The sequence below is a fragment of the Dendropsophus ebraccatus genome, chromosome 6, assembly GCF_027789765.1.
Source record: "Dendropsophus ebraccatus isolate aDenEbr1 chromosome 6, aDenEbr1.pat, whole genome shotgun sequence".
Taxonomy (NCBI): domain Eukaryota; kingdom Metazoa; phylum Chordata; class Amphibia; order Anura; family Hylidae; genus Dendropsophus; species Dendropsophus ebraccatus.
Window position 1 is genome coordinate 108,967,464 of NC_091459.1, and position 128,350 is coordinate 109,095,813.

The 128,350-nt window shown below is 42.6% G+C and overlaps 3 protein-coding genes across 4 annotated transcripts; all 3 read left to right on the plus strand.

Moving 5' to 3' along the window:
• Positions 1 to 3,738: 3,738 nt before the first annotated feature.
• On the plus strand, positions 3,739 to 73,924 carry RASA2 (RAS p21 protein activator 2). 2 transcript variants are annotated; one of them, XM_069973934.1, is made up of 24 exons: positions 3,739 to 4,245; positions 22,135 to 22,252; positions 27,484 to 27,587; positions 30,292 to 30,386; positions 38,555 to 38,628; positions 40,618 to 40,701; positions 41,055 to 41,127; positions 41,352 to 41,428; positions 50,704 to 50,805; positions 54,070 to 54,226; positions 57,794 to 57,942; positions 58,026 to 58,140; positions 58,593 to 58,667; positions 59,762 to 59,885; positions 61,978 to 62,084; positions 63,399 to 63,485; positions 63,573 to 63,650; positions 64,511 to 64,584; positions 64,840 to 64,946; positions 68,647 to 68,729; positions 68,852 to 69,060; positions 69,567 to 69,670; positions 71,975 to 72,155; positions 73,148 to 73,924. In XM_069973934.1, exons 1-24 carry the CDS (start codon positions 4,152 to 4,154, stop codon positions 73,176 to 73,178), a joined length of 2,502 nt encoding a protein of 833 aa, XP_069830035.1. In that variant the 5' UTR covers positions 3,739 to 4,151; the 3' UTR covers positions 73,179 to 73,924. The 2 variants fall into 2 exon arrangements, with proteins under 2 accessions (XP_069830035.1, XP_069830036.1); XM_069973935.1 differs by lacking the exons at positions 3,739 to 4,245; positions 22,135 to 22,252; positions 27,484 to 27,587 and having other exon boundaries at positions 30,300 to 30,386; positions 38,555 to 38,623.
• Positions 73,925 to 87,865: 13,941 nt separating this feature from the next.
• On the plus strand, positions 87,866 to 98,421 carry SHBG (sex hormone binding globulin). The gene is made up of 8 exons (XM_069973936.1): positions 87,866 to 88,093; positions 90,737 to 90,846; positions 92,517 to 92,706; positions 94,056 to 94,223; positions 94,417 to 94,582; positions 96,770 to 96,912; positions 97,027 to 97,252; positions 97,727 to 98,421. The coding sequence occupies exons 1-8, from the start codon at positions 87,983 to 87,985 to the stop codon at positions 97,858 to 97,860; spliced, it is 1,248 nt and encodes a 415-aa protein (XP_069830037.1). The 5' UTR covers positions 87,866 to 87,982; the 3' UTR covers positions 97,861 to 98,421.
• A 1,080-nt stretch (positions 98,422 to 99,501) lies between these two features.
• On the plus strand, positions 99,502 to 107,310 carry LOC138795254 (uncharacterized). Its single transcript, XM_069974248.1, has 6 exons — positions 99,502 to 99,541; positions 104,288 to 104,484; positions 105,492 to 105,644; positions 106,437 to 106,585; positions 106,663 to 106,803; positions 107,034 to 107,310. Exons 2-6 carry the CDS (start codon positions 104,305 to 104,307, stop codon positions 107,308 to 107,310), a joined length of 900 nt encoding a protein of 299 aa, XP_069830349.1. The 5' UTR covers positions 99,502 to 99,541; positions 104,288 to 104,304.
• The last annotated feature ends 21,040 nt before the right edge of the window (positions 107,311 to 128,350 follow it).

Here is a 128,350-nt window from a genome sequence, read left to right on the forward strand (position 1 = left end):
CCATTGCCAGCTAAAATGCCCTCCATAACTGAGCCACAGTGTCTCTTACAGTGAATGGGGCTGCCGTCAACTGATGGCAGAAAGATGCAGATGCTATACAAACATGTATTTGTTTGATGTTATGTAAAAAAAAAAAAAAAAAAAAAAAAAAGTTACGTTAGTTTTTGCCCTGGGAAAAATGTGTACTTCTGGTTTTGGAGAAGAACACAGCCTTGCTTTGTAATTCATAGGATTCATAGGAGTCCCAATGCTGAGATCACATGACAGTAACTGTATGGAGGTGCTGTGCTTATTCACACATCCGAGTCCACGTAGCACAGCCCCAGTCGATTTACTCAATAATTGTGCAGGACTACATTTGGTACTACTGATACCTTTTAGAATAAAACTTAGCAAGTTTTGCATTTTCTGTTATACATGTACAAGATACGCAGCAGATTTGATGCTGCGGATATCAATATAACTAAATGATTGAACACAGCATCAAATCTGAGATCCTGTATGTGTGAACGCACCCTAAGGAGAACTCCGGACTGGGGTAATTTTTGGCTGTGGAGTGCTGAGGAGGATGAAAAAAGTGACATGCTTTCACCTCCCCAGCGCTGGTGCCACTATCGTACAGCTCCAATCCCCCAGTCTCTGATGCTTCTGGGTCTGAGAGGGGACCTGGGATGTGACGTGTTAGGCCTGCTCAGCCAGTCAGCCTCAGACTGAGACCGGAATTGTGGGATACCAGCACCAGCGATGGAGTGGGGGAGGTGAGAACATGTTACTTCTTTCAACCTTTCCAGCACTCTGCCAAAAATCACCCAAGCCCAGAGTTTACCTTTGATACCACCTATCTAAATCCAAAACAGATGTAGATATGGGAAGGTGGAATCTATGAAGGCTTGCCCATCAGTTTTCTGGTATACAACTTTTTAAAAGGTGCACATCTCCACTCAGTAGGTGGCATACAACCCACATGGGAAAAAGGGCTTTGAAAAAAATTCAACATTGCACAGCAAATGGGCATAAGGCTGCTATCACAAATTACACTTTTTTTCAAAACTACCCTGCAGTTTTGGAGCCAAAGCTAGAAGGGGATCCAACAGAAAGGAGAAGTATAAGGACTTCCTTTATAGTTCCAGTTCCTTATCAAAGACAAGAATCAGCTGAGAAGCGAGTAATGATTGTCATTCAACAAGTTTACAAATCATTGGTATATAAAAAAATAATAAAGACGTTTTATACTTACCTCTCCATGCTTCCCCTCACAGAGCTATTTGAAGTGGAATTATTCACTTTGAGAAATCTAGAGGAAATATATGTCGTCTTCCTGCTGAATCCACTTCTGGCTTTGGTTCAAACTTCTAAATAAAGTGCACCCCTCTCCCCCCTTTGCCAAGTGATTTTGCCCAGAAGATAACACCATAAAAATCAGATTTTTGTTTACATTTATTATTTTTTTTGTAATGAATTTACACTTTTTAAGCTTTTTTCCCATGCTAATATGTTGTATAAGAGGGGAAAATGACCTAAACTGGGTGAAAAAAAAAAACATAACCAGAACTAGCTATATTATGGAAAAAGTGACTAACCCAAAAAATACCATAAGTTTTCCCTCACATAACAACAATAGGTGGGCACACCACTGGTAGACAGAGTGCCAAAAATCCTATGAAATATAAAACAAAGAGGACCAAGAAGTAAACAGCATATACACAGGCTGCACCTCAGACAATAACTATTAAAAATCACCTATACAAAGTAGCTAAAAGGAGCAGAATATGGGGGACAAGCCTCCTCAAATGACCTTTAACTACAATTGAAACATTTAAAACAAATGTATCCCGCTTGTGTCCAAGTCAGGATACCCCACAAAACACTGACCCTGTTACATAACATGGACCACTCATTTAAAGGGGTAGTCCGGCGGATATAAAATCTGGCGGCCAGCAGGGGCAGGGTGGAAATTGATTACAAGTGCTTAGGGTCCATTTACACAGAAAGATTATCTGCCAAAGATTTGAAGCCAAAGCCAGGAATGGATTTTAAAAGAGGAAAAATTTCAGGCTTTCCGTTATGACCAGTCTGTTTCTGGCTTTGGCTTCAAATCTTTGGCAGATAATCTGTCAGATAATCTTTCTGTGTAAATAGACCCTAATTTACCTCTCCCTATGTTTGCTGGGACCCCCGCCGGGCTATGGGATCTCCAGAGATGACAATTCACAACCCGGCTGATGGACTGGCCGCTCAGCCAGTCAGTGACTGGGGTGTGATGTCAACACAACTCGGGGGAAAATGCTATCTGGTGGGGGTCTGCGGCCAGTTCCGCCACTCACTACGGGCACGGGGGGAGGTAATTTAGTATTTGTAATTAGCTTCCCCCTGCCGGCTGCAGGATTTTATAATCCGCCGGACTGCTCTATAATAAAGAATAAATCAGGAAGTAGTAAATAATGCGGAAAAAGTAAAGAAGGTATTTCACCATGTGTGAAGTCGGAGTATAAGGACAATGTAAGAAAAGCATCCCACGCGTTCCGCCATCACCACAGCTTCAGTGGTGCGGAAAGCTTTTCCCACCTTCTTTACTTTTTGGTGTGCACACTGCATTATTTACTACTTGTTCTTGACTTAATACTTATTACGTGATTGATCCATGTAGTGTATTAGGGTCAGTGTTTTGTGGGGTATCCTTACTTGGACGCAAACGGGATACAGGTTGTCATGTTTTTAATGTTTTTATTGTAGTTGAAAGTCATTTGAGGAGGTTTGTCTCCCATATTCTGCTTCTTTTAGCTACTTTGTATAGGTGATTTTCAATAAAGTTATTGTCTGAGGTGCAGCTTGTTGTGCATATGCTATTCTTTTCATGGTCCATAGGGCTTCCCTCAGACCCTTGGGGGGGGGGGGGGGTTACCCAAAATATTACAAGTAGTTTTTTATTTCTCCATTAGCTTCCACCTAGCAACTGGTTAGTATATTTATTTTTACAACAAACAATTCCATATACCTTATGCCAGCGGTGTCAAACTCCCCGCCCTCCAGCTGTTGTAAAACTACAATTCCCATCATACCTGGACAGCCAAAGCTTTAGCTTGGGTTGCTCAGGCATGATGGGAATTGTAGTTTTGCAACAGCCGGAGGGCTGCAGTTTTAATGCCTGTGTACAACACTATATAGAAGTAGCGTGCCACCATGCAAAACTCATACTGCAGCAACATTTTGACAGGTGACACAATTTACACTTCAGCAAAATGTGTGCAGCTTTACCACAAGGTATAGTACCTGTGAACTGTCATTAACCAATCACAGCCCATCTTATATGCTTTATAGGGCTCTTGACAAGTAAAAGCTGCACTGATTGGTTTATGATAGTACTTGTCATCAACCAATCACAGCCCAGCTTACATGCTTTATAGGGCTCTTGACAAGTAAAAGCTGCACTGATTGGTTTATGATAGTACCTTTCATCAACCAATCACACCCCAGCTTACATGCCTTATAGGGCTCTTGACAAGTAAAAGCTGCACTGATTGGTTTATGATAGTACTTGTCATCAACCAATCACACCCCAGCTTACATGCCTTATAGGGCTCTTGACAAGTAAAAGCTGCACTGATTGGTTTATGATAGTACCTGTCATCAACCAACCACAGCCCAGCTTATATGCCTTATAGGGCTCTTAACAAGTGAAAGCTGCCGTGTGATTGATTAATGAAAATACCTGTGAGCAACCAATCACACCCCTGCTTATATGCCTTATAGGGCTACTGACAAGTGAAAGCTGCGCTGTGATTGGTTGCTACAGTCCGTTTTCTGGGACTATACTATACAGTGCTGTGCACCTATCGTTCCCTGTGGTAACATTTTATCAAACACACAGCATATAACATATCAAACCAGGCTCCCTTTTTCTGCCAGGGGCCACACTCTGGGGCCCCTGCACACGCAAAGCGCCTTTATCAGCTAAAGAGCAGCCCCAGCAGCACGGGCACTGACTGACTGACTGCTGCCCCGCCCCTCACAGACGTATCCGCTGTAGTGTGCCGTGTCGGGCAGCCCCAGATATCACTCCGCGGCGGGCTGCCTCTCTTGTCATAAGCGGCTAAAATAGTTCGCCTTGCGGAAGAGCACGGGCAGCAGAGAGTCTGCCGCTGCCGCCTGAGATGGCAGGGGAGCAGCGGGCAGGAGGCAGAGGAGAGGCCGGGGATCCGCCTGCGGCCCCCGTGCGGGTCCTGCAGAGCCTGAGAGTGAAGATCTGTGAGTATAGCCGGGCTGTGGACGTCCATTCACTGCTGCCTGTCACCAGAACACAGACTTGTAGTGTGCGGTGTGTGTGCGGTACCTGCGGATGGGAGCACTAGTGCAACTTTCTGTGCAGTGTGTGTGCTCGGGCCACAGCACTAGTGATCGCTGCACTGCTGTATGGTCACTTCTAGACAACAGGTCACACACATGCGGCTCCGGGGGATACATGCCGGGGTGTGCTGTATATACACTGGCTGTGTGTCTGTATACAAAGTGTAGTATATGTGTCAGATGGCTGGGGGGATACAAAGTAACACAAAGTCCTAAACAATCAACACATAGATACAAATAGAGTAAGTGCTCAGTATAGTATAGGAGGCTAGTAGTGGGGGCATGATACCTATTCAGTGCTCAACCATGGCAGTGTACTGAGCCAGTACATCACACATTCAGCTCTGCTATATCCGCCTGTGTGTGTGTGTATGTGTGTGTATATATATATATATATATATATATATATATATATATATACACAACAATGTGTGTGTATATATGTGTATATATATATATATATATATATATATATATATAATATGTGTGTGTGTTGTATAGTCACTGTGGATAAGAAGGAAAAAAAAAAAAAGTGGTCCAGTTAAAAGTCCAAGACACTGGTGATGGTGAGACCCCTGCTGCTGACAGCCTACGCGTTTCACACCCTTTACTCAAAACCAACTAGAGTCTACGTGTTTCAGACCCCTCAGCATATCAGTAGCAGGGGTCTTGCTGTTGCTGCGTTTTTTTTTTTGTTTGTTTGTTTTTAAGGATCTGGTCCATCTAGTCTGCCCTTTAAGTATTTACAGTGTGTGTGTGTATGTATGCCTGTGTGTGTGTGTGTGTGTATATATATATATATATATATATATATATATATATATATAGTGTGATGGTGAGACCCCTACTGCTGACAGCCTATGTGTTTCACACCCTTTACTCAAGACCGACCCATAGTCTACGTGTTTTGGACCCCCTAGGATATCAGTAGCAGGGGTCTCGCTGTTGCTGGTGGTCTTTTTAAGGATCTGTCAAACTCTGGCCCTCTAGCTATTGCAAAACTACAATTCCCTGTCCAGGCATGATGGGAATTGTAGTTTTGCAACAGCTGGAGGGCATCAGTTTGACACCCTAAGTCTAGAATAAAAGAATGGACATTATTCTTGTGTAATATAGCATGGCCCTTGTGGATGGAGTGTGTGATACAGTATTCTCTACGCTGGTCCTAATGGCTTCTGCCTGCTGACAGTGCGTCAATGTTATAGACCTTTATGGAGCTACCTGTAAAGTTATTTACGAGCCTACCTGTTATGAGGCTGGGGGTATAAAGTACCTGCACATAAATACTCTACACATGAGCCGGTTTTTTATGTGGATTTTATTTCTGTGTAAACTTATATTTATTGCCATTTACTATGGCTGTTCTTATTGTCTACACTTCAGCTTATAATGGATTCATATTTAGGCAATGTAGTTTTATAGCTGTTATAAAGTGCTCATACCCTATGGATGTCTTATCATATACCATGTCTATCTTCCTAGGTTATATCCTCTCTCATGTCTTTCACCCTCATATATATTTATCATATTAAGAGTATTTTTTACTTTAGTATTAATCATAACCTTCTCATTTTGGCCTCATAGACCTTTTCAGGAGGTGATGACCTCAGATTTAGGAACATTTCATTCATTGCCATCATGTACACTATGAATCTGCCACAAAATACGCAATGGATTTCATTGCAGATTTTTAGGCCTGTTCCTTAGTGTAGCTATTAGAAGTCTTGAAATAGCTAGTTACATAACTTTATTATACAGTGATTAAGCTTTATTTACTCAACACTGGACAACTCCTTTAAATGCTAACCAGCAGCTGAATGGTAGGAGTGTGTAACTGTATACACGTCCTGAATAGGTAAGTAAGGGCAGTGTGTGGCTGTATACAGGTCTTGTATAGGTTGGAGTAATGTTTGGCTGTTTAAAGCTACTGGATGGGTCATAGGAGCAATGTGCAGTTGTACACATGTTCTGGATGGATCACAGGAGCAAATATGTAGCTGTGTACATGTCCTGGATGGGTCAGTATAATCAACATGTGTCTGTATACAGGTCCTGAATAGGTAACAAGAGCAATGTGCAGTTGTATACATGTCCTGGATAGGTCAGTATAATCAACATGTGTCTGTATACAGGTCCTGAATAGGTAACAAGACCAATGTGTAGTTGTATACATGTCCTGGATGGGTCATAACACCAATGTGCGGCTGTATACATGTCCTGGATGGGCCATAGGAGCAATGTGTGGTTGTATACATCTTCTGGATGGGTCAGTAGGAGCAGTATGTAGCTGTATACATGTCTTGGGTGGGGCAGTACGAGCAATGTGTGGCTGTATACGTGTCCTGGATGGGTCATAACACCAATGTGCGGCTGTATACATGTCCTGGATGGGCCATAGGAGCAATGTGCGGCTGTATACATGTCCTGGATGGGGCAGTGGATGCATTATGTAGCTGTATACATGGTCCTGGATGGGTCAAATCGAGCAATGTCTGGCTGTATACATGTCCTGAATGGGTAATAAGAGCATTGTGCAGTTGTATACATGTCTTAGATCGGTCATAGGAGCAATGTACGGCTGTATATATTTCCTGGATAGGTCCTAGCGGCAATATGCGGTTGTGTACATGTCCTGGATGGGTCAGAAGGAGCATTGTGTAGCTGTATACATTTCCTGGATGGGTCAGTACGAACAATGTGCCACTGTATACAGATCATGAATAGGTAATAGGAGCAATGTGTCCCTGTATACATGACTTGGATGGGTCATAGGAGCAATATGCGGTTCTATACATGATCTAGATGGGTCAGTAAGAACAATGTGCAGCTGTATACAGGTCCTGGATAGGTCAGTAGCAGCATTATGCATCTGTATACAGGTCTGTTATTTCTGTCTTCGCCTGATACAGGACCTGGTTGGGTCAGTAATGTAGATATGGAGGTACAGATTTATATGACATACTAATATATGACGTCGTTTATCGCTGCTTTATTCGTGCTGGTACATATAAGTGAATGTGCACTTGCATAGCAGACAATTCATCGCATACGGTTTCATGTGTGGGCACCAGATTTTGAATCTCAGTTTTTATTTCCTTCCTCGGACCAGTTATGTAGCGTTCCCCCTATGTGGATGCAGTACAGATCATAAATGTGGGTATGTGGTTTTTTTTCCTTCAGTGATTTGTTTGCGTGTATTTAGTGCTATAATCTTTTCAAATCTTGATACCATGTATTGATAACATGAAGCCGGATATGTAGAATTGGTATGTATATCTGATTCATACTGAGTGATATTATCATGTAAGTAACATAGCTAATAAGGTTGAAAGAAGACAAGAGTCTATCAGGTTCAATCTAGAGAAACTGTGTTGTACTGTGTTGATCCAGAAGAAGGTAAAAACCCTTATGATGCAGATGTCACTTGCCCCATAACAGGGAGAGGATTTCTTCCTCACTCCAATGGCAATCAGAATAATGCCTGGATCAACATATCACCAAAAATCTAATGCCCATAACTTGTAATATTATATTTTTGTTTTTCAAGAAAAGCAAATATAAAGTATAAAAATGAATATATGAAGTATTTGCCCCCCAAGCTCCATGTTTGTCTGACCCCATCATGTCACAGAGGGTTTCACTCTGTGTGCATGGAGCCTTACTGGCACACGGAGTCTGTACAGATCTTTAATACAGACATGAAGGAGTTGTCTGTCATATGGTTTATCGGTATTAGTGTTGGTTGGCAAATACTACACCCCTCCCTCTCCTTATGAAGACTGGGTCATATGTCCTGTGATCCAGAGCCACCCTATATGGGATTCCATATGCAACAAGCCGGATGCATTGCACCTGGCCTCCCTTCTGGGGCCTCATAGAAAGAGATAGTGATAGCACTGACCTATGGCCGATCTGGCATAATTGGCATCTAACGTAGTTTGGCTGCAACTATGCCAGATCGCCATAGAGCCTAAAACTGCAGATACTGTGTGTGTCCATAGCAGACCATAGTGCGTATATTATGGCTCTGTACACCATGGATATTAATATGGTGAGGAGCATGAGCCTTGGGTTGTCTTCTCCCCTGACAGAGGATGATTAGGGGGAAAAAGGGATCAGTCATGTTCACTTTCATCTGCCTGATCTATTTGTTTTTGGGTAGATAAGCTGTCTGGCAATGGTTTACCGCCACCTCTCAGCTATTGTGACACATCATGGGGTCGGTGAGACAGACGTTGCCTAAAAGTGTATCTGCACTTTCAGTTCACACATACAAAAATATGTAGGAATGGTGTAAAAGCAATGATAATGTGGACGATCAGCGTAGTTGATGAATTGAGGCACGGTTACCTGTGTCATCTATTTTTTTTTTTTTTCTTTCTTAGAATGATATCTTTGTATTCAATAATTGCAATAAAACTGAGTGTGTAAACACACCCTTAGGCTGGGTTCACACTACGTATATTTCAGTCAGTATTGTGGTCCTCATATGCAACCAAAACCAGGAGTGGATTGAAAACACAGAAAGGATCTGTTCACGCAATGTTGAAATTGAGTGGATGGCCGCCATTTAATGGCAAATATTTGCTGTTATATTAAAACAACGGCTGTTATATTAAAATAATGGCAGTTATTTACTGTTATATGGCGGCCATCCACTCAATTTCACCATTGTGTGAACAGATCCTTTCTGTGTTTTTAATCCACTCCTGGTTTTGGTTGCATATGAGGACCACAATACTGACTGAAATATATGTAGTGTGAACCCAGCCGTACTGAGAAATGTGACCGCAGTGAGAATACAGATAAAAATCATTTATCCAGTTCACCTGACCAGAAACATCCCGTATAGTAACAAAAAGGAAGATGTTCTTATAGGGGTATTCCAGTATTAGAAATTTGTATTTAAATAAAACTACCCGGGTATATAACTTACTAATATGATATCATTAATTGTGTATATCATATTTTTGCTTGAAAAATTCCATACAGGAAGTTGTGTAGTTCTTTAATTTCTAATGTGGTGTTGTCTCGCAGCTCGACCTCAACCCACTCCCTCCTGACGATACGTCATCCTCTGCTGTCTCAGTAGCTGTTGCTGCATCTCTTAGCTGACCTCAGGCCCAGCCTCCCTCAGTAATGTCACCATGTCATATACACATCTTTATTTTTATTTGTTATGTAATGTAAGGAAATGGTAATATGTTATATGCCATACAGCAGCATTCCGTAAATGTATACTTTTTTTTTTCTCTTCGCCTGTGTGAAACATATACGTTTCTAACTAATGGAAGCCAGGCTGGGGGTAGATGTTGTTGCATTTACAAAGCGAATTGGGTTAAAGCTCACCACCTATTAAAGTCTTACATATCAGTACATTGATTGACTGGAAGCACCGCTGCACCTTAAAGGAGAAGTCCAGCCTCGTATAACTTTTACCAGGGGACAGGGGAGACAGTAACAATGAAGCATCGCTCTCCCCATGCCGCGTTGCACCACCTCACTGCCTGCGGGTCCTCCGGCCTTTTTCCCTGGGTTTTTATGATGAGGGGCGTGGGGGTTGACAGCCTGCTCAGCCAATCAGTGACTGGAGCATTGTCCCACCCCAGTCACTGACTGGTTGAGCGGCGGGTCCATCAGAAAGGTTGTGACTTCTGCAGCACTGCAGATTCCGGAGCGGTGACCCAGCCCTGAAGAGGGAGAGAGAGAGGTAAGTCAATACCCTTTTTTATTTTCTCCCCGTGCCCCTACATTACTTTAAACCCCCCCCCCCGGAAGGCCGGACCTCTCTTTAAGCCTCCAAATAAATCCAAATGCGGATGTATTTTGCCTTTATTTTTATGTTATGTGAACTAGGCCTTAATCCAATTTCTAGAACCAGTGAATTTAGATGAAGAGGAAAGAAAAGTCAATTTATGGAAAAAAAATTAATAGAAGCAGTGACCAAGCAGCTGACGCGTTTCAGGTTACAAACGTTCAGATATAACATCATGCTATGACTAAGTTTGTAACCCAAAACGAAGATGATGTTTTCTCTGCACTTTTTTTTTTAAGTAGTTTTTTAACCTCAATTTTTTGGTACCGGCATTAGACTATTTCAGTTTTTCAGTATTTTATTTGGCGCTTTGGATCCACACATTTTCAATGACAGCACAAGTTGAAGGAGACATGTTGTCAGCAGAATGTTTAGGGCTTTGATAACTGCATAGAAGTCATTCTCTCTTTCATCTTATGTATACTGTTTTGGCCATACATCAAATGCTTCTTTGCAGTTGTGGTTCATGCTTTCTTCATTTTCACCCTAGGAGCATAGCAGTAGCTGTGTAGGTCCCTCCCCCCCCCCCCCCCCCCCCTGTTTTTCCAATTCTATAGCCAGACATAAATCAGACCCCATACCTTGCTTATCCGCAGCATTGATTACCAGCAGATGGTCCGGTTGATGTTACTCACATTGGTCACTACGATCTGCCAGGTTGTTCATGTTTCTCATGTAAATATAGCTGGGTATATCTCATAACAGGAAGTCCCAATCAACAGGATAGTCCAAGCCTTTATTCCAATGGGAGCCTTACCTTGTAACACCAACCTTTTAGTGGATGGCTGACACCGTGACTGAGGAGATGTGCACACTACAGAAATCATGCGGACAACTTGCCACGGATTCCATGCGTGCTCCCGCTTAACTCGCACCTGTCCCATAGATGCCATTCTATGCTCAGAGGATTCCACTGTCCACCCAAGAAATTGACATGTCAATTCTTTGGGTGGATGACAGAATCCACCCAAGCATAGAATGGAGCCTGTGGGATGGGTGGGATGGGCAGAATGTCAACCGGGGGCGGGTCGAGCAGTGGAATCCACGGCAAGTTATCCGCGTGCTTTCTGTTGTGTGCATATACCCTAAGACTTGCAAAAGCACAAATATTTTTCCATGCATGATGTTAGACCGCCTACTGACGTATCTGTATTATGGACTTCAAGCGTGGACTTTCATCCATAGTACCAATGCTTATATGTGAGAAAATTCCATCAGTGTGAAGAATTTCACCATTTAATCAAAGAATATCAGGGAATCTGTAGGATTCTCTTCTTTGGGTTACCCACCTTTCTACATATTCTGACTATAACAGATCATCGATGAGCTTGTTGCATCGGACTTTGTCCTCAACCCATTGATCGTTCGCTTCTTAATATTCCATAAAAGAGAGCCCAGTGACAATGAAACTAGTCTTTAAAGGAAATGTAGCATGTGTTTGATTTCATTACTTTTAACTATGTAAGAAATAGTTTGTATTTTTTGTCATTTTTTTTTTTTTTTTTTAGCTATTTCTTTCCCTCTCCTTGTTGGTTGGACTATTGCAGGCACATTTATTCTTCCTATGTAGTCTGTATAGACTTTACGGGAGGGGAGATTTTCTTGAGACCATATTAGTCTGTAGACAAAATGGAGTATTGACCAGTCCCTAGAGACCAGGGAGTGCGTACAAAGCCTCACTAAGTTATACAGTAGTGTTGCTATAGTCACTCTTCTGACTCTTCCTGCCTATTCATTCTTCCCTAAGAAAAAAAAAAAATCATATGTAATATGGATTTTTTTGTGCTCTAACTTTGGTTCTGTACCTTGTTGCAAATTTTTTTTTGCACTGTTTGTAATATTGTATGAACCATACAGAAAATTGAACATGCATTTTTAGATTTAACCAGTTAAAAGGGGTGTCAAGGGAAAAACTTTGCCGATCAGCAGTTCGGTGCACGCACTACAGTGAGATTAGAGCTAGAAGCAGCTGCCACTGATCTGTGTGGTGGCGACACCAGTGTACTGTACTGTGTATTACCCCCCCCCCCCCCCCTCACCGAGGTAGCCACTGGCACATATACTCACCACAGCTGATCTGTGTCCTGCGGCACGGCCTGTTCCGGTCCTGCGGCGCCATTCAAATCTGGCGTGCGCTCCCTTCAGCTTCTGCAGTGACTCCTCTTCTCTGCCTTGTAATTGGACGCCAGAAGTCACGCGCTTACATAGAGAATGCATGGAAGCATGTGAGATCCAGCAATAAAAATTTTTTGGTGAACTGCTTCTTTAAGTGTGGGCACTGAACTGCTCATTGGCAGGGGAGCTGGTTGTTGGCACCCTCCTATTAACCATTGATAGCCTATCCTGTGAAACCCTTACCAGCCTAAGGCTACACTCACATGTCAATACATTTTCAAGGTCAAAATTTGTGATCAGCATTTTTTTTTCTTTCTCAAAGATCCACAAAAATCATCTGTAGTGCATCAGTATTTTGCAGGTCCCCAAAAGAGGAAAAAAAGGAGTTGCCATAAAATGATGTCACTAGCTGTCCCAACCAGCCAGGAGGAGCTTAAATGGTGATGTCACAGAATAATGGAACACAAATGTAAATGGTTTTGTGGAGTGCTTAGGTGTTCTCCGCAAGATGCGGAGGCTCCGATACACTTCTATCGCAGTGCCTGTACCGTAATTGCAGACCACTTTACAAATAGAGGATGTGTAAATTGCACCATAGGAATTAATGGGTTAGAAAGTACTCCATATTTGTGGGTCCGCAAATAGTAAGAACTTATGCGGATGTGTGAATAAGGCCATTGTTGGACCCAGTTGTGGAGTGGAGGATTCAGTTGCTGTAACTATCCCGTTGTGGTTGCCTGGGAGTGGCTGCGGTTCATATACCTGCTGTGGTCAAGTGTTGTGCCTTGTATTTGCACAACACCATCAGGTGAGAATCTCAATTTTCTCTTTTTCCTGATGCCCTTCTGCCTGAATTCTACACTATAAAGCGCTGTTCATTTTTATATTGCTATGGTTGGGAGAAGACCTCATGAAGATATGGGTGCAGATGGTCAGGTAACAATGACTATAGTGTTCACCATTCAAGGTTTGCGGTGTGATGACCAAAATGCTCCCTAGACCATGGCTTTGCCATAATTGTGCGGCCATGGGATAAGTTATATTTATACCAGATGTGGACCTGACCATCAGTATGTTTCTGATGTGAGTCCATGACCCATCTGAGGTATTGTTTAAGATGATGCAGGGTCATCAGTGACATCCTTGGAGGTCTCTGTTTTCCAGTTGATGCAAGGTATATCATATGGTTATTGTGAAAAATCGACATATTTGTCGACTACAGTACGTTGTTGCCAAACACGACACTCTATGCCCTCCTTAAGTAAAAATTCCCTCCCACTGTGTGATGTCTGTCCATGGTTCATCAGTCTTGTACTCTTAAAGGAGAACTCTGGAGAGAAACAAATTATTTATATTTAATATGTTTTAATATGTATTAATATATTTAATTTAATATTATTTATAATTATTTATATGCTGTTGTATTGTCCTTTAGGAAGTGGAGGTTTCTTACTTCTAAAAATGAAGTTAATAAAGCTTACCCTAGAATGATGATAGTAAAATGACTCTGCTGGCCCTTTCCTAGTCTATTCTGCAAAGCTGAAAGTTTAGCTGCAGAATAATAAAACGCCTGGCTTTTGAATTACTAATATATCTTTTACAGGGAGAAATACACAGCAAATCTAGTGCCATTTTTGGGGAAATTATGAATTACAGACGTACTTCTTGAATGGAGTGAGCTTGGCTGAAGTTGTTAGATACTGTCACCTTGAGACTGTGTAATTCATTACTATCGGGTTACTTTACTGTAACTCCGCTCTGTATACATTTCGAAGGGTAGAACAAAAGGGACATACAATACGTGTTTTTAACAATGCACTGGATGTTCTTCATTGAAAAAAAAAAAAAGTCCTAGTTTAAAGAAGACAACCACAGTGCTGAGTGTGAAAGGCATTTCCCTTGTGAGGAAGCGGATATGAAAGGTTTAGTACATCGCCTGTTTATCGTGCAATATCGGTTTTGTTTCTTAAAGAAAAAAAAAAAAAGCTGTTACCCTTGTCATTGAGGTGGGGTTTCTAGCACAACAGAGATTGTGTGTAAAAGACAATGGTGGAGGAAAGGAGATTGCGGTTTCCGTTCTACACTGAAACTGCACAGATGTACAAAACACATCACACTCACTTCCTAATGTGTCTGCATCTCGCTGCACAAACCTTTAGGTTACTTGTTAACTCTGTTTGCCCATGGCTATTTCTTATCATATGCTTCTTCTAGATTTAGATTGCCATTAAACCCCCTGCGTTATAGTAAATACTATATCCTAAGAGTTTGTCTTGTTTTAACTCTTTAATGACCAGCTTTTTTCTTTTTGTCCTTCCCACTTTCTAAAAACCAAAGCTCTATTACTTTATCAATGGAGTCATACAGGGCTTGTTTTCTGCATAGCAGAAATGGTACGTCGTAATGGCATCCTTCATAAAAATCTAATGTAAAATAAAAAAAACGATTTGTTGGGCTGAAACTGGGGGGGGGGGGGGAATGAGGAATTTCAGTTTTACTTTTTTTTATCTAAACCGGGCATTCTACCTGTATTCATCAGATCATAACGATTACAGCAATATATGATTTACCCTGTTTGATTCCCCCCCCCCCCCCCTTTTTAAATTTTGTTGTTTTTAACTTTTCTTTTGTTAGTAGTTCTATAAGTGCCATTTTGGGCTAGGTAAGACTTTTTTTTGTTTGTTTTTAATGCTTTTTTTGTTCCTTCCTGATTTGACAAGCACTTGATATCCTTATTCGTTTACGCCACTCACCTTGCGTGATCAATAACATTTATATTAAACATGTGGCAGTACCAAATATGTTAGTTATTGCCTGAGGTCCGGAACTTAAACTTTCACTTTGACCACATCCTTATACCTGCGATGAGATCCAGAACTCAAATTATCACTTAGTGCTACGTAACTAACTATTCTCATACCTCAGCCAATTAAGTATTGACTCGAGCCTTGGTCGAATACTACCCCCCCCCCCCCCCCCCCCCCAGGATATATAAACTGTCTGCCATCTTTGAATATAGGAGATCTACTTAACCATCAGTGTGTCAGGGTGTTTGATTCTCAGTGCGCACTATAAGGCTATGTTCACACTACGTAAAAAACACAGCCGTGTTTCATAACAACGGCCGTATTTGCGCAAACGACTGTTTGCGCAAATACGGCCGTTATTATGAACTACGGCCGCATTTTTTTTGTAGTGTACCCGGCCTAAACAATCAGTATGCGTTTTTAAGCAATTTTTTTTTTTAATTAAAATTTTTTTGTGCTAGACTAAAACACTACTCTTTAGGGTGCCTTCACACCTATCGTATCGCAGCAGAAAATCCGCTGCAGATCCGCAGCAGATTTAACTAAATGAATGAACATAGCATCAAATCCACACTTAGAAATCTGCTGCGGATCCAGGAGCAGGGAGCGTGTCGGAGTGGACTGAGGTCTGATAATTCTATGCAATCCGTGGGGGTGAATGCAGCTGGATTACAGCAAAACTGTGCAGAATCCGTAATAACTTTATATTGGAAAGATGAAAAGCTATGGGTGGGCAGCGTATTAATGCAAAAATAATTTTGGGGGGAATACCCCTTTAAATATCTGATCCGGTTGGTTTCCACACATGGCCTATCAAACCTTTTGTCAGACACACAACATCTACATATACATACAACACAGCGGACAACTCCATGCATGTGGAGTTGCCATGGGACAACATGGCGGTTCCCAGTCGCACAACCCTCTTCACCCATCATAGGGAATCCAAGATAGATTTTCTGCGACTGTAAAGTAACAAACTCCTTTGAGTCACTTGCATCAGTAAAAGGGGACTGGTAAAGTGACTAGGAATTGCTGTGTAACTCCAACCTTACTGCAGCACAGCTGTCATTCACTACAGTACTTTTTGTAGTTATTGTTACCATTTTGGGGTTTGATATTTATTTTATGAAAGTTGTATTGAGGACACTAGCTAGGTAGACTTTTCTATTCAGTCCCCTGTCCTCCACCAAACGTGTGTATGCCCACATAAAGTAGGTGAAACACAGTCAGTTTACTATTTTGAAAGCTAAATGGTAATATATACTGGAGAAAATCTTAAACTTGATGTGAACAAAGCCTTAAACTGACAGTGTTGTGATATATGGATTGCCACCTGCCTAATACTGCATAAGTACTAAGGTTTGATCACAAAAACCAATGCTTAGTGCAACATTTTTTTTTTGGGGGGGGGGGGGGAGGGGGACAAGTGATTATAGGAAATACTGCCACATTAGTTAGCACCCCTTTTTTTTTTTTTTTAAGCGCACTGAGAAAATGCTCTTTATGTTCTCAGGATTAGAAAGGACAGCCGATATGACTGCATTTCCTGTTGTCACTTTAGCAGAAAATGGCTGCAATATAACGGAAGAAGGCAATATCTCTGCAAGAAAACAGGACACCGTTCACAAGTTTTTGTTATTGCCCCAGCCTCCTATTTCCCTGTATATCGCCAATCTTATTATATGGGGGAAAAATTAATCATGTTGCTGCCCCTTTAAGCAGCACACTCATCCTCATCTTTTTCTGTTAACTAATATGTTCTTGCTCTGCCTCTTCCACCCACGCACTTTAGATCATCTCTGGTTCTAATGTTTTTCTAAGAATACTTCCCTACTGAATGTTATGAAATCCCTTTTTGTTGTGCTGTCGCTTGGCTTTCAGGCCTACGTAAACAGACAAGTTTGTAGTATTTTTTTTTTTTTTTTTTGTGTTTTGTCAGCAGTACATATTAGATGTTCTTGGTTGGTGTAACTATATATAGTGAACTTCACGGATACCAGGACATTATGTGCAGACATACTGGAATGGGATGTGAAGCTTCAAAATGTATTTTTGGTCATCTAGACACCATTCTGGATTTGTTTCACAGTCGCAGTCCTAATACACTAAGCTGCATATATATGTACCCAACACCAACATATATACTGCCGTGCGCCTGCCGGATCGCCAAATCTGAGGAGCCTGAAGGGCTATTTGGCTCCCAAATGACCCCACACAAATAATTCAGTGCCTTATTCCACAGCACTGTCCATAGCTTGTCATCACTTGAATTGGTCCCTGCCCCCATTAGACTTTACAGTCTATATTCACCTATCTGTATGTCTTGGAGTGTGGGAAGAGGGGAGAAGATATCAGTGCATTGGGGGTGCAGGGCCCGCTTCCAGTGTGCCAGAAATTCACATTTACGTATTAACAAAATGGCTGTTTCTCAGAAACCAGACAGCGGATTGAAATTTCAAGGGCACCAATAGAATTAGCACGGCAGTGCGGAACATGTCATACTGAATCTTTTATTTCATATGCTGGTACAACTCTGTTAATATTGAAATAGATTAAATTATTAAAAACCAGTACCCCTCTCCCAGCATGTTTCACCATAAATGGCTTCATCAGGGGTCTGGAAGATAGCCTGAATAGCACCATGAACATTGCTTCATCACCCACTTTAGCCTATGGTTTACAGATGAGATGTTGGAGACACAAGATCTAGCTTGGTGCATCCAGCAATCCCATGAAGGGCCAGCTTAGCCATTTAGAGAGGGGCTCTTAAAGGGTTGGTCTGGGATTACTCCTTTTCTTTCACCTTAGTCATTTTACAAGAATTTAAAAAAAGTCGTCTTACTAAAAAAAAAAACCTAAAGTCTCCTTCCACATTTCTTCACCACCACCGTTTCACGGCTCCGATCCTGCTGTTTGCTGCAATTTCGGAGTTGACATGAGGGATTGGATGCTCAGCTTATCGGTGGCTGCACTGATTGGCTGATCAAGCAATTCCACGTGTCTACCCCAACTGGAAGTGCTGACTGGTGGCACCAGTGCTCTGTTACTGGCAGTAGTAGGGAATGAGGAAGGAGAGTCAGAATTTTTGCAGTGTGGCCAGGATATCAGCCTAGTGAAATAAACCACTGCCATTATAATGGAAAATTCAGTGTTATTCACTTTAGTTGCCAGTGGTAGTAATGTTACAGCTGATCGGCATGCATGCTAGTATACAACTTGTATGGCTTGTTTGGTTATTGTTTGCTTAAAAAAATTATCAATTTTTATAGAGCTGTCTCACAACCTCTATTACAGCTTCAGAAGTCAGAAAGTACTTCTATCTGATATGGAAATTGATAGAAGATACCCGCGCCATCAGACGTTGAGTTGTAGTTTCTGTTAAATAGCTCTGACGCTCAATCTTGTCAGTTTGCATCACAGGAAAGAGCTGCTTCCTTCTGTGGAGTAGATTCCACAAGTATCACAAGTTGTGTAATCGTCTACACAGTATTAGACTATGTAATCTAATATATAAAATGGATGTATTCAGCTGTTTCTAAATGTATTCAGCTGTGTGTGTGTGTATACACACACACACACACACACATATGCCTTGAATTACGAGCATTATTTGTTTTGGGACTGTGCTTGTAATCCAAAGCAAATTTTCCCATAAGAAATCATTGAAATGCAGACAATTGGTTCCACACCCTAAAAATAAAGATATTTTATTCTGAATAACAAGTAAAACAAATGAAACAAACATTTAGAAACAGCTGAATATGTGATATTATAAGTTAATGTACAGTATAGCAATCAGCATGTGTTGTATAATGTATAGGAAGTGCATAAACCTGAAAAACAGCAGCAGTTTGTAGATACAGGATGGAGCTGCAGATCCCCGTAGTGTAGTACAACAAGCTAGAATAGAGAAGCAGACCTGTGTGGTCACATGACAGCAATGGGGAAGGGGTGTGTATTCAGCCTGGACCAATCAGGAAGTGGGAACTCGTTAAATCGTTCGAATCTAAATGATAATCGTTCGGTTGAAATGCAGTTAACGATTAACAACCGAACGAGAAATCGTTGATCGCTTTATAAAACCTGGACCTATTTTTATCGTTGCTCGTTTGCAAAACGTTCACAAATCGTTCGCATTGAATAAGACCTCGTTTGGTCGTTTGCAATAGATACGATCGCAATAGCAAATAAATAGCGAAGAAAAAACGATTGCAATTACGATCATAAGTAACGATTATCAGTCCATGGAAATGAGTGAACGTTTTCAGGTCTTTCGCTGTCGTTTGAGATCGTTAATGGTTAACGATTATGCAAACGATAATCGTCCGGTGGAATAGGGCCCTAAGTGCAGGCATAGTACAGGAATGGGGAGGATGGGAAACAAAAGGGCTAATAAAGACTGCAGGAAGCATAAAGGAATGAGCAGGACATATAAGGGAACAGTATTGTAGTACTCTCTGGCTGAGAGCTATGAAGAGATTACCTCCACATTCCTGTCCCCTGATGCAAGCCCCAGCCTGAAGTGGATCTGCTATGATTTGGAAGGTGAGGGAGACTTCCTGGGTCAGAGTACAGGGCTGTAGACCCTGCTAGGCAGACTATGGTCCATATTGACATGATGGCATCACACAGTTGCCGCAGATTTGTCGGCTGCACATCCATGATGTGAATCTCCCGTTCCACCACATCCCAAAGATGCTCTATTGGATTGAGATCTGGTGACTGTGGAGGCCATTTGAGTACAGTGAACTCATTGTCATGTTCAAGCAGAAATCGAGACTCATCAGACCAGGCAATGTTTTTCCAATCTTCTACTGTCCAATTTCGATGAGCTTGTGCAAATTGTAGCCTCAGTTTCCTGTTCTTAGCTGAAAGGAGTGGCACCCGGTGTGGTCTTCTGCTGCTGTAGCCCATCTGCCTCAAAGTTGGACGTACTGTGCGTTCAGAGATGCTCTTCTGCCTACCTTGGTTGTAACGGTTGGCTATTTGAGCCACTGTTGCCTTTCTATCAGCTCGAACCAGTCTGCCCATTCTCATCTGGCATCAACAAGGCATTTCTGCCCACAGAACTGCCGCTCACTGGATGTTTTTTCTTTTTCGGACCATTCTCTGTAAACCCTAGAGATGGTTGTGTATGAAAATCCCAGTAGATCAGCAGTTTCTGAAATACTCAGACCAGCCCTTCTGGCACCAACAACCGTGCCACGTTCAAAGGCACTCAAATCACCTTTCTTCCCCATACTGATGCTCGGTTTGAACTGCAGGAGATTGTCTTGACCATGTCTACATGCCTAAATGCACTGAGTTTCCGCCATGTGATTGGCTGATTAGAAATTAAGTGGTAACGTGCAGTTGGACAGGTGTACCTAATAAAGTGGCAGGTGAGTGTATGTGTGTGTGTATGTATGTATATATATATATCATATAATCATTGCTTATAGACTGCCAACATATTCCACAGCTGTGCACAGAGATGTTAACCTTATAATCCTCGTCCCCACAAACTGCTCACAATCTAGTTTCCCTAGCTCGTGAATACCCTACAGTAAAATCTATAGCCTGCACATGCCAAATTAGCAATCTTTGTGCACACCTAGTGCAGTGTAGAGGGGGGGGGGTTACTATGTTTTCGTAATGGCAGACGGGTATGACAACCTCTACAGTGGCATACCCAAGCTGTGCCCATTCAGTTCATTGGCCTGAACGTTGTCTTCTAGTAGCTACATTCTGTAGATGTTTGGAGACTGTGCTTTTACAAAACAGAATACAGTGTGAAATAGACAGAACGTGGTCACTAGTAGGCTTCATTTTATCTATTGCATTGAATGATCACGGCTTAGGTACGCTGCAATATATGAATATATGTTTACATATGCCAGTGTATACCTCCCAATACTTTTCAGAGTATTCCTGTGACTTTTAAAAACACTTCCCATGTCATAGAGACACACAGAATTGAAGAAGGTCAACAGCTTCCAAAATAGTGAAAAAATAGCTTGATTGCATTTTCTTATGGTGCGTTTACACGTAACGATAATTGGCCCGATTGGTACGATTAACGATTTTTTTTTTCATAACAAGCAGCGTTTAGACGGTAGGATATAGTACGGAAAATTCGTTTTGCGAACGCTTAAGCCTATCTCACACATTGGCTAAATCGGCGAACGACTATTCACACGGAACGATTTGCGAATTTTTTACGAACGACGATTTGATAACATGTTAAAAGATCAAAATGAGCGATGTATCGTTCGTCGTTTTGATCGTTCGCTGCGTTTACACGTACGATTATCGTACAAATTTGCACGATAACGATCGAATTCGAACGATAATCGTTACATGTAAACGCACCATAAGTACAAGTGAGCATCCTGACAGACCTTTGTCAAGAGTCGAAATGAGTGAAGGGCTTAGCCATTTAAGTAACGGTGCCCATTTAGAAGTGTGAACATAACAGCTAGAGTTCTTGCATTCAATTGTAGTATGTGACTCCCCATTGTGCAACAGGTGTGAGGTTCAGGTCGCCAACCTCATTCATTTGAAGTGTTCTGGCAGGTTGTGGAAGATTCTGTATACCAACTTTCTCAAATAGCTCCTAAATTCAGTGTTGCTATTCTATTGTAATGGCTTTTCTACACTGACTATGGTTTAATAATATACTCCTAATTTCTTAACACCTAATGACCACTCCTTCTGGATGCTATTACTTGGTGTTGCTGTTTGCATTATTTTCCTTTGGACTCGTTTTTCCAGTGTTTTTATGTATGTGATACACTGTTTTCTTTATGTAATGGTGGTGTGTATGTTTTAGACAAAACACTTTTTTGATTGTGTTTTTTTTTTTTTTTTTAACAAAAATAAAAAAATACAAATTAAAAAATATACTTGCTAAGTCTGAACATAATTTAACTTTGGAAAAAAAACATTGTGTGTATGTATATATGTGTGTTTGTGTGTGTGTGTGTGTGTGTGTGTATACAGTGTATATATAATGTATATAGTGTGTAAACTTGGTGTTAATGCTAAAAGTGTAATATTCTTATTTTACAGGCGAGGCAAAACAGCTGCTACCTTATCCTGGACCAAACAAGATGAGAGATTGCTTCTGCACTGTTAATCTGGACCAGGAAGAAATCTTTAGGACCAATGTTGTTGAAAAGTCTCTGAAGTAAGAACAAAATGATGTCAGCCCCCCCAAAAAAACGATTTTAGCTATGTGAATCACAATGAGAAAGTGGTGGATAACTTTATTTTGTTACATACATTCCCTCTTGCTACTTTCCAGTGTAAACATTTAATATTAATAGTTAAAGAAAGTATGCATATACAGTACGTGTAAGTACATTTCTTGTCTTGCAGCAGCTGAAAAGAAATAAAGGGGTTAAAATCGACCAATACTTTTAATGATGGATTTATTTTGCCTTTCCTATTGCAGTCAGTAGGAAAATTCTGCAATACATTACTGGCCACACTAACGATACAGTAATCGGGCCTTCTAAAGGTGATGTCAACAAGCTTCAATGTCGCTGATCGGCTCTCATTTGTGCTCTTGTATCGTCCCATATTGGGCTGTATAAATGCATTCTTATTTACTACAAAGCTTCTATCTGTAAATCAACTACCGTTCCACAGCACTCCCCTCCTCCCCTCTCTATTGTGAACATACTCTATTTGTCAATTTTGCCACCAGCCATTCAATTTCATTTGCAAGAATAAGTACCTAAACCCTTTTTGAATCGCCTGGGTTTTTACATTGATAATAAAATGTGCTTTGATTGTCACCAAAGTCACAATTCCAACTAAACGAATGCACTACTGCAGTGCTTCTCAAACTTTTTCTACTGGAGCCTCACCCAACAGACCAAGGCAATGCCTGGGCCTCACCAGACTGACCAAGAGGGTGCCTGAGCCTCACTATCTCTAGTGAAAGTCCATATAAAAGCTCAAAATAATGCTAGGGCTACTATTCACCCATCTCCCAAGCTCTATACACTAATAAAGTACAAAATAAATTAATAATGTTGCTTAAATGGGAATTTTTGCGAACAGTAAAGACTGTGCACATCATAGTTAGTTTGTAAAAACTGGCTCCTCAGCTGGGCCTCACCAGCAACCAGGGGGCGCCTCACAGTTTGAGAAGCACTGCACTACTGTACTGTTTATGTCCTTTACTGTGTACAGAGTAAACATCCACAGTGTAGGGGGAAACAGTAAATGAACCCTTAAACCTAATAATCTGTAGTACCAATGTCTAGGTTGTCTCCCTATAAAGCATGAATAACCTTGCAGTCATAGTTTGCCATCCACATTCAAGGCTCCTGTATATGGGTCACAGTTGGAACACTATGTGTTTGATCAAGAAGCAATATCAGCAGGCGGTGTGAAGAGATGGATTTTTGCAGGGTCAGACGTTTCATACACAAACCTGTTTCTACATACACTCCCCTCACCTTAAAAACAGTCTGTGTGCAGGAAACTGTGGGCTCCGAATTAAAAAAAAAAAAAAAACTGACACAAACCACACTGGTGTTTCTTTTTTAACAATGAGTTCAGCATGTCTTACTAGTTTCCGCTTTATCCTTGTGAACTCTGGTAGCCTGGCATTGGTGACTGTGGGCACTGTCTGGGTGATAGTCATCAGGATGCCACTTGGTACATATTGTAAGGACATAAAATAATAGGTGTCACTTTACAATAACTTATCAGATGTTAATATGACATGAAGCAAAGCCACAGTTACATAGGAAGTTGTAATGTATTTACCTCAGCAGTTAGTTTCATGTTTTTGCATCATTTCCTTTCATGGCTTCTTTAGTAAATGAATGTTGCACAAACCCTGAATCCGGTTGGTATTCTGCTGACGTGGTTTCCCCAGGGCATTTTTTTTTCTTCTAACTAACGTAGTGTTTATAACATCACGTAGCATTTGTAGATCAAATATATGTGGTACTAATTCTTTATAGTCCTATTTGATTTATTAAATTATTAAAGGGAGTTCATCAACTAGATATTTTATACTGATCAGACCCAATTGGAACTTATTATTATTGCATCCATTATGGCTTCATTTTTTATCTGAGGCATGCTCACCAATAGTTCAGTTTTATAATGCAGTGTTGCTTGAATGTTTTGTTGAGTCCCTGACTGATCTCTGACTGAACTAGTTAGGGAGTGCTCGGCTGTTGAGCGCTGCTTCTCCCTGGTCTCTGTGCATGCACCTTGATCCTTTGATTATGGGCTTTGATTATAAGGCCGTCACATTCAGGTAGGTATTGCGCTTAGTGCAGTTTTCTCCTGGCTTGTTCAGTAGTGATCAGTTGGGGTATGACCATTGAGACCCTAACTAATCAAAACTTTTGAATTGTTCCTAGGACATGTCAAGTTTTTTTTTTTTTTTTTTTTTTTTAATCGATAGCTCAATGATCCTTTAAAGGGATACTCGCGAAAAGCTTTTTCCCAGTAATTGAAACATTACAAAGTTATATAACTTTGTAATATGCTTCAATTGCCTATCTGCCCCCCTTCCCTATTTTTCCCCCCCACTAGGAAGTGAAGTAAACTCATTCTTACCTAGTGGTTGTTGACCCAAGGCTGCTCTGTGGCAGCCATTTTGTGACAATGGCATCATCAAGAGCAGGGCCGCTTTAACCTAGGTGCATATGGTGCACGTGCACCGGGCCCCCTAGTTCAGATCATGTGACAGAGGAGAGCAGTGAAGGGGAAGGAGCTGACACAAGTGTCGGCGCTCTGTGACACCTGTAGCAGTGCGGGGCTGGTGGTGGTCGGGAAGGAGGAGGACTGTAGCTGCTTCCTGTGAGACAGTGCACAGTGACCGGGTCTTACAGGAAGCAGCTACAGGCTGCACTCCATGCTCTGCTGGCCCTGTCTGTGGGGGAGCCCAGGAGGCAGTGCCGACTTCACAAGCATCCAGCCTTTCCCCAGGCACAGTGTGTGGAAGCTGGGGAGCAGCACCTGCACCATGGATGTAAGTAGTAGCGAGGTGGGGGTGTGTGGAGGGGGGGGAATTGAAGCTGGGGGCCCACTGACAGAGGGTTTGCCCACCGGACCTGTCTGGAGTATGTCCTGATAAGCCCCGCCCCCTGGTCTCAAGCCCCGCCCCGGCACAGACCACAGGTGGTATTTTAACACTTACTGCCATTCAGAAGTCACCCAGCTTTCCTCCACCTTATATTGTTGTATGACTGAGGCCACCCAGCTTTCCCAGGATCTTAGTCTTAGTATGATGGGGGGGGGGTCACAAGATCTTACAGACTAGAAGGTCTGAGTCATTCTTCCTAGTCTGTAAGCTCCTATGTCCCCCCCCAGTCCTCCTAGTCTGTAAGCTCCTGTGTCCCCCCAGTCCTCCTCCTAGTCTGTAAGCTCCTATGTCCCCCCAGTCCTCCTCCTAGTCTGTAAGCTCCTATGTCCCCCCCAGTCCTCCTCCTAGTCTGTAAGCTCCTATGTCCCCCCAGTCCTCCTCCTAGTCTGTAAGCTCCTGTGTCCCCCCAGTCCTCCTCCTAGTCTGTAAGCTCCTGTGTCCCCCCAGTCCTCCTCCTAGTCTGTAAGCTCCTGTGTCCCCCCAGTCCTCCTCCTAGTCTGTAAGCTCCTGTGTCCCCCCCCCCCCAGTCCTCCTCCTAGTCTGTAAGCTCCTGTGTCCCCCCAGTCCTCCTCCTAGTCTGTAAGCTCCTGTGTCCCCCCAGTCGTCCTCCTAGTGTGTAAGCTCCTATGCCCCCCCAGTCCTCCTCCTAGTCTGTAAGCTCCTGTGCCCCCCCCAGTCCTCCTCCTAGTCTGTAAGCTCCTATGTCCCCCCAGTCCTCCTCCTAGTCTGTAAGCTCCTATGTCCCCCCCAGTCCTCCTCCTAGTTTGTAAGCTCCTATGTCCCCCCCCAGTCCTCCTCCTAGTCTGTAAGCTCCTATGTCCCCCCAGTCCTCCTCCTAGTCTGTAAGCTCCTGTGTCCCCCAGTCCTCCTCCTAGTCTGTAAGCTCCTGTGTCCCCCAGTCCTCCTCCTGTGTCCCCCAGTCCTCCTCCTAGTCTGTAAGCTCCTGTGTCCCCCCCCCCCCCCCCCCAGTCCTCCTCCTAGTCTGTAAGCTCCTGTGTCCCCCCTCCCCGTCCTCCTCCTAGTCTGTAAGCTCCTGTGTCCACCCAGTCCTCCTCCTACAGACTTGGAGGAGGACTGGGGGGACAAAAGAGCTTACACACCCATACTCCCTACAGTGGGAACCTGTTATAGCTAGAAACTGTTCCAGTAGTGATATTAGGTATGTATGTGCCCCCACTAGCTTCACTCTCCATTATTCATAAAGATTTAGGGGTATTGTGCCTGACATAGGAATGCTCCCCGACCATACTCCCTTTTTATAACTTGTCATAAAACCTGATGCACTGAGTATAATGCACCAGTGATAATACCTGATAAATATAATTCAGTTAAGCTTTATAAGGAGAGGGGGCCCACTCTTGAGGTCTGTGCACTGGGCCCACCAGTGTATTAAAACGGCCCTGATCAAGAGGAAGGCGGGTCTAAGCCCTGTTAGGCCACCCTTGCTTTGTCAGCTGACTCAGGTTGCTCAGCTCTGATTAGTTGAGCAAGCTGTAAGCCATCTAACCGTTTTACAGAGTCAGTTAGGCATCACAGGAGACGGAGTGCATCATAAGAAACCCCAAACCAGGAAGTGAAGAAAAAATGAAGACACTAACTAGAGCCTCAGTTGAGTTTTTTTTTTTTCTTTTTTTATATCAGCGCCAGAGTTGTCCTTTAAGGCTGGAGTTGAACATGGCAGTTTGTTTTTTTTTACTATGAAGATATACTGTATTATGAAATTTTGCACTGAATGTTGGATATAAGTAAACACGATCTTTAAAAGGTGGGCATTTGCGTTAAAGTAGTTATTAGGGAAAAAAAAGCATAAATGACAACTTTTTAATTATAAGGGGACATTTTCCCAAGTTATTAGAGCAGTATATTTTACTTCTAGTTTTGGAGTTCTCCGCACAAGTGTTTTTTTTTTTTTGTTTTTGTTTTTTTTAACAGAATATCTCTAATGGGAAGTTTATGTTGGTGTCCCTGTCGTAATGTCATTAAAAAAAAAAGCAAAAAAACAAATGTTAGACACATCTAAAATAAGTAGTGTTTTCATTGGTTGGGGTCTGGGTGGCGAGACCCCCACAGATCCGTAGACCAAGCCAGGGAAAGTGCTCTCGCTCCTCACCTTAAGGTATACCTCTTTTGTTTCTCTATTTTCCATATTGCCTCTTTCTCAGTTTTATGATACAATATTATGCACTGATTGTTGACAGCATTGACTTTTTTTTTTTTTTCATGTTTTATTACGTCTTTCTTCCTTTCTGCTTTTTTTTTTTCTAAACTGGTTTCTTTGTCATTTCTTTTTTTTTCGGCAGCCCATTTTATGGTGAAGATTTTTATTTTGAAATCCCAAGAACATTCCACAATTTATCCTTTTACATCTACGATAAAAGTCTTTTACAGCGAGATCTTCGAATAGGTAAGATTTTCATAAGGTAACTGGCCGGTGTGCATTATTCCAGACTGAGGTACTTGTGGATTACAGTAAACAAAGTTGAACAGCAATACTATTTTAGAGTTTGCTTATCTGTATGCTGCTTTTTTTATTTTTTTTGTATAGATACCCTAGTGGAGCTTGTGCCAATGCATTCTCTAGTGCATCTATAATGTGCAGTAATGTACCCATTATGGTAGTTACATTTTGGCATCTGTAGACTGGTAAATATTCTTTTGACTTAAGCTCCACCCATCATGCTTGCCCCTTCAGGCACTAATTTGGGGCTAAACTTTATATGCAGAGCATTGTTGACTGGGCGGCATCCCCTACTACTACTACATCTTTATAATAAAGGTAATATTGGCCTGTCCAGACAGGTCATGTGACCCTGTTGGTTAAAATATCGTTGATGGTAGCGTAAAGATCAGCTTCCTAAGGCTCTGATATTACGGTTATCTCGCCAACAACCATTAGTGGTGAGTTGTCTGGATACTGATGGTGTCCATGGACGGAGGATGTCTGCATCCAGCTTGGCATTATTAGGTTTGTAGCATTTGATTGTTTTACACTAGGAATAACTTTTTATATGGTAAACTATTCTTTCTGCTTTAAGGTATTTTTTTTTAGAAAAGCATAAGTTACACATTGATCTTAATTTCCTAAATTAAACTTATTCTAAAGCATTAGTCCTACACCTGACTGTCAGCCATCTCTGCATTCCAGGCCGCGTCTTAGCTAATCAGGAAGAGGAAAGGATTTGCGGGTTTTGCTTTATCTGCTTTCAGACCTGTGCAGTGGTTTGTGGTGCAGACTTTCAAGTGTTTTCCCGTCAGCAGGCTTGTTTGCAGCTGCCAGGAAGTTAAGGACTTCATCCCCATCAATAAATACATTTATAGTGGTTTCCGTGGCATGGGCAATTGCTTACAGGGACTTTTTGCTGTTTAAAAAAAATGCAGGGCTTAGACAAAAAGTCCTGTGGACTACTGTTGTGGAAAATTTTCATAATTATAGCTACTCTCCTACTACTATAGCCAATTTTTACAAAGTATCTTGGAGGATATGTTATCTAGATGCCCCAAGGACTATATCCCCGGTAGTAAACCATGATAGTTGCCATTGAAGAAAATCTTTAAAAATGTCATTCGATTTTAATTATACTATTAAACACATTAAAGATATTACCAGGTACTCAAACCTCCGATTTCTTTGATAGGACATATCTCTATTATCAAATGCTGTTCCTAGATATGAACCTATACATATCTACTCAACATGGCTAAAATGTATACAAAAAGTAATAATTCTGTATGTATGGTTAGGTCAGAGGGCGAGAGTGGCTGAGAAAATTACCTGTACACAAATACAAGGTGGTTTGGGTTGCCTTGATGTTACTTTATATTATTATGCTTCAATATTAGATCAACTAAACCAGTGGTTGACGAAAGTCAATGTAAAGTTGTGGGTGAAACTGGAGTAGACATTGGAACAGTACCCTGACCTAATAACATGCGCGTGGTACACAAGGTTGTCACATGGATGTCTTAATGGACCTCCACCGACTCTAGAAGCAGGGGCTAGGGTATTCAATAAAGATACTGTAAAAACGATACTAGTATCCACTCGACTACAAAGGATACTTTTTAAATCTATAGAGCTGCGCATCCCAGATTCAGATTATAGTAATTGGATTAAAAAATATAAGTAATTTTTCCGATGTCTATGAAGAGTATTGGTCTTAAACCCTTCTCAGAGTAGAGAATAGGTATGGTGTGTCCAATAAAGACTTCTAGAAGTACCTCCATCTTAGACACTGTCTCTATGAAATAAAATTAGATACTTCGGCCACAAACACAAAATTTAAACAGTTTTTGCAGAACCCAAAACAGGTTTCTAAAGATCTTACTCTAGCATATCAAATTCTCTCATCCCAGAGGATGTCCTTCTCATTTATGAATAAATGGGAAAATCATTTAAATCGTGTATTCACACAACACCAATGGGATATAGTATATAGGCTCCCATCAAGGGTTTTGCATTGTAGTGGAAACATGGAAGCATCACGTAAACTTTTATACCTTTGGTACATGACGCCTTACAGACTAGCAAAGATTTTTTTTAAATGTGTCTTCCACTTGCTGGAACTTAGATGGTATGGAATTAGATGGATGGAATTAAAAAACAGTTACGTATGTTACTTAATTTATTACAAGGCACTCCAAAACTTGTGCATAATTCCCCAGGGCATGCGAGGTGTACTGTTCTTTACTTTATTACTATACTGCATGTGCCGAAATCATCTCATCATCCTCTGAAAGTCCTTACACATATTCAGTGAATACACCAGTAATATGTTTGTGAGGATTGCCATATGAAACACTGTTCATGAGTATATAAACTCTCAATTAGACGTCAGACTAGACTAGAGTGTCCATTCATACTGGAGGCTAAGTTGGCGATGCTTCCCCTGCCTGGTGATGGTCCAAAATTACCCGACAGGCTCCCTTTTAAATGCATTTAGTATGGGTATGACCCTAATGCAAAGTTCTAATAATGCAGCAACTTTTTTGTAAAAGTGACTCTGCCATCAGCCAATCACAATTGTTGTAGTCTTTTTGACTTTTCTGCATGCAGTTTACTTCACTATGTGTGTTTTATTAAAATTTGTTTTCATTTTCTTATCCCATAGGAAAAGTTGCCATTAAAAAAGAGGATTTGTCCAAGTACTATGGTAAAGAACCCTGGTTTCCTCTTCAGCCCATAGATTCTAATTCAGAAGTACAGGTATGGTTAATTCAAATGGCATTCGGGGGCTTTTATGGAAATATCATTATGTTGTGTTCTTCAGACTGAGATCTGCCACACCGCTTCCGTTATTTGCAAGTGAAAGAAGCAGAAGGGACGTGGGATGTGCTCAGCAAGAAATAACATTCTTCTTTAATTTTTTTTTTTTTTAAACACTAGAATTAATTTCTTTTTTTTTTACCCTCTTCTTCCCGTTTTCAAGATTTAAGACTGTCTTTAAAAAGACAGCAAACCAAGTTATTATTCAGACTTTATTCTCCCATCCTCACTCCTCAAATATGTCACCTTCAACCAGGAAGAAAGTTTTATCAGATTTATTAATCCCAACAAAATCCTAAAGATGTTTTTTCTTTTTTTTTCAGTTGATAACTGGTTGTATATAACTAAAACAATTATATGTATATTTTACACCTTTGAATTATTATTATTATTTTTTTTTTTTTTTTTTTTATTGTTGCCAAATAAACCAACTATCTATATAGTCTTCATGATAAATTTCCTATCATTGAGTTGGCAGACAGGCTTTCTGCTCTATTGTTAGAAATGGCAGCATGGAGAGGGAGTGAGGTACACCGTAGCTAAAAGTGTGGAGAGGGGGGAGAAAGTCCTTGGAGGGTAGCTCATGTGGAAGAGAGAAAGGAGAGATACAAGACAGTTTGCAGGGAAGAATCGTATAGACAGTGTACACGTAGAAAGAGAAAATAGAGCTCATCCAGCAAGAACTTTAAGCAAAAATAAGCAAAATTTTCAATTAAAGTGGAGAAATTTTATTTTTGCAAGATAAGTTCTATGAGAGAAAATGGTGTTTTTATGGTGCCCATAGCCTTTAGGGTTTAAGACAAAGATTCTTTTTTTTTTCTTTTCTTTTTTTTTTAAATGCTTGTTCTCATTATATGGGTCTTATTTATGTAACACCAGCAGAGCAGCTGAGTAAAATAAGACAATGAGATTTATTGTTACTGGGCAGTATCCATGCTTTAGGAACTGCCATGAGAGAGACTGTCATCAGCTGATCAGAAGCACCATCGGCATGTATTTCACTAAAAAGATGGGTCGGAGGTTATTAAAGCTTGAGTCAGCATGTGGGAGGCATAAGATGGTTATACAAGGACCTAAAGTACAGAAACCTCCGATGGCATTCACTGTTATCTCACAGACATGTTCAAGCTTGTTTCTAGTCCGTTCTGTGTAATAAATGTGCCTTGGCATGTCGCTCAGTGATGACTCCTCTCTGTGGGTTACTAGAGTTATCACTGACCTTGGACCTGGTTCAATAGTCAACCTCCTGCAGACTGAACTTGGGCACATTAGATTATAATGCTTCTTATTGATATTTAGTAAACCACACGGTGTGCCAATGCACATTTAACCTCGTCTTGACCCGATTTTTTTTGGCACTTTAAAGCCAGGGCAAAATTTCACATTTTGGAACACTGTGGTTTTTTTTTAAAGGTATTTTTGATCTACCCAACTTGTTTCTCCATAGGATAGGTATAAATAGTTGATTGGTGGGTGCCGACTAATCAGCCGTTCAGCACCCTTAGAGCTGGAAGCAGTAGGTTTCCCTGTTTAGTGGCATTGCTGGAGTACTGAAGCCACAGCTCCTATTCACTTTAATAGGACCTGTGGCTGTAGCGATGTTTTTTTTTTTTTTTTTCTTTTTTCTTCACTGTGGGGGGAACACGTTGAGTTTCATAGCCAGTGTTAATTAAACGTCTGCCTGTATACTGTCATGCCGGATGTATCAAGAGGTGCATACCTCTTGGAGTACATCCTGAAGATCAGCAAAAAGTTATGCAGATTAATTTCCCCCATATGTTCCATGGTGCCCCCATATACAGATCACTGAAAACAGTGATCTGATGGTAGCAGTCCATTAGATCAATGTTACCTGTGATCTGCATGGACAGAAGACAGATCATGTCTTTGCATTCCTCCAGACAACTGCTAAGGGAAGCCCTGTAATGTCACATGCTTCCCCTGCAACCACCCCAGATGTGGAGGCATTCAGCAGTGCTTGATATGTGGTAGTGGGTTTTTAGTGACGGGCCTTCATTGCAGATTCAATTCGCAGTGACAAACTGGTGCCCACTGCATGCCACAAAACAGTGGAGTCTGATGGACCCTATTGACTTTAATAGGGTCTGTCAGCTTTCTGGTATGTTGTCTATTTATATGGATTAACTGGACCCAAAAATTTTTGAAGCATTCTGCAACATAGGCCCCAAATGGAGCCTTGGTCACAAATGTTTTCTGGGCAAAATGTCGATAGCTCCTCATTCACTGATCACAGCTGAGCCTCCTATTCACTTGAAGGGGACCTGAGCTGCAGTTGCACATCCCCAAATTGTGAACTGATTTTGTGGATGGCTTATATGCCTATTTTTGCCTGGAAATTCCTTTTAATCAAGGACACATGGACCACATCTGCTGCCTGATCATAAGAGTTGTTATCCGCCCTCTAATCTGCTATCCACTACAAAAGCATTGCCACTTTCTTCCAGAGACATCACCACTCTTATCTCCAGTACAGGTGTGGTTTGCAATTGATCTCCATTCACCTCAATGAAAATGAGTTACAAAATGGAGACAAGAGCGGTGCTGTCTCTGGAAGAAAGTTGCCATGTTTTTGTAGTGCTGGATAACCCTTTTAACCAAGGGTTAATGCTAATGCTACCTTGTCACGATTTCCAGCAGGGCTGTAGTCAATGTTGCCTAATCTGACCATAGATGATGATGATGATCATCCACTAACACATTTAATTTTTGAACTGTTACCAATAATTATTGGAGCAAATTTAAGGCTGCATCTGCTGCACACCTGGCAAAAAAGAATCAACAATTTTTGCTAAAACAACACAAATAATAAATTTTAATTATCCAATGTCCAAATCTATGTTGCTGGCCATGTTTGTCGGTGGATTGCTTTAGTCTGATGTGTTCAAAAAAGGGGTCAGGATTTTTCTGAGATCTGAGGCTCCAACTTAGTATTTTTAGTCAAAATCGGGAGTGGGTCGAAAAGACATAAAAAGGCACAAATCTTCCTATTGTAGTTTTCTCTCTTTGTTTGTTCCACTTTTGAATTCAGCTAGAAATTCCGACCAAAGGCCATACAGAAAACTGCTGTGATTTTTGTGTGGAATATGTGCCAATTTCCACATTAGATTGGCACGGTTTTGCCTCTTTAAAACATTGTTGAAGAGTTTGAGTAACTCATTTCAGTCTTGGATTGGCTCATTCAGGTTCTGCTTTTTCATTGCACACAGCAATGGTCCCTACACTAGGGAATTAAACAAAACAAAAAAAAAACAATGTTTTGTACATAGATGGCTAAATTGCAAATATATCCTATATGCATGCATGCATGCATGCATGCATACATACTAGAGATGAGCACAACTCTGTTACAGGTGGCTGAAGAAGTTTGATGCAGACCTAGGGAGTCTGGGAAAAGTATGGCTGTATCCATATTTTTTATGACTTCCTAGAGCTGCATTCAGCTTTTTCAACCACCAGCATTCAGATGCCAGATAATTGGACTTTAACATGCTAGAGTTATAGTCTGACTGGCATGTTTCCAGTCACAATAGCCCTGGAGTTTATACAGTCCAGTATTTCCAGCACAGTGTAGTGTTTTCGGAATTGCGAGGACTGGCTTTTTTGGACAACACCCTTCTTATAGTTGTGTCCCCTGATCCAGTGATCAGCAGTTGTTCCCAGGAAAACATGGAGACTTTGGTACCAGTCAGTAGGGCTAGAAATGCATGGCTGCAGTGCAATGAATTGTGTCTTTTACACTGCAGCTGTCATTCAACCAACCAGTAGTGCCACAATATTAGAAAATATTGGGGGTACATGGAGTAACTATAACAGGGAGGGACTTTTACTTTGTATACAGAGAGCTAGGATCATGACCTTCAAATATTTACATAGGGGTTTATTTTCTCAGTGGAACATATAGGGAATATATCACATTGAATTTGTGGTCTAATCTGGAGTCTTCGGGGGAGATTTATCAAACATGGTGTAAAGTGAAACTGGCTCAGTTGCCCCTAGCAACCAATCAGATTCCACCTTTCATTTTCCAAACAGTCCGTGAGGAATGAAAGGTGGAATCTGATTGGTTGCTAGGAGCAACTGGGCCAGTTTCACTTTACACCATGTTTGATAAATCTCCCCCTTTGTGTTATTGAGCAGATTGAAATAAGTTGGTGTGAAAGTTTCCAGTAGAACTTGTCATTTAATTATGTACTACTACTACTTGGCTCAGAACTCGCAGAGATTTACACTGGATTGGAATCCTTCCCACAAAACTATATGTCTCCCTCTGCTCCGCTCCTGCTACTCCCAAGACATGCTGGCTGCGGGTTGTGATTGAGCTCAAATGGTAGAGTGATATTGGATTTTTATAGTGTTTATAGCGGCTGTGTTTGCCATTTGAATAGTGTGTGGTTTTTCTCCTTTTTTTTTTTTTTTTTTTTTCTTCTCCTTTTGCTTTAATTCACTTCAAAATTTTCTGATGCATCCCGCGCACTTGGAATCCTGTCAGAATGGGTTTCCAACTTATACGAGCATGGACCGGTACAGGCCCTGTTGACTTTAATGGCCTGAATGTAGTCAGCTAGTGACTATGCTCAGGCGCTCTATTGTGCTCATATATACAGGGGCGGTCTTAGCATTTCTGGGGCCCCAAGCGAAGTTATGTCTGCCCCCCCCCCTCAACACGGGCTCCACAACAATAGACCGCTATGTGCTGCCCCCAGTAGTATATACCCCTTGTGCACTACCGCCAGTAATATATACTCATGTGCTGCCCCCAATAGTATATACCCCTTGTGTGCTTCCCCCAGTAGTATATAGACCCCTGTGTGTTCCCCCAGTTATATATAGCCCCCCGTGTGCTCCCCTAGAAGTATATAGACCTCCTGTGTGCTGCCCCAGTTATATATAGACCCACTGTGTGCCGCCCCCAGTCGTATATATACCCACTGTGTGCTCCCCCACTAGTATATAGCCCCCCTGTGTGCTCCCTCAGGGGTATTTAGCCCCCCTTGTGTGCTCCCCCACTTGGATATAGACCTCCTGTGTTCTCCCCCACTTGGATATAGACCCCTGTGTGCTCCTCCAGTTGTATATAAACCCTCTGTGGTTCCCTCAGTAGTATATAGACCCCCTGTGTGCCCCACCAGTATTTTATAGACCCCTTGTGTGCTGCCCCAGTAGTATACAGACCCCTGTATGCTCCCCCGGTTATATATAGACCCCCTGTGTGCTGCCCCATCAGTATATAGACCACCTGTGTGCCTCATCAGTAGTATATAGACCCCCTGTATGTTCCCCCAGTAGTATATAGACCCCCTGTATGTTCCCCCAGTAGTATATAGACCCCCGTGTGCTGCCCCCCCTTGGATATAGACCCCCTGTGTGCTGCCCCCAGTAGTCTATAGCCCCCCTGTGTGCTCCACCTGTTATATAGCCCCCTGTGTGCTCCCCCCATTTATATAGAACCAGATGTGCGCTCCCCTAGTTAAACAGACCCCTGTGTGCTCCCCCTCCCATATATTATATAACACAATAAAACAAACACTTATACTCACCTGGGTCCGGGCGTCTCCTCTTCTCTTCGCTCTTGTGGCCGCAGAAAGGGTTTTCCCTGCGATCACAAGAGGCCGCACTCCCCTTGTTCTGGCGCCGATGCTCCAGTGATGTCACTGGAGCGCCGACACCACAAGGACAAAGCGGCCACTTGTGACCGCAGGGAAAACACTTTCTGCAGCCACAAGAGTGACTGACAGGAAGGGAGCCAATGGCTCCCGCCCTGTCAGTGCTGCTGCATGTAACTATGAGCGCTCATAGTTACAGTTCAAATGACAGCAGCGAGCGGGGCAGTGGCCCTGTCCAGCCGTCTTGAGCACAAGAGCAGGGCATGGGGGCCCCAAGCGATCGCTTGGGGTGCTTGGTGCCAAAGACCGCCACTGCATATATAGGCATAAAGCCTCCTTTATTTGTGACTTGAAATAATAGCAGTGCCTTTTGGTTATCTATATGCAGTACCTACCAGTGCTATAACCTTTTGTAAGAATGTTTTGTGCATTGTTATACTGTATGTACACGTTATCAAAACTTTGTTTTACTTCAAGGTTATTATAGCATAATGTACTGGGAATAGCTCTTACAGTTGACTTAAAAATAAAGTGTATACATGTGGCCATACCGTCTTTCCTCTGCACCTTATCGCCAACATCCTGGGAGGGTCAAAATCGAAAAAAACATTTTGTATGTTGATAAACTTGTCTGTGAAAACTTGAAAACCATTTTTTTTCCCCCAAAGTACATCTTTAAGCATTTGGAGAGTGCTTTGTGTTTATTACTGTTACATGCACCCTATCATCTCGGTCATCCATAGTCCTGCTTTTTTGAAGCCACTTTCCCTCTTACTTTGCAACTGTTTGGGCTAGCCATAAAACATGCAAATCTACCTTCTGGTTTGCTCGTATACTGGGATGCAAATATCCTGTGGTTGTTCCCACAGTGAAATGATCAGAAACAAGGGGCTGGTTGGTTAGTGCTGGACATGTGAAGCGTTAGGAGATCTTCAGTGCATTGCTTATTGCTGTAAAATTGAGTTTTTCTGGGATGGTGTCATTTGTAAGGCTAAATAAACGTATGTCTTCGTGTGATTTCACCATCGTAACTCCCCACAGGACCACCAGCTCTGTTTATTATGTTTTACAATTCAAGTTCTTTACATTCTGCCTTGATACAGTAGTATCTGCTTTTAATAGCATTGTCTTGGGGCTGTCCAATGGCTGACATTGCGTTGTTGTGTATATACTAGAAAACCTTGTTTTTATGAAATTGGGTGTCTTTGTAAGAACTTTATTGGACACACCAAATAAACCAGTACAGTATCTTCCTCTAGGTACATTTATTACCTAGAAAAGCGTTACCATATTGCCACAGGATTTGATACAAGGATACTATTAATACCTTCACTTTTGGTATCCACATCTGTAATCTTACCGTACACACTCTTGTATTCTGCATAGAAGTGTCAGAGTTGTGGGCCAGTGGCTGCAGTACATTGAAGTGACAAATAGGCCACTTTTTTTTTTTGTGTGTGTGTGTCTATATATATATATATATATATATATATATATATATATATATATATATATATATATATATATATATATATATATAATATATGTGTGTGTAATATTTATTTAGTGTCTGTGTGGATGGGTAAATATTATACTATGAAACTAGAACTGTATAAAAAAATAACAAATAGAACTGTATAAAAAAATAACAAATATGTATACTTATCAGGCCTGCTTCCCACCACTGCTGCTTTGCCAACCCCCTCTTCTGTCCTCTTCTTCCATACTTTCGCTAACGCACTGTTCAAACAGAAAATGGCCACTCATCATTGACTGCCATAGATCTGTCCTGAGTGGGCATTTCCTGTCTGCACAGCTAGTCAGCGACGGGGTGGTTGGGAAACCAGTAGGGGAGCAGGCCGGGTAAGTGTGTGTGTGTATATGTATGTGTAAATAATAAATATATATATCTATATCTATATATATATATATATATATATATATATATATATATATATATATATATATATAATTTCATTTTATACATTCCTTGCCCAAACAACCCTCATCATTTTTAATGCATTTTACTTGACCATTACTAACTGAACGTGACCTAATGCTGCCATCCTAGTTAGCATGAACAGCAGAGTCATCCACGCAGCTTAAAATTAGTGTTTTTACTTTGGGTCGGGTTCATATGTTGCTCTTTAAATGTGGTTGTGTTTTATAGGAAAACTGGGGAAGGGTAATAAGGGTTATATTATTTTTATATATTTTTATTTTTTTACTTCACCCCATCCATGTGCTGCAGAAACCATTTGCAATGCAAAGGGTGGAAATCTGCAGCAAGATCAGCATGCAGTTTATTTCCGCCAGTGGAAAATGAGTGTGGTCGTAACCCAAATCTGTTCACATGAATGCCTCCTTCTCCCCCTCTCTGTAATGTTTTTACCATCATGTGTCCTTTCAGCGTGACTCATGAGCTGTGCAATTTCGGTGTTCTCTGCCTTACAGCAGCTAACATATAATTGTTCTGTCTCGCAGGGAAAAGTCCACCTGGAGCTGAAGCTAAATGAGCTGATTACAGACAATGGATCTGTGCAGCAGCTTATGGTACAGTAAGTATATCTGGGAGGAATTAGTCCATGTGCAATGAGCAATGCACGGTGGTCAGTATGACAAGCTCTGAAAAGCCACCAGGACACTTCCTTTTTTCCGTAACTCGCACAGAGAGGAAGCGTAGGCGGCTGTACAGAGGCTTTGAATAAATACAAATTACTGTTAACCTCTTCTGCCAGTCTGCCAGGGCTAAAGAATGCCATGTATTCACTGGCTTTATAAACCTTATGCAAACTCCAAAACCATCTCCTACATGACAGCCTCTCTACTGTCTATACATTCTCACACAGTACCGTGTACAATCTCACTAGCTTGCCTGGCTTCCTGCTTTTGACTAACCCCTTGACAGATAAAGTGTGAGTGGTAAAAGGCCTCCTAAGGTGCAGAGAGGGGTTTTATACATACACCCTACACCCGTATGCCCTCTCAGCCACACAGCTGAGACAAAGAGGGTCACGTAATATAGAAACAGTAATGACCCTCCTGCCACCCAGATTGGCACCTCTTTGGGGCAGTTAAGTGGGTGCAGTTATGTTCTGAATATATTAGATTTGAGAGAATATAAGACAGATGCCCCATTATTTCTGCTGTCTGTTCACACTGGCATTCAGAGCCTCCATCTGTTGCTTCATTGGCTGTTACATTTATTTTTGATTGCAATAGTAGAACAAATTGTCAGAACCTGTCGTTCTCAAAGCCTTAAAGGAAAAGGTAATCCACAATGAGTCTTTAAATGTTAAGGTCATTAAAAAAAAAAAAAAAAAAACATGGCAAAAGTTGATTGGTTAGGTCTGGATACAGAAACCTGCAGCGAGCACTAGGAAAAACAAGAAAAAGCACTTGATGCTCTCTGACATGTCAAGCTTTATCAGTATGACAGTAACACTTTAATGGCCCATAGACATTCTTCTCTGGATGATGACACTGAAGAGAGAGACTGAGCATGCTGGATTCTAACATGCTTTTCTGTTGTCAAAGTTGATAAGCTGCCACCAGGGGTGTCCTATTTCCCTTTCCCACATGAGGGTGGGGTTGGGACCCAAAAGTTATGTAGTGATATGGATAGATAAAATGTCACCTTTAGAGATGAGCGAACCTCGAGCAATGCTCGAGTTCATCAGAGCCAGAACTTTCGGCATTTTATTAGCGGGGGCTGCTGAAGTTGGATAAAGCCCTAAGGCTATGTGGAAAACATGGATATAGTCATTGGCTGTATCCATGTTTTCCAGACCACTTTAGAGCTTTATCCAAGTTCAGCAGCCGCCACGAATAAAATGCTGATCGTTCGGGTTTGGATGGACTCGAACCCGAATCCAGTTCGCTCATCTCTAGTCACCTTTATTGGCTGCACAATGTTCTGAGGAATATAATATTTAAATACACTTTTATTCATGTTTGTGTTTTTAATATTTTTATATTTTTATCTTTTGACTGTATTCATTCCCCCAACTTACCTCAGTTTGTGCGCCCCTTGTTCTTGTGTTTAAAAGGGTTGTCTGGGAAAAATTCATACTTAACCATGCTGTCGTGGCTGAGGAAGACTTGTAAGTCATGTATACTTGCCTGTCTTACCCCACCACAGCTACCAATTCCGGGGCTGCCCGCTCTGCACCGCTGCAAGCGTTTTGAAAACATCCAAAGACATGCTGCTTCCACCGGAAATGGCTGCTCAGCATAGAGTTGCAGTGACGCACAGCAGAGTAGATGACCTGGGAATCGGCAGCTGTGGCATAGTGAGACAGATAAGTATACATTACTATCATATCCACTGAAGCCCCGGCAGCATGGCTAGGTATACGTTCAGACAGCCCTGTTAAGCTTTTTGACTCCTGAAGTGTGTACTCTTTATTATTAATATAGGTTTATAACAAATGACTACTGGTTTATGGTACTAAATGTATGTGAAGACTGGACAGAAGGAACCTTTAGGGACTAGAGACAGATTGTTAATACCTAAACAATGTGAACTACTACTTCTTTATTTTCAGTATTGTAGAATGTGAGAGGCTACCTCTAGTAAATGGGCAAAGCTGCGACCCATACGCTTCTGTATCTCTTGTTGGCCCTTCTAGGTAAGTAACTTTCTGTGTATGACTTATCCTTTGTTATGTATCTATGCTGTAATAGGGGTCATGAATTTTACTACATTACAAGGATTTTGTAATAGGCAAGTGAGGAAAAAACATTATCCACTAACATATGAAAAGGCTCACTGTTTAGCCTATTTTCCTTCCTATTACAGTGATGTTTGTTTGTGATAGAGCTAGATTGAGCGTGAGAAAATGCCTAGTAAAATATAAATAGGTCATAAATTATAACATACCAAGAAAATGCTAAATTGTACCATCTTAGATCTTTTTAATTTTTTAGGGTAATTGAGTTTGTATCTTGATGTGCTATGTGATGCCTTGTATTTGTGTTTCAGAAATGACCAAAAGAAAACTAAAGTGAAGAAAAAAACAAGTAATCCTCAGTTTAATGAGAAATTCTACTTTGAGGTAAATAAAGGTGGAAGTTTTTTTTATCTTTGGTTCACGGTTTACAAGACCTTTTTCTTTTATAACATTTGACTTGTTGCTGCCAATTTGTATCGCACATAAATGAAAGAAACCCTTCCAAAATACATAACTTTTAAGTTAAAGGGTTATGTGCACATTCAGTTTTTTGGTCTGTGTATCTTCTGTGTCCTGTGTATACTAATATAACAGAATGGTATTTGTAGGTAACAAGGTCAAGCAGCTACACAAAGAAGTCTCAGTTTCAAGTAGAGGAAGAAGATATTGAAAAACTTGAAGTAAGGTTTGTAGTCCTCCTTTTCTTTTTTCTTACAGCAAGTCATGCTAAGGAATCTCATGGCAGTCTAGCCATGTAAATTCCTGTAGGCTTCTTATGTGTTTAGTTACTGAATATAGAAATAGTAATGTCCCTCCTGCCATGGATGATGAGTAGAGATGAGCTCAACTCCAGCATGTTGAAGCCGGATTGGTCAACTTTTGATTACCGGTGACTGAAGAAGTTGGACCGGCTCAGAACACTGGAGGCAGGCCTGCGGTCACCCAGTGTGGCGAAACACCTTCCTCTCTCTGACATGGTTCCATTAGAATCAATGGAGCTGCGTCACAGAGGGGAGGAGATGTGGTCACACTGGGGGGCTGCAGGCCTTCCCCCACTGCTCTGAGCTGGGCCAGTGCTCTGGAGAAGACCAGCGCTGAGTGCAGGAACTAGGCAGCATTTAAAAAAAAAAAAAACTGCCACCAAGATCCCTGTGCCAAGTGGCTAACGTAAAAAAGAAGGATGTTCCTGATGGTACATTCACTTTAAGCAAGCTGGAGTCGTGCTCATCGCTAATGATCATTAGTTGTCAGTAACTTAAAGAATTTTTTTTTTCTCTTTGAAATGTCAATTTTTTTTTTTTTTAAATAAAAAAATAAATTATAACATGACAATTATAATAATGTGAGAAGTGGTGGCATTTGTATATGGAATGTGGATACCAAATGAGAAGAGCTGTGGGTCTTTATTATAATTATAATTATGGAGATTCTTGTAAGTAGCTGAATGTTCCAAGCACAACTTGTTTGTAGTTTCCCCATAAGATGTGTTGAAAGTAAAATTCCATGTAAAAAGACTGAAAATATATTTTTTGGGCCAAAACTATGAAAACAAATGGTGTATAGTTCCTATTTACCATAATGACAATGTTCCAAAGATCTCCTGCTGTCCTCTTCTGGTGTCACAGCTGATGTCAGTGCTGGCCTTGACCACTGAGCTGGACTGTCATTAAACCATGTGAGAATTTGTATAGAAAATATCATCTGTCTACAATTACTGTTGTCAGATTGAGTGTATTCTATGGTGATTGCCAGGTGCACGATACATGCACAGACGGCGATCGAGGAGCAGCGGATGGGGCTGCCCGAACAATCCTTAGGTTGTTTAGGTTGCCCTTTGAAGTCAGCACCGTTGATATCATGATCATGCTCTTTCAATATGTTGAAAGACCATGATCAGCTGACATCGTGCATGTCGACCGATCGTGGCCTTTTAACGTCCTCTGTTACACAAAAAAAATTTGACCTAGTAAGGCCGATAATCATTTTTGTGTAATAAGACTTGGTCATCTTGTTTCTAGCCAGCACAAGCTTCAGTTGTAATCTAGAAACTACAGGTTGATTTGGTAATTTTTTTTATTTTTTTTATTGTTTTTATTTACTAAAGGGAGAGTTCACATGCAGCTGGGATGACATGAATACTTATAGAATAAATCGAATTTATGTGAAAGTAGCCTAACTGCATATACATTGGATATACAATTAAAGTGGGATTGGTGAAGAAGATACAGCTTGGTACTCCACTGATATTTCCCCACTGGCAAACTTGAGTGCATGTTTCCATCACAGTAGTGCCTGCCAATGTTTAAAGAGGAACTTTAATCATTGGTCTGGAACTTTAATCACAGTCCGGTAAGACTGGAGCATCGGGGCACCATTAAAAACACTGACCCACCCCTATAGCACTGGTTCGCCCCCTGACCGTCCCGTCCCTTCTAGTGATAATCAATAAAGGGGGTGGCCGGATTGTCCCTATGGGGGGTCTTAACAGTCTTTCCGGACCAAGGAGTAAATGACTAAGTGCATGGCAACAGCACAGAGGATTAAGGTAAGAGCCATAGCTTCATCCTCATTGTCTCCTGCGCAATAGGGGGCTATCATTAAGTTGGATTTGTCTAACATGCTGATAGTTCCCCTTTAAATGTCTTCCATAGACTGAGCAACGTTATATAAGCAGCCACCCTAAGGCTGGGGATCAAACACACCTAGCTGTCAGATCCCCACCACTTTTGAGTTTAGTCATAAAACCCCTTTAATTCACAAGACTATCCTACAATTACTTTTAGGTATCTACATACATCATATAACATGTTTGTGCTAACATATCTTCAGATTTCTATGTTTAGATGTCCTATTATGTTTTTTGTTTTGTGAATTGCTGGCTTCTTACCTTCAATCTTTTTGTCCCTATTACAGTCAAGTCATGTGATGGTAAGCAGCATGTGTCTGCAGTTTTCTTGTGTGTCTCTACCTTAACAGTAGTTTTAGATCTCTGCAGTATATTTAAAGTGTTACTTAGTATCCCTGTCATTTGCAAAAACCTTTGACAGCGCTCGAGGTCTGGGTATTTAGACCTCCACCGATCTCTAAAATGAACCCTGCAGGAGATGAGTTAATAGACTAATGGAGCCAGTCTCCTGCAGTGATGGGGACAAGTGCTGACCTCGACTGATCAAAACTTTTGCACTGTGACATGTCAGACATTTTTGCAAATGACAGGGACAGTAGAAAAAAGGCAGCTGCGTGACTCTATAGGTCCCATTAAAGTTACTTAAAACGGTATAGTTGAAGCCAAACCTATGTGGATGTATGCTTGGAGTGTAGATGTAACTTTTTAATACAGTTATGAAAAGTGCAGTCGGGTATCCCAGATATCCTGATATATATCTCTTCCATAGCATATGCTAAAAGGACATCTTGTTGGCATATGCATGCTGTTTAAACTTTGGGCACAGCATATAGGGTGAGCATTCACATGTAAAATAAACTTAAAGGGGATATCTGGGGGAAAAAAAATGTACAAGTTATCAGAGTGACATGCACTCACTTGCCACCAATCTCAGTGTCCTGAGTTTCCTGTTCTCTATCCACACACACATGGAAATCCACTCAGCCAGTCACTGGCCGCAGTAAGCAGCTCCAGCCAATGTTTGGGTCCATGAACATTTGAGATGGATAACAGGAAGCCCTGAACAGAATGGACACCAATGAGGAGATTGGCAGCTGGTGACTACATGGCTTTATATGAATCCTGAACACTTCTAAATCTAACTATGTTTGTCTAGTCAACCCCTTTAAATTAAACACATCACATTCAAAATTCAGTCCAGTCTACAGGCAGCAGTATTAGAGCAGGAAGAGCTGAGCAGATAAATATGTAGTTTTATGGGTAAAGTTCCAGAATATATTGTTATATTATTCATGTAAATCTTTGCTCATTCTGGGCTAAAGCTTCTATTCCACGGGCTGACTGAGAAGAGCAAACCAAAATATTAGCGCTCGTTTGCTCATCATTCCCCGCTCTGTGCCGCCACTATTCCACGCAGCAGCAGCGAGCGGGTGAGTCCGGGGCGGGCTGCCCGATTGATCGCTAGATCGTCCGTGCAGCCCATAGCCTACAGCAGCGGTCTGCTGCTGCCGCTTCTGTTCCACAGAGCGACTGCAGCAGATTGTTGCTGTATGAGTCATTTGTCTTTGAACATGTTTGAAAGACAAACGATGCAACGATCAGCCGACGGTCTTTGCCTTCTATTCCACGGGACGATTATCAGCCGTAATGGCCGATATCAGCTGAATATGGCCGATAATCGTTCTGTGGAATAGGGCCTTAAAGGGGTAGTGCACCAAAAAATATTTTCCTTCACATCAACTGCTGCCATGAAGTGCCAGAGATTTGTAATTTACTTCTATTAAAAAATCTCAAGCCTTCCAGTACTTATCAGCTGCTGTATGCCCAGCAGGAAGTGGTATTATTTCCAGTCTGGAGAGCAGGAGAGGTTTTCTATGGGGATTTGCTCCTTCTCTGGACAGTTCCTGACATGGACAGAGGAGGCAACAGAGAGCACTGTATCAGACAGGAAAGAAAACACCACTTCCTGCTGGACACACAGCAGCTGATAAGTACTGGAAGGCTTGAGATTTTTTAATAGAAGTAAATTACAAATCTCTGGCACTTCATGGCAGCAGTTGATTTGAAAGAAAATTTTTTTTTGTGCACCACCCCTTTAAGTAGTCGAATGGGTGGTCCTACTCTGTGATTTACAGCTATCTGTCTTTAAAGGGTATGTGACATCAGAAAATGACCTATTCTTTAAATCAAGTTATGTGTCTAGATAACAGAGGTACACATGATAGCTGTTGCCCACACCTCGGCCTCCCTTCCTGTGGAATGAGCCCACAGAGCATGCTCATTGTGTCCCATACAAAGAATAGGATCTGAAGATGTTCATTGTGTTTATATCTATGAGGCTTGCCATAAAGAATGTCACTAAATGGTGTTATAAAAGGCCCAGGCAAGATGGCAGCCCCATAATATTCTATTACAAATGACATTTTTCAAGACTTTAAAGGGGTTATCCAGCGCTACAAAAACATGGCCACTTTCCCCCTACTGTTGTCTCCAGTTTGGGTGGGGTTTTGAAACTCTGTTCCATTGAAGTAAATGGAGCTTAATTGCAAACTGCACCTGAACTGGAGACAACAGTAGGGGGACAAGTGGCCATGTTTTTGTAGCGCTGGATAACCCCTTTAATAATAAAATTTAACTTTTTTTCCCATAATCTGTTTCTTTTGTCTGATTCATGTGAATGCAAAGCTAAAGGTCCTATTCCACGGAACGATTATCGTTCATAAACTCGCTCCAACGACCGCTCGTTAACAATCACTAAACAATTTTTTTACATGGTCGTTTAAAACCATACGACACACCTATTTTTTAAAAAACCTTTTTACGAACGACTGAAAGATTTCTAATTTTACGAACTGATTAGTGAATTATCTTTCAAAGACCAACCGTTTTTTCTTCGACATGCTGAAAACTATTTTGAACGTCAATATAACGATTTCGCCTTTGTCGTTCGCTCGTTTACACCAATTCCACGAAGTGATTATCGTTAACGACCGGTCGTTGGAGGGAGTTTATGAACGATAATCGTTCCGTGGAATAGAGCCTTAATACTTTTTTTAACCTCTTCACATAGAGATATGTCAGTCACAAAGTAGGACCGCCCACTTGACTAGTTAGCCTAGAAAGAACAAAAATTTCCAAGAATAAATGACAGACAGGAATGAGTGATTCAGAATAATAATCTGTCTGTCTATCTCTGCTCAACATCTCCTTCTGTCTCCATGAATGGACTGCGTTTTCAAAATGACAGCTTTCCTTTTAAAATCTATAGACAGCAAAGGCTGAAGCTTGTTCGTTCTTGCAGTTCCAATTTAACCCTGCACAGTTAATGCATGTGTATTAAGCCTGTATATTTTTGCCATTTTTTTTTTTTTGTACTTCTGCCAAGCAGAGCTTCATACACATATCCTCCAAAGCCTGCGTTCCTGTTTGTTGGGGTATTTGAATACCCGGCAGATAACTGATAAGACTGTTTTGACTGAATATTATTGCCAGTCAGTTGTCTGTGTGGAAACTGCTTTGTAATCTGATCATCTGCGCTTGACAGGCCCCACTTCTTCTATTGAGCAACTTCTTTTCTGAGGGATGCGTGGGTGCTTGTCACATGCAGCCTTTGTTTTACATGCTAATTTACACCGAAGCCGATCCTGGCAGTAGATTGCTTTGCTTCATTAGCAGTACCTTGCAGTGCACAATTTCCTGTGTGCATTACTCATCAGTTTATTATGTATACTGGGATGTATTATTTTTACATGTAATTTCCTATTTATAGAGTGCTATGATTTGTATGTAAATATATATGTGTGTGTGTGTGTGTGTGTGTATGTATACACCTCCATTCATGGTAAGTGGGAAAACTTGCAAAATTGGCAAAGTCTTTTACTTTTATTGTAGGTACACTTCAACCTTGAGAGAGAAAATCTGTGTAAAAAAAACCCCAGAAAATCACTTTTTTATTTAAATTTTTCCGTTTTGCATTTTATTGCATAAAATATGTTCAGTGGTGCCTTGGATTATGAGCATAATTTATTCCGGGACCGTGCTTGTAATCTAAATCACTCTTAAACCTAAGTAAATTTTCCCATAAGAAATAATTGAAATGCCGACAATTGTTTTTTTTTTGTTGTTGTCCTGAATAACATGTAAAACAAATATAGAATATGTTACTGTACAGTATATCAATCAGCAGGTGAAGTATAATGTATAGTAAGGGCATAAACCTGAAAAAAAGCAGCATTTTGTAGATACAGGATGGAGCTGCAGATCCCTATGCAGTAGCGTAGTACAACAGGCTAGAATAGAGGGGCTGCTGTCACAGGTCTGTGTGGTCACATGACAGCAATGGGAAAGAGGGGGAGGTGTTCAGCATGGACCAATCAGGAAGTGAGAATCACAGATCTGTGCAGGACGACAGTGACAGAAACTCTTCTATACAACATTGTGAATGGCTGAGTGTAAGTGCAGGCACATTATAGTAGCAATGCGTGTAGCTGAGTTTGATTGCAGGCACATTATAGCAGGAATAGAGAGGCTAGGAAGCACAAAGGCTTAAAGAGACTGCAAAGAAGAATTAAGGAATGAGCAGGGCTGATGTGGGCATAGTATAGCAACACTCTGTCTGGAGAGGGGTGGGGGGTGAGAGATTTCCTCCACAGTCCTGTCCCTTGATGCAAGCCCCAGCCTGAAGTGGATCTGCTATGATTTGAAAAGTGAGGGACCACGCTATGCAGACCATGCTCCTCCCCCAAGCCCCCTTCCACCCAGTAGAGGAGGCTCTTAAACCAGGGGTGGGGGAGACGGGTGGGACCCCACTTCCTGGTCCGATACAGATGGCATAACAGGTATACTCCTATGTGTGCAATTTTCTTACTTTTATGTATGTTATTCCCTCTCCATTTTCCTGGGAAGGCTAACTGTGATTGTGTTTAACACCTGTTACACTTTGTTGTTACTCTGCATAATCTGGGTGTGTGTCCCTGCATACATCTTCTGTTTGCTGAAAATGTGGTTTTGTTAAATAAAGAATTTATAAAAAAACAAAAAACTGGTACGGAACCTTTTACCTGTAGAGGGTCATTCTGCCATAAAATTATTTGAGGGCCGCACACTGTGCGCGGCAGTTAGTAGCGTGGGTTGGCAGCACCTGGGGCAAGGCAAAGTATGGGTCCCCTTATGCCCCTGCCATTGTAGTTAACCCTCTGTGATGCAGTACCTAATGTGAATCTTTAGTGATGCCCAGTAGCCAGAGTTAACCCTTATTTATGCCCCTGATAGTCCTACTTAACCCCCAGTGATGCCCCTGGCAGCTGATGTTAACCCCCAGTGATGCCCCTGGCAGCTGATGTTAACCCCCAGTGATGCCCTTGGCAGCTGATGTTAACCCCCAGTGATGCCCCTGGTAGCTGATGTTAACCCCCAGTGATGCCCCTGGTAGTCCAGTTAACCCCCCAGTAATGTCCTTGGTAGTCAAGTTCCCCATCCCTGTCTTAAACCAAGTTACAATATTGAAAAACTGTAAACTCTTCTTGCAAAGCGCTCTCAATCCAAGTTACTGATTCAATAAAAAACTGAATTTTATATTTCGTCCAGAACCTTTGTTTGCAATTACAGAGGTCAAAAATGTCCTGTAGTTCTTGAACAAATGCAGACACAATGCAGCAGGCATTGTGTCCCACACTTCCATACAGATCTTCTCAAGATCTTTCAGGTTTTAGGGATAACATTAAGTTTCAGCTCCTTCCAAGGATTTTCAATTGGGTTCAAGTCTTGAGACTGGCTAGGCTACTCCAGGACCTTGCAAAACACAATTACTGAGCTCAGCATAAGTGTGCGTTCACACGTACAGGATCCGGTACGTGTGAACGTACCCTAAACAATAATCAATGAAGTGCTTGTTCAAGAGTTTCCATTGATACATTGTCCCCTAACAAATTTTGAATATGCAAAAAGAGGGTCTGTGGAGCCTCAGTCACGAGTCTCAAAACAAAGGTATAGCCAGATATGACTTCAGGGGAGGAAACCCAGTGCTAAGGGGTGCCTCCTAGTGTGGAGATCACCAAACCACCCTGATATGTAGCCCCTTAAAGGGGTATTCCAGGAAAATTTAATATTTTTCAATATCCACAGGATAGGGGGAAAGTAGTAGATAGCGGAGGGGCCGGCCTCTGTAACCCCCTACCTCTCGGTATTGGGCCTGCAGCTCTGGTCATTTCTATGGAGCTGATGGAAAGAGACAAGTATGCTGGAAAAGCCATTGTGGAAAAACATGTATGATGTTACCATCCCCATGCTTCACAGTTGGGACTGTGTTCCTAGGGTTGTACTTATCCTTCTTTCTACACCGCGAGTGAAGTTGATACCAAAAAGTTCTATTTTTGGTCTGATCTGACCACATGACCTCCTCCCATGCCTCCTGTGGATCATCAGAATGGTCATTGGCAAACTTCAAATGAGCCTGGACACACAGTGGAACCTTGCATGCCCTGCAGGATTTTAATAGTAGTATGTTACCAATGGTAATCTATGAGACTGTGGGCCCAGCTCTCATCAGGTCATTAACCAGGTCCTCCAGTGTAGTTCTAGGCAGGTTTCGGAACTCTTTAGAATCTTCCTTACCTTATAATTGCGTCAGTTGTTGCCTTCTCGGCAAGCTGCTTGCCTATTGTCCGGTTATAGGGCCTGGCAATACAAAGAATTTCCAGCAGCGGCCAGCACCTGCGCAGTGCACTTTTAAATCCAAGGCCAGTACATAGTGCTTCACTGCACATTCACTGCTGGGTCCTGCGTTACTGCCGGATTACAAACCAGCTCCAGCGGCATCTGCTACATGTGCAGTGAACCAAGGTGTGCCGGCCTTGGTTTCATCTGTGTAGTGTGCTGGATGCTGCTGGACCTGGCTTGTTATGCAATGGGATCTCTTAACAGATGGGGCAAGCTACATTATAACTTTATTTTGTTTATGCTACAGACACTATGGTGAGGGGTTAGGGATGGTAGACTTGATGACCAGTTTCCTATTCGTAATGTAATGGATAATTGATTAAAGAGAAAACTGGAAACAGTGGCAATGAAAAGCCATATTGCTGTTTATTTATTAACCTTTTTCTTTTCTTGTAACTAAAATGTTATTTATTGTATTGTAAACTTTGAAAAAGTGAAAGAAATAAAGAATTATAAAAAAAAATCCCTATTACCACGGAAAATGAAATGAAGCAAGGGAGTACTTTATAAACTCAGTGTTACGTGTGAGTGTCTAACAATGCATTGCAACCTAATGCCTCCCTAACGTTACTTTAGAACTTTTGTCTTTTATTGTAATGTACCCATTACTTTTCCAGGGTTGACCTGTGGAACAATGGTAATCTTGCTCAGGACGTGTTTCTTGGAGAGATAAGAATCCCAGTGAGAGTACTGAGGAATGACTCGTTCCATCAGGCATGGTAATTATCAATTATCATCCAGTTTATGCCACTGCTTGGTACCAACTTTTAAAGCAACCCCCCCTTTCATGTAATGACCTAAAGCTTCACCGTTTGCTGCTCAATACAACTTGTTGCAGAAGAGGGGTTATTTGACTTTGGGTCCTATTACACAGGACGATAATCTGCCGAATCGGCCCTATCCATTCAATTATCATTCCGTGTAATAAACACTGCAATCAGCCAATGACAACGATCATTGGCTGATTGTTATTATAGTTTTGGATCCATAATTGTCGGCGGGCCGAATGCGCATCATTTCGTGTAATAGTGGTGCACGGCTGACGATTTCCAAACTCTATACATTACCTATCCATGCTGCAGGGCTCCTCTTGTGCTCTGCTTCTCCCCGGTCCCGCACGCTGCAGCTTCAGAGCGGCCTGTCAGCTCAGACAGGCCGCTCTGAAGTTCCAGCGTGCAGGACCCGGGGAGAAGAAGATCGCAAGAGGAGCCCTGCAGCATGGATAGGTAATGTATAGAGTTTAAGCAAGGGCTGTAAGGACATCGGTAACGATGTCCATGCAGCTCTTGTCAAACGATTATTGGTCTGTCTAATAGGCCCAGTAAGCGAGCGCAGATCGGCGCTCTTTTACAGTTATTATCGGGCCCCCTTCGGCCCGTGTAATAGTACTCTTACAGTATAGCCCATCTCCTTCAATTAGTGGAATCAAGGAACAAGCAATGGATTGAAAAAACAGTGAATAAGTGAAGCATTTGTTCATTTTAGCCCCTCACAATAATTGGGAACACCAATTGGCTTGCTCAGCGCTTGTATCGGGGAGAAATGTTTGGACAGAAATTGATAAGATAGACTGTGAATTTTATTTTTTTCTCTGGGCCTTAAAGTGACACTGTCACCTGCTTTTTTGCATTCTGCATTCTCTGACTGTAAAGGGTAAATTTAACAGTTTTCATACCTTATTTTATATCGTACGTCATGGTGTTTGTTCCAATAAAAAGTGATCTTTTATCAACTGCAGATGGTGCCACCTGGGCGGGGCTTCTTGGCCAAAGTGCCACTTAGCCCCACCCATAACTGTGCCATACCAATCCCCCCAAGGAAGTAATCTCTGTCTAGGCCCCACACCCTCTACGACCATTGGAACAGGCCAGCCTAAAGGTCTAGGCCCCACCCCCTCTAGGTCAGCCCATACCAATGGCTGCGGAGGGGGCCTATGTGGCAAAGACCTACTCTGGTGATGTGCGCAAGGGTAAGTGGTGCTGGACCTGTGGAGCCTCACCCAGGTAGAACAATCTGCAGATGATAAAAGGTCACTTTGTACTGAAATAAGCACCATGACATATGATATAAAATAAGGTATGAAAAGTGCAAAATTTACCCTTTACACCTGTGTAGAAAAGTCATAATGCAAAAAGGGGGTCACAGTGTGACTTTAACCTCTTAAGGACGCATGACGTACCGGTACGTCATGCGCGCGTAAGAGGTGTTCAGAGCAGGGCTGCGCGGCGACCCCGCTCTGAACCGCCGCGGTCCCGGGCGCCGCTTGTTGCCCGGGGGTATTAGCGGGCACGGTCCGATCGCCGTGCCCGCTAATATCAAACATGACAGCTGCATCGGATTACCGGATGCAGCACTTCCCTGGTGTCTAGTGGAGGAGATCAGTTACTGCTGCCGGCCGGGGAGTGCTCCAAGATGGCGCCGTCCTCTGCTCGGCACTCGTATTGTTTTCGGCTGCAGCAGCCGAAAGCAAACGAGTGCCTATCTCATTGATCTTTGCTGTATAAGTATACAGCAAAGATCTCAATGAGAGATCAAAGTTTATATACTAGAAGTCCCCCAGGGGGGCTTCTAGTGTATGTGTAAAAAAAAAAAAAAAAAAAAAAAAAAAAAAGGATTGTTATTAGTAAAAAGCCCCCTCCCTTTTCCCAGGTTTAAAATAAAAGTAAATAAATAAACATGTTTGCTATCGCCACGTGCATAATCGCCCGAACTAGTAATTAATCACATTCCTGATCTCGCACGGTAAACGGCGTCAGCGCAAAAAAATCCCAAAGTGCAAAATTGTGCATTTTTGGTTGCATCAAATCCTGAAAAAATTTTATAAAAAGCGATCAAAAAGTCGTATATGCGCAATCAAGGTACCGATAGAAAGAACACATCATGGCGCAAAAAATGACACCTGACACAGCCCCATAGACCAAAGGATAAAAGCGCTATAAGCCTGGGAATGGAGCGATTTTAAGGGACATATATTTGTTAACAATGGCTTGAATTTTTTACAGGCCATCAGATACAATAAAAGTTATACATGTTACATATCGTTTTAATCGCAACGACTTGAGGAACATGCACAACAAGTCAGTTTTACCCCAGGGCGAAAGGCGTAAATACACCATCCCCCCAAACAAAAGAAATGCGTTTTATTTATTTTTTTTCAATTTCACCACACTTTGATTATTTTTTTCTGGTTTCGCAGTGTACTTTATGCAAAAATTCAGCCTGTCATTGCAAAGTACAATTAGTGACGCGAAAAATAAGGGCTCATGTGGGTTTCTAGGTGGAAAAATGCAAGTGCTATGGCCTTTTAAACACAAGGAGGAAAAACCGAAAATGCAAAAACGAAAATTGACCCCTTCCTTAAAGGGTTAAAGAATTTATTTCTCACGACTAATCGATTATTCTCAGCTTTAACAACCATATAGCACAGAGACAATTATGTATTTTTTTTTCTAAACTGAAACAGATTAAATGTTGCAAAGGTGAGAGGTGAGAGGTGAGACTGTTAGGGCCCTATTACACAGGACGATTATCGTGCGAAAAATCATTATATCGTTTGAATTTAAACGATAATCGTTCTGTGCAGTTGCAGGCAACGATCGAAAAAATTGTGTGTTGATCGTTGATTTAGATCTGAACCTAAAATTGTTAATCATTTGCTGTATTTCCACATTTGCTCGCTTAAGTTCCGCATTTGTTCACTAATCGTTCAGTGTAATTGCACATTGTTCATTGTTTTGCTGGGATCAGATGGAGTAAACGTTCATAGTAACGTTCGCAATAATGATCGGAACGAACGACTGTTCTGTGTAATATGGTGAGTGATTTCAGGTTAACGACAAACAATCTCGTTTGCAATCGTTTATTGTTAGTCGTTAATCTTTAAAAATCGCTCAGTGTAATAGGATCCTTAGATGACAAGTGCTCCCTTCCACAGTCATGTTAAGCTCACAGACTTCATCACTGCTTTTGTTTTCATTTTGCAGGTACCTGCTGCAGCCTAAAGACAATGGAAGCAAATCCTCTAAGTATGATGACCTGGGGTCGCTGAGGCTGAGCATCTGTTATACAGAAGACTATGTGCTGCCTTCAGAATTCTACAACCAACTTAAAACCCTGATAGTAAAATCTCCTGACATTCAGGTAGATCCATGGACCTGTTACCTATTTACACTGCTGACATTTTCCAAAACAAAACAAAACTGTGTTAGTACTAACTATGTAAAAGCTCTGTGAATGTGGTTATGTTCATACCAGCATCATTAATGAAACCATGACGGCAATTGTAATATAGATCCATATGGGCTCTGATACATAATGGAAGGGCTGTCAAACTTGCAGCTTTCCAGTTGTTGCAAAAGTACAATGCCTATCATGCATGGATAGCCAAAACATTAGCTGTCCAACTATGATGGGTATTGTAGTTTAGCAAAAACTAGAGGGCCGCATTTTGACACCTGTACGTTGTAGGGTCTATGAAGTTTCCATGGGTTAGCAATTCAAAACTTGAAAAGCAGGGGAAAAGAAAAACCCAGAGCCTTAGGGCCCTATTCCACCGGACGATTATAGTTTGCATAATCGTTAACTATTAACGATCTCAAACGACCGCTATTGCAAAAGACCTGAAAACGTTCACTCATTTCCATGGGACGATAATCGTTACTTATGATCGTAATTGTGATTGTTTTTTTCTTCACTATTTATTCGCTATTGCGTTCGTATCTTTCGCGAACGACCGAACAACGTCTTATTCAATGCGAACGATTTGCGAACGTTATGTGAACGAGCAACGATAAAAATAGGTCCAGGTCTTATAAAGCGATCAACGATTTCACAAACCTTGGCAGAAGAAACATTGCTGATGTGTAAAAGTTAAAGGGGTATTCCCCCCAAAATTATTTTTGCATTAAAACGTTGCCCACCCGTAGCTTTCCATCTTTCCAATATAAAGTTATAACGGATTCTGCACAGTTTTGCTGTTATGTAGCTGCATTCACCCCCACGGATTGCATAGAATCATCAGCTTTCAGTCCAACCCGACACGCTCCCTGCTCCTGGCTCGCACCCTCCGAGACGGCATCACGCGTCCTGCATCTCTTCAATGGGCTGGGTTAGTGCTTCTATCCTAGCCAAACCGAAGTGATGGAGGACACTGACAGGGGATGGCTTCTGTAAGAGAGGGAGACAGTGATCAGTGCAGCTGTCACTGTCTCCCTTTCTAACAGCAGCCACCCCTGTCACCCGCACAGTGTGGCCCCAGCCCCAGAGCTCACCCCCTGACTATACCCCCTCACTCCTGTCGGCGCTTACCGGCGGCAACCTTCCCACCCCCGTCACCAGCTGGGCTCATTTGCAGAACCTCCTGTCACCCGCGGCGGCGCTTACCGGCAACTGCCCTCCGGCCCCCCACCCGCTGGTATCATTTGCGGCGCACGACCCCCCCCCCCCCTATGGTTGTGCACAGAACTGGTCACTCACGGCACCCGTCACCAGCGGCTCACTCGCGCGGGTCATTCGCGGAGGGGTATACAGGCGGCACCCCATACCTCTGTCCCCCCGTGAGGGACGCGGGTGACAGAGGTGCGTGGGACTCAGGGGTGCCGCGAGTGACTGGTCTGTGCACAATCATAAGGGGTGGGAGTGTGCTGGTGTCGTGTGTGATACAGCAGAGTTGATTGTGTGATGCAGCAGAGTTGATTGTGTGATGCAGCACACAATCAACTCTACTATATCACACACAATCAACTCTATATCACTCGCTCAACTGCTATATCTTGTGAATATCAGCTCTGCTACATCATGTACCAATCAGACATAAGCTTTGCATGATGGTAGATGTAGTGTTCTGGCCGGCGCCATGTTGGATATAGATTGGCTTTTTTAAAAACTTGTAACTATGGAACGGAAGCAGCTAGAAAGACGGGAGACTGCTCAAAATACTCAGGGGGACTTGATGAGTAAGACTGGCTAGGTTTGGAAGCATTTTATGTTTTTAGCTCTTGGGGGGGGGGGAATACCCCTTTAAGGATCTTTTAGGGGGCAAACATTGACATTAGTAAATGGCACTAGAGAGCAAGCGCTTTCTTTTTTTATACAAGCAAAGGATATAAAAGCTACCTTGGCATGTTCTCTATGTCTAATGTCTTATTACATGTTGTTTAATTGTAATGAACTGAAACATGATTTTTAAGAATACAGACATATTGAAGATCATTGTCTCCTATGACAACTGTTACTGATAAGTGCAGTTTTCAAATAAGCTTAGCAGCATTAGTATCAGCCATAGGTGTGATGTGCAGCCGCTCCTCTCTCTCAATGTCGTACTGATAAGTGCATCACTGGAAGTGTCATCAGGACAAGAAGAGAACTTGCGTTTCAGTATTCTTGTAACTTGAATGGTCTTTTCAAATGAAGAACACTCATCATGGGAAGGATATGCAGCAGGCTCACTCAACAGACACCCCTGGGGTGCTTTCTAGCTCTTAGGAGGGGACTGTGCAGAGTAGGGAATCACCATTAATTTTGTCACATTGCTAGCAATTTGTAAAATGGTTAAAAAAAACTATTACATCAGACAACATTTAAAATGTTGCTTTATCTATTGGAATGAGGTCTATGGTCAGTTTTTTTTTTAATGTATAATTTAAAGGGAACCAGTCAATCAAAAATACCTATAACTCTAAGCAAACACGCTGCTACATCACCTAGCACCCTGCCGAAACATATTCACGTAGCCCACCCTGTATAACCAGCAAACTTACATTTATAAAGTGCTGCACTCTATGTATATTGGGCCAAGCTAGTCATCTGGGCTCCTTCCTTTCAGCAAGTAGTCACGGTCACTGGGTGGGATTGCAGCACTGACACGCTGTCTACTTGCTGAAAGGAAGCTATCCAGGTGATTATTTTGGCCTCACTTGTACGAGACTTTATAAATGTCAGTGTGCTGGTTATACCGGGCAGGGACATGGGCTACGTCAATATGTTTAGAAAGGGTGCTGGGTGATGGTGCAGCATGTTTCCTTAGTGTTAAAGGCATTCTTCGAGTGATTAGTTCCTTTTATGCCACGTTTATACTGAGTGATAATTCGTCCAACTGATTGTTTAACAATTTTAAAGCAAAATTTGGTTTTTATAACGATCAGCGTTTAGACTAATAAATGGTTAGAATAATCGTTAGAAAAATCGTTATTGTGATCATTTTTAAGATCGCTTCAGCCCATCTCTCACACAGGGTGAATCTTTGAAAGACTGTTTACACAACGATTTGCAAATTTTTAGCCAACGACTATTTGAAAACATTTTTAAAGATCACAAGGAACGATTTCTCGCTCATCGCTTGATCGTTCGCTATGTTTACACAAGCCGATTATCGCTCAAATGAGATTGTTATAGCAAAAATTCGAATGATATTTGTTCCATGTAAACGCACCATTAGAGGAACCAATCAGTAAGATTGTGTTATAGCTCCCAGACGCACCAAATAACGCAACTCCCCCTACCATATCTCGTTGTCTTCAGCTGTATGGTAGGGGAGCTGTATAGGATCTCTATTTGGTCCAGTTGGGAGCTATATCGGCACAATCGTGCGACGTGGTTCCCTTTTTAATCGTAAAGCAGCAGTTAAAAAAAAAAAAAAGCAAAAATAGATTGAAGAATGTTCGAGCCCTAATCTGAAATGTCTGCTAATCTGAAATGTCTGTCTTCCAGCCCATCACTGCCTCAGCTGCCTTCATCCTAGGAGACATTTGTAGAGACAAGAATGACGCCATCCTCCCTCTAGTCCGGCTGCTTCTTCACCATCAGAAATTAGTACCATTTGTGATGACTATCGCACAGCTCGACCTGAACGACACCCAGTGCGTGCTCATGTAGATGGACGTTAAGGTACCTCTGGTAACACCTCCCGCGATAATCACCCAGCTAATGCTTTGCTTTACAGAGAAGCCAATACCATCTTCCGCGGGAACTCTTTAGCCACTCGTTGTATGGATGAGACCATGAAGATTGTTGGGAACCATTATCTGAAAGTAACTTTGAAGAATGTTATAGATGAGGTAATATAATACATAGCCATTATGATAATTCTCTTTTATCCTTATTTCTCTTCTAACTTTGTGGTTATAAAATATAAAAAAGGGTTTTCTGTGCTAAAATTCTGAATGGCCTATCCCAGCATAGGCCATCAATCACTCATCAGAGGAGTGGAGCTGCAGTAGACCTCGGTCACTACTCGGTGAAGGGCGCTAACTGTTTCTGGCCTCTATCATTGCGTAGTGCAGATGCCATGGCTCTCCCAAACAATCAGCAGGAGTGCAGGGTGTTGGCTATAACCAAAGTATGGATAAACCATATGCATGGTTAGCGTTGATTTATACCGCATTGTAGAAAGTTTTTTTCAGTTGCTAAGTTGACCAAGTAGTAATAATGAACAAGACCTTGTGAAGGAGTTTCTGTGCTTTTTTTTTTTCTCTTTATAATCCCTGTTTCATCCATTACTCTATTGTAGATATGTGAATCTCCCAAACCCTGTGAGATAGACCCCAACCGATTAAGAGAAGGAGACAACGTCGACAATCACAAGGTACGTGTTCAATTTGTTGTGCAATGGCATAGCAAACAAAAACAAAGCAGAAAAGCAATGTGAGATAGATTCTATTTTTTTTTATTCTACTCGGTACAAAAATGAAACCATTTTTTTGTTAGAACAGTAATCTGATTCACCATTTTAGTCATCTGATTCATTACTGAGCTGAAGCCTAGTGCAGGTAGCTTGTCAGACAGCAGAGGGCGATGTGTGAGTTGGTTATAAACTGAAGTACAAGGAATGGCTGCAAGCCTTTTTTTTTTTGTGTGTGTATATAGAAGTTTGATAGACATTTATTTATATTATTTATTCCCCATTTTCAATAGTGCGTGTGTATAGACATAACTCTTTCAAAAACAATAATTAAAGCGCTCTTACTGATCAGCGGAGTGGAAGTACTGTGACTCGCCGTAACATTCCCTATTTACACAGCACTTAGTTTGTATGAGCGGCAGTGTTTAGTACAACAGCTTTGTCTTAGTTAAGTGAAGTGATTAAAGCTAAACTGCAGTGTCAGGCACAGCCACCCATAGGGATGAATCTTTTCCTTTAAAAAAAAAAAAAAAATTATTTCAGGGGGTCTCGGTAGCCAGGCCAGCAGCATACAGCAACTTTCTGGGGAAAGTTGCCTTCATCTATTTCCCTGGAAGCTACCAATACAGGGGAACGATACATTACATGTGGCTGTTGAAATGAATAGCCATCTATGTAATACAATATTTAACACTTACTAGTAGCCCTCTATTGGTCCTGAGTGGTAGACTCCCTACTGTGACATCACTGTGTTCTAGTAGGGGATATAGACGGGGGGCAGGGGGCTGATGGGACAACCCCTTTAAGGGTATGTTCTCACAAACTGTACACTCTATGAACTTTATCCTGCAGATTTTATGCACTGCAAATTAAGATAAATAAATGATTGAAACCGCATAAAATATGCAGTGTCTACAGTATATTTGAACATATTGTTCCAGATTTACACGGCATCAAATCTGCGTTGTATACACTGTTTGTGAGCATGCCCTTTTTTCCTTTTTTTTTCAATTACTTTTTTTTTGTGATTAAGTTATAATGCATTTTCTTTTCTATAGGACAATCTAAGACATTATGTGGACAAGGTGTTTTCATGTATAGTGAAATCCAGCATGAGCTGCCCCACCGTGATGTGTGACCTGTTCTCTTCGCTACGCCACATGGCTGTTAGACATTTCCCTAGTAAGAATCCTACTAAACACCATTCAAGTATGGGAGTGGTTTCTGCACAGTTAAGAATTTTGTGTATATATATTATGTGTGTGTACACACATAGTGATAACCATGTTTATATAGATGTCTGTAGCGTCTTCCTGATCATTGTAAAGGATCATTGTAGTTCTGGGACGTTGACGTCGGCTGCATGTGCCGCTGCTTTGGGGCCTCAGTAATAAATCACTGCTTAGGTTGGGGGTATGGGGGGGTTCTGAAGCACATCTCATCCTGTTCAGTTGCTCAGATTCTCTGCTTTATCTTGTTTAGCTGCTTCTTGCTGCTGAGCTATTAGAACAGAGGAGGCAGCTGAATGAAGAGGTTTTGCACAGTACCATTCAGTTTGTATATTGGCACTTCTCTCTCCCTGTTTTGCGTGCTCTTGCTCTCGATCACTTCGCCCATCACCCAAATGCTCTCCCTAGTTTTGCTCTCTTTCTCCCGGTGGCTTGTTTTGAAGTGTACCATCTCCCATAGAGACTGTAGACTGTCACACACATTAGGCCCTGTTCACACAATTTCTTTTTTTTTTTTCCTTTATAAAGTACATTGGGAAAACTGCTGACATACCTGTTAAGGCCATGTTTACACATGGTATGACACCAGCCGTTCTGTGGCCCGACCCATCCCCGCTGCTAGGGTGAATTGCATCCCAATCGCCGCTGCACACAATTAAGCGTGCAGCTGGAGCCCCATGCTCCATTGTGTAAACTGACACGTCTCTGCGGCCGCTATTCAATGAATAGCGGCTGCAGAAAACTGACATGTTAGTTTTTCATGCAGCTGGATGGATCCCAGCCGGAGCATATACTATGGGGGAGATTTATGAAAGAGGGAAAATATACACCTGGTGTAAACTGCCCACAGCAACCAATCACAGCTCAGATTTCAGCTCTGGTAAAATATAAGAGGAGCTGTGATTGGTTGCTGTGGGCAGTTTACACCAGGTGTAGATTTACACCCTTTCATAAATCTCCCCCTATGTGTTTACGCTCCAAATGTGTTCATAATAGCCTTTGGGTGATACATGTCCCCGAATGAAATCATTCATAGCCAAAGGGGTTGTCCAACCAACAACACTTATGCCTTATACTGTATATGGCAGATAAATGTGTGTTCATAGGACATACAACCACTGGAAGCCCTCCACTGTCCTGACAATGCGGGTCCTAAGTTTTCCATTAAAATGAAGTAGCAGTAACACATGTTCATTGCCTATGGGACTGCTGGGGATAGCCAATGCTGTACCCTACCATCTTCAATATCCCATTAACTGGAATAAAGCAGCAATTCCCATGTGTGACTGTTGCTCTATTGTGATGATAGACTTGGGACCCCATCTGTACCTCACGGAGGGGCTAATTCCTGGGACAATGGATGTTTTGTTGGTGGGACAACCCCTTTAACCTCACTTATTAAATACTTCAATAGCTGTTCCCAGTTGGAGACCAAAAATGAGGTGTAAATGAGGCCTTATTTACTCTGGAATATTTGGTGGCCGTACTAAGACATGAAATGAGAGTACAGAAGGCCGCTGTCTGCTAGAGAGCCTTCATGCCGCATGCATAGGGATATTGTTTCACCATCTAAAAAGGCCGGTCTCTAATAGGTAGGGGACTGGTACACACTGAGAACAAGAAAACTGTCTTTGTTCCATTCCAGCCTTGTAGTGCAGTCATTTCATGCTCTATGTTAAAATACAGGTGTCTAGTGCGACATCCAGCTGCGTGTGAGACTGAGCTCTGCTCACATATATATTTTTGTGGCATATATGGAGTGTTATTTTTGAGCTGCACTTCCTATTGTATATACACCAGTCTATATTACCAGGTGTATCTGATATAACTCTCAGCCGATGATGTAGGGATACCTGTATTTCTTAGACATTCCACTAGCTCTTGCTTAAGTTGTTTCCTTGTTGTGTTCAATCCTCTTAGTAAATGGAACATTGCATTGGCCTGTATGTAAGTAGCTTATAGGCCAGCACTATGTTCCTGTGGTCTAAAGAGATCTAATATTCTTCAGTACGTATTGTGACATTTGTTTTCCCTTATCTCCGCAGATGACCGCCATGTGCAGTACTCTGCTGTCAGCAGTTTCGTTTTCTTGCGATTCTTTGCCGTAGCTGTTGTGTCTCCTCATATCTTCCATTTGAGGTCCCATCATCCAGTAAGCTACTACAGAGACAATGTTACTATCTCAGTCCAGTAATAATTATCTAGTTTGTTCACCATAGTCAATGTCAAAAGTCATGCAATATTCTATTTTTTTTCTTGTTTATACAAGTTTGTTCAACCCAGAATAAAACACTCATTCTTCCTGCCAAAGTGCTATGGACTTGCAGCCATCACCTCCACAGTACTATAGGCAAATTATAGGCGCTTCCCATCTTCTGCGCTCTGTATGCACCCCGGCACCGCGCGCTGCAGCTTCAGAGCTGACAGGCCACTTAGCCAATCACTGGCCGCAGCAGTCCTGGCCAGTGATTCGCTGAGTAGCCTGTCAGGGCGCATAGAGAGCGCATAGAAGTCTGGGAGCATGAACAGGCAAAGTATTAACTGTCTGGGCAATCGTCAGTTGTTGGCTGCACTTCAATACTACACGTAGCTATGCACAGTTAGCGGCCGATTATTTTAGGTCTGGGCCTAAAGAAACAATTATGGTTCTATGTAATAGGGCCCTATGTTGACAGAAGAATGAAGCAGGTGAAGCATGAAACTGGATTGTGGCTGGTTTGTGTATGTTACCAGTGACTGCAGAAATTCTAGATAAGGCAGACATCATGGAGGAGAAGTAACCTGGTGTTCTATGGTTCTGAAAGAAAGCTAATTTTTGGATGCAGATTTTTTTTTAGATCATGTATTAACTTAGCCTTATTTTCCTTAAAGGGGAACTCTCAAAGTCTTCCAAAAATCTCAAATCTTCCAGTACTTTTCAGCTGCTGTATGTCCTACAGGAAGTGGCATTTTCTTTCCAGGCTGACAGTGCTCTCTGCTGCCATCTGGGTCTGTGTCAGGAACTGTCCAAAGCAGGAGAGGTGTTCTGTGAACATTTGCCACTGCTCTGGACAGTTCCTGTTATGGACAGAGGTGGCAGAGAGCACTGTCAGATTGGAAAGGATACACCACTTCCTACAGGACATACAGCAGCTGATAAGTAGTGGAAGACTAGAGATTTTTACATAGAAGTAAATTACAAATCTATATAACGTTTTGATAAACCCTCATTTTAAGCAGACTTTCCAATGTATATTAAGAAAAACTTACATTGTGACTCTGTGAAAAATGGACAAATTATATTCCCCTTATCTTACGGAACTTGGCATTGCTGTGTTGCAGTTCCACAGACCTATAGTAATGGATATCATTATCATTAGAGGACACAAGGTCATTATATGAGACCACCCCTCCCAAAATGTGCTCTTGTATGGCAATGACTGTTATACTGTAAATGGATAATTCTTTATCTGCTTCCTCTGCACAGGATACTCAGACCACTCGTGTGTTGACGCTCATATCGAAAACCATTCAGACCCTTGGAAGTGTTGGCAGTTTGTCAAAAAGTAAAACTGTAAGTTTCATCAGGATTAAAATTTATCGCTTTTATTTTTATACCCTGCATCCTGCAATTTAAAACAGTGTCTGGTCCTCTCCACAGTCCAGCTTCAAAGAACCATTCATGTGCGAATTCTACAAGATGTTTGAAGAAGAAACCTACACAGCAGATGTTAAAAAGGTTAGCGGAGAGCGATGTGGTTTAACTCAGACTACATAAATAAACATAACCTACAATAGGATCAAAGCTAAGGAATTCTAGTTCATGTAAACCACATCCTAGTCATACAAACCCTTATTTACAATTCCTTTGGGTTTTCAAGGCCCACAGTCTCGAGGTTGACAGCACGATTAAGAGGGGGAAGCAAGCGCTGACCTGTCAGCGCTCGCTTTCTTCTTGTTCCCCACTTGCTGCCTGACTCTATCATGATTTGGGATTTTTCAACCTGTTGAAAGACCACAGTCAGCCGAGATCATGTATGTTGGCTAATCATAGTCTTTTAACAGGCGCTATTACACCAAACAATTATCGGCCAAGTGGGTTGGTAATTGGTTTAGTACGGCCTGTAATCGTTTGGTGTAATAAGGCCCTTAGGGCCCTATTCTGCGGGAAGATTATAGTTCAAAAAATCGTTAGATCGTTCGGATTTGAACGATAATCGTTTCGCGTAATAGCAGGCAACGATTAAACGACCAACGAGAAATCGTTGATCGTTTAATAGGATCTGGACCTATTTTTATAGTTTGATCATTCGCAAATTGTTCGAACATCTTTCGGTGGAATAAGAAGTCATAACTGAAACGACCGCAAGAATGATCATAAATAATGATCATCGTTCCATGTAATTGGATGAAAGATTTCAGGTCGTTTGCCATATCTGTCATTTAAGATCATTTACCGTTAATTGTAAGTCGGCAAAAAAATCACTTGATGTAATAGTACCGTTACTCTATTGTAAGAAAGCAGAATTGTAAGAAAGCAGAATTGCAGAGGTGGAGTAAATCATTTCTTCTTACTGCTAATGTCTATCCCTGTTGCAGTTTTTAGAGGAAATTTCATCCACTGAAAGTAAAGAGCCAAGCGGAATGAGTGAATCAGTCATTCTGAAAGAAGGGTAAGTCCATGGCTTTTTTAACCGTTGGATGGTTCATTAGAGAAATGTTTGGCTGAGCGTTGACAATGTAATGTAGTTATACTGTGTGAAGTGTTTTAAGTTAGTGGTAAGAGGCAGATTAATGAGATACATAGATATAGTGACTGTATAACAAGCAGGAAAACTTACACTATTCTCTTCCTTCTAAAGCTAAGGTTCACATACAGATGAATTTCTTAAGGTTGTTTCTAAACTAGTCATCTTTTTCTACTTCAGAGAGATGTATAAGCGAGCCCAGGGCCGCGCTCGCATTGGGAAGAAGAATTTTAATAAGAGATGGTTTTCACTAACAAGTCGAGAGTTCGCCTACCACAAGCAGAAAGGTAACTTTGAGTGCTGAAGTAGTATCAGATACTCACTTGATGCATAGTGACTTTTTTCGTTTTCTTTTTCTGTCTGTCCATTATTATAGTCAGAACTCACATACCATGGTGGAAATTTAGGTGGCAGACCTTTTTGGCTGCCTAAAGTCTGTATTACATGGCCCAACCTGTGCTTTAAGCGAGCTCTGAACTGCTGAACTGGCGCTCACTTACTGAGACTATTGCACAGCTCGATAATCGTGCGGCCAGGGTTGCACAAACATCACTAGCGATGTTCATGCAGCCTTTAGCTTTCAGCCATTGCCCCACATCTCTTACTATGCGATGAAATGTACTGCCCTCTGAAGATTATTTTTTGATGTGCTGAAAAACGGCGATCAGCTGATTAGCAAGCATTTGTTTGCTGATCAGCTAATCACTGACTCTATTACACAGGCTGGTTTTGGCAGATATTCTTTCTGTGTACGAGGACCTTTCGAGTGGTGAAGCCACCAACTTTGTTGGATTTCTCTTAGATAAAAATACCTTTGCAGTGTTTGCTCGGCTTTTAAAACTAAAAGTTCAGGTCAGTTTGTACATTTTTTTTATAAACACTTTCATCCTGCAAATGTTTAATCTAGTCGCCCCTGGCTGCATTATATATTTCTTCACAATGTTTCAGGATGTCTGACCAGTAGAGGTAGGCACATTTATAATACTGTAGGATGTTACCAGGGATAATTAGCATAAACCACAATGGAACTACAAAGACGGGGGGAAAAAAAGTCATGGACCAGGCATAAACATGTTATACATTGCTCTATCTCTACTGAGCAGAGTTTTAAAAAAATTTAAAACAATGTTTTAACAGTACAGATCCACTTGCAGTTTCATGTTGAACTCTTTTCAGTGGGTCCCTGCTCTACGATCTTTAATCCGCACTAGCTGAGTCAGTGAGGCGTGGCCTAAGGTGTCCTTGCCCTAGGCATACTAAGCTCCTCCTTCCTTCCTTCTCTGCAGTCCTCATCATCTGTAACGCCCCTGACAAGTAGTTCTCCCCATCATCATCTGCTCTTACATGCGCTGTAGTGTCTGTAGGTGTTACAAGGAGAGGCGTAGCAGGCCTAGAGCATGAGCACCCTAGGCCACTCCTCATTCTTTCAACTGCTGCAGATTAAAGATTTTATTTTTATTTTTTTCACTGAACCAAGGCACTGGGCCCACTTTGGAACACATGACCTGGAAGGTCTTCAGCTCATTAGAGAAGACTGTACCTGTGGTTTGGGGGGTGTAGGTAGCTGAATGCATTATCATTTTAAGTAAGATTCTAAACCAAAAAAGAATCTACACAGTTGGTAACTCTGCATGTGGAAATGTCCCACATGAAACGTGAATTGATTCACACTGAATGCTGTGAACAGCATTTTGGGGTCACCTCAAATAAAATAAAGAAAAAAAAATAAAAAAAAGTTTGGGGTCACATTGAAATGTCCTTATTTTTTAAGGAAAAGCGCTGTACTTTTCAATGAAGATAACTTTAAACTAGACCTAACTTTAAACAAATACACTCTATACATTGCTAATGTGGTAAATGACTATTTTAGCTGCAAATGTCTGGTTTTTGGTGCAATATCTGCATAGGTGTAGAGAGGCTCATTTCCAGCAACTATCACTCCAGTGTTCTAATGGTACAATGTGTTTGCTCATTGGCTCAGAAGGCTAAATAATGATTAGAGAACCCTTGTGCAATCATGTTTACACATCTGAAAACAGTCTAGCTCGTTACAGAAGCTACAAAACTGACCTTCCTTTGAGCAGATTGTGTTTCTGGAGCATCACATTTGTGGGGTCAATTAAACGCTCAAAATGGCCAGAATAAAAGAACTTTCATCTGAAACTCCACAGTCTATTTTTGTTCTTAGAAATGAAGACTATTCCATGCGAGAAATTGCTAAGAAATAGAAGATTTCCTACAACGGTGTGTACTCCCTTGAGAGGACAGCACAAACAGGCTCTAACCAGAGTAGAAAAAGAAGTGGGAGGCCGCGTTGCACAACTAAGCAAGAATATAAGCACATTAGAGTCTCTAGTTTGAGAAACAGACGCCTCACAGGTCCCCAACTGGCATCTTCATTAAATAGTACCCGCAAAACACCAGTGTCAACATCTACAGTGAAGAGGCGGCTGCGGGATTTTGGGCTTCAGGGCAGAGTGGCAAAATAAAAGCCATATCTGAAACTGGCCAATAAAAGATTAAGATGGGCAAAAGAACACAGACATTGGACAGAGGAAGACTGGAAAAAAGTGTTGTGGACGGATGAATCCAAGTTTGAGGTGTTTGGATCACAAAGAAGAACGTTTGTGAGACGCAGAACAAATGAAAAGATGCTGGAAGAATGCCTGACGCCATCTGTTAAGCATGGTGGAGGTAATGTGATGGTCTGGGGTTGCTTTGGTGCTGGTAAGGTGGGAGATTTGTACAGGGTAAGGCTGGGTTCACACTATGTATATTTCAGTCAGTATTGTTGTCCTCATATTGCAACCAAAACCAGGAGTGGATTAAAAACACAGAAAGGCTCTGTTCACACAATGTTGAAATTGAGTGGATGGCCGCCATATAACAGTAAATAACGGCCATTATTTCAATATAACAGCCGTTGTTTTAAAATAACAGCAAATATTTGCCATTAAGTGGTGGCCATCCACTCAATTTCAACATTGTGTGAACAGAGCCTTTCTGTGTTTTCAATCCACTCCTGATTTTGGTTGCAATGTGAGGACCACAATACTGACTGAAATATACGTAGTGTGAACCCAGCCTAAAAGGGATTCTGAATAAGGAAGGCTATCACTCAATTTTGCAACGCCATGCCATACCCAGTGGACAGCGCTTGATTGGAGCCAATTTCATCCTACAACAGGACAATGACCCTAAACACACCTCCAAATTGTGCAAGAACTATTTACAGCAGAAGCAGGGAGCTGGTATTCTATCGGTAATGGAGTGGCCAGCGCAGTCACCAGATCTGAACCCCATTGAGCTGTTGTGGGAGCAGCTTGACCGTATGGTACGCCAAAAGTGCCCATCCAACCAATCCAACTTGTGGGAGCTGCTTCTAGAAGCGTGGGGTGCAATTTCTCCAGCTTACCTCAACAAAAATAACAGCTAGAATGCCAAAGGTGTGCAATGCTGTAATTGCTGCAAAAGGAGGATTCTTTGACGAAAGCAAAGTTTGATGTAAAAACAATGTTATTTCAAATACAAATAATTATTTCTAACCTTGTCAATGTCTTGACTCTATTTTCTATTCATTTTACAACGTATTCCAGTACTCTTTCTATATCTATCTATCTATGTGATAATGTGTAGAGATGAGCAAACCTCAAGCAGGAGTCCTGGAAAACATGAATACAATGAATGTGCCTGTATCCATGATTTCCAGGAAGCCTTACTTAGGGCTGTATCCAACTTGAGCTATCAAATGCATGTATGCTGTTCAGTCCTCTCCTGATGTGTGGGGGGCGGGGGATCACTGTACTTGTAGAAGCCAGTTTTTTTTTTTCATGTCAAGACAGAAATAAAATTAAAAAATAAGACTCATAGATCCCAAGAAGGGGAAAATAATAAAGTTTAATTGCCCTGGTCCTCAAAGTGGTTAATGCAGTATGTAGCAAGTGTCTCTGATCTCTTTCCAATGTCATTATCATGTTTCTTTGTCAGATAAGGAGCCAGTCTTCCGCATCCCTATAAAAAATATTCTGGCTGTTGAGAAGCTGGATGAAAGTGCCTTCAATAAGAATAATGTAAGTGGCTTGGTCTTCTTGACACCTACCAGTTATAACCAATCCAATACTTTGAATATTTGGATCTTCAGGTCTGTTACCTTATGGTTGGTTAGTAACATATGTAACACATTGCATTACAGATGTTCCAGGTAATATATGGTGAAAAGCCGCTGTACATCCATGCCAGTAATTGTGTAGAAGCCAGCGAATGGATAGAGGTGCTGAGCCGAGTAAGCAGACGAAATCATAGAAGACTCAGCAGATACCACCCATCTGCTTTTATAAATGGGACCTGGCTATGCTGCAAGGCGTCTTCTGAGAATACTGAAGGCTGCAGCCCTTGTACTGTGTATGTATTGAAGGTCATTGAACTGAATATTAACCAGTATGGCTCTATTTTAAATTCTAACATACAGTATACACAAGGCACATGATCTACTAATGGCTTTTAGTCTGAACAAAATTATAGGTTTTATATAGACCTATAAAGCCTATAATTTTTGTTCAGAGTAAGTCCTGAAAGTAGAGACCCGCAGTGTCTACAGATAATAGCAGTACTCTGTAGCGCCCATTGTTTACATGCTATTGACTTGCTTTTAACCACTCGGCAAGCGCTTATAATCCGGGATCACATCATTTCCCCATTCTCTATTTAAGATTTCAGTTGCCCATTGTAATACTTTCCACAACTTTATCTGGAGAGTAATCAACTTGGAGGGGACAATGTGAGAGCTTCTGGCTTCTATCACATTCATTACACTTGAATCATTGTCCCGGCAGCTGTGAATCAGACTGTTCTGTGCTGGTACATTGTGTCATGAGTTTAATAATGCCTCTTGTGTCTTCACTTTACAGAGGTGTTCCAGCTGACGTGGTGCTAGATATAGATGGAGACAGAGAGTGTGAAAAGATCTATTCTCTGTTTAGCACAAACATGACAAAGCTACAGAAAATGGAAGGTAACGCGTTACTAAATGCAGCTTTTGCTTCTGACATGAATAAATCCTGTTGTCTTGTCCTTTAAGTAATGTATTGCTGACGTGATGATGGCTGACTGTACACGGCATTAACTTTCTAAACAGTATTTTTCTCCTGTGTTGACACACATTAGCAGTTGGGAAATGAGGGACAGAGCCTAGATGGCGCCTCTTTTGCAGTTTTTGGCATGGGGATGTACTTTCTGACTAAATGCTCTATTACACAAAGCACTTATCGGCTGTATTTGACAGATTATGGGCCATTAGGACCAATAATCGCTTTGTGTAATGAAAGGCAACGATCAGCCGACATGCGCAGTGCCTGCTGATCGTTGTCTCTCAATGTCTTTCAACATGTTGAAAGACCAACGATCCAAATAGCAACGTACTGCTGCCATCGATCTGTGTAATAGCTATCTTCTTCGCTATCTTCTGTTGGCTGCCCAGACGGTTTAACGTTAGAATCAATGGAGCCGCGTCATAGAGGGGAGGGAACTGTGGATAGAACGGCGCCATACACTGGAACCGGGCCGCGGTTCGAAAAACTGACCACGACACCGGCTTCCCCGTGACGGCGCCATTCTATCCGTGTCAGGATAAAGAGGATGTACCTGGTCGGTACATCCTCCAGTGTTGTAGTTATTGTACCTGTGACATATAGATGTGAAGCATAAGGTTTTATTCTGCTTCACCTGTACTAGCCATGTTGTGTTGAACGAAGAGGCTGAACTGTTTGGGTTCCACAACGTTCTCCAAGCCCGAATGCTCAGCATTTGACTCCCTGTGGCTGCAGAATTTGGATGCTGTCTCAGGGGGTCCCTCTCTGTTCAAAACTCACCACTCACCACATGTGGTGGCTGTAGAGTCCCTTTTTTTCTTTCTTGCAATTCCTACATGCTGGGATTTCTGACAGAATTTTATAAAGTTGGAATAGTTTGAAAAGTGCTTAGAATTTTTGTACACACATTTTTTCTGAATATGTAAATGAGGCGGTTCAGTGTACTTGGGGTGATCTGTAACGCTTTGCTTGCTGACTCCTGCAGCTTACCTCTTTATTTATATTTATAATGACCCCTGCAGGCAGAGCAGTGCAGTGATGGTTACAGGACTGCTCCCAGTGCACCAGACTGTCTCATTAACATATTCAGTAAATGTAACTTTCACCATTAATGGGGCAGCGTAGCTTCTAAATAAAGCACACTTCCTGTTCCCTGTCCAATTAGAATCTATCCATATAGATCCATCTAACCTATTGATTGGTGTCAGAAAGTTTCATAAAGATTTGTACCTTACTTCTATTTTAAAAATGTCCAGTCTTCCAGTTCTTACCAGCTGCTGATGTCCTGCAGGAAGTGGTGTATTCTTTCCCATAAGACATGGTGCTCCCTGCTGCCACCTGTGTCCGTGACAGGAACTATACAGGGCAAGAGAAGTTTTCTATAAGGATTTGCTATTGCGCTGGACAGTTCCTGGTATGGACAGAGGTGGCAGGAGAGAGCACTTTGTCAGACTGGAAACAATACACCACTTCCTGTATGACATACAGCAGCTGATATTTACTGGAAGACTTTTACAAATCTGTATAACTTTCTAAAATCAGTTGATTTGAAAGAAAAAGAAAATTGTCTGGAGTACTTTAACAGGGCATGAGAACAAGCCTTAGGGTACTATTACACGGGCCAATGGGGGCCCGATCAACAATGTAAACGAGCGCCGATCTGCTAGATTGGCGCTCGTTTACTGGGCCTATTCCACGGCCCGATAACTATTTAGCGAGGGCTGCAGGGACATTGTTACCGATGTCCTTGCAGCCCTTGTTTAAACATCATACTTTACGTATCGAGGCTGCAGGTCTTGTCCTGCGCGCAGCAGCAGCTTCGGTGCGCCCTGTCTGAGCTGACAGACCACTCAGCCAATCACTGGCCACTGCAGTCCTGGCCAGGGGTTGGCTGAGCGGTCTGTCAGGTAAGACAGGCGAATTGGGCCGATTTATCGCTCCGTGGAATAGGCCCCTTATCCATATGGCCTCATAGGGCATATAGACATCATGGGAGAGGTGTCCCTGATCTGGACTCTACAGTGTAAGCCAGAACCGACCGCTGGACTGTACAGTCAGCTCCCATACTGGTAGGCTCAAGTCCTGCTGATCAACGGGATTGGGGAATATATTGAAAGGGGTTGTTGCTGGTGACCCCTTTAGATAACATAAAATAAAGAGAGGAGGGAGACCTCTTTTGTTAAGCATTAATAGCCATTTGTACTGATGAGCTTTACCTTTCTTTCCAGAGGCCTGTGCGACCATGGCTGTGTATCAGGGCCCACAGGAGCACAGTGATTACCACTTCACTATAGATGATTCTGTGGAAACCTTCAAGACCCTCCAGCAGATTAAAGCCATTGTTGAGAAGTTGAATGAACCTCACGAGAAACACAAGAAAGGTTCTACCAATGCAAAATACGGCAGCCAGTGAGTATTCTATTTATGTTGGTATTGGCTGTAACAGTGAGGAGAAATTTAAAAGGGGTAGTTCATAAAAAAAAATTTTTAGATCCACTTGTGCCAAAGATTTGTAATTTACCTCTATTAAAAAAAAAAATAGGAAGTGGCAGGAAGTGACGTATTCTTTCCAGTCTGGAGAGCAGAAGACGTTTTCTATGGGGATTTGCTGCTGCTCTGGACAGTTCCTGACATGAACAGAGGTGGCAGCAGATTGGGAGATACAGCCAGGGAGAGACCACGGCAGCCGTGCCATTACCCCCCCCCCCCCCCCCCAAGCCGTATTTCCATTACGAGACTACCCAGATGGCCGGCAAGTAATTTACTGCGTCCTTTTCCTGGCCATAACTCCTGATCCCAGCGGGTCTTTGCTGGGACCTGGTGGGATCAATAACCTTTGACATGTCTGACATTTCAAAAGTTATTTTCAGTGATCGGTACTCTTTATTGAATATTTTATAGAGAAGATTAGTAGCAATAAAAGAGCACTGTGCATGTAAATTTATGTTCACGGTTTCGGGAGAAGCTCTGTGCTGCTGACCTGAATTACTCTGTTTGGTGTGATCTCTGAGCTACTAGTATAATATCAAACAACTAGCGATGTGAGCCACCAACTTATATTCTGCCTAAGACAAAGCAGTATGTTAGCACACAATGTGATAACCCAAACACAACCTAAAATATCCCAAAAATGCCTGTGCACCCAGCAGGCCCTATTGCAGCCAACTTCCATAGTGAGTATTGTGGGAAAGGAGACTGTTATCAGTAGTGTTATCCTCATAGTATACATGGCTCCTAGTCTAGGTCAGTGCGACATTCTCAGGCATTACCTGGCTACTGATATCCAGAAATTTGAATCATTAAGAACATTATTACTTTAACTTGTTTTCTAGCAGGGAGCTCATATCGCCTTTCCATCTGGGCATGGTGTCCTGTAAATCCTTTTCTGTTTTGCCTTACAGAGAGAATCCAATTGTGGGAAAAGGCTCATAGCACCCACAAGAACGTGGGCATCTAGAACTGAAAGAAAATATTGCCAGAAGACAATTCACAGTCATAATTGGGGCTGGAGATTTGTAACCACTTGGCTGGAACCTCTCAAATTTTCATTATAGGAAAACTTTCAATGACGTTTGGATGTCTTGGTTGAGAGTAGGAAAGAGCAATGAGGTGCCAGTATCTTCAGCAGCCAGGGATTGATGATGATGATGATACACGGGATGACCTTCTTACTGCAGGCAGTACTTTTGCTTAGTACAGATACTGCCTCTTATTTCTCAGTCACATTCCCTGAGGGTCACACCCAAGGTTTCAATCCTGTATCCTTGTCCTGGCTGCGGTGACCTAGCTGTGTAAGGATACACCACTCTAAGGACAATGGGATATCCGTCCAGTGTGCTGGGCATTGTGCCATCCTACAAGGTTAAGTGTAAACCTTGGGGCACACGTAGTCGCTGGATGAAGTGCAAGGCCAGTTTAAGAAGAGTAATAGAGTAGGAGCCCATAAAGAAACCACACTAGACTTCACCAACTATCCCAGAGCTAAGCAGATCAGGGCCTTTAGACGGTACACATTGTTTTTATCGTTTTGTATTTTTGTTTGGTTTAGTTTGTCTTTCATATTTTGTTTTTATTTTTATTTTTTTTTAATGAAGACATTAGGAATAGACCCACTAAAACAGTACAAGCCCAATGGTGCAAATTTCTCTCTGTACCACCATATGACCTTACAGGTTAACCTGGTCCTTATAATATATATATATATATATATATATATATATATATATATATATATATATTATATATATATATATATATATATATATATATATATATATATATATATATATATATATATATATATATATATATATATATAATATATATATATATAATATATATATATATAATATATATATATATAATATATATATATATAATATATATATATATATATAATATATAAGGGGCCATGTTGCCCACCACCATCTTGACAAACTAGCCTTATTTTACCAATTTGGGTAACTTCAAAGGACGCGTCGAGCCGCTGTAACTTGTTTGGGGTAGTCCATATTGACTACATGTGTGGTGGAGATGTGTTTAAACAAATGAAAGCAAGCTGATTTTTATTTTTTATTTTTTTTAGTGGGTCAAAAAGGGATATGACCATTTAATGTATGCACCGTCCTTGTAAAAGGCTGCTGTAATGTAAGGACTCAGTTTAGCGCATTGCTTGACATTACGTTAAACGCAGTATGTCCTTGTGGTGGTAATCTCGGTGACTTGGTAAGGTCAATACAGTGGGCGCCATGTACTGCAATGCATACACTTACATTCTCTTTCCATTCAGAATGCCCGGGAATGAACACTAGATGGGCCATGGGCCATCGCAAATATGATCCGCCTAATGTCTTAATGCTAATTAGTATTGCAGACACGGTTTAGTAGTATAAAGGCAGTTCAGAATATGCAGAGCTTGCATGGAAGGTTTATATCCCTGATGTCTCCTTCATGATAGCCACTAAGTGCCATAGCCACAAGAAGCCGCTCTAGGGAAAAGGGATGCCCCTAGCAAATACTGCCTAAAGCGCAGGTGGCATGTATGACACATGCATCGCATTATAGCACAGAGCATTCATGTTTGGCTTGGCAGGCATATTTTATAAACACCCCCCCCCCCCCTTTTTTTTTATAAACATCCCAGAATTTTTAGTTAATCTGATACTGCACCCATTGTCTTTACAATAGGAATGGCTTACGCAGGGCAGCCACTTTCCTTACCACTCTGAGCACTTTAGTAATCTGCTGTGGCCGGATTACATGTGGTGTTTTTTTTTTGTTGTTTTTTTTAATATAAGATGCATAATGTATCAAGTTGTTTTCTTCGTTACGATCAGTTCCATGATCAATGCTGTAATTTTGTTAATGATAAAAAAAAAAAAAAAAATCATTGGGGAAAGAAGTGTTTTTTTTTGTTTTTTTTAATGTTTAGAAGACCAAAGATGATTTATAATCTTTCTGTATATATTTATTTTTAAGTCTTGCTTTCATTGTGGAAAATATTTGAGGTTTGCTTGTGTCAGTATTATGAAAAACAGGTACTGCTTTACTCTGCCTTATCTCGGTATAGAGGGATTAAGCTTTTTTTCTTTTTTCTTTCTCTTCCTGGACCACAGGTCCCTCTGCAGATTTTCTAGGACCACCAAGTGTTGCACTGTTTTGGTGGAAACCTTTACATGCAGATTAGGGCTTTAATCTGTTCCCACACAACAAAAAATTAGGACCAGATATTTGGTTTGTTCTAAAGAGTGGCACTGTATGATGCATGTTTCTATGTGCTAATACAAAAAGAATGTGGACATAGGACAAAAAGTCACATTAAATAATGTGTTCGGTCTGTAACCATACTGAAGAAGAGCAGACCCATATATGAAAGGATGTCTTTTTTTTTTTTTTTTTCATTTTTGCAAGTTAAACCACTTAAAGGATTTTTCCCACCTCAGGATAGTGGATATGTTTATATTTAGAGATGAGCAAAACTACGGTAAGTGCCCTTTCACAAAACGCTGAACACTCTGCATCTGACTCCCAGAGGCTGAAGAATATGGATGCAGCCCTAGGGTTGCATCTACTCCAGCCAATGAAAGTCAAATGTTGAGTGTTCAGTTTTTCGCAAGACTACACTTACTATAGTTTCACTCATCACTATTTATGATGATGGAGGGGATCAGAGTATAAAGACTCTCCAGGATCTCGAGGCATCTTAACATAGCGCTGTGGTCATGCACATGCACCACTACTGCATTTATTGTTTATGGGAGCTGCTGAAGGTAGTGGAGTATAGAGCTTGGCGATCTCCAGCAGCCCCTATAGACAGTGGAGTGGCGGTAGGCACACACATGGCCACTACACCATTTCAACAGGAGCTTCAGGACCCCCATTTATAAAATTTGTCCTGCTGTCATGCTTATCCCGTATTCTCCAGAAGGAGAGTTTACACATCTGTAGACAACGGTCTTGGGGTTATAGCCCTTGTCCATATATTTCTATGTGTCTTTCTCTAGGGCTCATGGCCCATTAACAGAGCCATTTGAGGGTTTTTTTTAAAGTATTTCACAGGTGATATAATTATACTCAGTGCATCGGGTGTTCTTTTGTATGGGAAATCCTCAAAACATGACATGGTGGGCCATGAGGACTGGAGTTCAGAAACACTGCTCTAGGAGAAACATTATCCCTTTGGTCCAATGATGACGGGCCTCTGCAGCCAGCCTGCACCCTGCTCTGTAGTAATGAGGGGCAATAACACCAGACTCTGGTTTGTTGTCTACAAATTGGTAAGACTCTCCTTCTGGAGAGTTTTCTGGTTTGGCTTGCGTTCCCAGTAGAGCATGCTCGAGTGCGATTGTTTGGCATTAGAATACAGGAAGCTTAAGAATTAGGATGCAGCCCTAGGGAGTTGGGGAAAACAGGGTTACAGACAGGCTGTATCCTTGTTTTCCCAGCCTCCCTGGGGCTGCATCCAACCACCGGTATTCTAAGATCGAACGATTAGACTTGAGCATTCTCAAGTTGCACTCATCTTTAATTCCCAGTCATGTCCTAAGGCTTCTTATCAGAGTCAAATACTGACTTGAGGGGAATGCTACCTCCAAAGGTGATTTCGGAGAGCTGCTTTGCATATCCTTCCCTAAATTCCCAGCAGAACATGAAGTCTCCACATGTCTTTATGACGCTTATCTCCAGGAGGAACATTATCCATTTGGTCCCACAATGGTGTGACAATATCTTTTAAAATAAATTGTGACTTTTCTGTTTGCAGCTTGCTTACTTGTCTCCATGGTTAAGGACTTTTTACATAGGCCGATTCTTTAATGTCCACACAATTTATTGTGCTTTTCAAAGGCACTGCATGTGAGCACTGATCGGCAATCATTTGTGTGTATACACTGATCTATATCGGGCCGTATAAAAAGACCTTTGCTGACCCCAATTTAGTGTGATTCTGTAGTTGTCACCCCCTTTTATCTGACCCCGCCACAACTATCTGTAGGTTACAGAATAAGGGAGGCAGAGGAAGGAGAGACATGACTACAGTATTGGACTGTTCAGAGTTTCTTTGTAGTCTAGAACTACAGTAACGCATACATGTACAAGAAGCTGTAGGCACAAAATGGCAGATATATATTTTTTTTCTTTTTTCTTTATTTAAGACTGTAGGTTGCCTTTTTAAAGTGTCACTGTCATAATTGAAAATCTAAATCATCAGTAGATGTGATATAAAGCAAGTCTTCAATATACATTTATTTTTATTTTTTTTTGTTGTCATGCTTTAAAACAAAGCTGAACTTACCAGAAATTAGCTGCACCTTCTCCCTGGCTTCGTAAATGTCTCCCATGAAGAAAGTCACGGCTCGACGTGTCCATCAATCACATGACTGCCTTCTCTGCAAGCGCTTAGATGGCCTGGGATACAATGGACTTTCTTTGCTTAGACTCTTTGAGGAAAAAGTTAGAACACAGGAAGCGCCGTGTTTTCCATGATGACTAAAAAAAATAATAAACGTAAATTACAAACTTTCTTTATATCACATCTACTGTTGATTTAGGTTTTAAAAGTTATTACTACAGTAACACTTTAAGACAACTTCAATTTCAGGCCTACAAACCATTATTTCCTAATTTCCTGACATGTGCAGCCATACTGTATGTACAGCCAGATTATTTTATTTTCCAATAAGCAATAGGAAGTGACAATCATTCTTCTTAAATTGTCCTTCAGTAATCCTGAACATCCGCTTTTACTGAATGTCGGATAAATGTTGCAATTTGTTACAGTGCTACTCTGTACAAAGGATAACAGTACATTTGCAGTCCAACCCAGCTCCAAAATTCAGTTTACATGGTCCCCACTGGAGAGATCATGAGTGCATTCTGACTGGCAGCTTGCAGTGTACTATCTAGGTTTTAAGGTGGCTATACACGTTAGATAGGATTAAGTACCCATACACTTCAAACAAATATTGGCTGAGTCTCCCGACTTTCATCTGGCTTATTGGCAAATACTTTCTTACATACCTTCTTTACAGATGATTATTGGGCAAGATTTAAGATTCTTTTGGGTGAAATCTTAAGTTTTGATCTTCTCATCTAATGTGTATAGGCACCTGTAGTCATTGGTTGATTTAACTGGGCACTGTCGCTTCCAAAAACTTATGACGTTTCCACACCTTGTTGCCTTTTCCTTCTCGCTACAAGAGACAGTCTCTGTTGTATGTCTGAGACACAGATTGTGAGGGGATCTGGGCTGGGGATCGGTGGGGTTGGATAACTGATAGTATTTTTGGCTTTTGCTCAGTGTAAAACTTTAAATGTTTGTTAAGATTTTTTTTCTGTAGTTTTATGCTTCAAAATTTATTTATTTTTTATTCCCCATTCAGAAGGTATATAAGGCAACATGTGACTAACATTATAATTGAATTACTGTTCTGGTATTTTCCTCTTGCTGGGAACTGTAACCAGACATCCGTCTGCTAGTCCTATGAATAATGTGTAGGTTACCTAGCTCTCCAGCTGCTGAACTACAAGGACCAGCATGTGGCAGAGAAGCTTATGGTGAGATGCTGGAGCAGCTGGTGTTCGGACCAGGTGTAGAACATAGACTCATATGTCTGCATGGTCCACATACTGTTTTCTTATTTGTATAATGTAAAGCAAACTTAAGCATCAGAACAATCACTTTCTTATTCGTGTGAACAGGGTATTTTTTTATTTAGACCAATATGGCATTACACACAATGTTTCCATTTGTTTTGTAATGTTTCCATTTTAGCTTTGTGTCACTTAAAGGGTTAGTAGAAAGCTCCTGATGCCCTCCCATAGGCAGAGCCAGTGTGGACCCGATTGTCCTCTGCGCTGGGATCATGGCATGGGCACTGCCAGTTCCTGGGACTGAGAGCGATTTATTTTCCCACATTGCTTTTTTGCAAGGCTTATTTTCACCTCGCTGTGAAGTCTAGCTCTGTCTTTTAACCTTGAGAAGTTGTGGAAATGTTTATTTTAATTGAAAACTTTTATTTTCTCATCAGTTCATGTTTGTTCATTTTTTTTTTTCCTTTTGTAAACTACTGGTTGGAGAAGAACCTCTACTGAATAAAATTTCAGAAATGAAAGCTCAACAATAGCATGTATTTATTTATCTGTATGTGCAACAAGATATCTTTCTTTACACGTGTGTGTTTGCTTTATGCACTTGCTTTCATATATGCAGATTATAGTTGGATAGATATAGAGTGTTATAAAGAATAAAGGGGTTATCCAGCGGAAGTCTTTTTCTTTTCAAGTCAACTGGTTTAAGAAAGTTATATAGATTTGTAATTTACTTCTGTTTAAGAATCTCAAGTCTTCCAGTACTTATCAGCTGTTGTATGTCATGCAGAAAGTGGTGTATTCTTTTCAGCCTGACACTGTTCTCTGCTGACGTCTCTGGCTGAGACAGGAACTGTCCAGAGCAGCAGCAAATCCTCATAAAAAACCTCTCCTGCTCTGGACAGTTCCTGTCCCGGCCAGAGATGTCAGCAGAGAGCACTGTCAGACTGAAAAGAAAATATTTCCTGTTTGACATACAGCAGCTGATAAGTTTGAGAAGACTTGAGATTTTTAAAGTAAATTACAAATATATATAACTTTTTGAAACCAGTTGATTTAAAAGAAAAAGATTTTTGCTGGATAACTCCTTTAAGCAGAGGCAGTAGCTCCAAGAAGCAGAGTTTAGGGAACTGTATAATGTGCTTGTAATTATACTGAAATTTATACACTGATCAACTTTCAAAATAGCTTTGACCCATCAAAGCATGGACTCCGCAAGACCCTTTAAATTATCCTATGGTATATGACCCCAAGATGTTAGCTGCAGACTCCAAGTCTGGTGAGTTGGGGTCCAGGGCCTCTAAGGATCAGACTTAACCAGGACAGATTTTCTGGACATGTTAAGTTTTAAAGGTCAACATAATACCTTTTAAAATACTGTATCGGGAACAATCTGTGGTCAATGAAGTCTGCACAACAATGTGATGGGGGCAGCATCCCTGAGCCCCTACTTACATGGTGGGTCCCCAACCACTATGTGACCACTAAATCTTTTTGATTCCCAACTTTTTAAATGGGCAAAAAGGGACATCTATGGTTCATTGTGTGACTGTTCCACTTGCACATGCATTTCTATATACTTAAATACTTTTTAAATTTGTTTTATTACATGATTAGATCAGAATATGATCATGATCAGAATATAACAGATTGCAGCTAATGAGAGTTTAATACAGAGGAACCAAATGTGGCAATGTCGAAAGTTTATCCATGCAAATCTATTAAGTAGGTCAAAAAGGTGGCCTGTTATAGAACAAAGAGGATCAGAGTTATGTGGGTCAGAAAGTGCCCAAAAGAGGGACACTTGGGAGGTATGCTAAAGTCCTAGCTTTAATGTCTACATATCCCTCTACCATTACAGGGGTAGATAGAAGATTAGAAAAATATGGCTGCCTTCTTCCACTCTTGTCCACAGTTTGAATATGGTTTTGCAGATCAGTCGCCTTGAAGTGGATGAGGCAGAGATGTCATACCACACACCGCCTGAGGACAAGGGTGGTGCTGTTTTTGCAGTAAAGCAGCAATGTTTCCTGAATAACTCCCTTTAAAGAAGTCATCAGCTCACTGTCACAGTAAACACTAAATACGCCCTCAGTGAGTGAGCCCTTTGCTTAATACCACATTCGGACAGGTACCTTTTGACTTCAAGCAGATCAGTGACCTTGAAAAGAGCAGCATGCAGAAGAATATGATCTGTGTCACCCCAGTAATCCTATGTGTATACATCACTGCTAATAGTGAGCTAATGCCCAAAAAGTATTCGATCACTATAATCTGTGATCTGCATACAGAGGATTACAGGGACAAAACAGATTGTTCCATCCCAATTTACACTGGGTCCCGGATAATAAATGTAAACTAGATGTGCAAGAACATCCAAGGTTCTCAAACCATCAACTGAGAACTCCCCCGAGTTGTGATGATGTAATTGAAAGGGGGGGGGCTGTCGCGGCTGATGGACCAGCTGCTCAGCCAATCAGAGGTAAGTTAGAACTTGTAATCTTTTTCCCCCCCTGCCGGCTGCCGGATTTTGTAATCCGCCAAACTTCTCCTTTAGTTAGTTCTGGAGTCAGATTATTAGCTGGCTGCTGTTGTACTCAGTGCCTCTCTGCTCTGGGTGCCTTGAAAAGCTGGATCAAGTCCTGGAAAACTTCTCCCAGAGTGGAGTGGCACAGACTTACAAGGCAGCCGGCTGATAAGCCGACTGCCAAGCTAATAAAGCGCTCTGCTTTGTTAATACTGTAAAGATCCTCTCTAAATATCACCTCATTTGAGGGATCAGTTACATTCTGTCTACAGTCATGGCCAAAAGTTTTGAGAATGACACAAATATTATAATTTTACATGATCTGCTGCCCTCTGGTTTTTATGTGTGTTTGTCAGATGTTTTTATCACATACAGAAATATAATTGCAATCATATTATGAGTAACAAAAGCTTATATTGACAGATAGAATGAGTTAATGCAGCAAGTCAATATTTGCAGTGGTGACCCTTCTTCAGGACCTCTGCAATTCTCCCTGGCATGCTTTCAATCAACTTCTGGACCAAATCCTGACTGATAGCAGTCCATTCTTGCACAATCAATGCTTGCATTCTGTCATAATTTGTTGGTTTTTGTTTGTCCACCCGTCTCTTGATTGACCACAAGTTTTCAATGGGATTAAGATCTGGGGAGTTTCAGGTCATGGACCCAAAATCTCTGTTTTGTTCCCTGAGCCATTTAGTTGCTTGCTTTATGGCAAGGTGCTCCATCATGTTGGAAAAGGCATTGTTGATCGCCAAACTGCTCTTGGACGGTTGGGAGAAGTTGCTCTTGGAGGACATTCTGGTACCATTCTTTATTCATGGCTGTGTTTTTAGGCAAGACTGTGAGAGAGCTGATTCCCTTGGCTGAGAAGCAACCCCACACATGAATGGTTTCAGGATGCTTTACAGTTGGCATGAGACAAGACTGGTGGTATCGCTCACCTCGTCTTCTCCGAATTAGCTGTTTTCCAGATGTCCCAAACAATCGGAAAGGGGATTCATCAGAGAAAATGACTTTACCCCAGTCCTCAGCAGTCCACTCCCTGTACCTTTTGCAGAATGTCAGTCTGTCCCTGATGTTTTTTTCTGGAGAGAAGCGGCTTCTTTGCTGCCCTCCTTGAGACCAGGCCTTGCTCCAAGAGTCTCCGCCTCATAGTGCGTGCACATGCACTCACACCAGCCTGCTGCCATTCTTGAGCAAGCTCTGCACTGCTGGTAGCCTGATCCCGCAGCTGAAACACTTTTAAGAGACGGTCCTGGCACTTGCTGATCTTTCTTGGAGCCTTTTGAGCAACAATGGAACCTCTCTCCTTGAAGTTCTTGATGATGCGATAGATTGTTGACTGAGGTGCAATCTTTCTAGCTGCGATACTCTTCCCTGTTAGGCCATTTTTGTGCAGTGCAATGATGACTGCACGTGTTTCTTTAGAGATAACCATGGTTAACAGAAGAGAAACAATGATGCCAAGCACCAGCCTTCTTTTAAAGTTTCATTCTTACTTAATCATGACAGATAGATCTCCAGTAGAGATGAGCCAACCGGGTTCGAGTATATCTGAACCCAAACGAGCAGCATTTGATTAGCTGGGGCTGCTGGACTTGGATAAAGCTCTAAGGTTGTCTGGAAAACATGGATACAGCTAATGACTATATCCATGTTTTCCACATAGCCTTAGGGCTTTATCCAACTTCAGCAGCGACCGCTAATCAAATGCCGAAAGTTCGGGTTCGCATGGACTCGAGCATGCTCGAGGTTCGCTCATCTCTAATCTCCAGCCCTGTCCTTATCAACACCCGCACCTCTGTTAATGGAGCAATCACTGAAACGATGTTAGCTGGCAGGGCTGCAATGATGTTGAAATGTGTTTTGGGGGATAAAGTTCATTTTCTAGGCAATATTAACTTTGCAAGTAATTGCTGTTAAGCTGATCACTCTTTATAACATTCTGGAGTATATGCAAATTGCCATTTTAAAAACTGAATCAGTAGACTTTGTAAAAATTAATATTTGTATAATTCTCAAAACTTTTGGCCATGACTGTATAGATGGGAGGAGGAGTTGTGTTTGTCTTGGTTTACAATAAAACTTAAGAGAAATAGCTGTTGGTTAAAGTAGTATATCTCACAACAATGCTTGTGTGGTACTTAACCAGTAACACCACTCCTGTGTTGGTTGGCTTTGCACTACTCGGCCAGTGATGGTAACTGTTGTCACGCCAGTGCTTGTCCAGCACACAGTTGTGATGTTGGTACCTGCTTTGTAGTGTGTGGCCGGTTTGTAGTGTTCTCCAAATTATATGTGACCTGCCAGGTTGTAGTGGGTCCCGTGGGCTCCTGTCACGTAGTCCTGAGTGGCAACTGACCCACCTGGACTATCTGTATCGCTACCCACAGATAGTCAACATGGGGTTAACTAACTCCTCCTACAGGGGGTGAGTGTGTATGTAGAGCAGGGATAGGCTGAAGAAGAGAAAGCACCTCCTATAGGTCAGGACAGAACACATGGTACAACAACAACCTTAACCCATTACCTTCCTCAGCTGTGCATATAAGAACATAGGCAGATAGAAAGCACTGACACCTAGTGGCGAAACTGTAGACTTACTCCATCACCACTTAAAGAGTCACTGTCGTTAAAAAAATTTTTTGCAGAAATTAATAGTCCAGGCGATTTTTAGAAACTATGTAATTGGGTTTATTATGCCAAAATATGCCATTATCTGCATTTTTAAAAATACTTTTCCCAGTCCCCCCCCCCCCCTCCTCTCCTTTCTGTCATCCACTGCTCAGAATGAGGAAATCTCAATCAGACAATGCTTTGGAGAGGGGAGGGGGGAGGAGAGACTTAGGAGATATGTCAGCAGCAGAGGTCAGTGGTGAGATCAGAGGAGAGAGCCCGGTGATGTAGCTTTAAATTAACTCTTTGTTGTACTGTATTGGTGGGTCATTTCCCTCTCTCCATAGGATAACAATGAAGACGGGGGGAGGGCTTCAATCTGCTTTTTCATGATAAAAATTAATTTTTCGTCTAATAAACCTAATTACAAAGTTCCTTAAAATCGCCTGTACTATTGATTTCTACAGAAATTTTTTTAATGACAGTGTCCACAATGATAATCAGCTACATAGAACGACAATTATTTTTGGCCTGCACAAAATCAAATAATTTGCTAGAGCTGGTCCACCAGTACGGCAGACCTCATCCATCTAATGAAACCTCTATATAGACCTGACGTGCACCCCTAACTACACTAACAAACCATATCGGTAAATGTAAGCAGCACCAAAATATGAACGTTGGTGGATGCCAGCGGACAGGTCCTAGACCACGAACCACAGTCAGCTAAGTTAAAATACTGCGCAGCACTCCAGGTAAGTGACAAACTCGGAATAAATTTGAATGGAATAAATTTGTTCACATTTCAAGTGCACTTATAAATGGCGTAAGCTACGCTGAAACGTCGTGTGTATTACTCACCTTGTTTGCTGTGTATTGTTCCTGAATTAAATACATTTTTTCACGAGTTTGTCACTTACCTGGAGTGCTGCGGAGTATTTTCATTACACTAACAAACCAGTTAGAATAATTGGACCTTATTCTCACACTCCGTAATCCATGGACCCTACAGAGTGTGAAGCTGGCAGTGGACTCTGCATCTCCCAGTATCATGCTGCACGGCTTTATCACTACAGTCCCACAGAGATTTTAACACTTAGGGGGACATGTATCATGTGGCGTATCTTTTTTGTTCGGCGGAAAGAGCCGATTTGCGAATATTTTATCCGAAAATCGTCCGTTTTGCGAATAAAATATTCGTAAATCGGCTCTTTTCAGCGGGTACGCCAGGGGGGCGGGGAGGGTGTGTGGAGGGGGCGGAACGGGGGGCGTGGACTCATAGTCCACGCAATTCAGCTTTTTTTTCACTTCAAGATAGGCCGAAAACCTACTCCAGCCCTCAGCTGGCGTAGGTTTTCGGCTGTGCGCACCAGAGAGCATGGGATTTATGTAGAGACAGTCTGCCTCTACATAAATCTCCGTAGCGCCGGAGATGTGGGGACATTTTTAAGTCCGGTGTAAAAAACGTCGGACTTAATAAATGTCCCCCCTTAGGCTTTCCAGGCATCACATTGATACACGATGCCGGGAGATGCCAAGTCCACTGCGCTGCTTTGCGCTTAGGCCTATGGGGTGTATACTAGTGTTTACCAACATAGATGACTGAAATACAGCTGTTTTGCTGCTCCTTGTACCTACCTACCTACCTATTACCATTTGTCTGCTAGGAGTGTTTACTCCCACCCCATCCCAGGTTTGACTAAAGCTACATTCACATTTTCCATAGTGGAACGTGTGACAATTGAGGATTTGCAATTACAGCCAGCACTACGGACCCATTTATTTAAATGCTCCTGTTCACACATTCGATACGTGTCTATAGGGTGGGTTTGTGCATTGCGGACACTCTTTGGATGCACTTCCATTTGCCTACCTGTGGCTAGGGAACATGTGCATGTAGCCTAAGAGTGGGTCCTAGGTTCGTAGACCCACTAGACAGTGCATGATCATACATTTTGGACCTGAATACTTAGATGCCATTTGCTGTTTCTGGAAGAAAGTAGCCATGTTTTGTAAGCCTGGATAACACCTTTAAGCATGAAAAAGTTATAGGTGTTTGACAAGAAGAAAAAAACTCAATTGTACATGTTTTTTTGTGTTTTTTTAAATTTTTTTAAAATATCAAGGTTGGACCACGTTTTTGTCTAAGTTTTTAATTTTGACCCACTGTATATTTGAACTTGACACCCCTGAGACAGAAGATTGTGGCACTTGCCAAGACTATATATAAATTCCTTTTTTATTCCATAAACAGAGGTAACAGGATGAGGATAAAAACAACCAACCGGCCGTTTCATGCTTAGTCAAGACCCTGGAGTCTTTCGGAACCTCCTTCCTTATTTACAGTCATAAAAAAGTAGTGTAATGTTTCGTATCAGGACATAGAAAGAAAACGTCTGGTCCTTAGAAGGTCTTAAAATTAGATAAATACAACTTTAAATGAACAGTAACACTTAACAAAAACGAGGATAAAATGCAATAGCAGTATGTGAAAATTAAAGATTGCTTAAGGGTTAATTTACACAAAGATTATATGACTAATTATCTGCCAAAGATTTGAAGCCAAAGCCAGGAATGGATTTGAAAAGAGGTAAAAGCTTTCCTTTATGACCTGATCTCTGTTTTATAGTCTGTTTCTTGCTTTGGCTTTAAATCTTTGTCGAATAATCTGTCAGATAATCTTTCTGTGTAAATGAATCCTAAGGGTGCCTTTACACAGACAGATTTAGGCTGGGTTCACACTGCGTTTTTGCAATCTATTTTTTTTTTTTTCATCCGTTTAAACGGATGAAAATGGATTGCAAAAACGGATGCAGTTGTGTGCATCCGTTTTTCCATTGACTTCCATTATAAAAAATACCGATCAATTCAAAACGGATCCGGACACAAAAACGTTGCTGATACTATTTTTTGTCCGTTAAAAAATAAACGGATCTGTTAAACGGATTGCAAAAACGCAGTGTGAACCTACCTTTATTATCTGGCAGATTATTGAAGCCAAAGCCAGGAACAGGCTATAAACAGAGAAAAGGTCATAAAGGAAAGACTGAGATGTCTCCTCTTCTCAAATCCATTCCTGGCCTGGAGCATTCCGATATATGTTCATACAATGCAAAGGAGGAGAGACATCAGAAATGATCTAAGAAGCAGTTGTTGCTACCGACCAGACTAAGAAGGTTTATAAGGCCATCAGACAGATGAGACCAAAGTGGAGATGTTTGGCCATAATGCACAGCCCCATGTTTGCTAAAGGCCAAACACAGTATATTAGCCTAGCCGCCACGGAGTTAAGGGGTTATCCAGTGCTACAAAAACATGGCCACTTTTCCCCCTACTGTTGTCTCCAGTTCAGGTGCAGTTTGCAATTAAGCTCCATTTACTTCAATGGAACTGAGTTTCAAAACCCCACCCAATCTGGAGACAACAGTAGGGGGAAAGCGGCCATGTTTTTTTTGCGCTGGATAACCCCTTAGTACCACACACACTGATGGAAATGTTAGGTTTAGGTGGGTTAGTAGAGAAAACATAGCTTCCTCTTAGAAATGAACTGCCCAATTACCCAACTATATGTAACCTTGCATCCAGGCTAGAGGCGGACAACCAGGTACTAAAACCTCCTCACAATTGTAGTTTTCCCCCATTAAAATCATAATTTCCCTTTAATATTGACACCACTAACATTATCATTACAGTCAAACAAATAAAGTTTCAATCCATTCCAGCAACTCCTTTACGGGCATTATGGTTTTTCTCATTGTATTTCATGACTATTAGATTATATTTAGGAATTATAGATACCAGTGCAGACAATCACACATTGGGGAAGGGTTAAGTGTACGTCTTCTGTGTTCCTGTAAAACATCTGCAGGAAACAGATACCGGGAACATGTTATGGTTGGAGCCAAGGTTGGTGTTTGAATAAGGGACATAAGAAGATCCAGTCCCCTCCTATTAATATATAAAGGACAGTAAACGTGTGACAACCATCCACAGCACCGAGAAAATGAAGCTTCTCATCAGTTTATCCCCACTTGTCATTGTATTCCTGCTTTCCTATGGAGATCTCATTGCAGGAGCTATATTACCTGACCCCAACCAGGATTATACAGCTAAGGTAACACTATTCGGGAACCTTCCCTAAATAATGGTGATCGCTTACCGGAAGGGCTTATCTTATCTTAAAAATCCAATATACAGAATTATTTATTTATTTTACAAATGTATACATATCTAGTAGAGCTCAGTCTGCCCCCACAATGTGATACATGTGCTTATACATAACACTACTACAAAGATTGTAGCCAACTATTTCACCAATTTATATATATATATATATATATATATATATATATATATATATATATATATATATATATATATTGTAGGGATTTATTGTGCCTGTTCATGAGCTTCTTATAAATCAATGTATTCCTTATTTTATAAGGATTTGGGTTATTTTGTAAAATTGTGTTCAAAATTGTTTTAAGAATTCTTATCGAGAAATAGATGTCAGCTAAATTCTTCTTATAGGGATTCATCATTTCAACTTAACTCAAACTTATTGATTTTTGCATAGCTTTGGATGGACTTATAATGGGATCTGGTGTTTCTAGGCTCAACAAACATTTCCATTTGGACGCATGGATAGATTTGGGTTAAAATCAGCTGCACCATTACAAAGATTATTATATGTATCAATGAAGTAATAGTAGGTAATGAGAAAGTTACACATCTGTTATATTATATTAGGGCTGTAAAAGGTGTAATAAGCGGCTGTATTTTTTTTAATTAAATAATGTATTGATCTATTAAAGTCAGTGGAAAAGCATCCATCAGTGCACACATAAAAAACATGACAATATCAATGTTGTACATATACACTTTTATACAATATATGCATATATATTATGTGGGCACTGACAGCAAATTATCCATAGACTTTAATAGAACACATTATTTGATAAAAATAAAATTTCAATTTTCAGTGTGTGAACCCGTGAATACATGTTGTTGTGTTAGAATGAACACTCTTCTGTAGAGTTCCTGTTGAATTTTAAAGGGATATTCCCTTCTCTGATATGTATTGTATAGTCCCAGGGTATTCTATAAATGCTTGATAGATACCTGTACCTGGCTGTTTCTTTAACTCGCAGCTAGGTAATGGAGATGTATGCCTTGATGTGATGGCTGACATCCATCAGACAGGATAGAGGGTATAGGATATACCCTCTATATCTGGTATAGGATATACATGGAATTGGGATTTCTTTAACAAATGTCCATATACATGACATATATAGTATGAGAAATACAACATTGTATCCTCTTTGTAGCCAGTGTTTAGTAAGCCACATATCAGAGACATCTTTTAATACATTATATGTAATATAATTATGTATAAAATAAGTAAATTTTTTGTGATACATACCTTTATAATTTGTGTGGTAACAATAAGAGTTGACAGAATGCTTTCTGTTGCCACAATTGTGTCAGGAACTGCAGGGCTGCTCATGCCCTTTTCCTGGAAAAGTAACTCCTGGTCCTGACACAGTTACCCATCACATTGCATTGTTATCCACACAGCATTAGCGAGAGAGCCTATACTATTAGGCTATGTTAACACTAAGTTCAGCATTATCTGAATTAACTGATGATTTCATATTATTACTGATTAATACTGAACTTACACTGTGCTGCCCTCTATGGAATCCCTGCCAGAATGTATACACTCCAGCCGGGATCCCTACCGGCACTGCAAAAAAACTTGACATGTCAGTTTTCAGCAGCCCCTATTTAAAGAATAGTGGCCGCAGAAAACCTGTCAGTTCACACAATGGAGCGTGCGGCTTCGGCCACACGCTTCATTGTGTGCAGCGGTGGATTTGGATGCGGGTGCGCAGGGATGTGCCCGCATCCGAATTTAACAACAGTAAAGATCATCCAGCCGGAACTGCAGTACTGTCCGGGGTGATTTTCTTTGACACTGGCCGTTTTGTGACCCGGCCGGGTCACGCAACGGACGGTGTCTTACGCCATGTGAACATGGCCTGATACTGTTTATTCTAATGCATGTTACAATATACAGTACAGTAATATGGTATAAGTAACTATGTTGGGATCAGGGCATGAGCATCCCCGCAGTTCTTGACACAGACATTGGTGGCTGTATAGACCCCTGTATGGCCACAATTATGCTCTCTGAGGTAGTATATAAAAAACAACATGCCCTTAAATAGCTCTACCTTACTGAGCAGGCTTATGACATCACATACTTAACCAGGAAGTGGTGCTCAGCAGTGACTGGCAGCTGTACTGTGGTATTCTGGACAATTTAATTGAAAACTCATACAGAACAACAGATAAACTTTGCCCTTCAAGGTGTTATCCAGGATTTAAAAAAAAGCATAACTACTTTCCTGCAAAAACAGCACCACCCCTGTGCTCAGGTTGTGTGTGGTATTACAATTCATCTCCATTCACTTCAATGGTACCTAGCTGCACACCCAAACTGGAGACAAGTGCGGTGCTGTTTCTGGAAAAAAAGCTGGCATGGTGTTCTAAGCCTGGATAACCCCTTTACGCTCAGTTCACATTGTGGGCTTTTGTTGCACTTTTGAATTTGTAAACTTTGATTGTTGGACAAATTTATAAAAAAAAAAAAAACAACAGTGTGAACCCTGCTGAGTTTATGTAAGTTTGTCATTAGACTATGACAAGACAATGAATGCTTCCCATTTACCTTGGAGTATGTTTCTAGGAGTCTTGTTCTATTGAGAAGCTGGTGAGATCCTCAGAGAGTTTGTACATAGGGAATGGACATGCCCAGAGTGTTCTGCGCCTGGAATTCCAACTTTCAGAACTAACAAGGTATTTTCCAACGTCTTTTATTTATGTGGGAATATTATTATTTGATCTTCAGTTAAACAATAGATAAAGCTATAAGGGATGCACTGAAATAAAAAGCAACCAGATATACTATTCCTTCTATTACAATAATGGTTGGGATTTTTTCCATTTAGCAGATCTGACCTCCTGTAGCTTCACAATGTTTAACGTGCTCCCGGGTCGTAGAAACACGTCAAAAGTTTTGATTGGTCAGGGTCTGGGGGCTTCCATAGACTTACATTGGGGGTCCATGTCAGTCATATGCTAAGGAGTTGGGGGAGAACACGCTTAGCATGCACTTCTTCCAGCTCGATCTTGCAATCCGTTATGGCCTAAAGACATGTCAAAAGTTTTTAAAGTAACAGTGCCCTTTTAAGGGATTTCTTGCATGCATAGCCTGTTCCAAATCCTCACACAACTTCTTAAAGGAGAAGTTTGTTAATTTTTCAAATATGGCAACCGGCCGGGGTAGGGGGAAATTTGATTAGGAATACAAACATACCTTTCCCCATACCCGTGGTGAGCAGCAGGACCGGCCCCAGAACCCCTGCCGGAAGGCATTCTTCTCCAAGTTGTGACGTCATGACATTGGGGGGGGGGGGGAGGTTAATGCCCGTCCCGGCTGATGGACTGGCCGCTGAGCCAATTAGTGAATGGAGCGGCGTCTCACCCAGTCCATCAGTCGGGTCGTGACATGTCAGCGCCGGTGATCCCGGAGCCTGGCGTGGGTTTCGAGGCTAGTACCGCCGCTCACCACAGGCAAATTTGCCCCTGCCCCTCCCGGCTGCCAGATTTCTCCTTTAATGGGTGTTCTATCTAGTAGGACATATGCCCTGTGTGCCAGTTATATTTACTTTACATTGATCAAGTTAGTTTCCTTATTAAAAAATGTTAGCACAAAAATAGGAGCTTCATGTCAGTCACTAATTGAGTCCCTCTTCAATACGAGGCCCTTCAGCAGCTGGGGTTCTGCAGCAGCTGCGGCACAGTGCTGTAATATAAAAACAACATAGAGAAAGAGAAGCTTAATTTAAGTTAAAGTGACACTGTCACCCCTTTTTGCATTCTGACTTCTCTACACAGGTGTAAAGGGTAAATTTAGCAGTTTTCATAACTTATATCATACGTCATGGTGCTTGTTCAAGTAAAAAGTCATCTTTTATCAACTGCAGATTGTGCTAAATGGGCGGGGCTTTCACAGCAACAGCGCCACTTTGCCCCGCCCACATCGCCACATCAGCCCCACCCCCTCACCGACCATTTGAACAGGCTGGCTTAAGGTTTAGGCCCCACCCAATAGTGATGCTGTGGACGGGGCTAAGTGGCGCTGTTGTCGTGAAGCCCTGCCTACTTAGCACAATCTGCAGTTGATAAAAGATGACTTTTAACTTGAACAAGCACCATGAAGTATGATATAAAATAAGGTATACACCTGTGTAGAGAAGTCAGAATGCAAAAAGTGGGTGACAGTGTCACTTTAAGCAATGACTAGCACGAAGCTCCTCCTCATTGTCCTTAGGCGCTGGTGCGACTCTTCCCTTGTGGGCATTGAGGAGTTTTAGAAGGCGTAGACTAGATGCTAAATATATGGATGTCTACACATGTTCTAGTGCCCATTCAGCTTAATGCATTGGCTGTCTTATACTCCACAGTAATCTCTCCTCCTTTGATTTCCGGACCTTTGACCCAGAAGGCATCATCTTTTATGGAGATGTTGGAAAAGATAACTGGTTTGTACTTGGAGTTCGGGATCGTCGTCTAGAAGTCCAGATGAGTAATGGAAATGGACAAATGGTTCTCTCCAAATGGGGGCCAGATGTGAGCGATGGAAAATGGAGGAAGGTGAGAGGGAGCTTTGATTTTGTAAGAAAGTGTCACACGGCTCTGAACCAATAATGATACTATGCAGCATCAAATAGTTTATCACAACATCCTGTTTATAGCTTTAGGTTGGAAACTGCAGTTTTTGTGCCAAGATCAGAAGTGGATTCAAATGGGATGGAAAATATAAAGGGAGGACTTGTACTTCTCCTTTCTGTTGGAAATCCTCTTCCGATTTTGGTGCAAAAACTGCAGTGGCATTTTTCCAAAAATCTCTTGTGAGTGTTTCCAGCCTTAGGGTGCGTTCACCACTGCGGATCCTGCACATTGTCCGCAGCCTGCCGCGTTAACCCCTCCGGCCACCAGAGCGTATACATCACCTAGTCCACGCTCCGGCTTGCTTCTGGGGTTCCCGGCACATCCTGCTCAGCCAATCAGTGCGCTGCCCCACCACAGTGCACTGATTGGCTGAGCCAGACGTGAAGACGTCGGTAGCCCCGAAGCAAGCCAGAGCGGGGACCAGGAGATGTATACGCTCCGGCGGCCGAGGCTTAATGGGATGGGCTGCTGCCAAGCTTGTCTGCCATTGAATGTACAGGGTAGGATCCGCAGCGGATTTCTCGCTGCGAATTCGCAGTGAAAAATCCCCTGCGGATTGTTTACATATGAAGGCACCCTGAAAAGGAAACTATCAGCAAGTTAGAAGCATCTAACCTGCTGATATGTCCCTATAGCACATGGGGCGCTGAGAATAAAGGTCCGTTTCTAACCTTCATCCTTGGCACCTTTTCTGTGATATTAGCAGTTTATTCCCTATGCTAATTAGGCATTTTGGTGCACTGGGGGTGGTAGCCTTGACTCCTATATACCAATATACCCCTGGCTGGACCACCCCCCTAATGAATACCAGCAGAGCGGCCGGGGGACAGGTGGCCCAGAGGCGGATCGGTACACAGGGTGCAGTAGTTCTGCCCACAGTGCACCAAAACACCTCATTAGCATAGGGAATAAGCTGCTAATATCATAGAACTGTGCCGAGGATGAAGGTAAGAAACTTACCTTCATCCTCAGTGCCCTGTGTGCTATAGGGACATATCAGCAGATTAGATGCTTCTAGTTTCACTTTAGGCCCTGTGCACACAATGGATCAATTGACATACTTTCAGGTTTCTGATACACAGAGTCACTCCTTATCCCATGGATTTTGCTGTGGTTCTGGCTGCACATTTAGACCACCGATTTGTGGTTTCCATGTTGTGTGGTTGGACCCTTACTGATAACATTATATATTACACTGTAGCATCAGGAGCACTGTGTCTCTGGCACTAGGGGTAAGGTTGGCTATCAGTACTTGCTGTGTTCTCTTGCAGGTGACTGTGGATAGTACTATCAACACTATTGATGTCAGAGTGAATGGAGAGATTGTAGTGATGCTGACTTTTCATGTGAAGAATGAGCTGGTACCTCAGAGCTACTCCACACTTGGCATCATCCTGGGCGACCTTCCTGCAAATGGTGATATGCAGCTTCTCCGACCGGTACTATAACACTGAACAATAAAATTGACTGATATTTCATAACAACAAGCTATATTATATCAAATAAAGGAAATCAATCGAAATCCCTATCAACTAATGAAGTACAATTTAGTCTACACATTGCTTTGGGGATAAGACATTGCTCTAGAACAGTATAACTCATGTCACTATGTGCCCTCTATGTCCTATCTAGTTGGTTCCTGCTCTTGATGGGTGTTTGCGGAACTGGGCCTGGGTGAAAAAGAATACAGAAGCCCTAGACAATGCAATGGAGACGGATGAGAATCGGCGATGCTTTCAGAATGAGGAGCCTGGAGGTTTCTTTCCTGCTCATGGCTATGCTATCTTTAAACCAGCTGGTGAGGATTTTACATTGATGTTTTCCGTGATTCTCCCAGCAAACAGCTCAATGACCCACAAGAATGGCTGGTGGAAGACTTAAAGGGGTACTCCAGCGGGGGGGGGGGCATTTTTTTGCTGGGACCAGGGAGGAGGTGGCTAAGGGAAACGACGTCTACTCACCTCCCCGGTTCCAGCGGCGGGTCCCACATCACGGCGCTCCTGTCCCCGGTTCCCGACCGCTTCCTGGTGTCTGACTCGGGCCCGAGACGATACGTCAGTGACAGAGGCGGGATCTGAGCGGACTTGAAACGGATCCCGCATCTGTCACTGACTGGCTGAGCGGACCTGAGACATCACATCTTGGGCCCACGTCAGACACCAGGAAGCGTCCAGGATCCGGAGACCAGAGCGCCGCGATGCGGGACACTGCGCTAAAACTGGGAAGGTGAGTAGACGTCGTTTACCTCAGCAACCTCTTCCCCGGTCCCAGCAAAAAAATGCCCCCCCCCCCACTGGAGTACCCCTTTAAGGCCGATAACATAGAGTGATTATGTTGCGAATCAGGCAGATAACGCCCTGTTTAAGAAAGACAACAATTAGCCGAGGAGCGAGCAATCAATGGCTGCCAGCCATACATTGCTTTGTGGAAGGGTATGTTCACACTGAGCAAATGGGACAGAATTCAACGGCGGAACTTTCCGCCTGCTTCAGTGTCAGACGGCATCTCTATGATAGAGCTCGCGCGCCTCGGCTTTCCATCGCTCTCTGCTCAAAGAATTGACATGTCAATTCTTTGAGCGGAGGTGCGGAGCCCTCCCATAGAGATGCCGTCTGACACTGAAGCAGGCCGAAAGTTCCGCCGTGGAATTCTGTCCCATTTGCTCAGTGTGAACATATCCTAATAGGAGTTGCACAGCCAAAGGCTTTTTAAGTAAAATGGATGAGGGAACATCGTTAGGGTATATTCACACGGACGGGCTCGCAGCGAGATTCTCGCTGTGAGCCCGGCAGGTCCTGGCAGTTCCCATACACTACATACTTGCTGCAGTCTAAACGACCGCAGCGAGTATGTAATTATACCGCCCTTAACCCCTTCTGCTCCCCCGCTGTAAGCATACTTTACCTGTCTTTGCTGCGCGGGTCGGGCGTCCTGCTCTCCCGCCCGGCCAATCAGTGGCTGCGGCTGGGCAACACACTGATTGGCCGGACAGGAGAGCAGGACGCCGGACCCGTGCAGCAAGGACAGGTAAAGTATGCTTACAGTGGGGGAGCAGAAGGGGTTAAGGGCGGTATAACTACATACTCGCTGCGGTCGTTTAGACCGCAGCAAGTATGTAGTGTATGGGAACTGCCAGGACCTGCCGGGCTCGCAGCGAGAATCTTTCCGATGATGTTTCCGCAGCCCCAGCCGCACGATTATTGAGTCGTCTAATAGGATCTAAAAGATCCGCGCTCACTTAGGGCCCTATTCCACTGGACGATTATCGTTCAGATTATCGTTAAATCATTCAAATCCAAACGATAATCGTTCAGTTGAAATGCAGTTAACGATTAACGACCAAACGAGAAATCGTTGATTGCTTTATAAGACCTGGACCTATTTTTATCGTTGCTCGTTCGTAAAACGTTCGCAAATCGTTCGTAGTGAATAAGACACCGTTCGGTCGTTCGCAGTAGATACGAACGCAATAGCGAATAAATAGCGAAGAAAAAATGATCGCAATTACGATCATAAGTAACGATTATCGTTCCATGGAAATGAGTGAACATTTTCAGGTCTTTCGCAATAGCGGTCGTTTGAGATCGTTAATCGCTAACGATTATGCAAACGATAATCGTCCGGTGGAATAGGGCCCTTACAGCAAAAGTCAGGCCATCTAATATGGCCTTTAGATTGTACATGTCTGTATTGTTCATAGAATGCCCTAAGCAGGAAAACCCGAGAGGGCATATGAACACCATACATGATACAATCCCTTTAAGACATTAGATAACAGGGGTGGGGCTTTCTCTTTTTTAAAAAGTTTTAGGGTCCATAGAAGAATTTCCGAGAAAGTCTGATTGACAGTGGCCATGCATATTTCTTATTATATGGCTACTAATGGATTGTCGCTCCTAGTCTTCCTTGCTTTTCTCTTCCCCTTGAGGACTGACATGCCACGAATATCTATTGTTGGATTCATATTTTTATCTCTTCTTCATAGTGTTTCCAACAAAGGATGAAGATTCCTGGAGACTGACCCTCCAGCTCTCCTTCCGAGTACTAGAAGAAGGTGGCGTCCTGCTGGGATTGTCTGGAGCCGGGAGTGTTTCTGCACTGACAATAACTTTAGATTTGGAAAAGCGGGTAATAACCCTTTGATTTTTATAGTTTTTTTTTTTTTTTTAAATTTAAAGGATTTTTTTAAACAATTTTTTTTAAAGAGTTTCATTCCATAATCTATTGATATTATATCTTCAGGCTCTAGAAGTCTCCCTCCTAGGAAAACTGGCACATTCATTAAAGTTCCCACCAGGTGTATGTCTGAAAGACTGGCATACAGTGAATGTTGTGATCCAGTCTGAGCAAGTTGTCCTGAGCACCACCGAAGCTTCATCGTCTATGGACATTCTGCCAGCAGACTTCAAGGCTTTGGAAGATGTATGGCTGGATCCTGATTCTCTGATCTCTATTGGGGGAACTTCAGGTAAGTTCTGTTTGTCTAGTCCCACATTCAGTCAACATCCCGAAGTAGAGCCTTAAAGGGAGCCTTATTCTGCCGAGCGAGACAGGTAGAGGGGTGGCAACTAGTCAACTGGGAGTCATCTTTGTTTGCATAAATGGATTTGTGGATCAATTGATAGGAAATAAACACTAGTGGTATACAATTGGCCCCATAGTCTGACTTTGTGTCCTGCTGGACCTTTAGTAGTATTAGACCCTTGGGCCTACCATCCCCTGGGCCTACCAGCCTTGAAGTTTTCCATAATGTGTTATATTGGGATGTGATGGCATATTGCTAGGATATAAGATACGCCCTCACTTTCTGATCGGTGGGACCTGACTTATTGTAGGTTTGTTTCTATGTTCTGTGAAAACCCATTTGGGCGCCTGGACCTCCATTTTGATCATATACTGTAGCCTATATTCATCCTAATTATTCAATTCTCTTATGCGGCAGAACAAATGGAGCCTGGAACACGCTTCTCTGGGTGCCTAAAGATGACTCTACAGGGAACGGCTGTTGAACTCGACTTGGCCCAGTACAGACACCCTCATGTCCGCAGTCACAGCTGCCCATTGGCAACACAGTGAATAATGTAAAGATCCTTAATGCAGCCTGTGTTTTTTTTTGTGTTTTTTTTACTGCTCGTTCTTCTAGTTTTATTGCTCGTCAGTATATTGATGTCTTCTTGCTGAAAGTTAAAGCGTTATGAGCTTGAAAATAATGTAGTTTCTTAGTTTACTGAATGATCTTTTATTAAGTCTCTATTTTTTTTTCAGTATCCAATACTATATATATCTGATTTATTAAGGTCCACTGGGAATGTACAATCCCTGGCTATGTGGGGTGTACGAGAAAAAGATCATTCTTCTAAGGTTTGGCCTTCAGTCTGTAAGGGGATTTCAGTAGCTGTGTATTGGTCCAACTTTACCAGATCAGATCTTTAGGAAGTTGTTTTAAAGGAAACAACTACAGGAAGACCATGGTATAAGATAATGGGCAGTACATGTTATTAATATACAAGTCCTGGTATACACTTTATGCCCTGGCAGGAGTATATACAATGTACACTACTGAGGTATATATTTTCATGTACTGGTAAATTGTTGTGTTACCATTACATGGTGAGAAATAAATCTTTCTTCAAATGACTCTGCCTCTTTATTTATACACATCTGACTTATCCCATTATATTAAGTGTGATCAATAATATATGTAGATTTGTGGCCCCATATGCCAGTGTGTGGGGGGAAAACTTATTGAATGAGACTAGAGATGAACGAACCGTGTTCGGGTTCGAGTCGATCCGAACCCGAACGTTCGGCATTTGATTAGCGGGGGCTGCTGAACTTGGATAAAGTTCTAAGGATGTCTGGAAAACATGGATACAGCCAATGACTATATCCATGTTTTCCACATAGCCTTAGGGCTTTATCCAAGTTCAGCAGCCACCGCTAATCAAATGCCGAAAGTTCGGGTTCGGATCGACTCGAGCATGCTCCAGGTTCACTCATCTCTAAATGAGACCAAATGTTTAACCATTTAAGAATAAAGATATAAATTGGCATCCATAATGGCAGGGAAGTGATTTCATAATAGTAGAACTAGAAAAACAGCATTAATATGGTAATAAGTAACAAACCAACTGGTGTCCGAAAGTTATACAGATTTCTAAATAACTTCTAAGTAAAAAAAAAAAAAAAAAAGTAAATTTTTCAGTACTTATCAGCTGCAGGAAGTGGTTTGTTTTTTCCAGTCTGACACAGAGCTCTCTGCTGCCACCTCTGTCCATGTCAGGAACTGTCCAGAGCAGGAGAGGTTTTCTATAGGAATTTGTTACTGCTCTGGACAGTTCCTGACATTGACAGAGGTGGCAGCTATGAATTACGTTCCAAAATAGAGTGTTATCTGCTGTGACAAGTAACTGTGACAAATTTAGCAAAGAATTCCTGTACCATAGAAATTTCTCACAACATACATTAGTAGATTACATTGGCTTAAAGCCTCATAGAGTCATATCTGACTTTTTTATACAATTTTATTTGTATGTTTATTCCTATGTGTATGGCTACAAGTAAGTAAGAGATGTAGATGTAGTCATACTCTTTGTGTGCTGGTACAATCACATCCGATGCTGTCAGTCCTCAGCAGTGTATAGGTGTGGCTAGGCTAGGAATGTACATGGACTCTCGGAAGGGAAGTTTGTAGGTACCATAGAAACAACAACTCAATGCCAAGAGCCGAGCTTCCTGGAGCTCCCTTGTATACAAGGTACTGTATATACTGACACAATCTTACTAAAATACTGCAGGTCTCACTATACTATTAATTATTAGTAGGATGTTACTGTAGATCCTTACAGAGTATACACTAGCTGACTCAGTACAAATGAAAAGGTCAGTCCAAGCTGTTCGGGTTTACAGTGTGTTGGAAATAATGCAAAAGATTCAGTTCAGCGGCCTAGTCTTTTAGCTTAATACCATTGTTAATGTAGATATGGCTGGTTGGCACCTTCTCAGGCACTCAGCACCTGGAACAAGGGTAGAGCTTAGAATGTATGGTCTGCTGGGTGGCAGGCACAGACGGCATGTAAGCAAGTCATTGTCTGGGCTTACTAGCAACTCACAATAAGCATATCCCTCAGTGGTAACGTTAGGGGTTAAAGCTTAGGGTTATCAATGCTAAAACTTTAACCGTAACTTATGCTTCTAGGCCCAACGCCACAGATTAGGGCTGGCACTAGTTTGTGTTGGTAGTAAGGTGTAACTCTAAGGGTTAAGGTTGCCGCCAAGGCAGGCACTGATTTTGTGTTTGTAGTAAGCCCAGACTGTGGGCAGTCAATAATTTTGTTGCTTTGCTCAAATGACTGTGTGACGTAAGTGCGTGCCACCGAGCAGCCCATACATTCTAGGCTCTACCCTGGGATCGGACTCTTGTTACTCTTCCCTAGCTATACCTTAAAGAGGCACTGTTGCAAAATATTTTTCAGTCATGGCCTGTATCCTTGGGCTGCATCCACCTTCTCCAGGCAGCAGGATTCAAATCATTAACACAATCATTTAAGTGTCTGTACCACCAGGCCCAGGCTGAAGCACTGGAGGCGGCCGACCCACCTTTAGTGGGAAGAAACCCCAGCCCCTCCATCATGTGACTCCATTAGAATCAATGGAAGCCTATGATAGAGGGGCTAGGGTTTCCTCCCACTAAGGGTGGGTCGGCCCGCCTCCAGTGCCTCAGCCTGGGCCTGGTGGTACAGCCACTTTAAGGTTTGTGTAAACCCCAACTTTTGGCAGGTTCGCTAGTTTGGATCCAAATAAGGCAGCATTATACATCTATGGGTTGTGCAAAGTAACAGCATACAAAAAACTGTCTAAAATCTGAGGCAAAGTGATATTTTTGTATCAAGAAATAATAATGAGGAATAGGAAATGAGCTACTTGCTGCCCCAGGGACAGACACAGACTGCAGAGGCCCCCTGTGCTAAAAATGTGTTTGGGCCCCCATAACCTATTCATATCTCCACCTTTCTGCCTCAAAGGCGCACACATATGTATGCCCGGGTATCCGGTATCCCTAGAGGACTGTACTGCAGTCTGTGCAGGCCCCAGGTGGGACTGGGGTAACTGTGGCCAACCAATAGAACTGATCATGGGGGGCACTTAAATAAAGAACCCGTCAGAATTGACATGCTGACCTGGTCCCATCCTGTACTGATGTATTTGTAACCACAACTCCTGGTATACCAATAACTACAACTATCAGAATGCCTTACACTTATAAAGCTCTCAGAGAATGCTGGGAGTTGTAGTTTCCGAGGGGACAACCCCATAAATTGTCTACTCAAATGTACTTCAAATCCCAGCACATCCTGAGGGCTGCAGACTACAGTATATGCTGGGACTTGTAGTGTTTGCAGCTGTTGTACTTGGAGTGTCCTGGGTGCAATATACACTGGATGCTGTGTGGGAGATGAGAGTATATAGCTCAGAGTGTGCCCCCAGAACAGCACTAATAGGGGATAGAACAAAAGGGCCCGTAATCACTGTTGGGGCACAGGTGGGATACATGTACTGTATGTGGCTGCACAGGTGGGAGACATGTACTGTATGTGGCTGCACAGGTGGGAGACATGTACTGTATGTGGCTGCACAGGTGGGAGACATGTACTGTATGTGGCTGCACAGGTGGGATACATGTACTGTATGTGGCTGCTTAGGGGTGAGATGAAAGAAAAAACAACAACAACCATGCTGCAGGGGGGAGGGGGCACAGTTATTGGCCCCCAAAAAAGAGATAAACTTACAATCAAACAAAAGCATCAGAGGGAGGGGGGGCTCTGTGCTTCCTCTTACACAGTCCATCCTCTATCTTACAACTTCCAGCAGCCTGACAGACACACTGACAATAATCACTCACTGTCACAGCAGCAGCTGCCGCTGCTCCCCTTCACAGTCCTGTCCCTGGCAGCCATAACCCTGCAGGATCCCTCCAGCTCCTGTCACCACATCTTGTCCCTGGTAACCATAACCTTTCAGGATCCCTCCAGCCCCTGTCACCAGAGAGAGAAGAGAAGAGCCAGCCCCAGCTGGGCACAGCAACCATTGACCTAGTGGGCGAGTAGGGGGAACTTCCTGGGTGCTGATGTCGCCTGGGGGGCCCACTATAGACATGTGCCATGCTGAGCTGACACTTTAGAGCCTGAGCCTGGAGGGCCCCTCTATTGGCCTGGGCCCCTGTGCAGCTGAACAGGCTGCAAAAGTGATATGTCCGCCACTGTGCTGCCCTACCCTAACACCCACCCTTATACTCACCACCTTAGCCAGAACTCTGCTTCTAATCAATAACATGGTTTCTTGTATAATCTCTAGCCGGATATAGTCCTGTTTCCTGCCACTTACTTTTGCCTCTGCTAACAGACGTGAGAGGTGTTTGCTCTATACATTCTCATTATCTCCCCCTCTTTGCCAGACTGCCTTAATAAAGTGGAATGGCTACCATAAAGCCCCACTCAACATTTGATGGCCGATTGATTCTTTCCCTTAATAGCTGCTGTTGCTTTAATCAAATTCTGGAACACTCACCCATTATCCTGGGACCTGCACAAGCCTCTACATCTGGACCCTTCCCCAAATACCCCACCTCCTCTGCCCCCCCCCCCCAACCCAGTAGACTTTGTTTAATATGTTAAATGTAATAAAGGTTGGTGCCCTCTCCATTCTATTTTAGAGGAGGAGTGTGTTAAAGAAAAACTATAGTGAGGAGCAGTGGGAAGGGGTGCCCAAACAATCCTTAGATTGTTTGGGCGGCCCATTGAAGTCTGCTGCCACCACTCCTATTACACGGAGCAACACGTTGCTAACAAAATCATGATCTTTCAACATGTTTGAAAGTCCACAATAAGCCACATTATGCATGTCAGCGGAGCAACATGCGCTATTACACTGAACACTTATTGACCTGAACAGTCTGTAATTGGCCAAGTAAGGCCGATTATTCAGTGTAATAGGGCCTTTAGTTAGTAAACTGAGCCACACAGCCAGCCCCCCTCATACACATCACTGACACAGGGGACGAGGAGGAAGAGCACAGCAGAGGTGGAATGGGAGAGTGACAGGATCAGGAGGGGGGCTTTAAAATAGGATGATCCAAGCTAAAGTAGATTAGTAAATGGATTTATTTCTGGTGTCAAACAGCATAAATGACTTTTTTTTTTTATTGTGGTTGGACAACAAATACTTAAGTCTTTGTTCCACATGTTCTAGGTCAGTGTTCTAAAATTCAAGTACACATGCACTTTCAATAGTTTCTGACCAACAGCTATGTCTTTTGTTCATTTTATTTACATTAACTTTTAGGACCCTATTACATGGAGTGACAATCGGCTGAATCGCTCCATGTAATAGAGACAACAATCAGCTGATGACAACCATCTGTGTGGTCCCGGCCTGTGATTGGCTGAGCGGCTTGTCAGCTGACAGGCTGCTCAGACGCTGCTGCCGCTGGGACCGGGAACCTCGGGAGAGAAGTCCGGGAGCGGGGAGAGGTAAGGTGTCAGGTGTTTGGGCGAGGCCCCCAAACCACTTGTACCGTGGTACTGCTTTTACTCCAAGATCTTTCCTGGTGTCCATTCGGTAGGTGATGCAGTTATTGTCCTAAAAAACAACTTTTAAACTTGCAGCCCTGTGCCAAACATCCGTGGCCTAGAGTATCCGTGCCCTAACCTTACACCACCCCTCCGTCCCTCCTCCCAACCCTTCTCATCATTAGGAATGCCACTGGCAGGATATTTCCTACTCCTCTGCAGTGAACACTGCACAGGTGCCTTACGATCCAGCCCATGTGCCGCGTTCTCACAGCTGATGAATAGAAGACAATCTGCCTGGGACATTCCTAATGGTGAAGAGGGCAGGGACGAGGGACAGAGAGGTTGAGCCAGCCTAATGCACAGACACTCTAGGCCACGGCTGTTTGGCACAGGGCTGCATGTTTAAAAGTTGTTTTTTTAGGACAATAACAGCTTCCCCTGCCGAACGGACCCCAGGACAGATCTTGGATCAAAAGCAGCTATCTGAAGGTACAAGCAGTTTGGGGGGTCAGATTGTGGGTACAGAGTCGCTTTAATATGTTGTGAAAAGGGAAATGGGGAGGTGAGCTGTAAGACAGTTCTGGTGGTGACTTATGTAATATAAAACAAAAGGTAAGGGCAAATGAAATCCAACTTGCCTGACCCTTTTCTTCTCCAACATCATCAACTCTCATCTTGGAGAGTTGTGAGGCCACCATCAGTTTTAGAAAGTTATCCAGTCCCCTAAAATTAGCAGAGTCAGCTGACTTTTAACTAAAGTACCTGAGGACCTTTAGGCCCTGTTCAGAAGGTTGGTTTTATGTCCATGGCTAACAACACCATACTAACAGGTATAGCCCCCCCCAAAAAAATATTACGTAGTATGATGTATGATGTAATCCATGTATCATCTGTAATTTGTAATGGTACTGTTGCACTATGGTCTGTTGTAGGACATGAGCTGGCCACAATGCCTCAGAAAACCAAGAAGAAAGGGAAAGGGGCAGGCCTTAAAGCTGTAGATACATCAGTTCTGAAGAAATTCCTGAAAAGATATGAGAACCATTGTGCTCAATGTCAGTCACTTGTCAGCCCTACCATCACCCATGCCCTCAAAAAATGCATCCAAGATGGGTCCCGATACCTCAAGGTAAGTACTGGATTTAAGAAATCAATATAAACTTTAAAGCATCCTGCAATCATCAAACACTTGTGTCCTTTAGTTTTTTGCTAAATTTTGGAAATTTTGATCTGAAAATCAAATATACATTTAAAATGATAATGCATTTTATTTTTCATAAAGAACACTAAAACCATGCAACATAGTATTTTTTTTACATACAAAAAAAGCATTTTTTTTTTAAAGTAGAAGCCAGGCTAGACAGCTCAATAATCAGGAAAACCTAGTATTTAGACATTTCATATTAAAAGGCATCTGATCCTCAAAGGAATTTAAATCTTTATTATGGTCAAGCTCAAGTGTCATGAACAGAGTGATGAAATGTATCATGTAGGCCTCTTCCATCCCCAGCGCTTCTTGTCTTGAGTGATTGACATACAGAGTGCTGGAAGCCTAGCTGGGAGGTGTGGGGGAGAAAGGAGGCCTGTATGCTGCAGCTCAGCACTGCCTCCTAGAGCTCTGAGCATAATGTAAAACTGACAACTAACCTTTACACAATAACAGCTTCTGATGTCAGGTTTGAGCAATCATTTAGATGGGGGGAAAAAATCAGCTGTAGAAAGAATAACTGAGATATATGCTACAAGGTTAAAGAAGGGCCCATAGGCTGCATAGTCTTAGTCTTGCTGCCACTGTTAGGCCCTCTTTCTCTCTAGCACCCTATGCTAGCAGTCATTAATTTGCTTTAACTTTTTTGAAGTGACTAGATCTTTCGATTATGATTTCATGACTGTGTCATAGAGACAGTGATGACCTGTAGCGTGCATGCCTCCTCCCTCCCTCACCACTCTTTGCCTTGACTGACTGGCATACAGGGCTCAGTGCTCATCTGAATGATTGCCCAAGCACTGCAGAATCTGTTGGCTCTATACAAATCAATATTATTATTATGATATTTGATATAGAAAATATGACATTTTGTAGCTGTGCTATATATCATATTTAGATTCAGAAATATTGTGTTCTTTCTTCTGCAGATCATCCTGTCTGGTCCCGAGAGCTTCTCCGATGGTTCGCCGCCAGTTTTATTAAGACCGCTACTGATGACTATACGGGATGAGCGATACATGCTTGCCACTGACTTGTGCTTATGGGGAGTTCCTCTTAGTAACCAGGATGTTGCCAGTCTTGTGCGTTTGTAGGTTACGTGCATTTGGGGGAAAGCAAACAAAAACACTTCTGGTATTGTGATATTATTCACTCTCCCTGACTTGAGTTCCTTACCTGGTCTCATCCATTGTCTTTATGTAGGCCGGTGTAGGTAGGTACCTATGGCTTGGTCACAGGTTGTGTCCAATAAATCAGCAAAGTATATGTAAATATACAGATCTAGATATACCTCACCTGGGTATAATGGTGCACAGCCTCCACTTCCCACATTAGAACACCATAAGAGAAGTAGCGTTACCTACACGTTTCAGCCCCTTATGAGTAGGGTCCATAAAGTGCCACAACATGTAGGTCAGTTCTTTGTACTTCTCATGTGCTATTGCACTGACCCCGTATGTTAAAGATTATAAAATAAAGTTTTACCTGAATCAAGTGCTGATTGGGGACACTTTTATCTCCTTTATTTAGGTTAGTGAGGTTTTATCTGAGGGCCACACATGACATTCAGTGCCTCATGTCCTCAGCATGCAACAGAGAGGTAGCTACACAAGTGTGCCTCATAGTACATATACATCTGCAGGAAATGCATCTCTGCTGAAAACTGGGGGAGTAAAGCAGGACTACTGTTTGCAGCAGTTTCTGTCAATCGTATATCATGCTGGTGAGGGTGATGCTCAAATAAATAAAAAAAAAAGACTTGTCATGAGACCACTGATTTACCTTGTGGATCTTATGGTTTCCCCTTGATAGTAGGCGAAACCATAACTAGTGGCCAGCTCTCTTTTCTTATATACTGTCTCTTCTTCCTGCAGGCTATACTTCTGGAGTTGAGAGGGAGAACATCGTATCCATTTATAAAACTGGAAGCTATAGATTGTGGCATTGATGTGTGGTCAGTGGATAGGTTGGGGAAAGCCGTCCAGTTCAGCCAGTTAACATCCATAACACTGGATCACAATGAGTAAGATGATGTCCTACTAAACCTACACTACCCATTAATGTTGTTCCCTCTACTATTGTCTACTATTGTCTCTTCAGGTTCCGAGATGAAGGTCTCCAGGGTCTTATCCAAGGTCTTGAAGGAAACATGAAGCTGGTGTCTCTCAGCCTATGTTACTGTAACCTGGGTCCTCCGAGTGGAGCACTGCTGGGTAATCTCTTGTCCCAGTCTGCCATCAGGTAATCTATACAGAAGATTTGTTAAAGTTATGTGTGATTTCTGTTTATGTTTTATGGTATTATGGCCACATTACATAAAGGTAAGAGCTCATTTATAGCTTCCTAATGGAATAAGTTGGGTGATCTATGGCCCCTATAATATTGACTTCAGGTAATGGGGGCTTCACAGCGGGGGCCAGAACAGGTATGGGTTGTAGGTTGTACTGACGCTATCTTGTTTTCACATGCAGTGAACTGTATCTTAATGGAAACTACTTGCAGTGCTCTGGTGCAGTGGATCTTATTACTGCAGTAGCGGAGTATGCCCAGGAACAAAGAACAGAGAAGCCTCTTGAGGAGGGAACCAGTCTGGCCCATCAGATTCTAGAAGGTAAAATGGATTCATCTACTATGAGTAGGGATGAGCGAGCCTCGAGCACACTTGGATGCAGCCTGTGGCCTATGGCCTGTCCAGGCTTTCCAGGCGGCTTTAGGTCTACATCCACCTTTTTCTGTTATCGGCTGTAGACATGTTCTAATCACACTTCCGATAAATTACAGGGTTAGGTCTTGTTAATAATACAACAGTAATCCTATCAAAGAATGAATAGTAAGAGCTATAGACATGTATGTCCTGGCAAATGTAAACAGGGCAGAGCTGGTTGTCTGGGTCATATTACCAGTCTACCCCATTGAGAACCAACTCGAGTTAAGGAAGGGGGATGCAGGCCCCCTTCTCACACTTACACAAGGAAGCTGGGCAGTTCTGCATTATTATTGTACCCCATTTAGAACCCTGATGGTCAGGCAATGTCCCTGAGTGTGAATTTGGCTGCTTTCTCCATTTAAGTCTATAGTAGTTAATAAAAATAAAAAGTGAGCAGCCCACTAAGTGGAACTCAGAAATATATTTTATCAATAGAAAATAGGAAACGCAAGGCTAAAATGTGGAATTTGAAAATGTGAAATTTTCTGTCCTTGTATTTTTTTTTTTGAGCAGCACAGGGTGAATCTGGGATTCAAACAATGATCTCCGGAGAGATAACAGCAACGGAAAGACCTGCAATATCACCTGACAGAAGTTCTGACAAGGGGAAACGCAAGAAAAGGGGTAAATATGTCTATAGCCCCACAACACTGGGGAATCCACAGAAACACAGGGAGAACATGCAGATCTCAAGTAGATGTTCCCTAGACTGGCATGCACCCCTAGCAATGCTACCCACTGACACCACCTTTTTCCTCTAAGACACTGTTTATACTACCATAGTGGTTTCTGTCATAATTGGCAGTACTGGATCCATTACATGGCAGACACTGGTGGTCACTGACTGCCCATGTTGACTTATGGGATCTGACAAGTTCCACTGTGGTGTCTGTCATCTTGGCAAGAAGAATTCTGTGACATGATCTATCATTCATCCTGTCAAGTATTGAGAACAAAAGTGAGAACAAAGCCCAACATAAAAATTTTGAGGTGTAATGAATCTGGGGGAGCTCTCAAAGAGTTTGTAAGTGCTGACTGACATGGTAGGGGATCAGGGCAGGGGAGTATAACTGTTCTTTTTATTTTGATGCCAGCTATAAGCTGTAAATAAAAAATTTGTGGGGCCAAAAAACACCTGTTCACGCACATATTTATTGGCACCAAGAGATGTGCAGCATCAGAGGTGTCCATAATAGTATATGTATGTACAGTATGTATGTATGTATGTATGTACAGTATGTATGTATGTATAGTGTACCTACAAAAATGCTCCCCCTCTACTGTCACAGAGGGCTTGTTAGGGTTTGTACTTTATTTTTTCAAACTCATACATTATCCTATGATTATAAGAAGTCCATTTTGGACCCCTCTTCTTTCTTCTCTCTTATTTTTTTTATCTGTCCACCTCTACCTATTTCACATACTTCTCTCCCTGGCTGCCAAAAAATGCCCCTTCTCACAACAGCTTACCTTATGCTTATTGCGCTGTTGTTGAGTAGAGATGAGTGAATTTACAGTATTAAAGGGGAACTATCAGCAGGTTAGACAAATCTAACCTGCTGATATGTCCCTATTGCACAAGAAACACAGAGGAGGAATGTATGTCTCTTACCTTCCCTTATTGGCGCCGTTCCCGTGCAGTTAGTTGTGTGCTCCATGATCTGGTGAGACCGTTAGGACCACTGCCCCGCACCCATGACACCGATCCACCCCCAGTCACCATGCCCCTTTCTAATGATTATGAATGGAGCGGCCCGGCTGGATCATCGCTATGGGGGCGGACAGGGCTCCTAATGCCCCCAGTGCCCCTAACAGTCTCACCGGACCGTGGAGCACACAACTAAATACACTGGAATGGAACTGAGTAGGAAGGTAAGAGACATGCCTTCCTCCTCTGTGTCTCCTGTGCATAGCGACTTCTGATGGTTCCCCTTTTACAAAGTGAAGCACTTCATTAGCTCGGCAGTCTGCTTATCAGCCGGCTCTCTTAGAACTCTGTTCCGCTCTGCTCGGGGTGCCTGGAAAAGCTGGATCCAGTCTTGGGAAACTGGGAGAACTGCCGAGCTAACGAAGTGATACGCTTTGTTAATACTGTAAAGTCGCTCATCTCTATTATTGACCCAAGGGGACAATAAAATGTCTTTTTCATTGTAACAATTGCATTTAGCTCTGTATAGGGTCCTTTTGTTTGTTATATACTTTGTTTAGACAAAAAAAAAATAAATAAAAAATAAGAAAAATTGAATACAAAAGCCATTTTAATTTGTCAGGGAAAAAGAAAAAGGATAAAGCAGCACTTCCCCCCGGGCCCTGGGTGAGCAAGCTGCACCTGGCTAACAATGATATCGATGCAAGAGGGAAGGAAGGAGAGACTGGGGTGCTGGAGTTTTCTCAGTTACTGAGCAGGTAAGTACTGTCCCAATAAAAACCTCCAGCCAAGTACTATTCAGTATCAACATGTAAGTGTCACGCGATGGTCTGTGAAATTGGGAGGACTATTTGCAGTGTCAAAGTGGGAAACCGTCAGGTAAACTATGTGTGAATGGTGTTAATCTATATCACTTTTCCAGTCTCATCCGCTATTCCGAGCAGCTTTCTGAACTTGACCTGGATGATAACTGCCTAGGAGAACTGCCAGCCACCGACATCCTGGAGGCTCTAATGGAGAGAAATCAGGGTAGGTAATGGCTCCCACATTAAGTGGTGGAAGAATACAGGTACATTTCCACATTGTCCTATCTAAACACCAGTTCTCAGATATTGGAGGATGGTTTTGGTTGGTTTCACGTCCACTGAATTTAATCTCATGTATTCCATATCAAAGGTCTGTGACATTACAAACCAGCAATGGTATATGTTACTCTCTAAGGGAACCTTTCTGTTCCACCACCATATCAGGGAAATTACCACGCCTGAAGATCAAAGTAACAGCCCAGATGTCACCGCTTACATTCAAAGCCATCTTAAAACAGAGCGGAAAACTTAAGACGTCAAAGAAGAAGAGAAAAAGAAAGGTAGCTTTTTTAGTTTCTGATAATCTAGTTAAAATTAGAGTTTATCATAGAAGAACATGTATTGATGTAGTAACACGTATGAATGTGCTCACATTTCATGTCCCCAACACTCAGTAACTCAGGGACCAAACCTCACCTGGCATTAAGATCAGCATAATAAACTGTGTCCTAGGATGTTCATGACATGACTTTCCATGGCTGAGCAGCTACATGCAAGCCCTACATTACTAAGCACAATGATAAGCGTTGGATGAAGTACTGTAAAGCACATCACCAACACTGAGCAGTGGAAACCTGTTCTGTGGAGTGATGGATCACACTTCTCTATCTGGCATCTGATGGACTGGTCTGGGTGTGGTGAATGCCAGGAGAATGTTACCTGCCTGACTGTATAGTGCCAGCATTGGTGGAGGAGGAGTAGTACTATGGGGTTGTGTCTCTTAGATCCATTGAATAGAAATGCGAATGCTTTGGGGTACCAAAACATATTGAACATTTGCTTCAGACTTTGTGGGAACAATTTGGGTTCAGCCCAGTTATGTTTCAGCATGACTGTGCACAAAGCAAGCTCCATAAATACATGGTTAAGGCTGGTGAGGAGGAACCTGACTGTCCGCAAAGATCTCTGATCTCAACCCCATCCAACACCTTTGGGATGAACTAGAATGGAGATTGTCATGCAAGTCCCCTCATCCATTATTAGGGTCCTATTACACAGTTATTTTTAACGATTAACAACTAACAATAAACGATCGCAAACAAGATTTCTTATCGTTAACCTGAAATCGTTCACCATATTACACAGAACGATGGTCGTTAGTTACGATCGTTATTGAAATCGTTACTGGGATCATTTGTTTTTTCCTTCTGATCCCAGCAAAACAATGGACAATGTGCAATTACACTTAACGATTAGTGAACAAATGCGGAACTTGAGCGAACTAATGCGGAATTACAGGGAACGATTAACAATAATTTTAGGTTCAGATCTAAATCAACGACAAACGAATGATTTTTCGATCATTGCCTGCAATTACACAGAACGATTATCGTTTAAATTCGAGCAAAATAACAATTTTTCACACGATAATCGTGTGGCCTTTTGTCTCTGGTCTCACAAATGATCTTCTGAATGAATGGGCAAAAATTCCCACAGACCCCTCCAAAATCTTGTAGAAAGATTGTCTTCCCAGAAGAATAGAGGCTGTTATATGGGCAAAGGGGGGGACAATATTAGAGGGGTTTACCAGGATTAGAAGAACACGGTTACTTTCCCCTAGAAAAAGCACGACTCTTGTCTCCAGTTCGGGTGTTGTTTTGCATATCAGCTTTATTAACTTCAATGGAACTGAGTTGCAAACTGGACACAAGAACGGCGCTGTGTCTGGAAGAAAGTGCCCATGTTTTCCTATACCTTGATAACCTCTTATGAATCTATGGATTTAGAGTAAGAAATCCTAAAAACTCCTGTAGGTGTTGTGTAATTCCATTTGCTTTCCTATCAGAGGAATAGAGATGAGCGAACCGGGTTCGGGTTCGAGTCGATCCGAACCCGAGCGTTCGGCATTTGATTAGCGGGGGCTGCTGAACTTGGTAAAGCTCTAAGGTTGTCTGGAAAACATGGATACAGCCAATGACTATATCCATGTTTTCCACATAGCCTTAGGGCTTTATCCAAGTTCAGCAGCCACCGATAATCAAATGCCGAAAGTTCGGGTTCGGATCGACTCGAGCATGCTCCAGGTTCGCTCATCTCTACAGAGGAACCTACAGTACAATAGGAATAAGCTAAAGTAGGTGCACCTTTCTTCAGCAGAGGTCACTATGGTAGCACGTTGCACGGAGTTAATGTTAACTGTAAACAAATGCAGAAATGTGATTTCTCTAGAAATAAGTGAAAAGAATGATTTCCCCCAAGGTTGCTATTTGCATATTTCTAAGGTAACGCCGAGTTCTTGTGCTGTTGTTTATCTCTACTGAGTAATAAAGTGGAGAACAGTTTGTGCCCAACAAGGGACCTTCATTGTGTGAGCAAAAACAACGCAGGGACAAACAATACTGGATGACTGAACGGGGGTCATATAAGAGGGGGGACCCCGCCTGCACCACCAATGAAAACACGCACATTCCACATGTTTTTGCTGGTTAAAAATATAACAATTTGGATTGGGATGAAGTGAGAATCACCCAGTAATCATTTGTCTTATGTTCAATGACATGTTATATTATCTACAGAAACACTGAGCGCAGTACTTGTCCTGATCATCAACCAGAGTGTGAATGATCCTAATGACGGGCATAGAAATATCGCTGATACCAATGGAAGCAATACAATGAAGCAACAGGACCAGCATAAGAAGCATGGCTGTACTGACATGGACAATCCAACAATGGTAACCTCCATGTATTCTAGGAGTTCTCAGGCTTCCTTCTAGGACCATGTGTAGTTTCAGCACACCACCATGTATAGCAAAAATGCTGTCTTTAACGTTTTGCAAGCTTTGTACAACTTTTCTACATTATATTACATTATATCTACATTAAAGGGGAGCTGTCAGTAGCTTTTCATAGTGAGACTGCTGACAGTTTAATGTAGTTAATTTAAAGGAATAGTGTGGCGCTCAAAAAAATTGTCCAAACACTCCAAAACCTGCTCATATTGCCTACCTTGACTCTGCTGCACTACCGGGAGCTCAGACATGCCGAAACCGCTGTCCGGTCAGCGCCTAATTGGCGTTTCAAAATTCCTGCACTCCTTCCTGTCTCGGCCAGCTTGGCGTCATTTTGTCATAGTACTGGCCCCTCTACCCGCTCACCCCATCTATATTCCAGCCCTCTTGTTATGGGGGTGGGGGGGGTTAAGAGAAAACAGGTAGAAGACGACCAGACATGTAATAGCACTGCATGATAAAGTTATATAACTTTGTCATGTGGAGCTATATGAAATAAAAGCTTAGTGCCGCAATGATATGCATGTCTGAGGACTATGTTTTAGATTTTAAACCTTGTTTGCTGTCTGTGATGTATGTAAATTAAGTACTGGTATCACTGGGGGCATTACACAGAGTCCAGGAATTATCTCTCCACCTGTTGCAGACGTACCCAATGCTTAATTAATCACAGTCCTCCCTGCTGCAAGCACGCCTCTTGCTTAATAAGTGACAGCCATCCATGCTGCAAGCACGCCTCTTGCTTAATTAGTGACAGCCCTCCATGATGAGAGCACACCTTCTGCTTAATAAGTGAGAGCCCTCCTTGCTACAAGCATGTCTCCTGCTTAATGAGTGATGGCCCTCCTTGCTGCAAGCACACCTCCTGTTTAATCAGTGACAGCCCTTCTTGCTGCAAGCATGCCTCCTGCTTAATGAATGACAGCCCTCCTTGCTGCAAGCACACCTCCTGTTTAATGAACAACAGCCCTCCTTGCTGCAAACACACCTCCTGTTTAATGAACAACAGCCCTCCTTGCTGCAAGCACACCTCCTGTTTAATGAGTGACAGCCCTTTTTGCTGTAAGCATGCCTCCAGCTTAATGAGTGACCCCCTTACTGCAAACTTTTTATATGCTGCTTGCTTGACCTTGTAACCACTACTACTGTAGATATGACAGAGCATGACTACAACACTCTAAAATCAAAGTAATTTTTTTTCTCTCTTAGGGCTAAATTTTACCATTCTTCATATAAATAAATGTCTATATATTGTATAACACAATTCAAATAAAATTCATGTGGTTCTCAAGTGTCTAAGCCCCTCGGCTTAGAGATGGTTGTTCAGCGTTGTTTTTCCCTGATAAGTGGCTCCTCACCCCTCTGCAGTTTTTTTTTAATATTAAATATCTTAGAATAAAAAAAAATTATCATAGCTCTTTGGTTGTGGTTATTACCTCTATGCTATTTGTTTTCTTATCCTAAAGCTATGATCTGCGACTATTACCTGCATTGTCCAATCCAGCGTCTTATGGAAGGCTGATGCTGCTATCCTGCTCCTTCCCCATGTTTTAGGCCTCATTCACATAGTGTATTTTTTCATTAAAAAACAGCCGTTGTTTAATGACACTGTGGCTTACATTAGATTGCCTGGAATCACAAATCTACGACCCTGGTTTGTGCGGCCGCTATTCAGTGAACAGTGGCCGTACAAGATAGCCTGTACTCACAGTGTAAAGTACAGCTTCCGGCTGTACTTTACATTGTGCTCTATGGCTAATTGGAGTGCCGGCACACCCCAATGTAACCATGACTCACATTGTTAAAATTCTCAATAGTAGAACAACAATTCCCAGCAACATTGTGTTATACAATAATCCATCTGGAAACCACATCGTTCATGAAGGCTGGGTTCACACTACGTTTTTGCTATCCGTTTTTTAAAAAAACAGGTGGCAAAAAGGAAGCATTTGTGTGCATCTGTTTTTCCATTCTCTTCCATTATAAAAGAAATGGATCAAAACGCATTAGTTTTTTTGAACGGAAAAAAAAATAAAATAAAAAACCTTTCATGTGACTAAGAAGTGCATAGTATTCTATTCACTCTGCAGTGTACACACTCAGGGGCATAACTAACATTCATAGGGCCCTACAGAGAGATGAAACCGCCTAATGGCGGGAAACGAATACAGCAGCATACATAGCAAACAATAAATACACGGATAGTAGAATCTACTATGGCTGCTGTGGTTATGGTTACACAATGTCGCACATATACAAAATATAAGACTTCCAAAGTTTGCACTAGTAAGACTCTGTTCACATTTCATTGTAACATCCATTTACAAGAAAAGCCACAATGCTGTGTCATATCTGTCACACGAATGGTCCCCCATTTGCCAAGGAGTCCCAAAGAAAACCAACCAGTGGTTTTTAGTTTGTTTTTTTTTTTCAATTTTTTTTAAAATCGCAAGATTTCCAAAAGTAAATAAAGTGCCATGTCCCCAGTTAATGATAAGACGCTAAGTCATGTAGTCATATAAAAAACCTGCAAACTAAAGGGCGTCTATAAACACATTGCTTATGCAAAGCCAAAAAATTATAGAACAAGGTCAGCTCACCGTGTGAATATGTCCCAATATTGACGGCAACCCTCTTGGTAAGGAGCAGGTGATAAGAAATGGGCCGTTCACCCAGGTATGCAGTCCATAAAAGTAGAAGGAAATCACAGCTCCAAAAAAACGTGAAGGAGTTAAAATGTCCAAAAATCTTTATTCCAAAGCATATTAAAAAAACAACAACCATGTTAAAAACAGCACGTCCTGACGTGCTGTTTTTAACATGGTTGTTGTTTTTTAATATGCTTTGGAATAAAGATTTTTGGACATTTTAACTCCTTCACGTTTTTTTGGAGCTGTGATTTCCTTCTACTTTTATGGACTTATGCAAAGCCATTTGGTAAATTGTGCTCTTAAAAAAACTGAACAATATTGTTCCAGGTGGAAATTCCTGAGTGTAGTCGTAGTCACATGTGTATTTTAATTGTGTGATGACTGAGCAGTTGCATTTATACACAGCACTTGTGGTATATCAGCAATCTCACAGACTGTAGTGATTACAGAACATGTAATACACCTCACAGAACATGTAATACATCACACAGAACATGTAATACATCTCACAGAACATGTAATACATCACACAGAACCAGGGCCAGACTGGGACTGAAAATAAGCCCTGGCATTTCAGAGCACACAGGCCCACTTGCCGCACGGTGAAAAGTTATGAGATGATGTTGTGAGTGCAGCATGGCTACATGTTGTATCATCACGGCCAATTGCAGATAATAACACAGATAATGGGGTCAGAAGCTTCTGTCTCTGTACTGTGTCGCGGTGCTGCAGTTACAGGTCCTCACCACTACACAGTGTACAGAGACAGACTGCTTCCGGCCCCGGTCACCGTGCTGAGTTTAACACCACCACCACATACTGACTAATACCACCATATACTGACTAATACCACCGCATACAGACTAATACAAGCGCATGCTGACTAATACCATTACATATACTGACTAATGTCACCGCATACTGACTGATACCGCCGCATACTGACTAATACCACCGCATGCTGACTAATACCACCACATGCTGACTAATGTCACCACTGCTACTGAATAAAATCCACTTTAAGGGTGCCTTCACACCTACCGGATCCGCATCGGATTTGACTAAATGAATGAACACAGCATTAAATCCGCACTGTAAAATCCGCTGCGGATCCGGTGTGTGTGAAAGCACCCTAAAAAGACCAATATCAACTTATACAATTAGAGTTCTTAGGGAACTCAGTTCTGTAATTTTTCTACCCTTGTATGAAATATTCCGTGATTCTTTGCTCACTGGTATTGTGCCGAGGGACTGGCGTAAGGCAAATGTAGTGCCGATCTTCAAAAAGGGCTCTCGAACTTCCCCAGGTAACTATAGACCCGTAAGCTTAACGTCCATTGTGGGGAAACTATTTGAGGGTCTTATAAGGGACTACATCCAGGAATATGTAGTGGCTAATAGTATTATAGGTGATAACCAGCATGGTTTTACTAAGGACAGAAGCTGTCAAACCAACCTAATATGTTTCTATGAAGAGGTAAGTAGAAGCCTGGATGGCGGTGTGGCTGTGGATATCGTGTACCTGGATTTTGCAAAAGCGTTTGACACAGTTCCTCATGGACGTCTGATGGGTAAGTTAAAGTCTATCGGTTTGGAAAATTTAATGTGTAACTGGATTGAAAACTGGCTTAATAATCGTACCCAGAGAGTGGTGGTCAATGATTCCTACTCCGAATGGTCCCCGGTAATAAGTGGTGTACCCCAAGGGTCAGTACTGGGCCCTCTTCTGTTTAACTTGATTATTAATGATATTGAGAATGGAATTAACAGCAATGTTTCTATCTTTGCAGATGACACCAAGCTTTGTAGTACAGTACAGTCTATGGAGGATGTGCAGATGTTACAGGATGACTTAGACACACTGAGTGTTTGGGCGTCCACTTGGCAAATGAGGTTCAATGTGGATAAATGTAAAGTTATGCACCTGGGTACTAATAACCCGCATGCATCATATGTCCTAGGGGGAGTTACTCTGGGAGAGTCGCTGATGGAGAAGGATCTGGGTGTACTTGTAGATAATAGACTACAGAACAGCACACAATGTCAGTCAGCTGCTTCTAAGGCCAGCAGGATATTGTCATGCATTAAAACAGGCATGGACTCTCGGGACAGGGATATAATATTACCGCTTTATAAAGCTTTGGTGCGGCCTCATCTGGAGTATGCCGTCCAGTTTTGGAACCCGACTCAAAAAAAGGATGTTCTAGAGCTGGAGAGGGTACAAAGACGGGCAACTAAACTAATAAGGGGAATGGAGCATCTTAGTTATGAGGAGAGATTAAAAGAATTACATTTGTTTAGTCTGGAGAGGAGACGTTTAAGGGGAGATATGATTAAAGGGGTTGTCCGGCGATAAAAAATTATTCACAGAATAACACACATTACAAAGTTATACAACTTTGTAATGTATGTTATGTCTGTGAATGGCCCCCTTCCCCTTGTTTCCCCCCACTCACGCTAGACCCGGAAGTGTGGTGCATTATACTCACCGCATCTCGTGTCGTCCACGGTCTCGGATCCTCAGCAGTGACGTCTTCTTCGGGAGGCCGGCGGATCTTCCCGAGTGCCGGCCGCCCTCTGCAGCGTCATCCGAAGCTCAGCCGCGATTGGCTGAGCATAACTGTGCTCAGCCAATCGCGGCTGAGCAGCTGATGACGTGGCCGCGTCATCAGCCGCTCAGCCGCGATTGGCTGAGCACAGTTATGCTCAGCCAATCGCGGCTGAGCTTCGGATGACGCTGCAGAGGGCGGCCGGCACTCGGGAAGATCCGCCGGCCTCCCGAAGAAGACGTCACTGCTGAGGATCGGAGACCGTGGTCGGCACGTGACAGGTAATGTATAGCGCACCACACTTCCGGGTACACGGGTGGGGGTGGGGGGACACGGGGAAGGGGGCTATTCACAGACATAACATACATTACAAAGTTGTATAACTTTGTAATGTGTGTTATTCTGTGAATAATTTTTTATCGCCGGACAACCCCTTTAACTTATTTAAATATATAAATGGCCCCTACAAGAAATATGGGGAAAAGATGTTCCAGGTAAAACCCCCTCAAAGGACAAGGGGCACTGCCTCTGACTGAAGAAAAAAAGGTTCAATCTCCGGAGGCGACAAGTCTTCTTTACAATGAGAACTGTGAATCTGTGGAACAGTCTACCACAGGATCTGGTCACAGCAAAAACAGTAGAGGGCTTCAAAACAGGGCTAGACAAGTTCTTAGAGCAAAATAATATAAATGCATATGTATAGAACCTATCACCCCTCCCCCTTCCCTGTATCCATCCCCTCCTTGGTTGAACATGTGTCTTTTTTCAACCGTATTAACTATGTAACTATGTAACTATGTAATTATATAGAGGTAGACCCAGCTCCACACAGGTTCTGTACACCATATACATTACAGTGCAGTTACATCAGGTGACTCACAGGGGACGTCTTCTCTGATCAGAGTTCTTCCTTTTTCATTTTCTTCTCCATCTGCCCTGGGCCATTAGAACTTCTCCGAGCCACAAATCCACAGAATCTGCCAAAGACATATTAGGCTCCTCACTCTGTCACCATCCTCAGCTTTCTACAAACTGCACATCTATATTGGCCCCTCTACACCCTCCCCTTATAGGCCCCCTCTCCCCCTATGTTGTCCCCTTTATAGATGGCCCCTCTCCCCCTATGTTGCCCTCCCTTATAGATGGCCCCCTTTCCCCCTATGTTGCCCCCCCTTATAGATGGCCCCCTCTCCCCCTGTTGCCCCCTTATAGATGGCCCCCTCCCCCGCCTAAAGATGGACCCCCCATAAGTGGCCCCCTCTCCCCCCTTATAGATGCCCCCTCCCCCCAATAGATGGCCCCCTCTTCCCCCCTAATAGATGGCCCCCTCTCCCCCTTATAGATGCCCCCCTCTCCCCCTTTATAGATTGCCCCCTCTCCCCCCTTTATAGCTGGCCCCCTCTCCCCCCCTTATAGATGGCCCCTACTCCTCTCCCCCTTTATTGATGGCCCCCTCTCCCTCCCTTTTATAGATGGCCCCTCCCCCCCCATATAGATGGCCCCCTCTCCCCACCCCTTTATAGATGGTCCCCTCTCCCCCCCCATGTAGATGGCCCCTTCTCCCCCCCCCCTTTATAGATGGCCCCCTCTCCCCACCCTTTTATAGATGGTCCCCTCTCCCCCCCATGTAGATGGCCCCTTCTCCCCCCCCCTTTATAGATGGCTCCCTCTCTGCTCCTTTATAGATGGCCCTACTCTTCTCCCCCTTTATTGATGGCCCCCTCTCCCTCCCTTTTATAGATGGCCCCCTCCCCCCCATATAGATGGCCCCCTCTCCCCACCCCTTTATAGATGGCCCCCTCTCCCCCCCATGTAGATGGCCCCTTCTCCCCCCCCCTTTATAGATGGCCCCCTCTCCCCACCCTTTTATAGATGCCCCCCTCTCTCCCCCAACCTCATAGATGGCCTACTCTCTCCTCCCCCCTTAAAGATGACCCCTCCTCCTTTATAAATGGCCCCCTCTCTCCCCCCTTTATAGATGGTCCCCTCTCCCCCCCTATAGATGGCCCCCTCTCTCCCCCTTTATAGATGGCCCCCTCCCCCCCCCCTTATAGATGGCCCCTGCTTCTCTCCCCCCCTTATAGATGTCTCCCTCTCTCCCCTCCTTTATAGATGGCCCCTACTCTTCTCCCCCCTTATATATGGCCCCCTCTCCCTCCCTTTTATAGATGGCCCCCTCTCCCTCCCTTTTATACATGGCCCCCTCTCCCCCCCCCTTATAGATGACCCCCTCTTCTCCCCCTTTATAGATGGCCCCCTCTCTCCCCCCTTTATAGATGGTCCCCTCTCCGCCCCCTTATAGATGGCCCCCTCTCTCCCCCAACCTCATAGATGGCCCTCTCTCTCCTCCCCCCTTATAGATGACCCCTCCTCCTTTATAGATGGCCCCCTCTCTCCCCCCTTTATAGATGGCCCCCTCTCCCCCCCCCTTTATAGATGGTCCCCTCTCCCCCCATAGATGGCCCCCTCTCTCCCCCTCGTTATAGATGGTCCCCTCTCCCCTCCCCCCCATAGATGGCCCCTCTCTCCCCCAACCTCATAGATGGCCCCCTCTCTCCTCCCCCTCATAGATGCCCCCCCTCCTTTATAGATGGCCCCTTTACCCCCACAAAGAAGATAGAAAAGAAGAAAACAACTCACCTAACAATGCGCTCCCCCGTCGATTCTCTCTCCTCCTGGTCTGTCCCCACGTATGATGCTCGGCTGCCGGGGTTGTCGCGTCCTATCCCCGGGCAGCACGCACATCCCTGGGACTTCAGGCACAAGGAGCGTCTCTAACATACACCCCTGTACCGGAAGTTACAGGCGCACAGAGCGCTCTATGATGCGCGCGCTGCCGGGGATAGGACGCAACACCCCCAGCAGCCGCGCATCATACGGGTAATTCATGTAATACATCTCACAGAACATGTAATACATCTCACAGAACATGTAATACATCTCACAGAACATGTAATACATCACACAGAACATATATTATCCCCCAGAACATAAATTATCACACTGAACATATAATACATCTCATATACACTCACTGGCCACTTTATTAGGTACACCATGCTAGTTACGGGTTGGACCCCCTTTTGCCTTCAGAACTGCCTCAATTCTTCGTGGCATAGATTCAACAAGGTGCTGGAAGCATTCCTCAGAGATTTTGGTCCATATTGAAATGATGGCATCACACAGTTGCCGCAGATTTGTCGGCTGCACATCCATGATGCGAATCTCCCGTTCCACCACATCCCAAAGATGCTCTATTGGATTGAGATCTGGTGACTGTGGAGGCCATTGGAGTACAGTGAACTCATTGTCATGTTCAAGAAACCAGTCTGAGATGATTCTAGCTTTATGACTTGGCGCATTATCCTGCTGAAAGTAGCCATCAGATGTTGGGTAAATTGTGGTCATAAAGGGATGGACATGGTCAGCAACAATACTCAGGTAGGATGTGGCGTTGCAACAATGCTCAATTGGTACCAAGGGGCCCAAAGTGTGGCAAGAAAATATTCCCCACACCATGACACCACCCCCACCAGCCTGAACCATTGATACAAGGCAGGATGGATCCATGCTTTCATGTTGTTGACGCCAAATTCTGACCCTACATCCGAATGTCGCAGCAGAAATCGAGACTCATCAGACCAGGCAACGTTTTTCCAATCTTCTACTGTCCAATTTCGATGAGCTTGTGCAAATTGTAGCCTCAGTTTCCTGTTCTTAGCTGAAAGGAGTGGCACCCGGTGTGGTCTTCTGCTGCTGTAGCCCATCTGCCTCAAAGTTGGACGTACTGTGTGTTCAGAGATGCTCTTCTGCCTACCTTGGTTGTAACGGTTGGCTATTTGAGTCACTGTTGCCTTTCTATCAGCTCGAACCAGTCTGCCCATTCTCCTCTGACCTCTGGCATCAACAAGGCATTTCTGCCCACAGAACTGCCGCTCACTGGATGTTTTTTCTTTTTCGGACCATTCTCTGTAAACCCTAGAGATGGTTGTGCGTGAAAATCCCAGTAGATCAGCAGTTTCTGAAATACTCAGACCAGCCCTTCTGGCACCAACAACCATGCCACGTTCAAAGGCACTCAAATCACCTTTCTTCCCCATACTGATGCTCGGTTTGAACTGCAGGAGATTGTCTTGACCATGTCTACATGCCTAAATGCACTGAGTTTCCGCCATGTGATTGGCTGATTAGAAATTAAGTGGTAACGTGCAGTTGGACAGGTGTACCTAATAAAGTGGCCGGTGAGTGTATGTATATATATATATATATATATATATATATATATATATATATATTATATTTATATCATAGAACATATAATACATTTCATAGAACATATATTATCTCACAGAACAAATAATATATCTCATATAACATATAATACATCTCACAGACCATATATTATCTCATAGAACATATATTATCACACTGAACATATAATATATCTCATAGAACACATAATACATCTCATAGAACATATATATACTCACACAAAACCTATAATACATCTCATAGAACATATACTATCTCACAGAACATATAATACATCTCACAGAACATATAATATCTCACAGAACTCAATAATAATAATAATAATAATAACTAGATTTGCATTTCCAGGGAAATACATAGTGCTTGAAAAGAGCGCCCCTTTACCAGTAACTTCCAGAGCGCCCCTTTACCAGTGACTTCCTTTTAAGAGAAACTTTAATCCTGGGTGCCGTCTCTTTAAAAGCGACTTGGGTCGCATCCCTTTAAGAGCAACTTGGCTCCCGTCCCTTTAAGAGCAACATGGGTCCCTTTAGGAGCGACCGGGGTCGCTTTAAGAGCGACCTGGGTCCCTTCGCTCTTAAAGGGACCCAGGTTACTCTTAAAGGGACCAAGGTCGCTCTTAAAGGGACCAAGGTCGCTCTTAAAGGGGCCAAGTTCTCTCTTAAAGGGACTCAGGTCGCTCTTAAAGGGACTCAGGTCGCTCTTAAAGGGACCCAGGTCGCTTTTAAAGAGACCGATTTTGCTCTTAAAGGTACCCATTTCGCTCTTAAAGGGACCCATTTCGCTCTTAAAGGGAGCCAGGTCGCTCTTAAAGGGAACCAGGTCACTCTTAAAGGGAGCCAGATCGCTCTTAAAGGGACCAAGGTCGCTCTTAAAGGGACCAAGGTTGCTCTTAAAGGGACCAAGGTCGCTCTTAAAGGGGCCAAGTTCTCTCTTAAAGGGACTCAGGTCGCTATTAAAGGGACTCAGGTCGCTCTTAAAGGGACCCAGGTCGCTTTTAAAGAGACCGATTTTGCTCTAAAAGGGACCCATTTCGCTCTTAAAGGGACCCATTTCGCTCTTAAAGGGAGCCAGGTCGCTGTTAAAGGGAACCAGGTCACTCTTAAAGGGAGCCAGATCGCTCTTAAAGGGACCAAGGTCGCTCTTAAAGGGACCCAGGTCGCTCTAAAAAGGGACTCAGGTCTCTCTAAAAAGGGACCCAGGTCGCTCTTAAAGGGACCCAGGTCGATCTTAAAGAGACCGATTTTGCTCTTAAAGGGACCCATTTCGATCTTAAAGGGACCCATTTCGCACTTAAAGGGACCCATTTCGCTCTTAAAGGAGCCAGGTTGCTCTTAAAGGGACCCAGGTCGCTCTTAAAGGGACATATTTCGCTCTTAAAGGGACCCAGGTCACTCTTAAAGGTACCCAGGTCGCTCTTAAAGGGACCCAGGTCGCTCTTAAAGGGACCCAGGTCGCTCATAAAAGGACCCATTTTGCTCTTAAAGGGACATATTTCGTTCTTAAAGGGACCCAGGTCGCTCTTAAAGGGACCCATTTTGCTCTTACAGAGACATATTTCGCTCTTAAAGGGACCCATTTTGCTCTTAAAGGGACATATTTCGCTCTTAAAGGGACCCAGGTCGCTCTTAAAGGGACCCATTTTGCTCTTAAAGGGACTCATTTTTGCTCTTAAAGGGACCCAGATCGCTCTTAAGGGGACCCAGGTCGCTCTTAAAAGGACCCATTTTGCTCTTAAAGGGACCCAGGTCGCTCTTAAAGGGACCAAGGTCGCTCTTAAAGGGACCAAGGTCTCTCTTAAAGGGACTCGGGTCGCTCTTAAAGGGACCCAGGTCGCTCTTAAAGAGACCGATTTTGCTCTTAAAGGGACCGATTTTGCTCTTAAAGGGACCCATTTGGCTCTTAAAGGGAGCCAGGTCGCTCTTAAAAGGACCCATTTTGCTCTTAAAGGGAGCCAGGTCGCTCTTAAAGGGACCAAGGTCGCTCTTAAAGGGACCCAGTTCGCTCTAAAAAGGGACCCAGGTCGCTCTAAAAAGGGACCCAGGTCGCTCTTAAAGGGACCCAGGTCGATCTTAAAGAGACCGATTTTGCTCTTAAAGGGACCCATTTCGATCTTAAAGGGACCCATTTAGCTCTTAAAGGGACATATTTCACTCTTAAAGGGACCCAGGTCGCTCTTAAAGGGACATATTTCGCTTTTAAAGGGACCCAGGTTGCTCTTAAAGGGAACCAGGTCGCTCATAAAGGGACCCATTTTGCTCTTAAAGGGACATATTTCGCTCTTAAAGGGACCCAGGTCGCTCTTAAAAGGACCCATTTTGCTCTTAAAAGGGACATATTTCGTTCTTAAAGGGACCCATTTTGCTCTTAAAGGGACATATTTCGCTCTTAAAGGGACCCAGGTCGCTCTTAAAGGGACCCATTTTGCTCTTAAAGGGACATATTTCGCTCTTAAAGGGACCCAGGTCGCTCTTAAAGGGACCCATTTTGCTCTTAAAGGGACTCATTTTTGCTCTTAAAGGGACCAAGGTCGCTCTTAAAGGGACAAATTTCACTCTTAAAGGGACCAATTTCACGCTTAAAGGGACCCAGATCGCTCTTAAGGGGACCCAGATCGCTCTTACAGGGACCCAGGTCGCTCTTAAAAGGACCCATTTTGCTCTTAAAGGGACCCAGGTCGCTCTTAAAGGGACCCAGGTCGCTCTTAAAGGGACCAATTTCACTTTTAAAGGGACCCATGTCGCTCTTAAAGGGACCCAGGTCGCTCTTAAAGGGACCCAGGTCGCTCTTAAAAGGACCCATTTCGCTCTTAAAGGGACCCAGGTCGCTCTTAAAGGGACCCAGGTCACTCTTAAAGGAACCCAGGTCGCTCTTAAAGGGACCAATTTCACTCTTAAAGGGACCAATTTCATGCTTAAAGGGACCCATTTAGCTCTTAAAGGGACCCAGGTCGCTCTTAAAGGGACCCAGGTCGCTCTTAAAGGGACCCATTTTGCTCTTAAAGGGACATATTTCACTCTTAAAGGGACATATTTTGCTCTTAAAGGGACCCAGGTTGCTCTTAAAGGGACCCAGGTCGCTCTTAAAGGGACCCAGGTCGCTCTTAAAGGGACCCAGATCGCACTTAAAGGGACCCAGATCGCTCTTAAAGGGACCCAGGTCGCTCTTAAAGGGACCCATTTTGCTCTTAAAGGGACATATTTAGCTCTTAAAGGGACATATTTCGTTCTTAAAGGGACCCAGGTCACTCTTAAAGGGACCCAGGTTGCTCTTAAAGGGACCCATTTCGCTCTTAAAGGGACCCAGATCGCACCTAAAGGGACCCATTTTGCTCTTAAAGGGACCCAGGTCGCTCTTAAAGGGACCCATTTTGCTCTTAAAGGGACATATTTCTCTCTTAAAGGGACCCAGGTCGCTCTTAAAGGGACCCAGGTCGCTCTTAAAGGGAACAGTTTCACGCTTAAAGGGATATATTTTGCTCTTAAAGGGACCCATTTCGCTCTTAAAGGGACCCATTTCGCTCTTAAAGGGACCCATTTCGCTCTTAAAGGGACCCAGGACGCTCTTTAAGGGATCCAGGTCGCCCTTAAAGGGACCCATTTCGCTCTTAAAGGGACCAAGGTCGCTCTTAAAGGGACCAAGGTCGCTCTTAAAGGGACCAATTTCACGCTTAAAGGGACCCAGATCGCTCTTAAGGGGACCCAGGTCGCTCTTAAAGGGACCCAGGTCGCTCTTAAAAGGACCCATTTTGCTCTTAAAGGGACCCAGGTCGCTCTTAAAGGGACCCAGGTCGCTCTTAAAGGGACCAATTTAACTTTTAAAGGGACCCATGTCGCTCTTAAAGGGACCCAGGTCGCTCTTAAAGGGACCCAGGTCGCTCTTAAAAGGACCCATTTCGCTCTTAAAGGGACCCAGGTCGCTCTTAAAGGGACCAATTTCACTCTTAAAGGGACCAATTTCATGCTTAAAGGGACCCATTTAGCTCTTAAAGGGACCCAGGTCGCTCTTAAAGGGACCCAGGTCGCTCTTAAAGGGACCCATTTTGCTCTTAAAGGGACATATTTCACTCTTAAAGGGACATATTTTGCTCTTAAAGGGACCCAGGTTGCTCTTAAAGGGACCCAGGTCGCTCTTAAAGGGACCCAGGTCGCTCTTAAAGGGACCCAGATCGCACTTAAAGGGACCCAGATCGCTCTTAAAGGGACCCAGGTCGCTCTTAAAGGGACCCATTTTGCTCTTAAAGGGACATATTTCGTTCTTAAAGGGACCCAGGTCACTCTTAAAGGGACCCAGGTTGCTCTTAAAGGGACCCATTTCGCTCTTAAAGGGACCCAGATCGCACCTAAAGGGACCCATTTTGCTCTTAATGGGACCCAGGTCGCTCTTAAAGGGACCCATTTTGCTCTTAAAGGGACATATTTCTCTCTTAAAGGGACCCAGGTCGCTCTTAAAGGGACCAATTTCACGCTTAAAGGGATATATTTTGCTCTTAAAGGGACCCATTTCGCTCTTAAAGGGACCCATTTCGCTCTTAAAGGGACCCAGGACGCTCTTTAAGGGATCCAGGTCGCCCTTAAAGGGACCCATTTAGCTCTTAAAGGGACCCAGGTCGCTCTTAAAGGGACCCAGGTCGCTCTTAAAGGGACCCATTTTGCTCTTAAAGGGACATATTTCACTCTTAAAGGGACATATTTTGCTCTTAAAGGGACCCAGGTTGCTCTTAAAGGGACCCAGGTCGCTCTTAAAGGGACCCAGGTCGCTCTTAAAGGGAGCCAGATCGCACTTAAAGGGACCCAGATCGCTCTTAAAGGGACCCAGGTCGCTCTTAAAGGGACCCATTTTGCTCTTAAAGGGACATATTTAGCTCTTAAAGGGACATATTTCATTCTTAAAGGGACCCAGGTCACTCTTAAAGGGACCCAGGTTGCTCTTAAAGGGACCCATTTCGCTCTTAAAAGGACCCAGATCGCACCTAAAGGGACCAATTTTGCTCTTAAAGGGACCCAGGTCGCTCTTAAAGGGACCCAGGTCGCTCTTAAAGGGAACAGTTTCACGCTTAAAGGGACCCATTTCGCTCTTAAAGGGACCCATTTCGCTCTTAAAGGGACCCATTTCGCTCTTAAAGGGACCCAGGACGCTCTTTAAGGGATCCAGGTCGCCCTTAAAGGGACCCATTTCGCTCTTAAAGGGACCAAGGTCGCTCTTAAAGGGACCAATTTCACGCTTAAAGGGACCCAGATCGCTCTTAAGGGGACACAGGTCGCTCTTAAAGGGACCCAGGTAGCTCTTAAAAGGACCCATTTTGCTCTTAAAGGGACCCAGGTCGCTCTTAAAGGGACCCAGGTCGCTCTTAAAGGGACCAATTTAACTTTTAAAGGGACCCATGTCGCTCTTAAAGGGACCCAGGTCGCTCTTAAAGGGACCCAGGTCGCTCTTAAAAGGACCCATTTCGCTCTTAAAGGGACCCAGGTCGCTCTTAAAGGGACCCAGGTCACTCTTAAAGGAACCCAGGTCGCTCTTAAAGGGTCCAATTTCACTCTTAAAGGGACCAATTTCATGCTTAAAGGGACCCATTTAGCTCTTAAAGGGACCCAGGTCGCTCTAAAAGGGACCCAGGTCGCTCTTAAAGGGACCCATTTTGCTCTTAAAGGGACATATTTCACTCTTAAAGGGACATATTTTGCTCTTAAAGGGACCCAGGTTGCTCTTAAAGGGACCCAGGTTGCTCTTAAAGGGACCCAGGTCGCTCTTAAAGGGACCCAGATCGCACTTAAAGGGACCCAGATCGCTCTTAAAGGGATCCAGGTCGCTCTTAAAGGGACCCATTTTGCTCTTAAAGGGACATATTCAGCTCTTAAAGGAACATATTTCGTTCTTAAAGGGACCCAGGTCACTCTTAAAGGGACCCAGGTTGCTCTTAAAGGGACCCATTTCGCTCTTAAAGGGACCCAGATCGCACCTAAAGGGACCCATTTTGCTCTTAAAGGGACCCAGGTCGCTCTTAAAGGGACCCATTTTGCTCTTAAAGGGACATATTTCTCTCTTAAAGGGACCCAGGTCGCTCTTAAAGGGACCCAGGTCGCTCTTAAAGGGACCAATTTCACGCTTAAAGGGATATATTTTGCTCTTAAAGGGACCCATTTCG

Excerpts from the sequence above, each read along its gene's own strand:
- RASA2 (XM_069973934.1), top strand. The coding sequence starts at position 4,152 with ATGGCAGGGGAGCAGCGGGCAGGAGGCAGAGGAGAGGCCGGGGATCCG. Across the intron at positions 27,588-30,291 it reads ACAGCGAGATCTTCGAATAG|GAAAAGTTGCCATTAAAAAA; the intron begins GTAAGATTTTCA and ends CTTATCCCATAG. Across the intron at positions 58,668-59,761 it reads ACAACGTCGACAATCACAAG|GACAATCTAAGACATTATGT; the intron begins GTACGTGTTCAA and ends TCTTTTCTATAG.
- SHBG (XM_069973936.1), top strand. The coding sequence starts at position 87,983 with ATGAAGCTTCTCATCAGTTTATCCCCACTTGTCATTGTATTCCTGCTT. Across the intron at positions 88,094-90,736 it reads ACCAGGATTATACAGCTAAG|GAGTCTTGTTCTATTGAGAA; the intron begins GTAACACTATTC and ends GTATGTTTCTAG. Across the intron at positions 94,224-94,416 it reads ATATGCAGCTTCTCCGACCG|TTGGTTCCTGCTCTTGATGG; the intron begins GTACTATAACAC and ends TGTCCTATCTAG.
- LOC138795254 (XM_069974248.1), top strand. The coding sequence starts at position 104,305 with ATGCCTCAGAAAACCAAGAAGAAAGGGAAAGGGGCAGGCCTTAAAGCT. Across the intron at positions 104,485-105,491 it reads ATGGGTCCCGATACCTCAAG|ATCATCCTGTCTGGTCCCGA; the intron begins GTAAGTACTGGA and ends TTTCTTCTGCAG. Across the intron at positions 106,804-107,033 it reads TTGTCCCAGTCTGCCATCAG|TGAACTGTATCTTAATGGAA; the intron begins GTAATCTATACA and ends TTTCACATGCAG.